The sequence below is a fragment of the Taurulus bubalis genome (genome assembly GCF_910589615.1).
Source record: "Taurulus bubalis genome assembly, chromosome: 8".
Taxonomy (NCBI): Eukaryota; Metazoa; Chordata; class Actinopteri; order Perciformes; family Cottidae; genus Taurulus; species Taurulus bubalis.
This window is the reverse complement of record NC_136596.1, coordinates 10,330,534-10,454,404: the sequence shown is the minus strand read 5'-3', so window position 1 is coordinate 10,454,404 and position 123,871 is coordinate 10,330,534. Positions and strand designations below refer to the sequence as shown.

At 41.4% G+C, this 123,871-nt stretch overlaps 8 protein-coding genes across 8 annotated transcripts in view; 4 read left to right on the top strand and 4 right to left on the bottom strand.

Moving 5' to 3' along the window:
* Positions 1 to 2,604: 2,604 nt before the first annotated feature.
* Positions 2,605 to 35,098, top strand: coro1ca (coronin, actin binding protein, 1Ca). Its single transcript, XM_079222365.1, has 11 exons — positions 2,605 to 2,688; positions 14,965 to 15,161; positions 27,213 to 27,335; positions 28,532 to 28,661; positions 28,816 to 28,997; positions 29,326 to 29,445; positions 29,850 to 29,954; positions 30,038 to 30,183; positions 30,413 to 30,470; positions 30,615 to 30,848; positions 32,341 to 35,098. Exons 2-11 carry the CDS (start codon positions 14,967 to 14,969, stop codon positions 32,458 to 32,460), a joined length of 1,413 nt encoding a protein of 470 aa, XP_079078491.1. The 5' UTR covers positions 2,605 to 2,688; positions 14,965 to 14,966; the 3' UTR covers positions 32,461 to 35,098.
* Positions 35,099 to 38,569: 3,471 nt separating this feature from the next.
* Positions 38,570 to 39,776, top strand: tmem119a (transmembrane protein 119a; the record flags this gene model as incomplete). Its single annotated transcript, XM_079222349.1, has 1 exon — positions 38,570 to 39,776. The coding sequence occupies one exon, from the start codon at positions 38,570 to 38,572 to the stop codon at positions 39,320 to 39,322; it is 753 nt and encodes a 250-aa protein (XP_079078475.1). The 3' UTR covers positions 39,323 to 39,776.
* A 4,599-nt stretch (positions 39,777 to 44,375) lies between these two features.
* Positions 44,376 to 46,009, bottom strand: iscua (iron-sulfur cluster assembly enzyme a). The gene is made up of 5 exons (XM_079222360.1): positions 45,826 to 46,009; positions 45,534 to 45,647; positions 45,353 to 45,463; positions 45,182 to 45,260; positions 44,376 to 44,833 (listed from the first exon to the last, which is right to left on the bottom strand). Exons 1-5 carry the CDS (start codon positions 45,925 to 45,927, stop codon positions 44,763 to 44,765), a joined length of 477 nt encoding a protein of 158 aa, XP_079078486.1. The 5' UTR covers positions 45,928 to 46,009; the 3' UTR covers positions 44,376 to 44,762.
* Positions 46,010 to 46,676: 667 nt separating this feature from the next.
* On the top strand, positions 46,677 to 54,429 carry sart3 (spliceosome associated factor 3, U4/U6 recycling protein; the record flags this gene model as incomplete). Its single annotated transcript, XM_079222342.1, has 19 exons — positions 46,677 to 46,886; positions 47,827 to 47,953; positions 48,048 to 48,152; positions 48,240 to 48,424; positions 48,703 to 48,808; positions 49,326 to 49,450; positions 49,565 to 49,720; positions 50,127 to 50,265; positions 50,380 to 50,487; positions 50,591 to 50,668; positions 50,756 to 50,814; positions 51,124 to 51,233; positions 51,344 to 51,456; positions 51,662 to 51,738; positions 51,828 to 51,996; positions 52,084 to 52,541; positions 52,928 to 53,080; positions 53,204 to 53,379; positions 53,488 to 54,429. The coding sequence occupies 19 exons, from the start codon at positions 46,677 to 46,679 to the stop codon at positions 53,678 to 53,680; spliced, it is 2,847 nt and encodes a 948-aa protein (XP_079078468.1). The 3' UTR covers positions 53,681 to 54,429.
* A 1,007-nt stretch (positions 54,430 to 55,436) lies between these two features.
* Positions 55,437 to 57,666, bottom strand: ficd (FIC domain protein adenylyltransferase; the record flags this gene model as incomplete). Its single annotated transcript, XM_079222344.1, is given in 4 exon segments — positions 55,437 to 57,058; positions 57,348 to 57,624; positions 57,628 to 57,630; positions 57,634 to 57,666. Coding segments are annotated over 4 exon segments (1,395 nt in total). The 3' UTR covers positions 55,437 to 55,976.
* Positions 57,667 to 75,305: 17,639 nt separating this feature from the next.
* cmklr1 (chemokine-like receptor 1) lies at positions 75,306 to 77,169 on the top strand (the record flags this gene model as incomplete). The annotated part of the gene is made up of 1 exon (XM_079222345.1): positions 75,306 to 77,169. One exon carries the CDS (start codon positions 75,306 to 75,308, stop codon positions 76,341 to 76,343), a length of 1,038 nt encoding a protein of 345 aa, XP_079078471.1. The 3' UTR covers positions 76,344 to 77,169.
* A 2,559-nt stretch (positions 77,170 to 79,728) lies between these two features.
* On the bottom strand, positions 79,729 to 93,426 carry wscd2 (WSC domain containing 2). Its single transcript, XM_079222346.1, has 8 exons — positions 93,039 to 93,426; positions 90,131 to 90,245; positions 87,485 to 87,669; positions 85,016 to 85,137; positions 84,769 to 84,943; positions 82,358 to 82,522; positions 82,054 to 82,254; positions 79,729 to 80,268 (listed from the first exon to the last, which is right to left on the bottom strand). Exons 1-8 carry the CDS (start codon positions 93,421 to 93,423, stop codon positions 79,916 to 79,918), a joined length of 1,701 nt encoding a protein of 566 aa, XP_079078472.1. The 5' UTR covers positions 93,424 to 93,426; the 3' UTR covers positions 79,729 to 79,915.
* Positions 93,427 to 122,597: 29,171 nt separating this feature from the next.
* The window catches only part of LOC306740235 (sodium- and chloride-dependent GABA transporter ine), a gene marked incomplete at both ends in the record, with an annotated part of 15,970 nt that continues 14,696 nt past the window's right edge, over positions 122,598 to 123,871 (bottom strand). Inside the window, one exon of the mRNA XM_079222335.1 lies at positions 122,598 to 122,609. Within this exon, the coding sequence (XP_079078461.1) occupies positions 122,598 to 122,609 (12 nt within the window). The remainder of the gene's footprint in view (positions 122,610 to 123,871) is intronic.

Genomic DNA, 123,871 nt, shown 5'->3' with positions numbered 1-123,871 from the left:
CTCTATTAGATGTGAGTGATACCATTCACTGTATACCTCCAAAGGAGAGAGCAGACAATGAAACGAAAGAGGAAACATGTGAGGTGAAGCCAGTTTGGAATGACTACTCTTCAAAAAAGCCAAAGCTCACTGACACTGATGATCAAAGGGAGTCAGGAAGGCTTTATCTACCAATAGACACAACTGAAACGACCCAAAATCAAAAGATAGACTCATGTTCAGCGTCAAATCCAGCCTCTGGACCCAGTTCTATTTTAGAGAAATTACTGAAGAGAGATAGGAAGGAGACCACCCCGGCTCTTTCGATTATAGAAGAGGTCGACACAAACGACAAGGGCAGTATGAATGTCACTGCAAAGAAGATCCGTGATTGTGCCGCAACAGAGCTATCCACCGGTAAAATTGACCAGTCCAGTGTGAACACACCTTTGTCCGCATGTGGCATAAAGGAGTTGAATGAAAAAACAACTAAAGAAAACTGTGCAACTAAAGATAATCACATTAGGGACACGGCTATGAAACAGACAGCTGCTACTGACAGTGTGACCTCAGATTGTTTTCAGCATGGAGTGATTTGCAATACTACGTGTGAGAGCTCACTCACAAAATCCCATCGTTCCAAAGCTGTGTGTCAGAGTGCAGAGGAGAACATCAACTCAACAGATGCTTCGGTCAATGAGGATATGGAGATAAAGCTGAACATGGGCCCCTTTAAAATCCTGTCTTCAGACAACTTCCAATCAGCTGTTTCTCATGAGAGAATGTCATGTGGTGGGATCACTGAGGACTCTGCACCTTTATCAGTGTCTGATCTGAAGTCTCCAACCACAAACAGTGGCGGACAAATTGCAGACTCATGCTATTTACTTGCTGGTGAGAAGAAAGGCGGCGCAACCGTGAGACCACCTCTACAAATAAAGTGTGACAGTGAGCCCAAAACTGATCAACAGTTATCTGTCTCTACATGCTCCGTTGCTCAAATTGTGAGCGGGAAGAAGGTGAAGGACTTTAATGTGGACATTGCCACACCAGCTGTGGATGCTGGCTCAGGTTTGGTTGCAGCCGGCGCAGTTATCTCGGAGGAAAGCCACCGGGTCATGAAGCAGGATCAGAGCATGACACTGAACACAGAAAATATGATGCCAGACCAAGCTGAGGAACAACTTGGCAAAGGGGGCGATGACAGTGTCTCAATGAGAAATGAATCCCAAAGCACTCCCAAATCTAGGCCTGTTTCAGAACTTATAAAGGAAACCATTCAACTGCATGAAAAGCTTCAGCACCAGGACAGGCCAAAGACAGCTGAAGTCAAGTCTGATGAGCAGGGCCAGTCTGTGAAGGTGGCACAGATGAAGGCGGCTTTCGACTCAATTCCGAAATCCCCAGACAAGGCAGTCGAGAGGAAACCATCAGTGAGAAGAGGTAGGAGTACAATCTATGATACGGCTATATACATATATATATATATATATATATATATATATATATATATATATATATATATATATATATATATATATATATATATATATGTATATATATACATGTATATATATATATATATACATATATACATATACGTATATATATATATGTATATATATACATGTATATATATATATATATATATATATACATATATATATGTATACATATATATATGTATATATATATATATATATATACATATATACATATATGTATATATATATATATATATATATATATATACATATATATGTATACATATATATGCACACATTATCAAATAAATAGAACATATGAAATAATCAGACACATTTGTTATTAAAAATGTTTTTACCTATGAAGTCTTTCTCTACTCATCCATGATAAGTCGGGCTGCCAGATTCACCCCTAACACTTGGATCAGCCCTTTGTAACCATGTTAAGAAAAGTGCTGTACAAATAAAGTGTATTATTGTGTACAGGACTGGAAGGGGGAAGACAAAAACAATGGGATGATGGAATACAGCTGTTTTCTTCTGTCAAAGTTCTGCATCACTCTGAACGTGTAAAATAACGCCATCTTGTGGGGCTGTAACACACTTGTGGTACATTGTGTTCTTCAGGAGAATTGGAATATATTTTTGATGTGATAAAATTACATCGAGATCAGTAATCTTGTATAAACATGTTCCATGGTCTTCCTGCGTATCACAAACTGGATATTGCAGTTTGTATTCGTGAAATTAGCAGCAGCCTTCATACAAAATCTAAGGATCAAGGAATTACTTTCTCTCATAATATAATCATAATAATAATAATAATAGGGAGATAATGATTTAGAAAAAGATGGTAAATAGACACACACAAACTATAGTACCACATGAGATTATAATGGCATAAAGCCGCCATGAACACACAATTGATGTGATTTTCGCTATCTGGGAACCTGAAGAAAAGAGGCGTGAGTTATGTTCCCTTGTTATCCAAAACGTCGCTCTGATTGGGCGTTGAAGCCGTCCGTCAAAGGCCCCTGGTCCACACAAGCCTCGCCAAGCCAAGCGAGGGGGCGGGACTAGCGTCAGAGTGGGCAAAGAGCACACAGAGCGGTTGGTGTCAGCACAGCAGCGGCTCCGGCAGAGGGAGAAATCAAGAGGGAAGAGCGTAGGACTACTGTGTGCTATCATTCGGCTTTCGGGAATACTTTTATTTTCCTCTCAGAAGGTAGGTTACAGATTATGTGGATTGTTTAGACTCTGTTTGGTTGTTGCCACCCCACCCCCACCCTTAAATTGGTTGCGAACGGTCTTCGTTTTTCAAGCTACAGCCGAAAGTGCATGCGCGAGCTAAAAATGAATCGGGATAGTCCGTGGAACAGTTTTTTTTTTTAGCTAGCACGAGCCTTCAAAGGCGGTTAACTGACATCGCCAAAAAAGTTTCTCACCAATAATCAGAGCAATTGATGATTTCAAACAGTTCCTTTTGTTGTTTGGTGGATCATGAACGACATGAAATGTGCTGGTGCACGTTACAGTGCTGGGTGGGGTAGCTAACCACAGTGCGGCAGGAAAACTTATCTCCGGAACGATACATGCAAGAAGGTGCAGGCAGCACAACCGCGCCCTGGCCCCTGGCACCCCGACTGCTGCTATTGGCTCTAATGGACTCAAACCGTTCAAATATTCAAGAATTAACTCTTTCATTTATAGAGACGATTATTTATTTGTTGTCAATTTCAACTTCGCCATTTCATTTCAATAGCAAGATTCATCCAGATGCCGGGTTCCGGTTTGACCCACTAACACACACTGGTATGGAAGATAAACGGGGAGGAAAGGCTCATGGCGTTGAAGCGGTCACTGCTTTTTGCTAGCAACTAAGAATGTAACCCAAATTAATAACCACTGTGTCTTCCACCAGCTAGTATGCTTGTTGGGCCATAGCACGTGCAGAATTGTTGGGATGAAATTGAGCAGAATCTCTGCAGGTATCTGCCTCAACCTGTTATATCAACGTTAACGTCAATGTGGACAGACAGAACAGCTGCACCTGAGTCCATCGGTATTATGGTGACAGGTGTTTTTAATTTGAGCCCTTTTGCAGAACAAGGGTTTTGCTTAATGTAAAGTAAGATGGTACATTATTATTTTATCCACAACTGGACCAAATATGTTGTGATCAAATTGGGTTTGCTCATTGTTTTGACAGGAACATGTAATCTTGTAGTGTGTCATGAGTAAGGCTACCAGATTATTTTTATTATTGATTTTTGTATTTATTCAAAGTGTCGTCTATAGGGTTAGGGTTTATGACACAAGTGAAATAAAGGAATATTGTTAGGATTTGTTTAACCGTCGTCCCATTCATATTCAATTAATAATCACACAAAATAGAGACAAGCAGCATATCCTCACATTTGAGTAGTTTGAACCCAGAGAGTGATGACCCAACTAGTCCTGTGTGACCCTACTCCTTCTGTACGCCACCACCGACTCATTTGCTTGTTCATGACAATATAGAAGTTTGATGTGTAATGACTGGCTAGTGTGCCAAAAGAGCAACATGATTATTATGTTTGGCCCCAGTGTTGAACCAGGTTACAGTCTTGAACCAGGTTACTTGCGTGTGTAAACAGCTTCGGGGTCTCAGGCGTTTCCCTCGCCGAGACTCGCTGTGGGATGCAGAGCAGGTGAACGCTGACAGGGTGACCCCAGGGTGAACAGTCAACAGTACTACAGCTGTGTTTGGGCATGTTAGCCATTCCATGCACATCAACCTCTGCTGGTTGTGCTGCAGTACAAGGTCTTCAGACGTGTGTAGCCGGCCTTTCTTCACCAGAGCTAGGGAGGAAGTGGGTCAGGAAGCACAGGGAAATAAGCACAAGATGTGAAGGAGTGTTGGTTCCTATTAGCTGCATCAAGGAGCGCTGATGTGGGCCGTGGTGAAATCACAAGTGCGTTTTTAACTATTTTAATTGGTTTCATGTCAAAAAGATCATGACGTTTAGCATTCAAAACATTCATTACATCTACTTTATCAGTGTTGTTGGAGGTCCAGCTTTTTCCTGCTGGCCATCTGAAGTCCTTGTTCATTATTATACTGACATGGTTAACAAGTACAGGTTCAGACAGGCTTCGTTTTTGTGGACTAAGGAATGTGTACTTAAGATAGAACTAGCTAAGCAGCAGTTTTATATCTCCCCTGTTACAGTTCGTTCTCATATCACGCTACTGAAATAATCATGTGGAAATAAGCTAAATATTTGGTCAACAGTTTGGCATCTTCATCTCACTTGGACTTGAATAGTGCATTCTTTTAACATGTCAGAAATACCCCAGTTTGTGTCCAGTCCTGTCGGTTCAAGATGTTATCTCAATCCACACTTTCAAGAGGCCTTTCTGCCAGAGACTCTTCAAATGATTTTTGATTTACATGATGAGTTTCCTTGCTACAATTTCTTTTTTCATATTAGTGTGTTTATTGGTTTGGACCAGGCTGAAGATGGAAGATCACATGCGGCTCATTCTTATTTGGTTAAAAAAAATCACACATGGCCTGAGAACAGTGGATGTTGTATTAACTAGAATTGTTTAAGAATACAATCCATCACTCTTTAATAAGCCATGATTAAGTATTGCATATTAAAATAGAAATCTAAATGGTTGTCTGTCTTGGCTTGTCAGATTTTACATATAGGGTGAACTATGATTTCTCCCTCTCTTGTATCGGTTATATGTTTTTTAGAAATAAGTTTGCAAATCAAAGAGGAATTTCTGATGCCCTCTCCTGTTTCGACGAGCCCGTTACCGCTTTATTGCTTTACAGTTTAGCAATTGCACATATACACACAGACTAATACCATTTCTTCCATTGGGCTTTCCCACCACAGCTGACAACATCTGTTGAAATGGAGCAGTGGTTTGTGCATTGCTCATTGGGGGAGGGGAAATAAGATGAAGAAGAAGGGACATTCTATGTACTCAAGCTGTAATATTTCAGAGATTTCCTTTTGTCCTCTTGTAGTGTCTGTTATGTTGATCACCTGATGGGAAAGAAGCAAGTGACATCTTAGGTAGAGTATATGTTCCAGTTGTGTTGCTGTAGTTACTAAAGTAATCCTACACACAAACACTCATGAAACTAGAGATTTTCCTGTGAGTCATTTTGTAGGACTTTAAAATTAGTCTCGTTTAAACCTTGACTTTTATGATAAAAAGTATAGGCGTTGGTCTCTTTTTTTGTAATTTGTTTTTAAAGGAGCAATGTTCAACATTCAGAACATTAATATATCAGTAAATTACTATTTGCTGTTAAAGATGCAGTACTGTAGAGTTATGTCTACCTGAGCAGAGCATGAAGTTGATCTCCCCCTGTGTGTGTTGTTATCCGAGCTTCTCTTTGCTTTGTTGTAGCCAGGCTGGCCCCCATGATTTTAGTGCATGTGAGCGTGCCACACTGGCTAGTTCACGGCCGCCATTCTGCACTGCTTTCATATGGCGGTTAGCGCTGATAACTGTCGGTGAGCAACTACCCACCGGTTCCCCCTTAGCTAAACACTGTTAGCTCTGCCAGCATGTTTGCCATAGTTTGTGCTGTTGCCGCTGTTAGCACCGTTAGCTATGAGCCTCTGGCTCAGGTTTGGTCGAAATGCCTATCTCATATTATGGACCTTTCTAAGTCTTGCAGCACAGAAATGCAGTTGGAAATGTGGTTTGTGCCGGAGTAAAATCTAAAGTATGGTCAGCATCAAACTAAACATACAGACATGGATGGATGTTAATGTTGGCCATGTCTAAAATCTAAGGTGTCATGCTTCCCCTTTTTTGAAATGGGTAGTTTGCAAAACTTTGTGATTTGACTTTTGGTGTTGAAATCCTTTCATCTGTAAATGTCTGACACGCCACGTCATTGGTGTGTGTGTGTGTGTGTGTGTGTGTGTGTGTGTGTGTGTGTGTGTGTGTGTGTGTGTGTGTGTGTGTGTGTGTGTGTGTGTGTGTGTGTGTGTGTGTGTGTGTGTGTGTGTGTGTGTGTGTGTGTATACAACCTTTACCTACATGGAGACATTTGATTGGACCTGGTAATTGGTTCAGTCTATGTGTTATCTAGCAGTGAGTTGGACTTTGAGCCACATTGCTCCTGTGTCTGCAATTCTCATTTCCTATAAAGAATACAGTAACATTCTTGAAAACACTAGTGCGGAAATGGTTCCAGTTGTACTCCAACTGAGCAGAGCACAGGCTACATGGTCACTTGGGGTGGGAGAAAGGTGTAAAAGCAGCACCTTATCTCTTTGTTGCAAAAAGCACTGGAATGTAGCTGGAATCTGATTCCAATGGTGGTTCGTGGCCTTGGTTACAGGAAGGCGACTTAGGTGGCGTCTCATGCGGTCTTGGTGACAAAGGGCAAAAGGCAGCCAGTGTATGGGGAGCACTGAGGCGACATCACTGGTGTGTGTGTGTGTGTGTGTGTGTGTGTGTGTGTGTGTGTGTGTGTGTGTGTGTGTGTGTGTGTGTGTGTGTGTGTGTGTGTGTGTGTGTGGTGGCGAGGGATGGCATGGGCAAAGTGTGGGGGGGGGGGGAGGGATTTGACCATTACTCGCTGTCTCTAAAGTTACAATATGAAACCTTCTGACAATACATTTTTAATACTGTCACAGGCAGCCTCCACCCTGTATTGTAGACATATGAGCCGACCATTTGTTAGTGCCTGCCTTGCAGTGACCTGGACTTTGGCTGCCAAGATGACACTAGAAGCCACATAGCAGGGAAGTCGGCAATAACAGCAATGATGAAAAGCCCCAACAAACAAAGGAATTGCGAAATTAAACATGTAGCAGATAAGACTTGTTGAGAAACATGGTTGAGCCCTTGTTTTATTTGCTGATTGGGTGTATCTGCATGGGCTTTATGCGTGCCAGTGACTTCCGCTTCCACAGGAATACTCTTCTGCTTCAGTCCAAACAAGCTTCACATTGTAGTTTCAAGTGGTATGCACATACAACAGCTGCTATGTTTTGTTTGTTTTTCTAGTGTTAAAGATCAGTCAAAGAGTAATTCTGAAAATATGTGTATTTAGTCAATTACTAAGGTTCATAAAGTTTTTCTTTTTCACTTAGTTTCGGTTTGAAAGTGTTGTCTCTGACTTAACCTTTTAAGGCTGTGAGAGGACTTGTGGTTTTTACTGTCAAGTCCAACCAGTTGTTAGAAACGTGTCTATTTTCTGTCAACACTACATTTCGTGATACCAATTCAGGGCAACAACCTCAGGAGGAATCGTCTCAGAAATATTTACACTTGGCATGTTTGATGATAAAAACGTATGGAAGAGTAACGGAAATACTTGCACATACAGCTTAAACGGTAGTTTTCTAAAATAACTTGTAGAGACTATGACGGTTTCGTCATAATGCTGCTCTAAATCTGCGGCCCCTCCTCCACTGTGATTAGAAGTGATTTAGCCTAAATTGAAAATGTTTCAACTGTCAGGGTCCAGGGAAAAACCTGCAGCTTTCAGCAGGCAGCAAGCTCCAGGTCTGAAAAGTGAAACCGATGCAGAAGTGCAGCAAAACAATTTCCAATTGGTTTACTGGAAGGCAGCCGTCTGTACTGTGAGGTGAGCCCAACAACGAGCATGAAGGGTCTCTAAATTATTCTGTTGGTTAAATGTAGGATTGTCTTTTATTTTACTGACTCATGACAAGATTGCCATTTCGTGAAATTACAAGGAAAAGGACAACCATATCATTTGTGTTTGTAGTCTTGGTATGCAAGTGGTTTGAATAACCAATGAAAGTGAAGTATAGCACTAAATGTTTCATAAGACCCACATTTCCTCACCAGAATTGTCAGATATAAATGGAGTTTAGGAATGCAGAGAAGGATGCTGGAAAGTGTGTCACACTCGTCCCATTTCCTGTTGGTCATTTCCTCAGGCTGTGGAGTCCTCCTTTTGTCTCTGCACATCAGGGTCAGCTCTGCTGGCTCAGGAGGCAATGAGGTACATAGCTCTCCTTTCATCTGATTTGCCCAACAAATTGTCCTTTTGCTTGAATTGTGCCTGGATCAGTGAGCTGCAAATCTCAGGAGAGTGACACTGAGTAGCATAGCATTCCCCCAAGGTGTGTCTCTCTTGCTCTGTCTCTCTGCCGGGTGTCTGAGGCTGTCAGACTGGTGCCAGCCTTTTACTGCCTCAACACAGCCCCTGTTGACATTGTTGCGTACAAATGTCAGCTGTGTTCTTTATGACGTTTATGTTTGGGAAAGAGGGTGGGCCATAAAAGCTGAATATTGAAAATCGATTTCCTGGATTCAGAGTTGACTTTAATTTGGCTCCTACAGTTATTTGGAGGTTGTCTTTCAAGTTTGTTTTTAACTTTTCAAAGATGCCACTTTATCACTTCATTTGTATTATTTTAAATTATTCATAACTGTGTGGTCCACTGGATGAGGGAAACCAGTCTTGTAGTGCTTTTCTTCTTGCTTCACCAAAGGGTACAGGATGGCTCACTGTAGTTAGTCTAATGCAGGGGTGCCCACACTTTTTTGGCTCACGAGCTACTTTTAAAATGACCAATTCAAAAAGATCTACCTACATTAATAATGCATATATAAGCATAAGCATTATTAATGTATAAATATACAGAGTATACTTTATATTTACAATATTGGCGTACCTTGCATAACTGCATGAACCCTTATGACACAATACAATTCTGTACATTTTTGGTCATTACATTTTACTCTGATGACTTCACTGCATGGAACCAGCAGGGTTGCATAGTCCGGACAGTAGCTGCTGGTAGTCAGCGTCAGGCAGACCAAATGGTCATCAGTCATGGTGGAACGGTGTTTGGACTTAATCTTTTTCATGTGGAAAAAGGCTGACTCTAGGGCTGCAACTAGCGATTATTTTCATAAACGACTAATCTATCGACTATTTTTTTGATTAATCGACTAATCTAATGACTATTTCCCATAGCAAATTAAGAATAGTAACTCAAAATGTTGAAATTTGAACTTCAAATTATTTGAGTAACAAGATCTGAACATCAGAACATCATCACAACAAATAAATTAAATAGTAATACAAATTAAAGTGCAAATATGCTTTAAAAGTAAAGAAAAAGTACAAATAAAGCTTTAAAGGTAGCTCAACATAGCAATCAAGCCTCTGAACGTGCAAAATAACTAAAGAATAACTGGGCTGCAAGTGCCATTCAAAGTCCAAAAGTTTAAAAAAATTGTCCATCCTACCCGATAATTAAAGCGCAAGGGTTTAAAAGTAAATCAAAATGACTTATTACAGTCCCACGTCTTGCTGCTCCCTCCTTCAGGGGAACACACAATTTACACACGTTTTAAATTGTAATTCAGAAACGTGAGCATATTGACATACTCTTAGTTGGTTGTATTCTGCATGTTTAACAACATGGAGAAACTCCTGTATCTCCGGACAGAGCTCTATAAGCCATCTCACATCAGTGTGCAGCAGGAAGTCAGAGTGACTGCAGTCCTTCTCCAGATGCGCACAGAACATCTGTCTTTGAAGAGCTCTCGCTCGATTAGACGATCTTTGTTGCCACATCCGTGATCTCTTTCATGTTTAGCGTTGTAGCCCATCATGCTTGTTGGTGTATTATGCAGTGGTAATTAAGGAAGTCGGGGAAAACATCTCCCTGTACTTGGCAATACATCCATTCAAGCGGCCAACCATTGCGGGCGCAGCTTCCGTAGTGATTGACATTAATTTGCACACTGGGAGCTGGGTTTTGTCGCTAAAGTTTTTTAAATTTTTTTTAATTATTGTTATTTTTTAAATGGCATGCGATCTACCCGCACTACCTCCGCGATCGACTGGTAGATCGCGATCGACGTATTGGGCACCCGTGGTCTAATGAAAGGAGGACAAATATCTGACTTCAAGGACTATTCCTTTTTTTTTTTAACAGATACGGCTACAAAATGGGCAATACTAGCATCAAATGCATGGTCGTGATTTTTTTTATATATATATATATATATATATATATATAAAAAAAATAGCTGGCTTTGTTGAGACCGTCTATCAATCTCCTCCGCTAGATTTCAGCACCCGGGACAGCACACGCGAGAGACTACACGCAACAAATAGCACTGTCCGCCGTGAAATAAAACATATTTTATATTTTAGGCCATATTGCCCAGCCCTGTGCTCCTGATATAAATGTATTAATTGACATATGGTAAATTCCCCAACTGTATACAAATAAGTGATTACCCTGCAAAAATGAACCCTAATGTTTTTTTTGTTCCTTTTCTGTCTTGCCACATGTATCAGTTGGAATGGCTGCTAACCACGGTGAGCATCCAGTGACTAAGAAATGGTGATTTCTTCCTGAAAAGGATCGTCAGGAAACGCAACAAGGCTTACTCACAAAGACCCAGTGTTGCATAGTCGGCTGTGACCCAACCCAGTCTGCTCTGACCTACAGCGTGTACACTGAAATAGCCCCAGCCTCTCTTTAAAAGGTTTAAAATCCAAACTGTCAGTTTTGGTGATCTTGGAGAGGATTTATTAATGTTTTTTTTTCTGTGACTGTATCATAGGTCACATTTAGCTATCATCTTGGGCATATTGGGATGGAACTGGTCCTGATTTGTTTCCTTGATTGATTGTAACAACAGTAACATATGGTGTTGAACATTTCCTGCTGTTAGTGGAGATAAATCCTAGTGTGACTGGGGATCTTTGTGCAGGCCCAGACTAACCTCAAGAATGCAGTGATTGTTTTGTCAAAGCTAGTCACACTATTGTTGTAAAACAGCACATCTTATGAAGATCTCCTGCATAAAACAATGTACTATTCCACTGCAAATTAACAGAGCAAAGAGCAACAGGATAGTGTCACTGCTTGAGCTCAATAGCATTCATGTGGGTTAGGTGTGTCATCAATAAGAATTACTCTGTAGATGATTGGGTCAGCCTTTAGCCAACAAACAGGTGATTTAAAGGGGAATTTGGCAGCGACACATCATGAAACTGTACTGCACTTGACTTGATATGTGACCATTAGGTTTTACCAACATGGAAAGACATTTTTGAAATATTTCAATATTGTGCCAAAACAAAATCTGTTTTCATTTCAGGTAAGAAATAGGCCATGCAATCGTGCTTCATTTTATATCTGAAGTAATTCTTCACAACGTTAAGTAGTTGAGAGGCACCGTGTCAGTGCTCTGTAAAAAAAATAAAATAAAGCTCTGCTTATTCTCATCATCTTCCCACAGTTTGCTGATTGGTCGAGCAGCCAGCTGCCAAGCACAGTCCATTGACAATGGATGTTTTCCAGACTAAAATCTTGTAGAGAAGTTTAAGAGTTGTTTGAAATTATAAGCAATATTTTTACACACAAGTTCATATTTCTTACTCTTGTTTTGTTTTCCTGTGGCGGTATTTCCCTGATGTTGCTAAACATGTCTTAGAGACGGATTGCAGCCAACCAAACAGTCATGTATAGCGTTAATTTTTTTTCCCCCATCTTTTTTTTCAAGAGACACAGCTATGTCTCTTGTTGCTGGAAATTGTATTTAATTTAGTTCATTGTATTAAACCAAATCCAACTTTCTTCCAATCATGTGATATATCATTATAATCTCATAGTGAAGCGTACAATGCAGGAATTGTCACTAAAAGATACAGGCCCAGACTCACAGGCCAATATCTATCTCTCTCTCACATAAAGAACGCTTATGCGTGCTAAAACATACACACAGCAGCGGCTGTATTATTTATAGCAGATGCTAATAAAATTTGATGCAACAAACAATAACAGTTTTACAAGAGGAAAAGCTTATTATTTGCTGCCAATGACATGCTGTGAAATAAGGGAATAATTACGTTTTTTTTTAACCCCTTTTGTGAGAGAATCAATTTCTTGCCTTTAAAAAATAAAAACATCTATTTTAAAATTATAATGCATCTACCAGAATTCCTGGAGACTGTCAATAGTTGGATGTCAGACCGCTGCTCTTGGTGTGCATCAGGCCGACTCTCGCGGAGTAATCAAATTCGGTTTCCTAGACGCCCTTCTGATCCACATGCCTTTAGAGAAGGATTTAGACGATCTTATGTAACTCAATGAGAACTGGAAAATCCTCAATTTAGGGAAGATTTCAACTGAAGCAGAGTTGTCTTTTAGCTCACTCAGTGTTTAGAGACATCAAAAATAAACAGTTGTAATTACTGATGTGTTTTACAGAAAGGCTGTTAGGACACTCCCACATCCCGACAGGAAGAACTTCCTGCTTGTGTTGTTATCCTTGTCCTGTCAGAAACTTGCCATACAAGCTTTTCTTGCTCTCACTCACTCCCTTACTTTCTCGCGCAGACACACAATGGAAACCCACGTCCAAAACACATCCTGTGCTGTGCTTTTATCATGTTGGTGATTCAGGCCGGGAAACTGTTACCATGTGCTGGGTCTCTCCTCCTCCTCTCTGCCCCCCCCCCCCCCCCCCCCCCCCCCCCCCCCCTCCCCCCCCCCCCCCCCAAAAAAAAAAAAGATTTGAGGAGCTTTAAGAAACAAGGATCACTTAAGAGCTTTTGTCTTTCTTCAGGTTGTAGGCTGGATTGGCCCTCGGTTCTGACCTTAGTTTATCTGAAACTGGCCAGCTTTCCATTATCTTTGGCAGTGGTCTGTTATTTTAAGCACAGCACGAGGACTTGTAGCTTTTGAATGTGCTTGTTTTCCAAAGCTCTCGTCTGCCAGCAGATTCTTGTCTTGGTGAAGATTTTAGCTGATCCAGCTACAAAGTCTGTTTCTGTTTGTATTGGGTATGTCCTATTTTTCCTTGGAAGTGGCTCTTTATAGGTGTTGTGTGTGTGTGTATATATCTATCTATCTATCTATCTATCTCCAACAAACTGGTGATTTAAAGGGGAATATATATATGAAATGTTTTAGGATTTTAGATGTTTAAAATTCAACTGAAGATGAGAAGAAACTGGCAGTGAAAACAGTCATGAAATGTCATCAAGCATGTTTGTTTTGTTAATTATTCATATATACGAGCAATGGCGCTAACTAGCCAACAGGGAATACAAATAACATCACAACTGTTTGCTTATGAAAGGTTGCGCTTTAACAGAAGTTACTAACCTCAAAGAAGGTCTTGTACGCTCACGCTTGCGCTGTGGAAGAAGGTCTCCTTACTGTCCAGAAGCCAGGAAAATCTGAGCTATGAACTCCACCATCTCATGCTGTGGGCTTCAACACTTTCGTAATGGGTGGAAGGTCACTCCACCTGACGAAGCCCTGGACCACCCAGGCGATGCTGGTGTAACTGGCCTGTATCCAGAATATCTGGAGCGTGTTCTGATCCTGCTCGCTGTCCAGCGACGTCTGCTCCTGAGAAATCCAGCGGTGGCAATGTGACGTCCTTAGCCGAAGCCCCAGAGCCCGTTCTTTTTTCTTTCCTTTTTTTTTGCTGCCACTGTCCCTGCAGCGGCCACCCGGTTGCGCTCTCTGGATCTTGTCCATCAGTGTCGGGCAGTTCTGTCACTGGAGGGTTCCTCCCAGCTGGGTTTCTGGTGGTTCTAATGCCGACTCTTCCTCTCAATCCACTTCGGGCCCGTTCTGCTGCAAACAGGTTGGCTCCCTCTAGTCACAAGCAGGCTGTTAATCTGCAGTCTTCTATAGAGGGGTAAACCCTGCAACGTTATCCACAGTAGATCCTCAAATCCTGGTTATTGGGGTCTCTATTGTCGAGACATGTCGGTTCCAGGTTGGTTAAATTCTGGATATGGCTCAAAAGGTGGCATCTATTCTTTGAAAGACACCTCCTCATTTCCGGTCCCACTCCTGTGTCTTGCCGTGGTATTGTGCCACATTGTGACGGCGACACAAAGGCATAAACATAAAATGTTGTGGGTAAACTGTAGTGTATTGCTTCTTTTAATTTATACAATTTATGGAACTCTAGATGCTTGATTTGTGGTCACAGGGTTGAGGAGAACCCACACGGTAGATATTGGATAAAAGTGAGTGTTGTTTGGGGATCTGGCTTGAAAATATCATATTCCCCTATTCTTACCCAGCAGAAGGTTTTCGTGAAGTAAAATGTAGAAATGTCTGTCAGAGTAGCATTCCTTAAAGCGTGTTACAATGAACCTGAACCATCATACTCGCACATCATCCTCCCCCTTTCAAAATTGATTGTCAAATTCATATTCTCAAGCTACAAGATGTTGGGAATACTCTTCTTTGAAACTGTCAGCACCGCAATATAGCAGGTAGCTGTGGTTTGTAACAAAACACCCTTAGTGAGAGTTGAATGCGTTTCGTGGAAAAAGGCTCTCATATGATCTCAAGGCTTTGCTGCAGTTTGGGGATGGGATGTCTATGTTCTCAAGTCTTTCAAGTAGTCTATATATGTATTTGTTCATATTGCAGATCTCTTCACACCTATTATCTTAAACTGATTATGAGCATATGTTAAATCATCCTCTCTGCTCTTTGCACAGATATGAAACGAGTTGTACGGCAGAGCAAATTCCGTCACGTCTTTGGCCAGGCGGTAAAAAATGACCAATGCTACGATGATATCCGGGTGTCACGGGTCACATGGGACAGCTCCTTCTGTGCAGTCAACCCCAAGTTTGTTGCCTTAATTATTGAGGCCAGTGGTGGAGGTGCTTTCCTTGTTCTTCCTCTTCAAAAGGTAAGTTTCTATTGTATTTTGTAAGATTATTTAATGCCACATTGGATAAGCACTGCATTGTCAGGGCCTCTTCAGACTGCTGGGAGTGCCACAGGGTTCTTAGGTAGCTTGTATTATTTGCTCCGAGGTGAAATCAGCAACTTTGTTTTAGCTTTCATTGATTAAAATGTTTTAATATTGCTTTAATAACACTTGTCTTTTTCTCAGTGACAGAAATTTCAATATGGTGTCTCCTCTATACAAAAGCTGAAGTTTGTGGAGTGAAATAAATATGTTTAATTACAACTTTTTGAGATTAGTCTTCACCTACAATCAATGATGGTTATGTTAACCAACATGTCTAACACCCTAAAACTCTTGCAATTTGAAAGGGAACTGGTTAAAACAGTATGATGCTAACCTTTTTTAGAGTGCAGCTATGCATGTAATGTTTTTGTTATAGATGATTTAAGTAGATCCAATTATGGCTGGATATTTTTAGATTGGGGGATGGGGTGAAATTATATTGTCTTTACGTCAGTGATGATATAAAGGGAAGGAATGCCTTTCTCTCTGGGATCATATTTGGACTGAAGTCAATGTAAACATAACAAACTTAAAAGGTTGGGTGAGTTGAAAAAACAAAATCATGATATCGTCTATTGTATGAGAGTAATGGCCCATTTCCAATGTTTTGTGTTCAGTAAATAATAATTAGCATTGGAGACTTTACCTCTTAGAAGCGGGACTGTTGACAGTGTACCTTGGGATTAATGTTTAGTAGCGGGCTGTTTCAAACACCCTCATGTGTACAGCAGAAACTTCTCAAAAGCCCTGGAGCGAACAGTCTCCTGATCCTTGCATCCATATAAGGAATCGCTCAACTCCATCTTGAGTTAGTTAGTTGGGTGAATGCATCCCTCCCTTTTTGTTTGAACCCTCATAATTGGTCTAATTAAGGTGCAATAGAGATCCGACTGAATCCAACAGGGGACTCTGGCATGTCCCCTAGTGAGCCCTTGGGTGCCATAGTGCGAACTGCCGGTTGTTGTAGTTTCTGTTTGGCAACTCGAGCATTGGCCAAGTGGCAGATCCTGACATAGTGAGTGACATAAGTACTGCAATATTGTTGACAGATCTAACCTGGGCCTGTAATTAGTGTACACCAGTAGACTGCCATGTCATTTGAGAAGGCTCTGGCATCGGGGACCGGATCCTTAGGCCTGTCATCGCACAGCTTGCACCTCTCAGCACGTCATTCAATACAATAGCTCGTACTGGAGGTGGGCTGCAGGCTTGACCAGTTTCACACTCCTCCCGCCCTTCCGTCTGCGTTTGAATGATCTGCCCTCTGCATGTCATGTCCCAGTACAGTAATGGTGTGTCTATAAAACAAAGTCTACTTTCACTACTGAACTGAACAAGTTGTGAGAGACTGAGGTCTTTATTTGCAGAGCAAACCTCAGGCAATTTCCTCAAGTTGGAGATAAAAAAAACTCTTGATTTTTAGATCTTCCCACATACAATCTGGCAGGCGTGACACAGACTAATCCTTCAGATATCGTGTTTTCCTCATTTCAACAGGCAATGCATTGAGACACTGGAGCTGAAAGGGAAATACCATTTTATTTAAGAATAATAGTAGTTATAATAATAGTTATGTGTATGTTAGTCTTTGGACAGTGTGAAAAGTATCTATTACCAAACCAGTTGTATAGCCTAGCGTATAAAGAAAGTCCGTTGTTGGGTCATGGCAACACAATTAATTTCCGATCTTAAATTAATAGGCATTCCCTTTTTTAATTTTTGATTTATTCTTTTTCTTGACATCTATTTTTGGCATTTATCACCACGGTATTCTGGGCTGGCAATGCAGGTCTCTAAAGTGGGGCGAGTGCAAACGGTACGACTAGACCTCTGCAGTAGATCAGTAAAACAGAGTTGCTCTTAGCTCCAAAGATAACTTCTGATTAAACAATGATTAGTATGTTGCCTCCTTAATTAGAAAATGGTAAAACTACTTTATATGTGAATGAGTATGCCTTTGTTGTTGTGCCGACTGTACACGTGTTTTACTTTAGTAGCTTTTGTCAGACACAGCTCTGCTTTGCGGATGAAACTCTGTCTGATTGAAGGACACGTGCAGTTTGAATCAGCCGGGTCCACATTTCATTTTGTTTCAAGGGCACACATTCCCGAAACACCCCCACCCTCCCACTCCTTTCCATCCCTAATGTGAGGGTGCATCTGTCCGGCTCACCCATCTGCCTAGACTGTGTTGCTCCCAGTCTCTGGGCAGCCAGCTGCTCAGGGCCTTTGTCCCACGCTTTCTCCCAGCGCAGCTCTTTGTCATGACCACACTTCGGCTGGGGGAGGCAGGAGTGTGATGATGCACCTTCCCCCTTCACAATTAAGCCATATGCAACTGTGCACCGTCTTTGTTAAGGTGACGCAATAACGTTAGGAGGTTGAATTATTGAAATGAGTCCCCTCTCCCTCCCCAGAAAGCATTGCACTCCCTCAGCCTATATTCTGAAAAACCTACTCTTTGTTCTAATTTTATGGATCTAAAAATGGATGCCAAAGCATCTCTTAATGTTCAGAGGTTGATGTTGTGGCACTGACCTGAGGTCTGAGCCTCATGGACCAATGGAGCCATGTCTTTGTGTGACTCAGTAGGGTGAGGTTACTGTGGCAGGCCGCCGTGACTCAGCACAGCCATGAGTATTGTTGCTTCCTCCTGTCAGAACACAGGGATTTATAGAGAGGGCTTCAGATGTCCAGCTCAACACATGTCATTCCCTTGCCTCATGGTTTCAATCTTCTCCATTCTCTTTCTTAGCAGGATGCCTGCTAATTTATTCCTTGATTTCCATATGAAGGAAGCTGTGGGAGTGAAAGTAGCAGCTAGCAAGTGTTCAGTGAAACCTTCCTGATAATTCCTCTTTGTCTGCTGCACATATGAGAAGGGAAGTTTCAGTGAATCATTACAGTTGCTCTGGTTAATATCCCTCATTTGATTTATCTAAGCATGCCATTGTTTAAAATCACATGCTGTCTATCCTGTTTTAGCCATTAGTATATTTTTTATTTTCCATGCAGACGGTGGGTTAGTCATTTTGTCAGTTGTTAGCATCTTTCGTTTCCTCTTTTGTCCATTTCTTTTTTAAGATTGACCTAAACTACAGCCATAACACCACAGAGAGCATTGCTTAACGTCCACGTTAGTGCTTCAAATACTGCCTCTGTTCAGAAGTGGATTAACAGATATCAGGTGTGTGGTTTGATTTGGATTGAATCCCTCAATGCACCATTCATTCAGTGCTCAACCTTTGCTGTTGGTAATCCTTGGGTGTGTGCACAGTGACGCATTATTTCTGTTGTCTCGCTTGCGCCAGTTTGGCTGATAACTAAGCTATTCTCCGTCTCACAAGAAGACACCGCGTGTTCATGATATCCAGGGTCTTTTCTTTGGTCAGTTTCTATACTGCTCAGTTCCCTTTGCCTGTGCCGCCTCTGCCGCTCAGTCCTGCTGACTGCAGATTTTACCATATATGGTCATTCACTGCTCCCTGCCTGACAGCCTTCCAAGACCATTTCCTCCCTGCCTTGCCATTGGCTGCTTCGTGCAGTGTCGGCACACATGTGAATTCTGGGATAGGCTGAAATATGAAGAGCGGCCAAGATTAGAGAACTGGGTTGAAGTCAGATGTTGTCTCTGTCACAGCGTCACTCACTGTATCAAAGTGCCGTATTGAAGTAATTGTTTTCATGTGATGATCAGTATGACTGCTGGAATACTGAATACTATTTGTAATCTATTAATAAAGAGCAGTGAGCCCTGGTAGCTTAAATGAAGCAGACTTTCTTTTTTCTGCTAACCTTAGGACAAAGCTATGCTTCATTTTGAATGATGGCAGATGTTCTGTACAAAGCTATTTTCAGTCATTTTAATGCATTTAGAGCAATTCAATCACAAACTCAATACCGTTGCACACATTTGGCACACAATAATTTGGGGTGTGCTGCCTTTTTTATGTTCTTTATGTTTTTTTTTCCCCCTAAAAATATCTTTTCATTAATATGTTGATCCAGTTGCTCCTTTTTGGGGCCACAGGTGCTGAACTGTATCGCAGCATGCACTGGGGAGACAAATGGCCATCCTCCAGAGAGTCTACTCAGTGCAGTCTCCTCAGAGAGATGATGGAAGTTAATGACCCCCTCACATGTATTTGATGTTTTGTTTGAGATATTTAAAATGACTTGCGTGGAACTAATCCCTGCGGCCTTAGACATACTGGAAACACTGATCCTGTGTCATCCGTCATCAGCAACCACTAGCCAGTATTGCTCAATGGCCTGCTAGCAAATATCTTCTGTTGTAGGAGAATCTGAATACTAATAGACGAGTTTCAAAATTTCAGCTGCTCCAAATACTTTAGTAGTCGTAGTAGTAAACGGTGGACTTGTCTTTGATGGTATCTGCATTTAATCTTATGACCTAGATGGTATCACTAGCCATGTACCAGAAATATACAGTACTATTTACCTGTAGTACATATCTGTATGGTATTTCTACTTTCTCTCTCTCTCTCTCTCTATCTATATCTATATCTATATCTATATATTTTTATTTTTATTTTTTCAGCCTGTAGTGTGCTGCACTGTATTGTTCCTGCCCTATCATACACACACAGACTTGTAAAAGTGGAAATTTCCATGGAGCACTGAGCCGCACTGGACGGCATTGCAGACCCCTTCGTGGTGTGCATGTGTGAATCACATGTTAAGCTGAAAGGAAGTGTGCAGGCCTCTGGTCTGAATGAAAAGAATGTCCTCTGCTGCCTTGAGGGATGTCGTTCATCCATTTTTTTTTTGTGTGTGCGTGTGTTTCAATGTTAAGCTTTGTATCTATTGCTGTGTGATTCACTCATTTTCTGCAGCCTGACTTGTTGCTATGCAACTGGTTGTTTTCTAGGCGTCAGACATTCCTTTCGAAGGATACGGACGTCTGTAGTGTAGTTATGGACTTGTTAGGTATTCCACTGCTGAGTTTACCCCCTTTCTGTTGGTGTGGGTGGGTTTTTTTGCACTGTTTTTTTTCTTGTTTTTTTTGGACATTTTCACTTCTAAGCACGCTCCCTATACCCGTAGGCTGGTTGCCTTGGAGATGATTTTCTTGCTTGGCTGGTTCAGTATGTTCAGGTCTTTTTTTTTTATTTTTTATTTTTTATTTTTTTAAGTGTTGTGAAAATGTGATGTCACCGTCCGTGTGATAGAACTGCTCACCTGCAAGTCGAGGTCTTGATAAATATTGCAAACCTGAAGTCTGACTACAAAACTGGAGGAATCTCAACAAATCCCAGCAGGAAGTAAAATTTATATTTATAGCCGATTTAAATCTGAGAAGATTTTTGTAAAATAAATTGACAAGAACTGTCCCCAGGATGTGATGCAGATTCTAAAGAGAATCGGAGTTCCCCATCCCGTCTGCTGGCCTCACTCACTGTAGCCAGACGGTTCCTAGTCGGTGTTAATCCCACGTAAAATTGTAAGTTTACTTTTGCTTTTTTTGGTTTTACTTTTGTAAAACCAATGTAGCCGTTTCTGCATGTGTGGAACTTTTCGCTGCCAAATAACAGATTGCTGCCAAAAAGCTGTTGGACAAGATCACCCTGAATTCTGCTTGAGGTTCAAATTGCTCCAAACAGTAAACAAACTTCTTGTTGACAGTCATGGTCGTCACTTCTCATGATTGATGGATGTGACTACTATTCAATAGCATCGATATATTGAAAACAATGGTTGTGTAAACTCTAAATCAGTGGGAGTTTCTTTCAAATGGCTTTTGGCTTCTAAAATCCACTCTCTTTAGCAGTAGGAAGGATTACTTGTCTGGTTTCTTTTGTCTGGGAATTAATTGCCATGACATGTTATCTTTGATGCATCACTTGTCTCTATATTTCACAATATTCTTTAGTCTACGTAGGCAGTTATATTTATATATATATATATATTTATTTATTTATTTATTTATTTATATATATATATATATATATATATATATATATATATATATATATATATATATATATATATATATATATATATATATATATATATATATATATATATATATATATATATATATATTTAGTTTAATGAGAGATAGATAGATAGATATCTCATTAAACTAAATCCCTAATTTAAATGTCTGATTACCAGACCGTTGTCCAATACAGTTGGTATGACAGGGCTATAAGAAGTCTGTCAAGATTTATTTAAAAACTAGAGCTCTAGACTAGCCTTGGATTTTTGAGAGACCAAAAGTTCCAGACATTTCTGTTCATACTAACATTTGAGCTATCATTGAGCTCCCAATTGGCCACCAGCAGTTGTGCTCATGTGTCCATTGTGTGGCCTTGCCAAAAGACTTTTCATCCCCATGTGATTTAATTAATGTCAGATTTATGTTCTTGTCTCTGCCTTTCCTGAGGGATCTCTCATTGTGCTTGTGGTTGGTACATGGTGTCCTGGTTGACGTTTTAGTACAAATACCTCATTTTAAGACCAATACAGACTTGCAAATGTGCCGGAAGTTCTGCTTTTCCAGAGCGACCGAAGGGAGAATGCAACAAGTTGCCACAGGTATATCTACCTCATTGCAATTTCGGTTTGTGTCCCGAGCTACTCGGTGTGCAGCCTTGGGTTGTTGTTTTCAGTTCAACTGTTAATTGTCAGTATGAACAATTCCAATGATCAGATTATTGCCATGTGTATCATGTTATCAGATGTTTATGCAGACTCGAGGCAAGATCCACTTGTGTTTGCTCTTCATACCCTGGAACACCATTACCACCTCAAAGGGTGCTACATTTGACACCCTAGCGGCCCTCTTGCTCACATTAGTCATCGCCATACAAGTGCTGCCTGTGGCCGAGGTGAGGAATGTTAGGAACGCCTGGCTCTCTGGTCGAACTGCTGGTGGTCTCTGCCCTGCTCGGGTTGATCAGGAGGTCCAGCTCCAGAGCTCGAGTGTTACTTGGGGCTTCATGGTTAATTGCTGCAAGTCAACCATATAAACGATTTATTCATAAAGTATATTTTTAAGTTCATGCAGGTGACTTAATTGAAAATGGTGGAACACTGAGACTGATGTATGAGATTGTGCAGGAATCTTTGCATGTCTGAACTGTGACATGTGGGATGTTCTGAGAAGTCTCTGAGTGTTGTCGAAACACTGATCGCTTCGGTAGGTCTTAATCTTTGTGGGCTCTGTCAACCAAGTTTCTGCAAGGACGAACATGAAAACATGAATTTATGCTCATCATAAATGTTCTATTTACATACTTCTAATGTACAAGCAAGAAAAGTCCCTTAAGCGAGAACCCTTCATCAGTTATTGTAAAAATAGTGTGTGTGTGTGATAGGAGCCAAGTGACCATAATAAGCCATAATGTTTTATTAGCTTAGCCTGTGTTTGTACATAGTATAACATCTACCCATCTGTATAATGTAACACAGTAGTATTGCATCAGTTGAGTGTGTTTTACATTATTGAAATGACCTCACAATGTTATACTGAGTATGTGTTTTTGTGTGCGTGCATGAAGTGTAGTTTCAACCTTTTTGATAAGTTTCTTTTTTCCTTGACCAAATTAAGGACCATCTTCCCAATGATACTTTTACTGGCACAGGATTATCTCCCATGTCACTTTTTTTTTTTTTTGAGTGTGAAACTGATGTGTCGTGATTGGTGTGGTTATAGCCAAATGTAACTTGTCATTGAAATTAAATATTTAAATTTAATCTTTTTATCAGTATGAAATCTTAAACACATTTAGATATAAAAAATCACTACATTCTTAAATTACCACAATTTTGTATTTATTTAATCTAACAATGTGGCAGTACCTCCTACACCCACTAGATGGCGGTCTGAGGCCCAGTGGAGGAGAATAGAACTACTGATCCATAACACTTTGGATGTGTTAATGTTCTGAAAATAGTGTACAGTTATTACTGCAGAGTTATTAAAGAAAGAAAAGTAATAACTTAGATCGCACAAGCCAACAATTCAGTCAGCTCTTTGTCAGATTTGTCTTTGTTTGTGCTGTTCCTGTTGCTACACCTGGCCATCAGTCTGTGTCCTTCCTGCTTTACATCCTGTTCCTACTGTCTTCAGGGAATCATGTGCCGGAAAAGTCCAGTGAACTCGGCTGTAAAATACAGCAGACATTAATGCACAGATATCCTGTCTATCTCATAATGCACATTTTTATTGTTCTGTGATCAACTAAATGAAAATGAAGCAGCCCCAGCTGCAAAGGGGAGGTCACCAGTGAAAAGTAATGGTAATGTTATCTGATAATGGATGGCGGCTCATATATCCCTATTGACAGCAGTGCCAAAGTCTGCTTTCTTTACACTCCGCTTCAGGGTGTGTTTAACAGTTAGGGTGAGGTTTAGACAAGATCTTGTGATTTTCACCTACTACACGTACACACAAGCACAGAGAGTTCATTCTCACATACACTGGACTTTGATCACTAAACTTGGAGGAGGAGTATGTGTCATGGCCCTACTGGCTGTCCGTCAGGTGACTGCATGGTTACGGACAAATATTTTCATATACGGAGTCACTTACTTCCTGTGATTTGTATAGACCTCCAGCTGTACATGAAACGTATACATCTGTTCAGTCTCACTGAATATGAACAAACCACTGAGCTATGAATCGTGGTACTTAGTGATATCAACCTAACCACTTTGGATGTGCACTGTAACAGCAGCAGGCTTGAAGTACCCTCTCTGCCTGGCTTCTGTATCTGCTCTAGCAGAGGTAGGGACATGTCTAAGAGCAGGAATGTCTGAGCAACGTTTTATATCCGGGACTGGACTATCCGTCCCTGGCCCGGACCACCATCCTCGTCTTGTCTCTAGGTTTTTGTTCCTCAATCTGTTTTGTATCAAAATTACTGGATGTGTCTTTATTTTCTGCCCTTTTTTGAAATTCTGAGCATATCATAGTGTGCTGCAGACAGGGAATTGCACTAAAAGGCCATTATGTACTGCTTTCAGTATGTATCTCTCTGACAGTTCCGTCCTTTTGAAAGCTTTAAGTCACATGTAATCACATGGCTTCAAAAGCCATAATGGACCATTTAGGGCGAGCGCTGTCTCTTTGGAACGTTGAGACTCTCTTTACTCACACCAGTAGCCTTTTGTGCACATGGGAGAAGTTTGTCTTCAGGGCTTTCTGCTAGTCATCTCCTTAGGTTTAGGCAACAAACTCACTTAGTTAGGTTTAGTTAAAGATTGGGATTTGGGTTGAAATAAACCCTTTCTGGTAGAAAGCCCTGAAGGCTAACTTCTCCCATGTGAGCCTTTTGTGTCCAGGTATCACTGACTGACTAAAGTGTGCAGTTCTCTCTTGTTGACTGCATCACTGTTTGATCAGTGGAATTCAATTTGGCTTGATGTTAAACTGCTGCGGACTACAGCGCTGCAAGTAAATACAAGAATACTCACTGGTGCTCAGAAATCCATTTGTTTGATGTCCACACCAGTTGGAAGAGCTAAGTTGTGGGAGGAGACGATGCAACTCAGAGGTACTTTTTTTTTTTTTATAAACATGAAATAGTTTCAAAGAATTGTTCCAAGAGGCCACTAAAGAAACGCAAACAAGTACATAACATGCAGGTAACAGTGGATTAGTGCTGGTAAGAAATGGCCATCTGGACAGTCAATACACGCTGTAATAACTTATGTCAAAGGCAGTTCTTTATGGTCAAAGACGGGCTGTTTTGCTGTGTGAGCACTAAATGTTTTTGGAGTGTACCGTCAGTGTAAATCCCTTGAGCATACTCCGTGCATGCATGCTTGCCCCTGTCAGATGGCTGAGAGGCCGACTTTATAGCACGTTCATGCTCTCAGGTTGTAGAAAGTTCTACTTACAAAAATGTTATTCTGTTCGAGGGGTTTGCAAATAAGTCCCGTTTTGTACAAAGCGAACAAGACTGTACAATGGTTCAACCAGACTGACAGTTGATGGAGCAGAAGATCACTATGAACAACAGTTGAATTATGAAATAAGAAATCGCGTCATTGGTGAATGAAAGTGTATGCAGATATGAATAGGAACAAGTTTCAGTGTAAAGTGCAAAATAATGCAGATAACAAGCTGGAATATTAACAGGTGTGTTGCTTCAGCAAAGTTATTCTAAGGACATCACAATAGAAAAATAAGGTTAGTGTAGGGTTCAGGTTTTAAACCGCTTCAATATAACCACTGAGTCGACTACAGAGGGGCCGAAGGAAAAATACTACCCAAAATATTTGGAGCCCAAATGCACCATTGTGGTTCAGTAATGATGTCGGGTCACTAATGCTTTTCTGGGCTGGAAAACAAATTCACAATCAAAGAGTATTTTGGGGACAGCTGGTGACAACAGTATTCTCCCCTGGCATGTAACACTGTGGAGACATTGACTAAATATTGTTATTTATTTGGGGCCAAAACTATTTTCAATTTAAATAATACATTTGGTGTTTGAATTCTACTTTTTTTTTTTTGTCTTTTTTAAAACTAGGAAAGGAACAACGAAAAACATCCATATAATATGTGACTCCAAACTTTTGAGTGGTACTTTATGTACTCATGAGGTTTAAGTCTAGTTGTGGTTGTACCTCTTACTCATTACTGAACATACAATTCTTAGATTTAGACACTCTTCTACAACTATCATTTTTTTAAGTTACCAATACAATAGCAGAATAGCTCTGAGTGGTGAATGAGTCTTTTTTTTGTATTACGGAAGCCATCATGCTTTAAATAGCGCTGCAGCAGCAGGACTCTTTCCACAGTACGTGATATCATCTCTTCAGCCATGCGGCGGTACTTGAATTCAACAGAGACTTGGGTGTGTCTTAGGAGACATGGGTTTGTTGGGTCACCTCACCGTGAGAGAGCACCTGGTTCTGCTGGCTCGTATGGTTCAGAGGTCAAAACCAGCTGAGGATAGAGCAGGATTTACAGTATAATGTTTTTTTGTATGTTTATTTGTGTACTTTAGGAATGCATTTGTAGCCATGTAGTCCATTAGTTGTATAAGCAGGTTATGTAAAGAGCGATGTTATGTGTTTGGTACAGGGCTACCATTTTAAAGTAAGGAGATGCTGTGGAAAACTCAGCATCTGTTGGCACGTCTACTGTATAATGACGTCACCACTAATAACTTTCCTTCATTACTGTGGGTGGTCCAATAGGGGCTAAATCTAATCTGTTTGCTTCTAAGCGGCACTAAAAAAAAAACTAGCTTCTTTTTTTGGCTGAGAGATGGAGTGACAAACTGAGATTCTGGCTTTAGGCCATGTTATAGGACTAAACATTTAAAAAAAAAAAAAAAAAAATCCTCTTCTAAATCTCTAGGCAGGATTTTGACTGATTTCCCCTCACAGCTTAAAAACCTTTGACGACACAGTTGGTCTTATTTAAAAAGTGCTCTCACCGACTAGGGGTTATTGTGGGTCAAATCTGTATTGTCCTGTTGTGTAAAAATGTATTGTCATGTTGTGTAATCAAATCCAAAACTAATTTACAGTGTATTTTGTTCTGTCTTCAAAATATTCAAACTGCCGATACACAACATTGTTAATGGTTTCTTTGAGTACACTCATGACATCTCTTTTTCAAAGTGACTTCCAAATCTTCAAATGTATTGTTGTATTACATTCAATGGGAGAGGTTTCCAAAAAGAGATTAATTCATCGTACTTTATTAGACATGAAGTGAATTCTGCCATATCTCCTTCAGTTGTGATTCTCAGCTCAGGCTGCGTCATTCGCACATCATTTAATATTCTCTGTGGAATGAGTCTGTAAAAGCTTCTTTTCTTAGACATTGCGTGTGTTTTTGTTTGTATGATCTTAATTTTGCAAGTGGGATTTAGGATAATACTGTAATTGACCCGTTTCAAAACATGCTTGCTCCTCCAGCATGGACAATGTTCTCTGAGCAGGATCAGAATAAAACTAATCTCATTACTGTGTGGTTTATTTTTGTCTTTACAGACGGGACGCATTGACAAATCCTACCCCACAGTCTGTGGGCACACCGGCCCGGTGTTGGACATTGACTGGTGCCCCCACAATGATCACGTCATCGCCAGCGGCTCGGAGGACTGCACTGTGATGGTAAGGTTTGCCACACCCTTTGCACCTGAACTCGGCCCTCGTAATTGGGGTAAATGCAACACGCATATTCATCCTTGAGCTAATAAGTGTTGAGAGACTACATGCTTTTATTGCAAATGGCCAGGCTGTTGTAATGCAGGGATGGGTGCAGACCTCACCCTCTGGATTAGATTAGACTCAAATATGTGTTGTAGTAATCAGAGCTGCGGAATGATTTAGCTGTTTATTGAGTTGAGGTCACTGACTTTTTTGAGACTGCAGTTGTACTTTCCTCCTTATGTCCTTATTTGGGCAGTGGAGTGAGATTAGTGTGCTGGCTGTTTGTTTGCTGCTACTATTTCCTCACCTGAAAGTCCTGACTTCCTGTTCAACCCTCTCTGAATCAATGCCATATTTAGTTCATGTTTGCAGAAGTATAAGCCATGAAATTAACCGAGAAACTATCAATGGTTCCTCTCTTCATGGCATCTGATCATGGAAGGGAAAACTCACAGCCTAAACGGGCTCTTGTTGATGTTTGCATGAGGTGGAAGTAGGCGCTGTAACTGCAGACTGATGTGCCCCATGATGTGGACGTGGCTACATCATTAATTAAAGAAAAAGTACAATAAAGAATATATTTATACCTCACATAAAGTGCATAGTGTACATCAGCACAGCATGTGAACCAGTTCTGACCTTTATATTTCATTATCATGCAAAGAAAGGTTGTTGAATAAATGCTACATAGGTTTTGCTAAACGATGAAAGATGAGGTGCTTCACTCATAGTTTGGCTATAACTTGGTGTGACTGTAAATTAATTTCAATGAAATATGCAGACGAGAGTTGTTGTCAGAAATGATAATACAGACCTTTTATCACCTGTTATACCACTTCACGTCTCAACAGTACATCTCTAAGTTAACAATTCGGTAAAGCAGACTGCATTTTTCTTTCAATTTTATCAGAAGGACCATTTTGTCATGTGTAAATTTGACTGTCCCATCTGTCACTAAATCTAAATGGAATGTGGTTGGCAACTGAACTAGTCACTGCTGCCCCCCACAGGTTCCTTTTGGTAACTACATGTTTGTGGTGTAATACATTTGGTAGGGTGGGGTTTATGGATTCCCAATAAAATCTTATAAATAGGTGTCCTTCTGGCCTCCCTGTCTGTTTAGTTCCTGACCTCAGTCCTGTTTATGACCACCACAGGTTTGGCAGATCCCTGAGAATGGCCTCGTGACTTCAATGGCCGAGCCAGTGGTGGTGCTGGAGGGCCACTCCAAGCGCGTTGGCATCATCGCATGGCACCCAACGGCACGCAACGTCCTTCTTAGTGCAGGTAAGAGCTGTCTCTGTGTCCCTAAATCTACAAAACTTGCTGAAATTCTGTTTGAACAGAGGTAACAGAGTAACACATCATCATAGAGGCAATAAGTATTGTCTGAATTGGATGTGCCGCTTTCCTGCTCAGCTTTATACCACTCTGTCTTCAGGTTGTGACAACCAGATCATCATCTGGAACGTGGGCACAGGAGAGGCGATGATCACTCTGGAGGACATGCACCCAGATGTCATTTACAGCGCGACCTGGAACCGCAACGGTAGCCTCATCTGCACCGCCTGCAAGGACAAGGCCATCCGTGTCATCGATCCACGCAAGGAGATGGTTGTGGCTGTAAGCAGTTTTTAAAATATTTATTTGTTGTGACCTTTTCTCTTTTTATATATTTGATTGTATATGAGATGTAAATCTTAATCACGGTGCCGTGAGTTGGGGTTACAAGTAGAGAGACTGCTTCAGCTGGAATTCCTGCGTTCAGTATTGTATAACATTGACATATCGCTATATAGATAAAAATGCATTGTGTTGTCACTTATCTAAAAGTAGAGCGCACACTAAAAAAACTAGTAACAAGTAATAAGTGGACGTAATAATAAACTGCGCAGGAGATGGTGACTTGAGCTCACACTTGTTCAACTGACCTGTAAACTTCACTTCACAGGAGAAGGAGAAGGCACACGAGGGCGCTCGACCCATGAGAGCCATTTTCCTGTCTAATGGCAACGTCCTCACCACAGGTTTCAGTCGCATGAGTGAGCGGCAGCTCGCCCTCTGGAACCCGGTAAGCTGCTTCATGTATGCCGACTGCTCTTCATCAGTTCAGTGATTTATGGGTTCCACGTCTCAAACTATTATTATATTCTATTCAATTACCTGAAATGTAGGTCTTTGAGCTGTCCTAAGGACTAGTAATACTGGATTCCCACAACAGTCATTTTCATTTAAATCAACAGTATAAATTAAATGGTACACAAAGGTTTTAAAAAAATATATACACTATATTCACAATTTTTGAAATCAGGAAACTTGCTACATTATTCTCAGCTATTAAAAATAAAACCGTAAACAACCACTTTTTACAGTTTTTTTTTATTTTCATTTTTTAAGGCCATTTATTCTGCCCTACATTTCTGTATTGTAGTCTCTGCAACAGAACAAATTGATCATTTATCATGCTTTTCTCAGGATAATATGGAGGAGGCCATGACCGTTAATGAGATGGACACCAGCAACGGAGTGCTCTTGCCCTTCTATGACCCAGACACCAATGTCGTTTACCTCTGTGGGAAGGTTGGTTTTCTTTGTGAGCACTCAATAGTTAAGTTTCCACATGGCTGAATACAACAATAAAACACTTATTCATTTCTTCTCAGGGTGACAGCAGCATCCGTTACTTTGAAATCACCGATGAGGCTCCGTATGTGCACTTCCTCAGCACCTTTGCCACCAAGGAGCCCCAGAGGGGCATGGGCTACATGCCCAAAAGGGGCCTTGATGTCAATAAGTGTGAAATTGCGAGGTAAACTAAAATGGCTAAAAACAACTTCTGGTGTCAAAAGATTATTATTATTGCTTGTCAACCCGATCTAATAAGGAGTTTTCTAACTCCACCACTAGGAGGCAGAACATGATCATGACATAATCATGAGCCCTCTTGGGGCAGTCAACTGTACTAAAACACTTTCTGTTGCCTTTGTTTGGTAATTCATTGAATTGGGAGTAATTGTTTTGAATTTATCTGTTGCCAGGTTCTATAAACTGCATGAAAGGAAGTGTGAGCCTATCGTGATGACTGTACCCAGGAAGGTGAGACCTAGTCCCAAACGGCCACTTCGTCACCAGACCTCTAGTTTGCATGTTAAATCACAGGCAGACCAGTGAGGCATTGTTTTATAATGTGCTGGTTTAGAATTTTCCTCACAGCTGGTCACTTTCTCCTTTTCTCGTCAGTCGGACCTCTTCCAGGACGACTTGTACCCAGACACATCTGGACCCGACCATGCCCTGGAGGCTGAGGAGTGGTTTGATGGCAAGAATGGAGACCCAATCCTCATCTCCCTCAAGGACGGCTATGCCCCGAGCAAGAACCGTGAATTCAAGGTGGTCAAAAAGAACATTTTGGACACCAAGAATACAGAGAACTCGAGCCCTGCCAACAAGTCTGCCTCTCCGACTCCATCAATTGTGAGTATTTACTTTTTCCAAAATCTCCAGAGTGTTTAATGAATGTATCACTGGATTACATGCGATAGTCCATTTTCCACTCAGTCGAGCTGGGCAGTATGAAACGATTTTCTTCTGATATGGATCACACTATCCAAAGAGGGAGTTAATTGTGGACTGGATTAGGGATGCGACTAAAAATGATTTTAATTATCATTATAAAAATTTGCCAAATTATTGTTTGGCCAATAAAATGTCAGAATATAACAAAAATGTAAATTCAAATGTCCCCAATGTGCCAAGTTGCCATCTTGATACAGTTTGTTTTGTTCAACCAAAAGTCCAAAACCCCAAAGTGTTCAGTTTACTGTCACATGACAAAAAGAAAAGTAGCAAATCCCCATTATTGAGAGACTGGGGCGAGGGAATGTTTACCTTTGCTCATTCATCAAATGATGAATCTTTCAATCAGTGATGTAATTGTTGCTGCTTTATTTTGATTGATCATCGTAGCATTTCATCTCTCGACTGCATAATATTGGGATGTCTAAGTGAACATTTCTGTGTTTATAACATACTCTACATTGTAGTGTGTTTTTTTTTTTTTTTTTTTAAATGAATAATTGACGTAGAACAAGTTGTCTACCCCACCAAAACAGGAGGTTGAACAATAAAAAGTGAATACTACTATTTTTATATATTAATGCCCCGCTCCACTGGAATTATCACTGCATAGATGCCTCTCTGGGACTCGCAATGTTAAGCAGACAAATTGTATGCGTTCGAAGCCGGCAGATTGCTGCTGTTTTCATGAGCTGGTTTGTAGATGTCGTTCAACCCACAAACTGAGGGCTCTGTTGCTGCTCTGGGCGCCTGCTGCTGGGCGTCCTGCCGCACCTCACCCACAACACAGCCGCCCGCCTGGGACCCAGCCCATGAGTCTCTCAGCAGTTGTGCTCTGTAATCACAGCCCACTGGACTCCAACGCTGGCAAAGCATGTTAACCCTCAGAGAACCAGACATGGCATCTCCAGTCCGAGGCTGCAGATCACGGCTTTGAGGCGTGAAGTGTCTTGTGCGCTATTGTGACATACCTTTGGTCTGTTACTGCAGTGATTTTCAACAAGGCACACCAGTGTGCCGTGAGAGATTGTCAGGTGTACTGTGGGAAAATGTCCAATTTCACTTAATCGGTCCAAAAAAATATAATTTAGTTGCCACAAATAATTTTCTATTGTTGAGCGTCTGATCCTGCAATATAGTGGCCGGTCTAGTAATGAAATACTCTTCCATGCCAGTAGGTAGCGCAATACTTACTTTATATGCTGTAATATGCTACAATCTGACATTTTGTAACTTTTTTGGTTGTTGGTGTGCCGCGGAATTTTTTTTTCTTGAAGTAAATGTGCCGTGGCTCAAAAAAGGTTGAAAAACACTGTTATTGTTTCAGTTGTAATAGAAGTGACTACAAACACGATCAAAAAGTCTCACTCGTGTCTCGTGTCTCCCACAGAAATCTGAGGCCAAGCTGGAGGAGATCTTGAAAGAAATCAAATCTCTCAAGGACCTGGTGAGCAGTCAGGAGAACCGAATCATCAAACTTGAAGAGCAAATGTCCAAAATTGCCATTTAGGGACCCTTTACCCAACCCGCTACAATTCAGGACGTTCCATTGGCTGGGGGTGGGCGGGATCAGTCACTGCCTATCTCAATGACAGTGTTTCGTCTGAGGCCTGCCTAGCAACGATCCCTAGTAACATTCCAGTTGAACTTTTTCTTAGCCAGCCCCCGATCCTCAGTTTAACACAGGTGGAATAAGGACGTGTGGCAAATTTAGTAGAAAATACTCTTTGCTTTTCGGTGACAAAGGACTCTCTATTCCTTTTAATGTGTGGCAGTCATTTTTTTTTTTTATTTTGTCTACTTGTATAAAAAAAGTCTTACATATTCCTTTGCGTTTTAGAAATATGGCCAAGAAAATTCCAATATCGATAGTCAGCGTTGCGTACCCAAATCTTTTTTAAGTAGGTCTCAGTGTTTCATGTTACTATACCCCAAAATTATAATGTTGCCAAATTTTACATTTTGTTTACACCTCCTTCTCAGTATTTCTTTCTCTCTCTTTTGTGGGACGAGTCAAAATGCAAACGGGGACACCCAGTGCAGTAAACTGGTTATGTAAGGACATCATCAATGATTAACGATGAAATTAAAATAAAATGAATGGTTATGCTAGAAAGATCTCAAACTCTGTAATGAGGCATAAAAAGGACCCATTTCGCTGCCGCAGTCTACACCCAGGCGTTACATAAACGACACTTCTTTGCTGTCTGTGTTAGAGCTGCACAAATTAACTCCCGTTTTCTGCCATTTCTTCTCATTCCTGTTGCTTCCCGTCATTCTGACTGTGGACAATAGTCCACGTAAACGAGCATTCCCTCTCCATCTTGCTTCATTAACAACATGCACTGTGTGCTTATTGGAGAAAGTGACCAACACATTCCACAAATCTCATTGGCAGTTTTTGGTGTCGGGGAAAAGATACTTCTGCAAAGTTCTTCTTCCTGTGAACACTACTGTAGTGACGCAGTCACACGGCTTGGTGGTTATCGTGACATCTATGTCACTGCCCATTGAAAACATCAGCTTTGTGGATTTCTAACCTTCGCTCTGCTTTGTTTCTGTGAGAGGTTCAGTCACCGACCCCAGTGTTTAGTCAAGTGTAGTGGGATTATTTCCCCTGATGTTCCTTTGGATTGTATGCCATCATAGATCTGTATCTTCTGTTCAAACAAAACAGGAATTTACATGAAATTACACATCAATTGCATAACTTGACTATTTAAAACCTTCTGGTGATAAAACTGGAGATTGCTACAGAAACTGTTCATGATGGACTTTAAAGGCCTAGTTTGTGTGTGAATATGTGCCTCATGTCTTTGGTCTTTTGGGTACCTGTCACTGTGGATGTTCCTGCTTTGTTTCTTGTTGGGGATCGGGGAGGGTTATGAAAAGGACTCGTGGTGGAATGTCCAAGACTTGCCTCGAACCTGAATGAATTGAATAGTTGGGTATTGCTTCACTGTTAATTTTAGCCTGTTTCTTGTTCCAGCTGTGCTTATTTCCCTCTTAGCACTTCCTCTTTTTTTTTAATGGTTTATTTCTCAGAAGCTCCTGTTCAGTATAGTTATCACAAAACCAAGCAACTATTAAATTGTCCAGTCTGAGCTGATTTGACCCGACAAGCTCCTCTTGATGTTTTAGATTTGTTTCTCAGTGCAAAGCTGAGGCGGGTAATGGTTCAGTCTGTTGTTTGCCTTCAATATTTGTTACCACTGTAAAGACCTGAAAGTGCCATAGAGTTGACCATGGAAGTATTTGTAAGGGATTGTTGAGAGTAGGTTTGTGTAGTAAATGGAAGAGTTGATCGGTGCCCGGATTCAAAACCACTTTGAGGTGCTATGCTTAACACTATGTTCAAGGACCCTGCTCCTAAAGTACTGTGTCAGTTGTTTGGGGATGACATCATGAAGTCCTGCCTATCCATCCCACAATACACCCGGCAGCATTACTGGTCGAGGTTTGTTGGTAAGCAAGGTGCCCCTGACATTTTGACACTTTCCACCTCGGTACGGGTATTAAAATCATCTTTTTAAAAATGATGGCAAACCGAGAAGCTGTCCGCAGCCTTTTGAGTCATCTTTGAGATGCAATTTGAGCAGCGAGTCATAGAATATTAGCAACAAGAAATGACAAGAGGGCTATAGAAATGTGTCTGACACAAACTATACTGCTCTATCTGCCACTCTATGGATTCTTTATAGCACTGTTGGCACGAGAGCGACGTTTTGAGGAGGAGTAGTGAATAGCGATCCAAAGGGACACTGTAGGTTGGAGAAATGTGCAGTTGAAAGATAGATGTATGTTTGTTATGTAGGTCTAGGAAACCGAGTGAAAGCTGTGTAAATAACATGACGATAATTACTTTTCTTTTTTTGTGGCTGTGCTGAAGAGGGTCTTTGTGTGGGAGGTGTGTTTTAAATGTTTCTCTTTGTCTGTGTTCCCTGCACCTTGCCATAATGCATCATGAGAAAAGCAGAGCCTCTGTTAATGTCGGAGGTCGTAGAAATATCAAGAAAGAAAATCAGACCAAAATGAACCAGGATGACGCCTCATGTTGGAGGTCTGCTCAGCATTTTTGTTCATTATTCTTGCTTCAAGCATCAAACATTGATTATAAGAAGAAAAAAAATAAAGACTTTTTAAAATGGCCTCATTGTATCTTTTGCATTCGGTCATTACGGTTTTTGGATTTGTCGTCGTTACTGAAAAGTCTTCAACAGATTTCATTCAGCCTTTCAATGCAAGCCCGAAGTACAGTTTGATTACAACACTTCTGAACCGGCACCAAGAGGAGGACCCAACTGGAAATAAAGCCTCGGGCTGCTTGAAGGTTAGGCTGGTGTTGAAAAGACCAACACCAGTAAGGAGTCTATCTCTCCATAATTTACAACCGTCTTAGCCTTTCCAATGTGTTCCTCTGAAGACATAGATCTTTAAAAATGTGTTGCAAATGTTTACAGTGTACTCATTTCCCAAAACGGAGTCATAACTCGTATATCAGTGTTATGAAAACGAGACGTATTATTTTAATTATTGCTCTAATGACCCCAACTCCAGTGGCAAACGGTTATAAAACAGATGGCCAAAATGAGTTGTTTAAGTGTACAGTTGATTTAGTTTAAGCCAAAGAACTGCTATTGTGTTTGAGCCAGTAAAAATAACCAAAAACTATTTCAGTACGTCTGTCACTGCAAAAAAAAAAAGTGAGTCACAAAACTCAACACAGAAATAGTATGACAAATTCTTCTAACAAGGTTCTTTGCGTCCTGAACCCGGGGCATTGCTCCCTTTCTTCACAAAATCTCGTGCTGATCAGGTATACTACCAACAGCTCACACCATCAGAAGCCTGAAATACACGACCGCTGTATTTAGAGACACATCCTAGATAAGTGCTGCTGAAAGACCATGAAGTTTATATGTTCGCTCTGTACGTGTTTTGGGATAAAAGGGGTGGCTTTCTCTCTGCACTGGGCTTGTGCGCCCTGTAGAGACAGGCTGTAATCAACAAGGACTTAATTAGAGAGGACGCAGTGGGAGGCAGAGGACTCGCCCCACAAAGTACAGAAATACCCATTTCCTTAAAACATGGGACTCATGTTCTCGCTGCAAAGTCTCTGCAGCAAGTTCCAAAGCTGAAAGCTCAGTTTAAGTTGATTGAATCAACACACATTGTGGTATGTTGCAAAATCATACAAATGCAATTTCTAGAGACCTTAGGTATTTCTCTTGTATTAGAAAAAACATGATTTACAGAATACATACATCTCTGTCCCCTCATAATTCAGAAATAAATGTACAGTAAAAAGGTTTGACCCCAAATGGACGTGCAGGAGAAAGAAGAGTATGGAAGGGAGGAAGGGAGACGGAAAGGAGGAGGAGAGGTTGGAATTAGAGGGATGGACATCGTTTTGAACTGCGACGACGTTTTAGAGCTCAGTAAAAAAACAGTCAGTATCACTCAGCCAGGAGGACGGATGCTCGGAAACTCTTTCACTCTTACTTTCTTCTTTATTACTTGGTCTCCCCTTTATTTTCCTCTCTGTCTTCTGCGCTGTGTTGTGCTGTTCAGAGGAGAACACCAGGATAACACTTTCTGTAAGTATGTGTTCATATTTGTAAAGTATTTAAAGCAAATTAGCGCAGACAAATATTTATTTTTATGTCAGAGCAGTCTGTGTATCCGAACTGACGACATGTTGAGTACAGTTTCAAATCTTATTATTCATTGATTCATATTGTTTAAAGTTAGTTCATTGAACTAACACGTGGTGGTGAAATGTATAAGTTTAGTTAAGTACCCCAATTTTAAGATACTTGCACTTTACTTGAGTATTTCCATTTCACCTTGTACTCACACTCCACTACATTTCAGGGAGGAATATTGTATGTAATCCATTGCAATGATTTAATGGCTACAGTTACTTTATATAGATTCAGTTTAATATATACGGTAAATGAGGACGCTTGATAATTTAAGTGCATTTTGCTAATACTTTTGCAGTTTTACTTCATTAAAATGTATAATAAGTTTAACTTGTTTATTTTACATTGCTGAAAGGCCACTTAAGAAAAAAATCTGAATGCTTCTTTTGACCCTCAAGGTTTTTTCATCATTCTATTTAAAGATGTATAATGATGTAATTAATGTGTGTCCGATCTACTGTAGTGTAGGTTACCAAATATGTAATATGTATATGTTTATAATATGTTAATATGTAAAGAATATGCTTTGAAATGGTCTAACCTCTGCCATTGTTTCCATCTTTGCAACTTAATGCTCATTTTCTTTTTGTGGTTGAGACTCAAAGACTTTTCCAAAACTACCACGTCTATCAGACTGAATTTGGAGTAAATATGTAATTAATAATAGCCAAGACATCTAGGATATTTCTATTTGATGTAAAGATGCCCCCATAAAACGATGCTAAAATAAAGTTATTTTAAGGAGACATTAAGCGCTAAAATGTCATGAAATGGGTTAATTGCATATGTGGTGTCTGATGGCCTTCAGTTGAAGGTAATGTGGACCCTCCTGTGATTTACGGGGAACGTAATTATGGCTATAATTATGAGGATTCAAGGGGCAGTGCTGTCCTATAGCTTAACATCCAAGGATGAAGACCCAGCCTACCATGTGGTCCAGCAGAGTGCAGCCTGTATGTTCGACCACACAGGGAGGAGGGTTTCACACTGTGTAGTGTAAATCAGAGCAGCAGCAGCAGGTTCACTATAGCATGATGCTGATTAGAAGCTTGTCTTTACAGCTTGGCACTGTAATTATACGGTCTATTCTAAATGGTAACACACTGAGTCCTGCACAACTTTTTTTTGTTTTTTTTTGTTAGAGCTTAACTTCACATTGAGAAGAAGAAGAATGGAAGAAAAGTAATATTGGGTCAGGAAGTGTATTCAGTCGACAGTTGTACTGTCAGTAAATGCTGGTTTTACTGGAAGCAGAAATATCTTCCTTGGGTCTGTGCTGCTGTGGGCTGGTGTAGCCGACAACAGCTGCTGCCCAGTGTAAATATAGAGGCCACAGCCTCTGTGCTCCCCTGGAACATAGCTTCCTCCTGGCTTTGGTGTGGTGGAAGGGTGGCCTCCCTCTACTTCACAAATTATAAGGCCTTCGGCACCAAACTCACTGTCTCCACCCCAAATAAGTAATGGCTGCTCAACTGCTTGCTAAAATAGATCCGTTCCAAGATGAGGAACCTGAGTGAAGATGAATCCTGGAGTTTAATTTCAGATGGAAACAGTTTTTTATATGTGTCTGTTGCATGAAAGACTGCTTGACACAAATTTGTATTGGCAATGAGTCATGAGAAATATCTATGGGTTCACAAGACTATTAACAAGATAGGGGAAAAATAAAAATAATAAAACAAACTGGATGGCATGTTCGTTAGTGAGCTTTATGGTGCTGGTAGATGGTTTCTGTATCCTTTGGACAGAGCCAGACTAGCTGTTTCCCCCTTTCCAGTCTTTTACTAAGCTTAGCTAATCAATTCATGGCTCTATCCTTTAGGGGTTTAGATTAGATATGAAAATACACCTGTCCTTATTTGATCGTAAAAGCCATTGTTGTTGTTGTTGTTGTTGCAGGACTCAGAGAAGAAGATGAAGTCCCGTTTGTTTTTTCTCGCCACCTGTGTGGCCCTGCTCTCCCTGTGTCACGCCACTCCTCTGTTCTACAACACATCCATTGACGGCAGTGGTGATGAAGCAGAGCTGGAGCTCCTTTTTCCAACCTCTTTCTCCACTCGAGCACCGGTTCAGATCTCTGCTGCCACTGGAGCTCCCTCCCTCACCACCACCATCACCAACACCATCACCACCACCATGATCCGCCTGAAGGACTTTGTCTTCACTCGAGTCGTGGACTTCCTGCAGGAGAATCTGCTCATCATCATCGTCGTGACCTCACTTCTCATCGTCATGGTCTTCATCATCTGCTGTGCCACTGCCATGAGTCATAAGCGCAAGCTGGAGGCCTTCAAACCCCCTGCTAATGCAAACAAGAAGCAGGTAGCTGATAAAACAGGTGCTCGCAAAAATTCAAGCGAGCCCCAGGAGAGGCCGTACGCCGTCGACCACGTGAAGAGGGTCCAGACTCAGAGCATGGCTTCCCCCAAGCACCTGCGCATGCCCTCGAAGGCTCTGGTGGGCGAGAGGGGCAGAGACGTCAGGTCGTCGCCACGCCAGGAGGTCAGGAAGGTGAGGGAGGTAGAGGAGGTGGAAAAGCGGAGAGAGGAGCCCAAGCGGAGAGAGGAGCAGCCGAAGTACAAGGAGGAGGTGCAGCAGAGCTCCAGCCCCAGCACCAGCGCTGGTCATTCAGGCTGCACCTGCCACCTGAAGAAGGCCCACCACTAGGGCATGTTCAAGGCTGATGTTGGCTTGAGAGGTGAAATGTTGCAACCACGAAACAAAAACAAGATCAGACAGGTTGGTTATGCTGCACACACATGGAAGAATAAATATATTAATGCATTTGTAATTCAAATCTGGTATGCCCATTTACAACTTCCACCACGCAATGTATTGGTGAGGCTCCTGCCCTGAAAAACATCCAATGATTAAACCGTTAAATCTAAGAGTTCATGAATATATGAACTATGGCTTAAAAAATAAATTGATAGAAGATATGTTACTGAATTGTGTTGCTGCATAAATCCTGTCTATAAATGTTGCATGTAACATTTTTTTATAAATACAAAGATTAAACAAACCAACACTTTGAATGCTACATGCCAACAACCTTTAAAGTGGCTCAGTGGTCGTTTGTCTAGCTGTGATCATTTTACTAGTGATGACCACAGTGAGTAGTCTGAACCGCCTATTATCATATCACTGTGTCATTGAAGTAGCATCACATGAAACTGCGAAATAAACATTTTTTTGATGGATCTGTTATTTTTAAAGGCGCGAAAAAGACACACGAGAAAGACACGAAAAACTATATTTTGAGAAATAAAATGAGAATCCTGTATTTTGCTATGTTCTCCAAATTGAAATGACAAAAAAGTAATTGTGTGTTTTTTATACCGAGTTGTATATTAAACCATATGCCTGCCGATAGACAGAGGAATCTCCTCAGTATGTCCTGCTGTACGCCGTGGCATCTTTTCAGCAACTGAAAGCTTTGGCTGAAACAGTTTCTGTCCTTTAAAGCAAAACCTTTGCTGCTGTAAGTAAAGCAAAGTGAGACTTCAGTAAACTCGATTTGTTGGATAAGTAACAAAACTATCTCTTTATATTTACATTCATATTTACTTAATTTTGCATAATGTTATTTGTATTTTACTTTACAAACCTAATTCACAAAGCTTTACACCAAGAGCACAATTTGCAACTGTTATTTCTGGGAAGTTTAAGTAAAAAACATACATATATATATCTATTATCTATCTGTCTATATATTTATTTGGTTGATAGTTCTGATGTGCCTTCAACATGAAACATAGGGTACAAACACTTTGTGAATCAGGTTTGTTTTTATAAGAATTAATACTTATGTTTAAGATAAATCGTGTGTTTTTTTTTTTATGTAATGTGTAATGAGTCAAAACTTGAGTACGGAGATGGGTGGTGGGCCTGTTTTGCTGGTGTAATAGGTTTAACTTTAACTTATGGTGGCTGAAAACAATATCAAAAAAATCATAAACTGAGACATATTTGTAAAATGTATCTGATATCATTGGAATACAATTCATATTACACTCGAGAAGATCATTTGTAAACTGGCCAACTCACTCTCCCATCAAGGTAATGACTCTGAGCAACTGAACCAAGTATTAGTGTTGAATGAACTAAGGGCCAGACTTTTGTCATGTTTAAAACTCTTTAACCTCAGATTGATTTCCTCACATGTTTTCACACAGATGGTTGCTGTTTATTGTTTACAAAAAGGCAGTATTCTTTGCTTATGTTAAATAAAATTGTTGATAATGATGTTTCTGTCATTATTGAAAATGGTGGATATAGTCTCATGATGAAAGACAATGCAGCCCAAAAGAAACCTAAAAAACCTCTAAAAAAAAAAGGAGAATACTTGCTATGTGCACATCTAACTTAAAGCAAGAAATGCGTCTTTCTGTTTATGTTTTTCAAATATCTCGAGAACCATCCCATCTTTGTGGGTGTATTGCTGGTGACCAAAGGAGGGCAATCTGGCCATTAGACACGTTTAAATGATGCGGCCACCAGCAACATAACTCTGCTCCGCACACCACCTGCTGCCGTACGTCCCGCCGGCTGCTCTGCACTGAGCTCATCGTACTTCGGTTGAGTTACTGCTGATAATGTTGTCCCCACAGGTCAACACTCAACTCATCAGCACCGTTTGCGTTGTTCGTGCTGTTAGCACCGTTAACAGTTAGTTAGCTGTTATTACATGAATAACAGTTCATGATAAGTTAACTATTGTTGATTTTATGATTAGAATCTCGTTGTCAGGTAAATATAGTTGTACAATGTTTTCCTCTGAAATAGATGCAACATTAAACTGGAAATAGTATTCAGTTGAGTTGCCTATTTGTTTGCACTTTTGGGGCCTTTTGTAAAGTAATTATGGGGGATTAAAGAACTGGAGTGATGTGGGCTGTTCTTTTGGATTTGGTCAAGACTCTTGAGTTGTGTCACAAGTACATTGCAATAATACATTTAGCTGGAGATCTTCTGACTTAACATTTCAAGTCCAAGCTATTGCACACACACACACACACACACACACACACACACACACACACACACACACACACACACACACACACACACCAACCACAGTAACACTAACTCCTCCACTTGAGGGTATGATTGGCCTAGGTGAGGCTGCTGGCACCATCACATCCAAACACAGGCCTGCAGAAGGTATTAGAGCCTGGAGATGATGAGAGCCCCTTTGTCCTTCGCTGGCTACTGTACAAGATTGTTTAAATATTTGAACAGCAGTACACCAGAGACATACAGAGCCCTTTGCTCCAAAACAAGAGCTTGTGGCATGCGTTGTCTATAAAAATCTTAAGACATAATTTGTTCCAGTGAAGTTCAAAGAAACGGCCATAACCTTTAACTTAAAAGCAGTGGAAGTCTGCCCACATGTGCTCAGTGTAAGTATTGTTTTGTATGTTGATGCACATTGTATTTTCCAAATATGGGTACATATATCTGAAATCTGTTTTAAAAAAGCTTTACAAATGTGACAAATAATTCCTAAAATGTCTGAAGCATGTTTAAAATAAATGTTGAGCTCAATCATAAGTGGGTCAGCTCTTGGAAGATCAAACATCAAAGATGACAGCACAGCGACAAGCGTATCTCCGTGTTTGATGAAACGAGAGCTCCGGCAGTGCCTTGCAGCAGGGTCAGATTCCTCGCTCTTTTGTCAATGAGGTGCTAAATAATTCGAGCAAATACTACCCGTTCACTTTCACTCTTCCCACCAGGTGATGGGGAGTCACCCACCACCGCTCTTCATCCACAGCCTGTTTGCTACATTCACTGTCTGTTTGAGTTCAAGGAACCTCGGTAACCTCAGATAGGGAAGTATTTGATATACCTGAATCTTTTATTTATCTTCTATTTTTACATAATCTCCCCTTGAAGTTTCTATTTTGACCCTTTTCACAAGCAATATGAGCTCTCAATCAATTTGAATGGTGAAGAGGATCCAGAATAGGTAATACAGCACCTTAAGGCTGTCGTTAAACTTTGATGAGCATCTGAAGAAATTCAACAACAGCAGTGGTTATATCTTTAGCGAGACGGTGGATCATGTAGGGACCATTTGGTGACAAGCCTGCTCATCTCCTCAGAGGAGCAAATAATACAGGAGGAGAAAATGGTAAGTCCTAAGCCTTTGTTTATTTATTTTTTGCCGCTGCATTCTTATAAATCCCCCTTTGTCGGGGGTCTACATAAAGCCATTTGTAACAACTTATATCCCATACATAAAGGGTGCTTTAATATGAAGTTGTACCCCTTTTCTTTTTGTTAAAGCAAGTGAGAAATGTGTCTAATATGATTGCCTCTTCTCCATTACTCCTGGCAGTGAGTCATGCTTTGGTGCAGATGTGGTGTCCTCCTGGTACTCTGTCCTCTGGCCTGCCTCATAACGTTTCCCTGTCCTCCCGGCTGCTGCTGTCCTCGTCCAGGATTCCTGGTTTTGTGCGAGTCCCTGGGTCTCAGGTCACTTCCTCGCTCTGTCCCGCTCAGTACCTCGGCTCTATCTGTGGCCAGGAACCAGCTCTGTAACGTGGACCACTTACTTCGGCCCTTCTCTGACCTGCAGGAGCTGAGCCTCAGTCACAACCTGCTGGCCCGCTTCCCTCGCGGTCTTCCCTCAAGCCTGGAGTCCCTGCTGCTGCAAGAAAACCGCATCACTTATATCACCTCAGGTGCCCTGCGACAACTGGGGAATCTCACTCGCCTGGATCTGGAGGACAACCGCATCCGTGCCATTCAACCCGGGGCACTACTGGGTCTGAACAAGCTACAGGTCCTGACTCTGAAGGGGAACAGGCTTACAAGCCTCCCTTTGAATCTTCCTCCATCACTGACCCATTTAGACCTCTCTGCCAATTGCATCTCTGTCCTGGACCTGCCCTCGCTGTCTGCCCTGGTCAACCTGCAGGTCCTGAAGATCAACAGCAACTGCCTGCGTTCAGTCCCAGAGAGCGCCTTTGACGGCCTGCCACGCCTCAGATCCTTGGACCTCACCAACAACCTGTGGGTGTGCGAGTGTGACATCCTGTATCTCTACCGCTGGCTGCTGAGTGGTCGGCTGAGGATGGCCACAGACCTGGTGTGCAGCGAGCCGGTCCATCTTGCTCACCACCTGCTTCTTAACCTCTCGGTCATGGCTATCTGTCCTCGTGGCCTGAAGCCAAATGAGAGGAGCCACCAACTGGACCGTAACTCTGCACTGGAAAGAAAGCTGAAGCCCACAGGACCAAGCTCATTTAAAAACAACAGGTATTTGGGAAGCTTGTCAGGGGGAAAATCACAAGAAACCACTGTTGGATTTCTTTTCAAAGATGTTCATAAGACGTGTGTGTTGCTCAACTACTATTCTTTAGAGACCCTTACCTATGAAGAGTGTTTGTCCCTAAATAAAACACAATCAGTCAGTGATGAGTCTGATGAGGAACAGAAATGCAGAGAAAACATCACAGGTCGGACCCCGCAGAATAATGCAACTTCAGCGGAAGGGACACAGTCTTTGATCTCCACAAACAGAGACGCACTCAGGCCCACTTGCAACCCACAACAGGATTTTGCAGTGGTCATCTCTCTGCTCGTTGTGTTATGCATATTAGTAGCTCTCCTAATGCTGGCAGTGCTGCTTGTACTGAAAAAAGTGCTTTTGCGCCAACAGAGGGTGGCTCCGCTTGATATAGGCTCTGGTGGATGATTGGTGGCACAGATGCACTGAAAATGCTTTTAATAATTTGACTCACAATAAGCACACAGTCTCATACAATATTCTGTATATGTACAAAAGCTGCCGACCTAACTGCATGTACAAACAGAATCCTCCCTGTGGAACCAGTGGTTTTATATAATCAAGCCCAATGTGGCCTGAATGCCAAAAATAAAATAAAAACACACTCTGGCCTACATTCAGGATCTTATTTGTGTTATGTGTAGGAAACACCATTAACATCTGATATTTTAAAAGAGATTGTTAAAGAGTATTTCACACCCAAAAGAGGTTGCGATACCTGATGTAGTATTATAGTGACCAATCTTCCAAACAGCACATGGCTGGTACATAATAGCAGTTAATAACTCAACAACTGCTGGCATGCACATGTTACTCCTTCTTGTCCTGTTGTTTTATCCTGTAGTTGGACAGCGCTGCTTTTATGGCATCTTCTGCAAGCACTGAAAGAAAAAGAAGAAGAAGGTTTTAGAGACACTTTGAGCATGACATTAAGCATTTATCTCACCAAGAAACATTTGGCCAGGTAGTGAGTTGAGAAATAGCAAACTGAATAGGTCAAAATGTATGAAAACTGGGCATCTCCTCCTCCATCATTGAAACACCAAAGCCGAGACTATCTTAGATAGATAATGGCGTTCAGCTCCAGTAGAGTTTCAGTAATGTGTATGGTCTGTAAAGGAGCATTGACGCTGCTCAAGTGGCTCGCTGTGAACCGGCATTTTATATTTATATTTTTGTCATCCATCATCATGTATATTAAGCGTTCAGGCGTTTGATAACGAACTCACTGGAACAATGAAGCTTGACTGGCGGAAGGCAGAGTTCTTTGGCAATGTCTGTGTTCCTGATCTTCAGAGCTTCATCTACCTACAGGGTGAAAGCAGACTTCAACAAAAGAAAATCTGGATTTGTAAAGATATTATTTTACTTTGCTTTTCAACAGTGTCATACAAACTCACCGACTTCCCCTTCACCCACTCTGTTGCAAGAGAGCTGGAAGCAATGGCAGATCCGCAGCCAAATGTCTTAAACTTTGCATCAACAATCTTGCCATTTTCATCCACCTGGATCTGAAAACAACACACTATCAAACCTAGTACACAACAGCAAGTTATGACAGCTGTAGTGACAGCACCTTACCTGTAGTTTCATGACATCGCCACAGGCTGGTGCCCCCACCAATCCAGTCCCCACATTCTTGGCGTTTTTGTCTAGAGTTCCCACATTTCTTGGGTTTTCATAGTGATCCACCACCTTGAAGAAAGTGATACACACAAGATGATACGTCACTGCGTTGTTGTTTTCAGTGTTAAGATCAGACGCTGCGGCTAAAGTATAGCTTCTGTCAGACAACACACGTAACGTTAGATAACTGTAATAAAACGCATGTGTAGGTTTCAATGACGTGCTAAAGACACATTTCATGAGTTACCTTTGTGTGATATGAACAGAGAGCATTCAGCTCCGGCCTGAACAACCGCCTGGTAAATAACAACAACGAGGACGTAGAGTTTCGTAAAGAGGCAATCGCCATGTTGAGATAACGTTGCCGACGGTTAACGGAAATTAACGAGTGAGCACGAGGGAGGACGGACACTTTTTGTTGATAAACATGTGAAGGCGGAAGGTGTGGAAGTTAGGGGATCCATGTCACGATGAGTTCAGGCGCTCTCGCGAGACTCCCGGCGGGTTGTTACGGAGGATTCGCTAATAAGTAACTGTTATGTTAACGTGTCTCTAAAATGTCTGTGGACAATATAGTGGTAGAAAAAAACTATTTAGGAAAAAATTAGAAGTCCATATATTGCCAGAAATATTAGCATTGAAACAAGGACACACACATATTTCAATATACATGTTTATAAGAGGGCTATAACATCTGGAAAATACAAATGTGCCCCTTTCAAGTAGTATAAGGTTTACCAAAGAAGAACAATTCGACCTAATTAGTTAGCGAAGGTGGGCCTGTGGTTTTGAGATGCTTTTTGTTTGAAATCCCAGAGTTCACGTCCGCGAGGACTACAGCGACGGACGTGCTACAACAACTACAACCGAGCAGGTCACTGTGGCATTGTACATTTTTTATTTTATTTTAATTTTGTAAAGGGGTAGATAACTCTGGTCCACACTCCAATGCAGTATGCGGCGATAATGCGCCTTTTGTTAGAAGCCATCCGCCAGAAAACCTGAAAAGAAAAAGAAGAAGAAGAAGACAGCCAATAGCGACTTTCCTTGCTGAGGATTTGGTAACACTGGTTGTTACCAGGCAGACGGACTTCCAACATGGCCGCATCAAGCGACGCAGAGCAAACGCATTTGCAAGACATGGAAGAGGGAGACGTAGGGATAGAGGAGAGAGACATGGGATCGGACGGAGAGGATGAGGCGGAGGAGGCGGATGGTATGGGAGTAGAAAATTCAGAAGAGGAAGAGGGGAATTCGTCGGAAGACGAGAAAGAGAATGAAGCAGAGATCCAACGGTTGGAGGAGCAGGTAATCAGCCGAGCTGAGTCCGCTCACGTTAGCCGACGAGCTAATGAGAATGAATGGGTGTTGACGTTAAACACGGTCCGCTACAACAGCTTTAAAATCACGAGCTGTTCTGTTATGCTCTTAATTGAAACAAAACAACAAACAGACAGCTGCTGTTATTTAAAACAATTAAGCGCGTTTGATACGACGTCATTCACAGAAACTAGCCGCCGTGATTAGCCGACCTGCTAATCTGTGATGCTAATAGTTTATCGTGTCACTCGCGCCTTTTTTACACTCAATCCAGTGCGACATTACAGCTTTCTGTTTAATTTAGTTAGAACGTACATGTGCACATATAAAGTGCACCTTGCTCGAACTGTACTGGGTGTCACGTTTAATGTGTTTAATCTGCTGCATTGACAGCTCACAACACTTTGTTTGAAGTCAATATGTTGCTGTGATGCAGTACATGCTGTTGTCTTTGCTGCCACTAAAAGAGTTGAGAGAAACCAAATGTATAACATTAGCGGTACTACAGCACACTCGGTTTGTTAGATACACTTGGCTGGAAACTGATATAAACTTGTGCAGCCAATCCCACCGCCGTGAAGGTTATAGTAAACATGTTTAAGGAGCTATTGATTTTCAACTTCATGGTCATTTTTTAGGCTGCAGTTTATGCATTGGATTAGTGTTAGCTAGGGACAACTTAATAACCCAGCAACTGAGTGTCAGAGAAATACAGATTGTATCAATGTTTTGTTCAACATTGTGTAGCATGCCTGTTAGATTGATAATGTCATTATTGAATTGTTGTCATGAATGAGGTATGCCATTTTCTTTGGAATTAGTGCTAAATCACTGCTAGAATAACATGCATGCACATGAAGTATTTAGTTAATTGGGATACGTTTAATTGTATTGTTTAATATCTTACCTCATCTCTGTGATTTTTCAGCTGTCAATCAATGCGTTCGACTACAACTGCCACATTGATCTCATCAAACTACTGAAGCAGGAGGGAGAACTTCTCCGTCTGCGGAAGGCAAGGCAGAAAATGAGTGAACTTTTCCCACTCACTGAAGGTTGGTGCATGTCTGAGACAGTTTTTGGCTCAGAAGTATCAGTTGACAAACGCCATTATTTGCAAGTGAAACTACATTTTAATGAACCCTACAGAGATCTGGCTGGATTGGCTCAAGGATGAAATCCGTCTGACTGAAGAGGAGCCAAACCGGGAGAAAGTATATGAACTTTTTGAGACGGCTGTCAAAGACTATATCTGTGAGTGCATCCCACCATTGTTAACAGCTTTTGATTCTACATTCAGTTAATTCATGTTTTTAACATTTAGTTCCCTCTTATCCCAAGGTCCAGATATCTGGCTTGAATATGCTCAATATTCAATTGGTGGCATGGGCTCACCAGGTGGGTTGGACAAAGTGAGAGCCATCTTTGAGAGGGCAGTGACAGCTGTGGGACTTCACATGACCAAGGGGCACATGGTGTGGGAAGCATTCAGAGAGTTTGAGAACGTCATGCTTTCCACAGTACAGGTTTGTCTTTCATCACTAGTCAAATATATGTACTGAATTTGTCGCTGTATAAATATTTGTTCTCAAAAACATTTTTAAATGCAAAAAAAAGCAGTATTGTATATTTGCAGGTGATATCAATCGCCCTTTTCCAGTTAATATTGTGTCAAAGCATGCTTTTGAATTATAATCCACTCACTTTCCTCAGAATGATTATAAATAAACCTTCGATGCTGAATTTGAATTCCTGTGAATTTGCTAAATATTGACAGCATTTTCTTCGCTGTATTTCTCTCCAGCCTTCCCATGGAAAGATTCTTAATCCCGAAGAGCAGGAACTGCTGAAAACTCAGCTTGAGCGTATCCATACACTGTTTCGGCGCCAGCTGGCCGTCCCTTTTATGGGTAAGCATGACGCCTCTTCTGTCCAGACGAGCTGCTGGAAAACAGGCAGCATCTGTGTTGGAAGGATCGTATGTTTAAAAAAGCAACTGCGAATTACCCCATTTAAAATGAGAATGCTGCCTTGTTGTGTGGCACGGTTGTTGTGTGGCTTCTGAAATGAGGTACAGATTTAGAAAGAGAATACTCCTCTTCAGTCTCTGATAGGCTTTCAGTTTGTTGCAGGAGTGGGCGAGATGCAGCCAGATGGTCTAGTATTGTGCTGTTTTTTTTCTGTTTCCAGCTGAATGGGGAGCAGAGGCATTTCTGTAGTGTTTAAATTCCTTTATTATCGAAACATCTCACTTAAAATAACTATTCACTTCAGAATGAGACTGAGATTAGGCAGTATACATTGAACACACTAACATAAAAGCAATATGTTTACATTTTGTAAATACTGTACGTAGTATATGTATCTTTATTGACAATGTTGATAAATGTCTGAACTTTGAGAAAATTGTGCTCCGTTGCTTTGTAGACATGGAAGCCACCTATGCAGAGTATGAAGAGTGGTCTGAACATGAGGTGTCTGAGATGGTCATACATCAGTACAAAAAGGCTTTGCAGCAGATGGCGAAGTGCAAATCTTTTGAAGAAGCACTGGTAACTAACTTGACTTGATAATTCTGTCTGTTGCAGCTGTTCTCCTTGTATGTTTTTTTAATAATGTGCATTGTTTTTTGTGCATATTTTCTGCATGCTGTTGTCTTTCTGCAGATAGTAGCAGAACCTCCTAAACTGGCAGAGTATCAGTCCTACATTGACTTTGAACTGAAGGAGGGCGACCCTGCACGGATCCAGATCCTCTTTGAGCGGACTTTAGCAGAGAACTGCCTTGTACCAGACATGTGGGCAAAATACACCACCTATCTTGTGAGTATTGGTCAGTGTTTGGCATGGTGCTGTCCTTTTTAAGGCTTCCAGTTAACTGTAATGTTTATTGTGTAGAGTTTGGACTTCTTTCGCATGGCACTGCCTCCTAGACTGACTGCTCTTATTCAGCGCAGAGAACTTGCCAACTCAATCGTCTGCCAGCAAGAGATTAACAGCTATGGTCAAAACATTGCACTGAGGTTAACTTGGTAAATTACAGCCGTTACTTTCTCTAATGGCTTCTCTTGAAATAGATTCATGGGTCTTTACATTTTTGTAATGTAGTTTCTGACGTTTTAAACCTAAACTTGGAGAACAACCTCATTAAATCTCCAGTAATAAATCTTTCAGTTTAGTTTAAGATTATTTTAATCTTTTTGTCATTTGTCCTCTCTGGACTCTACAGGACCGTCAGCTGAAGATCAAAGACATGGTTCTCTCCTCTCATGAACGTGCGGTCAGGAACTGCCCCTGGACGATGGGTCTGTGGAAGAGCTACCTGTTTGCGCTGGAGAGGCATGGCGCTGACCATGAGACGGTCTCAGGTAACAACGAGAGACCAGTGAGAAGCTATTCAGATGATTACCCCGTTGCTGGACATGCAGCTGTGCGCTTGTTACATCCCAGACCTGGTAGTAGTGTAATTTTCTTCCTCACAGATGTATTTGAAAAGGCGCTGAATGCAGGTTTCATTCAAGCAACGGATTATGTGGAAATTTGGCAAGCACACCTCGACTATCTGAGGAGACGCGTGGATTTCAGCAACGGTGAGAGCAGTTCTGTGTGAAACACAATTTATATAGTTAAATACTTCACTTGAGTTCCCTCATTGTTCCCTTGCTCAAGGTGTTTCCTTTTTGTTTTTTTCAGAATCAAGTAAAGAATTGGAGGAGCTACGAGGAGCTTTTTCTCGCTCTCTAGACTACATGAAGCAAGATGTTGAAGAAAGTAGGTGGATTTGCATCGGACTGAGATATCATTTTGTGCTGTTCTTGGTTTGGTTTTTATGAAATTCATTGTCTTGTGTCATTGTAGGATTTGGTGAAAGTGGAGATTCTTCGTGTATCATAATGCAGATCTGGGCGAGGATAGAGGTAAGTGTTACTTTGACGACCATTTTCCTAAGATGAATTTCTGTTATGTTGCATTGTGTTTAACCCTGTGTTTAATCGTTCTTTTGTGTTATTTAAGATTTTTTTTATTAATCATAGGTCAAAGGCAATACGCTTGTCTTTTTTTGCAGCACTTTACTTTTTACAATTTGACAGTTTTAGTTGAATTTGACTATGAAATATATTATTTACATGTGCTTAAAGTTCTATAACTACACTGTCACATGTGTAATATGTAAACGGTCTGCACAAATTAACCTAATCTTTTTTTCTTCTCCTTCAATCCACCAGGCCCTCCATTGCAAGAACATTCAAAAAGCCAGAGAACTGTGGGACAGTATCATGACAAAAGGGAACTCTAAGTATGCCAACATGTGGCTGGAGTACTATAACCTTGAGAGGTATGTCAAGCAATGTCTGAGTGGGGAAAAAGTTAATTGAAGTGAAGTGCTGATATCCTTTCACCAAAACTTGTCCTTGAGATTTATTTGTTTGTTTTTTTACTTTGTAGGTCCTATGGAGACCCTGTTCACTGTAGGAAAGCTCTCCACAGAGCAGTTCAGTGCACCTCAGACTATCCTGAGCATGTGAGTGAAGTCCTGCTCACATTTGAGAGGGTTGAAGGTGAATACCAATTTTAAAAATATCTATCTATCTATCTATCTATCTATCTCTCTCTCTCTCTCTCTCTCTCTCTCTCTCTCTCTCTCTCTCTCTCTCTCTCTCTCTCTCTCTCTCTCTCTCTCTCTCTCTCTCTCACAACCTAAAAATAGAGAAGATTTTCTTGAATTACAGTGTATGTCTCTGTATTTTGCGTCCTCGCCTGCAGGTTCTCTTGAGGACTGGGACGTGGCGGTGCAGAAGACCGAGACCAAGCTGAATAGGATTAATGTGCAACGAGCAAAGGTAGGAGCACAGATCAGCATTGCACTGGAAAGGTGTGTCAGTAAACTGCTTTTGTCTAATAATGTGACCACGTTCTGCCCATCTGTTAGGTTGCTGAGAAAGAGGCCAACCTGGCTCGCCAAGAGGATGAGAGAGGCGATCAGCGGCGAAACACCAAGGCAGACAAGAAGGGTCAGAAGAAAGTCCAGAAGGGAACTCGACCTGGGGAGAAGAGAAAAGCAGAGCAGGATGATTATCATGAGTGGAATGATAACTCTGGTAAATAAATATGATCTGTATGATACACCTTTTTATTTTAAAGCGAAAACTAGAAATTATGTTTATTTTCCTCTCTAACGTAACAAGGTGCTAAAAGGCCTAGAGGAAATGGGAACCAACCCACAGAAGAGCACATGGAGACCGAGACGGGACTCTTTGGGAGGAATGCTCCCCCTGGCTATAAGCCGGCTCTACACGGCAAGAAAAGAGCCCAGGAAGGAGCTGCGGCCGCAGTCCACAAACGGAACGATGACGATGACAAGCCAGAGCTTCGCAACGATGACTGCAGCGTATTCATCAGCAACCTGGCATACACACTGGAGGAGCCAGAGGCAAAGCTGAGGACGCAGTTTGAGACCTGTGGTCCCATCAAACAGATTCGCCCGGTCTTTGCCACCAAAGGGACCTTCAAAGGCTACGGCTATGTACAGTTTGAATCCACAGTGTCTGTTGCTGAAGCCTTGAAGCTGGACAGGCGGGAGGTGGAGGGCAGGCCCATGTTTGTGTCACCGTGTGTAGACAAAAGCAAAAATCCTGACTTTAAGGTAAATATCAACACAATTAACAGAATCTCCAGGTTTCAAAATGCCTTCAAAAACGGCTTACATAATCCTAAATTTAATTTACAAATTCTCAAAGGTTTTCTGTTGCCTTGAATATATTATTCCTAATTGGTTTATCCATTTTATTCCACTAATCCAGTAATTTAATTATATCATTAGGAATTCCTGTTATTAGGGTACATCTTCATACATCTGGGAGGTAGTGAAAAAATGTGATTTAGTATCAATAATGCTAGTTGATAATCACACATTGGCCAGTATAACTATGAACCAGTGTTAAATAGAAATGCCTCACCAACTTGGTGAACCCTGCAGAAACCTGAATCATGTGTTGTGTGAGTGACCACTTCCCATCAATGTCTGCGTAGGTGTTTAAATACAACACAGCCATGGAGAAACAAAAAATCTTCATCTCTGGGCTGCCATTCTCGTGCAATAAAGAGCAGCTTGAGGAAATCTGCAAAAGTCACGGCACCATCAAAGATATTCGTCTGGTCACGTATCGCTCAGGAAAACCCAAGGTGAGACATTAAGAGGAGGACAGTGTCCAGATGTTAGGCTAATAATAGTCATCCTGATTAAACTAATGATTACCACCTTTGACCATGCTGTTGATGTATTAACCCTTTGTGTGGCTTTTTCAGGGTCTGGCATATGTTGAGTTTGCAGATGAAGCCCAGGCTTCTCGGGCAGTTCTGAAATTGGACGGCACGTGTGTAGAGGACAACACAATCTCTGTTGCCATAAGTAACCCTCCTCGCAGAAACATGGATAAACCTGGTTCCAACATGACAGACATGCCTCGCCAGGTCTTTGGATCGTAAGTCTACTGGCACATTTCTCTTTCACACCAACTGAAATGTTCTGAAAGTCTGCCATTCTGTGCACTGTAACTGAACAGAAACATGGATGTGTTCTGTTTTCCCAGGAGAGGAAGAGGACGCACCCAGCTCTCACTACTCCCTCGTTCCCTGCACCGACAAAGTGGGTCAGTAAGGAAAGTCGAGAATGGGACTGCGGCTGAGCGGGCGCCGGCAACAACCAGCGTGGCAGGGGATGCAGCCGGAGAAACGAAACCGTTGTCAAATTCAGACTTTGCCAGGATGCTTCTCAGCAAGTGAGAAGATGAGCGAGATAATTATGACCGCCTACACACTGAAAGCCATCTTGTGTTCTTACAAATTAGTGTTGGTGACTTTTGTGTAATTGGTTAACCCGGCTTCCCTTAAATCTCAGTCTTGTTCTCATCATTTGTTCTGCGAGATTTGCCTTAATCGCAGAGCTCCTGCCCTCCATCAAAAAGACTTTTCACCAGTGTGACAGATTGTTTTCTTTTGGTTTGTTTGAAGGTGTCTTGGCAGATTTGTTTTATAAAATACTGTATCATATTTGTGTGTAAATAGAATCTAAAATTGTTTCAATGTGATTTTTGTGTGTAAGTGGATGAGAGCTGAGAAAAGCATATGGGAGAGTATTTTTTGTATAAATATTCTTAACAGCAAACCATGTGAATCTTGTTTAACGGTGATATGCAAACGTTAAGATGTGGTGTAATATAAATGGTGTGTGTGTGTACAGATGGATGTTCTTCAGTCAGATGTTTTTAGGAAAGGATTTCTGTTATGCAACTTATTTTTGACCTGAGGACAAAGTTAACATGTTTAGCGATTACTATTTACTGTATAGTACAGCTAATGATTATTTTTACATAATCCAACCTGTGATTTACCATCTGCTATTAATCCTCAGTTTTATGATGCTATGAAATCTCTAGTAATCCACTATTAGTTAATTGTCTTTATCTTATTACTGCAGTATACAACTGTCCCAGTGCTGGATATCAGTTGTAATATTTACAGAACTGCTTGAATTTACTCTCATGAGTTCTCTTTTTTCATACATCACTGTTAATATACCGTCTGTTCAGGGTATCGAGTCATTTACATAGTGTTCTACATCAGTCTGGTTTATGTGCATTATACCAAAAGACAGATTCAGAGAGAAATTACCCATAATCCCTGCACCATGTGAAACACAAGCAGGGTGTTGAGGCTGAAGAAATGTCGAGTTGGCGGCTTCGTCAAACAGATAATATAATGCCAATTTCCAGCATCTCAATTGTTCCTCTCTTATATTTAGTTCAATATAATGTATTTGGGTTTAAGAGTTATGATAGACATTAACATTTGATGTAATTTTAGGCCCGAGGAATTTGTGATGGGCAGGTTTCATCATTTTATATTTTGCAGAACAAACTGAGGAAAAATAATTGGCAAATGAATCCCCAAAAAATAGTTGTACTTGCAGCCCAGTCCAGTGATGGGAGGCATTAATAAAGGGTAAATATGATTATGAATGCTAGAAAAGTACATCCAAGGGGAATCCTGAGAACGTGGAAGCTAAGTACAGTTTAATAAATGTGTTCCTCTTTGTAATCGGCGCTGCTTTCGAAGAAGCAGAAGAAGTCGAAGTCGACCAGTTTTCAATATGGATATTAATTGTTTGTGTACATCATTTTCGGTGTATTCAGTTCTAAAAAGGTCACCATTTGTAATAAAAATAAAATTTCAAAACAGATGGAATACAAGCTATATGTATTGCTCTCACCACAGTGGCCTAATTTGAAGAAGAAAAAAAAGTTGTGTCTGAAGCCACTCGTTTTGTGTCGATACTAAAAGATGTTACGTGTACAATGCACCTGTTTCATTTAGATTCTATAGTCAAAGTTTTGAATTGGTATTGAGTTAAATACTAAATGGAGCTTTGTTTGGTGTTCAATCAGTATTTATTTACCTGCTTTTTCATTATTTACTGTTTTCTACCTTTGTGTTTCTGTAAAAAGAGATACAACAAAAACAAGTTGTTTTTTTTGGGGTCTAAAACTTGTTTTAATAAAGTCATGTAAATCATCTTTGTTCCCAACATTATACAAGTTTTTCCAATTCTAAAAATAGTTTAATAGAACACTTTAAAATAAATAATCACCTAGATGAAAAAGAAAATGCTTTACAGTGTTACAAGACATCACCTTCATTCCAAAGGTAGATAATTAACTGAGTGTTCACAAAAACTTCACTGCATTGAAGCATCTCAAGTCAAATGACAAGAAATCCATCTTGCCTCCTCACATCACCAGTAGTCCAACTTCAGACTGTATTATGATGGTAATAGAAATCCATTATCACTCCTATGGGGCATATGGTTACACACTAAAAGTGGGAGGAAAAGGAAAAACGTAACAGCAAAATCAATTTTCAAATTCACTATCCTGGAGAATCCAAATGAATTGAGCAAGTCCGTAACCCAAACTGAAGCAAAGGGTGAGAAGTGACAGAGCCAAAAGGACGAGGCCATTCAAAATACAATATTATACGATTGATCTTAAAAGAGCTTTTAGATTCTCCTCCCGTCTCCAGCTCAGTTGTGAATCGGGATAGTCTGTTTGCAGTCAGGGATGGCGTTGTCCTGGCTGGTTCCCGGCAGGCCCACGGCATGCTCAGTTGTAGAAATCAGCAATGTGTCTAATGTCATCTCTGTACATTTGGCTATGAAGCGAATGAACGGCCGTACATCACCCTCATTGGCGGTGTCTAGAGCTGCATAATACTCTGACCTTTGTTCTTTGCGAATAGTGACCGGTGGGTATCGCGCTTGCATGAGCACAAGGTTCATGAGCAGCCGTGACGTGCGTCCGTTTCCGTCCACAAACGGGTGCACGTAGACCAGTTTGTAGTGGGCGAGAGCTGCGTACTCCACAGGATGCATTTGCAGGGCCTCATCAGTGTTGAGCCACTGAACCAGCTCCTGCATGTGCCTCTGCAGGTCCCGAGGGTGTGGAGGGATGTGGTGGCCCACAAACACCTGGCTGGTGCGCAGCCTCCCTCCCTCGACAGGGTCCACGTACCCGAGCACCCGCCGGTGAATCTCCAGGATGTCACTGACAGTCATGGTTCCTGTTCTGGACAGCAGTGTGGTGTTGATGTACTTCATGGCTGCATCCACACCTATGGCCTCATTCTGCTCTTGCAGGCTTTTCCCTGCGACGGCGTAACGAGTCTCGATGATGTGACGGATCTCGGACAAAGTGAGCGTGCTGCCTTCGATGGCCACCGTGTGGTAGATGTGGTGGTAGTAGGTTTCTTCCATCACCCTTCGGAGTGCAGAGTTGCCTTTAGGTATGGACATAAGCCGTCGAACTTTACTGTCAATGATGCTAAAGTAACGCTGGTCAATCTCTTCCACCAGGGGAAGAGTTCGGTCCCGGCTGACCAAAGCCCTCTCGTTACACGGCGAGATGGCCAAGGCCTTGGTGTAGAGGTGGTCTGCCTGGACCACATCCTTCTCCTCCTCCAGAATGGTCCCCAGCTCCGTCAGGGCATCCACAAAGTCTGGATTCATGCTGAGTGCATGCGCCAGCAGCTTGTGAGCCTTCTCCCTCTTCCCCAGTTTCCTCATCTCAAGTGCCAGCTGCAGTGATGCTTTGGCCTCCAGCTCCATCTCTGCAATCAGAGCACAAAGGGCAGCGTCAATGCCAACACATGTGAAACTGTAGAGGGGCATTAGTGCAGCTGGTCTTTTCAACACTGGGGCATTGCAATATTAAAAAGAAATATGAGATCCAGGACCTCGCTCCAGTAGTGATCGTTATAAACATAAAATCAGCTGTATTTTACTCTGAATTACAAAATGGACATTGATGGAAATCCTCATGTGATCATGCTGCATCACATAACCTAAATATTGAACTGTGAGTTGAAATGTGAATGAGTTCACCAATTATGTTGGTACCTTTGCTCGGCTTGGACCTCAGAGGCAGCACATCCAGGGCAGTGAACGGGACCGTGAGGCTGGTGGACTGCACAGCTGGAGGCTGCTGGGCGCTGCCCCACAGCTGGCAGCGGAGCTGCGCGAAGCCCTTCCGGGCGGCGCAGCACTGGCCCTCCTCCCCCAGCAGGGGCATCAGCACGGCCACCAGAAAGCCGAGGAGGACACACAGCAGCGGGCCCCATCCTCCAAGGAAACGGCCGCTGGTGTCACGACACTCCTTCACAGCAGCCATGACAGTCTATGGTCAAATCCGCCATCTTCTAGTGATACGGTTCCCCATGTATTTCCACCCCGGCTAGGAGAGCCGAAGGGCAGCTGTCAGGAAGGAAAATACGGGCAACATGACTTACCAAGACGGCCGAGGAAACTCAGCTCAGTTACCTAATTTTTACAACTCGTAAGTAAACTAACGCGAGCGGGTTCAAGTGAACTCTTCGTCACTTTATTGTGATTCTGAGTCTGATCTGAAAGTAAAAAAAAACCCGAGTAACTGAACGACGAGAGGGACGGCGGACTTGTTCCCGGTGTCGGTACAGTTGTGTACAAAATATAGACCCATGGGGACATCGCTGACTTCCGCGGTCTGAACGTCTGAACATCCTGGAATATCATTGGTCTAAACATATTGAAGGGTGATGCTGATTGGCTGAAAACGCAGCAATACAACGAATGGTTCGTAAAGGTCTCTGATTGGTCGATACTTCAGGTGATGCCCTAAGTTGAGCCTTTCAGGCAACACTGAGGCCAACGCAACAAAATGTGTGTCTCCTTCAACCCTAAAGTTTCTGCCGACCAAATATATCAGGTGGCCCACGATGTTGGGCCGCACAATTCAATCAGAATGAACAAATACTTATGGAGCTGGCCTATTTTAGGGTTAATATTGACTGAAACCACAGTTTATGTAGGCCATCTTATTCTTTTGCCAGTTCAAACACAAAACACTCTCAAGTGCTCTCAAGTTTTTAAGACAGGTAGGAGTGACATCTCTCTCTCTCTCTCTCTCTCTCTCTCTCTCTCTCTCTCTCTCTCTCTCTCTCTCTCTCTCTCTCTCTCTCTCTCTCTCTCTCTCTCTTTCCCCCCCCGGGATTACATTTCACCCAGATACAACAGATACGTTTTTCTGATTGGTGTATTGGCTATTCGTGTAGCCCATTTCTTTTTATTGATTGGCAGGGGATTCGGGGGAGACGTGCTTGATTCCTCCATGGTGAGGGCAGCGCGACCAGGTCATGTTTGCGCGCTGCGGCACATTAAATAACCTAGAGTTTTTTTTCAGCGTGAGAAATACGATGTGTGGCGGGAGGGCGTGACTTAAGACCGAAATGCGTGACAGTCACGCTCAATGCGTGACACTTGAGAGCCCTGCAAAACATATCAATTTGACATTTCTTGCACTTTATTTGGTCATTACAGAAAGCCACTCAATCCCACCTCCCATGACATAACAATCAGGTATGTATTGGATATAGAAAATAGAAGTTAAAAAGTGTTTGCTCTACTTTTACATCATTTGCAATGCTAAAGAGCTAAAGATTTGCTCCCAGTTGTCTTCTGCTTTCATTTGAATGCAAGTAAACTAACAAACAGAAGAGGGCAGCATTGCTCTGTTGTTCAAACATCAGACAGCATAGTATCCTCTGAATACTGCAGCAGCACTCTTGGCCTCAAAATCACTTTCATCAAGATGTCTTCTTATGCAATCCAGTTTGTGAATTCCATAAAAAGGAATCTGTATTTGTATGAAGCTTTGTATCACATGTTCCACCTCAGCCTCATAATAATAATAATAATAATAATAATAATAGCTAGGATTTATATAGAGCCTTTCATGAAACCCAAGGACGCTTAACAAAGACATAAATAAACATAACAAATGCAACAGTAGCTAGAGGACATAGGCTTTGGTGAAGAGGTGAGTTTTGAGGAGTTTTTTGAAGGTGTCCAGAGATGGTGTGTTGCGGAGCTCTATGGAGAGAGAGTTCCAAAGTGTGGGGGTTGTCACACTGAAGGCTCTGTCCCCAAAAGTTCGCATTTTTGTGTGAGGGATGGAGAGCTGACCCGTGCCTGAGGATCGAAGGTTCCGGGACTGTGTGTAAGGGTGGAGGAGGTTAGATAGATACTGAGGAGCCAGGGCATTGAGGGATTTGTAGGTGAGGAGGAGGATCTTGTAGGTGATGCGGGACTTGACCGGAAGCCAGTGGAGGTGGATGAGGGTGGGGGTGATGTGCTGCCAGGGCTTGGTGCGGGTGAGTACCCTGGCAGCCGAGTTTTGCACATACTGGAGCCTGTCCAGGGCTTTGCTGGGAACCCCGGACAGAACTCCATTGCAGTAGTCCAAACGGGAGGTGACGAAAGCGTGGATAAGGGTTTCTGCCACAGAGTCAGAGAGTGATTGCCGGAGACGTGAGATGTTTTTGAGGTGGAAGAAGGCGGATTTGGTAATGGACCTGATATGAGATTGGAATGATAGTGTTGGGTCCAGGATGACACCCAGGTTGCGGACTTCCAAGGATGGGGAGAAGGAACAGCCGTCAATGTCCAGGTGGAGATCTCCAACCTTCCGGAGCAGGGCCTTGGGAGCCACAACCATGAGCTCAGTTTTGTTGCTGTTGAGTTTTAGGAAGTTTGATGACATCCAGATTTGTATTGCATGTAGGCAGTTTACAAGTGACTGTGGGGGTAGCTGGGTGGATGGTTTGGTGCTGAGATATAGTTGTGTATCGTCAGCATAAGAATGAAAGCTGAGACCATGGTGGCGGATGATCTGACCAAGGGGAAGCATGTAGATGGTGAAGAGGAGGGGTCCCAGCACAGAGCCTTGAGGTACGCCATGGTTGACTAGGGCCGGGGTGGAACTGGAGTCTCTGATGGTGACAAACTGTTTTCTGTTTGTGAGGTAGGACTGAAACCAGGAGAGAGCTGAACCGGTGAGGCCAAGGTAGTCAGATAGGCGGGTGAGGAGGATGGTGTGGGAGACTGTGTTGAAGGCAGCTGAGAGGTCCAGGAGGACGAGGATGGTGATGTGACCAGAATCTGCAGCGATGAGGAGGTCATTTGTGATTTTGATGAGGGTGGTCTCTGTGCTGTGATGTGGTCTGAAACCAGATTGAAATGTTTCGTAGAGCTCATGGTTGGCCATATATTGATGGAGTTGGGCGGCCACTGCTCTTTCCAGAATTTTGCTCAGGAAAGGGAGGTTGGAGATCGGTCGATAGTTGTTGCAGTCATCCATGTCCAGACCTGGCTTTTTGAGGATGGGAGTGACTGAGGCCATCTTGAGGCTGTCGGGTACAAGACCAGATGCCAAGGAGGAGTTGATGATGTTCACCATAATGGGGCACAGGGCAGGTAGGCACGCCTTGACCAAGGCTGTGGGCATGGGGTCCAGAGAACAGGTGGAGGCTTTGGCCTTAGTGACCAACTTTGCAACCTGAGGAGCACATACAGGGGAGAAGAAGGAGAGGGAGCACTGAGGCAGGTGAACATCCGAGGGAGCCACTCCCAGTGGCTAAAGTGTGTGTGGAGGGAGGTGGGCAGGAACCAGGAGCTGCTGATGGATGGACTCGACTTTGTCCTGGAAAAAGTCCAGGAACTTAGTGCAGAGGTCGGGGGTACCTGAGGGGAGGGGGCGGGGGGGGGGGGGGGTCAAGGGGGCGAAGGAGCCGGTTGATGGTGGAGAACAGCAGTCTGGGGTGGTTTTGTTGGTTGGTAATGAGGGTGGAGTAGTACAGTGTTTTGGCCTGGGAGAGAGCTACTTTGTAGGCCCTCACATGCTCTTTATAAGCCTCAAGGTGGACAGTGAGGCCAGATCTTTTGTAGCGCCTCTCCAGTTGACGGCCAGTGGACTTCTGGGTGCGGAGTTCAGTGGTGAACCAGGGGGCGGGACGGGTATAGGAGACAGTCCGGGTTTTGAGGGGGGCAAGGGAGTCAAGGCTGCCGGATAAAGTGGCATTGTAGTGGGCAATCAGCCCATCAGCAGAGCTTTCGTGTGGATCTGAGGCCAGATGGGTCGCTATCAGGTCGTTCAGAGCTGGTGTACTCACTGTCTTGATGTTCCTGTACTGGATGGTACGTTTTGTGCGCTGCCTGGGCAGGGTGACAGGAACAGTGCAGAGAACAGCGAGATGGTCTGAAACCGCGAGGTTCAGGCACTGCAGATGGGAGGGAGTTGTGCCAGTGGAGCACACCAGATCTAGCGTGTGGCCTTTAGTGTGGGTGGGACTTTTAACGTGCTGTGTGAAGTTGAAACAGTCCAACAGTGACAGGAATTCGGTGGCAAACGAGCAGCTGGTGGAGTCCACATGAATATTAAAGTCACCGAGCAGGAGTGTAGCTGGAGACATGGAGCAGACAGAGGTGAGAAGCTCAGATAGCTCAGACATGAAGGTGGTGGAGGCTTTAGGGGGGCGGTAGATGAGGACAACCTGGAGCTGTGTAGACCCAACCAGGGAGAAAATGACACACTCAAACGAGGTGACATTGGGTACTGGGAGGTCTTTGACCAGGATGTCAGCTCGATGTATAACAGCCAGCCCGCCGCCACGACCCATGGAGCTAGGCTTTTGTATGTAGACATATCCAGGGGGAGTGGCTTGATTAAGTGCCATGAAATCCTGCTGATTTTGCCAAGTTTCAGTTAGACAGAGAAAGTCAATTTTCCTGTCAGTGATGATATCATGGATGAGTAGAGCTTTATTGTTGATTGAGCGAGCATTCTGCAGCATAAATGTTGCACCGTTGTTAGTGAATGCTGGGGCAGGCGGTGTGGAGGGAACGACACTGTCAACACAGACCAGGGACCTCAGATTATTCAGGGTGCACACGTGTGGTCTGTTGTGATGACGTCGTAGCTGTGCGTTGGAGCGCCCGTCAGACAGCACTGAGGGAACACCATGATCAGTGTAAACAAACTTGCACCGGGAGGCTCTATGGACATAACGGGGGCGACGTAGGAGTCCGAGGGACTTAATGTCATCGATGCAGTTTGGAATGAAGTGACAGAAGAGGTCCAGGAGTTGCGTTGATGAGTATTTGAAGAACACCATGTTTGCAGCACTGGAGCGCCAGCTAAATCCTGGAGCCGCAATCCGTGGAGGAGGCTCCCAACCTCGGACCGCAGCAGCAGCAGGGAATGCAGCCAGAACAGCAGCAGCAAACAGTGTAGCCAGAACACGAGGTGGATAGTCCTGGAGTCGTGGCATGGAGGAGTCCAAACGTGAGCAGCAGAGTGACGTTGGATAATCCACAGTAAATTGATAGCGCCGCTTGGTCGGCGGAGCTAACAGCTGGCCGGCGGCTAACAGCTAACAGCTGATCACTGGAGAAGGCGAGCACACAGAGTCAAATGTGCACAATCTTCTGACAGTTAGCAGCACCAGACAGTGGAGTGTAAATACAACTTATAGGGATAACTTATTCCTACATGCAGTGATTGTAGGCACAGATTTAAACAAAAGGCGAAGTTGTTGCTACGGAACTGAGAAGCGGCGACAAACACGCCAGCGTCCTCTCGAGGTCCTCTCTGAAGTGTACACCAGCGTCTGGTGACCTTTGATTCCCAAAAGATGTCAGGAGATGAGAGAGAGAAAGAAAAGAAGAAGAAGAAAAAAATCATCTCATGTGCTTTCTATTAACATTTTTAGTTCTATTTATATTTGTCCTTCATGTCATTGGTATTCAGTTTTTTCAGGTTTCATGAACTTTTATACTTCTATATGCCTCATCTATTTATAGTGAATATGCCTTTGGGGCATTTCCACCAGCTGGGAACAGCCTGCGGTGATGGGGATTGATTCCTGGCTTCGTGCCAGAGTCAACACTATTATTGGTCTCTTCAGCAGATGGCAGGCTAGCTGATAGTCACACCGCCTGAGACTGCAGCAACATGCTGGAGCCATAGACAGTGCAGAGGAAGTTATGAATGAACAACCATGTGGATGATTTTGTGTGGAGTTAAAGATTTAGTCGGTCTGTCTGAAATTTGGGGAGGGTTGAATTTGTCAAGTCATGTTGCACACTGTACTCCCAGTGAGCTGTTGAGCCGCACACTAACCTCATTTGCCACCACAGAGTCCAACTGTGCTGCTCTGACCCACAGCAATTTCACCTTGGAGAATAATGGAGCAGCCATGCTTGAGCTGCATTATTTCTTCCCTGTTATTCATGTTCTCTTTCACACAACTCTCAAAGCAAAGAGGGTGCTAGAGCAAGTTATAGTGGCCACGAGTATTTTTGCATTTGTTTCTCATTCAAAGAAAGAAAGAAACCAAGCAGAATTTGTAATCAATATCCTGCCAATGATTAACTGAAGAGGGACGACTTATAGTTGCCTGTGGGATACTGGCTCTGAATTTAGAGTATATGTGGCTTGAATCAGACTCACTGCTGTATAATTTTGCCTTTGCACCAAAGACAATTGTATTATTACTCTTTGGCTTGGAAGCAACTTTCACTCCATAATGCATAAAACCATGCAGGCCCACAGCTGCTGGTTGCAGTGAGAAAAAAGAAGACAAAGGCCTTCACTGGTTTGTGTTATTTCTATTACTACAAAATAAACAGAACACAAAATCTCTCAGATCTTCCACTTCATGAAGACTTATTCTGTAATAAATAAGAGTACAAGTTTGTTTTACGCAATGTGTCACTGATTAAAAAAAAACATACATAATTTGTTTTATATATTATACATCTTTTTACACAGATAACATGGTCAGGGGGTGTCAATATAAGAGTATGTCTATTCTTGGCTATTTTAATTATCTAAAACTACAGATAACGAAAGAAAAATCTGAAAAGTAACGAAGACAATGCAGAGAGAAGGACATAGTCAGTGGGCAATATGAGAACACTTCTCATGTCAAAAGAGTATTTCAGTCCTCCTCCAGTGAAACCATTACTGATGAGGAAGAGACTCCACCTCTCTGGAGGATGGTCTTATCATCCACCTCAAACTCTGGCCCCCAGAAGCTCACAGAAAGAGTTTGATATCTGGGGAGCCTACGAAGGATTCTGGCTTTATTTTGGTGTTCAGTGTTGATGTGAGCATTGGCTTCTTATGTTATAGTGTTGTGCAGAAAATGTGTTTCCTAAAATGCAGAAGTGCTCTCTGAGGAGTTGTGGGTTTTCTGGAGGAGCGTTGTCAAATCTGAGAAATAACCCAGAGGCTGTCTTGATGATGTCATCAGGGTTATCCCATCTTGAAAAGATCATTTGAAGACGTTGCAATTTTTTAACAGAAAACCTGAGTTACAAACTGTCAGTGTAGAGTTTGAAAGACATGGGTGTTGACCAGGCAGTAAGCTTCTCATAAGAAGATGTCCTCTTGTATTATGGGAAACATAGCACCGTTGTTGTAGTTTAGATTAGAAGTCATGATATCTGCCTCTTCTGCTTTAAAACAATTAGTTCCTGTTTTGTATCTTTTTTTATCTTCAGATCAGGCTGTGACTTTTAGATCTCTTTGAAATTTGTGTATTTGCTTTGTGTTTCGAAAAGGGGAATTTCCATTCTGCTTGACAAGGTTTCCTGTGAAGCTGACGTTGTGATTGTGATCTAGATTTTTCAAAGTGAAATCCCTCTTTTTTTTACTGGTCTGTTGTTACCAAAAGAATGTGAGGAAGAAATACATTGTTCCTTAAATTGAGGGTTAAGACAACTAATTGACACTAAACTGGTGTGGGACATTACTTGTGTTATCTGGCTGCAGTCCAGTTGCTTAAACCACAGACGGGCATAAAATGAGTGATGTCTTTGCCACTTCTCCACATGCTGCTGCAATTGAGTTTAGACTCGGCTTTAGTTGAGAAAAAGGACAAATATGGCATAATGGGCGACTGAAGAAAGAGAAATGATGGCATGAAATGAACGGCCCTCGGGTCATTTTGTGGACTAATTCTATGCCCATCTGGCATATGCTCATATGAGCTAAAACCCCCTCAGCTGTGGAAACAGATAAAACAGAGTCTGCAGTAAAAAATCAATGATGAGTGCTAATTCCATTTTTGCTGTGTTTATGCAATTAAATGCCTTGTGTCACTTTGAGATAATTGTCAGAATGGAGCAGTCACGTGAAAACATAGGCGTCTGTTATCTGTTATGCATTCCCAGTATGCTTTTATTTTCCTTATCACTGTTGTTAAATAACTGTGATGCATGGAACATGAATTACATGCTTTCTCATTAAGCTGTGTGAGCAAAAAAAAACTGTTGTTCCCACTGAATATCTTTCAGAGTATGCAAAAAAATAGGTTGAAATCCTCACATCAGCTGACACTTTAACTTGAAGCACACTCAAGAGATGACCCGTCGCAGACTGTTAAAATAACACCCTGTCTTTTTCGCTACTTGCTGGTACTGTACTTCAAGAGGTAGAAAATCCATCTGCCCACTTTGAAAAATGACCTGTTAGGGCAGGAAATAAATCCCTCTGGAAGAGCCTCCTCGCCCCCTCCCATACCGGCTCATGCTCTTCTCTCCAGCCTCTGTGGGGCCATCAGCCTGCTGGCCTTTCTGTCTGAGAAGAGGCTTTGTTCTGGGTGACAGAGCTGGGTGTCCAAGATAGAGGATCTTGTTAGACAGTCAAAGGGAGAGGAATGGTGGCTCTCTTTCCACTCTCTGAGTATGGATGTCTCAGAAAGCAGGGATGAGGGAGCCGTAAAATGGGTGACAGAGTGAAGGAGAGCTGCACTGGGAGCAACAACTGTCCACATACAAAATATCTAAAAGAAGGGTTTGCTCCAAAATGCAGACCCACACATGCATGGCCGACTGGCAGGTGTTGTTACAAGACGATTTGGTAGTGCAGTACGTCTGTTTTTGACTGGGGACAAGAGCCGAGGACAACCTATCCAGGAAGAAGTCAGAGAGATTAAAACACCTGCAACAAAACAACAAGTGTACAAACTCTAAATCCCTGTTTCACAACAACAGTAATCTGATGTTTCCCCCATCTCCCTCTTTCCTCCTGTGCATGCTGAGACTCCCCTCTGCTGTCGTCAGAGTAGGTCAAAGGAAAGCGAAGAGATGTAGTAGCCTCCCCGGCTGTCAAACCGGTAATTACTGGAGCTCAGTCCTTACAGTTTTCCTGCACTAGGAGGACGGCTGCTGGGTGTCAATATCAAAATATTCAGTATAATCAAGTTTGCCTGCACACATTAAATTAAGCTAAATGTCTTATCTACACTCCACCCAATAAAATACATCAAAACCAAACACATGACATACATACAATTGACACAATTTTTTTTTTCTACCAATCAGATTTTTTTTCAATCAACAATGCAACAAAGTTATATAATAATTTATTTTGCGAAAATAACTGTTTCTGTTTCGATTCTTGAGACACATACTTTATTTTGCATTGGTCATGAGGTTGTGTAATGTGACATCTAGTGGAGATCCATTGCTGTCAAAATATGAAGCTATAGCAACCTGAATAATCCATACTTGGTAGAATGATACATTTTGGGGATTTTTGACTTAAATCTTATCTCATATATTTAAGTTCAGGAAATTAAAATGTTTTTTGTTTATTCAGATACTTAAGGCTAAATATGTGCATTTCAGTGATCCACAGCCTCTTCCTTAAATATAAAATGACTTCTGAAAAAGACCATTTGCAAGGAAAATCATTACAATCAATGCAATCAAAAATAATGTTTTCTTCATGCAAAAGGTTTCATACATAATGTGACTATTATTGCAAGAAGTTGTACTCTGAGTTATGTCTGCATGTCCATGACCTTTGAGCTGTTGTACACAAATGTCTGAGAGGTACTACAGGTAGACCCCTCAAGTGGGGCTTGAGAGTCTTTTATGGCTACAACATTCAGTTCAACCAACATAGCCTTCACAATAAGGTTGTTTAAGCTGTTGGTTCTCCACTCCCACTCTCCTGCTCAGTTCTTTTCTGCTATATCTTGCTGCTATACCACTTGTCTGTCTTATCTGGGATTTCCTAAAGAAGCTGTACAGTCTGTCATGTCCACGAGCTTAATGAAGACTTTGTGCAGGAGTATAACCGAGTCGGCTGACTGAACTTACATCTTGCAGAGAGTCCATAAAATGCAGCAATACATAAACCAGAAGGATCATGGATAATTAATTTTACTGAATGATTGTACAGAAGGCAGCGTGGATGGCTTTTCCTCATGACTTCTTGCCTAAAGCCTGGAGAGACTGGCCATGATTTATTAAATCCTTGCTATATAGCTGTCTGTCCTCTTTCTTGTTGTCTCAAGGCCCTAAAGGGAGCCATTTCACATATAAACACCTTTATGAATGACTGAACTAAAACAATGATTTGTGTTTGTTTTGGGTGCAGTAGAATAGGTTTCTGCACCTGATCTTTGGTCTTGGTGTTAGGCATGACATGTTCAACATTTATTAGTTGTACATATACCTTCAGATTGGACATTCTCCCTCATGCCCTGTCTCACATGCTCAGGCAGGTCCTTCAGGCTGGTCACCTGTTCGAGGGACACAGCAGAGCCAACAGATGAGTAAATGATCTGTTGGAAAGACAAGAGACAGAAATAATTAGGTCTCCACTGAGGGGAAGTCATTACCAGGCACCTCCTACAGGCTCCTCTTGCTGTTTCACTTATTGTCTCGGGTCCACACTGGCCTGTGCCGTTCAGAGAAGGGGGTGTGCAAACCGCCAGCTTTGTCAAATCTACCAATTCCAGCACTAACAGGCATATCTTTCAGCACACAGCGATGACTCAGCAGCTGTGGGCAGCTCATTATTTTCTTCAGCCTCCAAGCGATGACTGACCAGAGACTTTGTTTGGTTTCTTTGGTAACGTTCAGGGGGAAGTACACAATAACATTATATCTCCTTATAACACAATTAAATTCAACACAATACTACCGGATGTTTGATTATGTATGCTGCCCTTTAGTTGTTTTGTAACTTGTTTATGAGACTTTGCAAATACCAACAGGATTTTGTTGCAGGGGAAATGAATCACCATCTAGTGCAAAAGAAAGATTTTAAACATACAAGCATTTACAAATCCTCTTATTACTCTGATTTATATGCTGCTACAGATGTACGGATTTTACTGATATTTAACTTAAAGACACAACCCAATGTTGTGATTTCAGAAAGGAATCCTGTGATCGTATGCCTGGGTCACTTTGAGGATAAGAGTTGTTAATTTACTTTTTCAGTGCCATAGGATCTGCTGTGATTACTCTAACAGGATTTAGATAGTTAAAAGCGACACAGATGATCACATAAATCCACAGATCCAGAGCCATATTGGATTATCATAGCTGTGCAATTTATGACATTTATACTCTATCCCATTAGTTCAATTTCCCTGATCTAAAAGCAAGCAATCTAAAATATGTGTGCCGCGCAATACAAACACGCTTTTTTAAGATGCATATATATATACGTATATATATATATATATATATATATATATATATATATATATATATATATATATATATTTAGATATATATATATTTAGATTTTCCTTTATCACAGAGCAAATTAAGTGTTAATATATGATAAGCCACATTTTAGTGGTAAAAGAAAAGTGATGCAGCAATGTTGTTCAGTTTTCCGAGTAAAATAACAATAGAAAACCTCCACCAACAAAGAAGTGAAAACAGGGATGAAAGAAAAAAAGAGATAAATAAATCTACAATTTAATCATTCCATTCCATTCCATTATCCAAACCGCTCATCCTGTTTAGGGTCGCGGGGTGCTGGAACCAATCCCAGCTCTCAATGGGGCGAAGGCGGGGTTCACCTAGACCGGTCGGCAGTTTATCTCAGGGCGCAAGTATAAAGACACACAACCATTCACGTCTCAAATTAACCTGAGCTACATGTCTTTGGACTCTGGGAAGAAGCCAGAGAACTTGGAGGGAACCCACACTGCCACGGGGAGAACGTGCAAACTCCACACAGAAGGATCAGGGATGGAACCCTGGCTGCTCTTGCTGTGAGGTGACAGTGATAGCCTGATTTAATTATAGATAATGTTAGTATTGTAATATTGTTTAATCTTTGTTGTAGCCGGTTGCTCAACCTCTGTATTTTGCACTTTACTTTCCCTCAAGTTGTATTAATGTCTATCAGAGGTCACCAACACAGACTGACCTGTCGTTTGGCATAAGCTCTGTTTTAAAGCTGTATTCTCCTGAGAAAGCAAAGAGGTCAGAGGTCAGCGGAGCAGCTATTTTCCATCTTTTGTCTTCAGTGTTTTCTTCTCAGCTACTGACCTCCACTCCTGTAGGGGAGTTCACCGGCAGTTAATCTCTGCCAGCTTCTTGTAGATCATGAATTTGTAGTTTGTCACAATGACAGAACAGCAAGACTTGCAATGTGGAAAATCCATTAGGTAGTTTAATTCTTACAGGAAGCTACAGCATATTCATGTGAAGTTTTAGCAGGAGTGAACTCGATGAAGACCTGCTCAGCTTGCTCCTGGTAGGAACTTATTTTAATCTTTATGTGGGATGACAACCTTATTGTTGCCATTCTGTGGAGAAGTTTGGGATGATGTCGTCCTACTGTCTCATGAATTAATGAGAGGCAGATGTATCTCTAGATGAACTATTCTGCTCCCACTGTGGTCTGGATGGATTAAATCCTGTTAATGTAAAGATTTAACATGGAACCATGTTGGTCCATCTGTGCAAACAGCCAGCTCTAATCCTCCTGAGTGTGTTTGTGTGTACACACACTCACATGTCAATCTCTCTTTTCCCTCGCCTCCCTCTAAAACCACAAGTCAAATAAACATTCATGACTGGACATTACTTTTGATCTCAGCTCAATGTTCTGAAAACATATTGGTGCCTACTTCATAATCCATTCATCACATCTCTTTACATAATAAAATACAAAACAATGTGCTGTACAGCATCTAATGAGGATGGGAAGTTAATAGCTCACTTTTTTTTCTTTTTCTTCACTCTCTACACACGCAATATGATTTTACTGAATACCAATATTCTTGTTGCACCCGCCGTGGTGTCTATAGTTATTTTTATTTGTTGTATAATGGTCTGAGTTTTGTCCTGCTTCTCTGGTTGTATAACTAAGTTATCGTTGTATGCGCAGCATGCAAAGTGTCCTCTACAGAAAAGGAATATATTGTTGGATTAGACATTAGGGCTCTGTGATGAGATGAGTCTAAACGTGTTCTTTAGGTTGATCACATACCATTATTATATACATTTATTATCATCCTTCTACCCCCGCACCTCTCCCCCTTTTTCCCAATGCTCAGTCCATTTTCACAAACCTTCTTTTTATTCTTATCTCAGTACATTTTTACAAAATAAATTGTACTTGTATGTGAGTAATCTTTTTCCTTATTTGAAATATTTTAGTACTCTTTCCAACTCGATAATAAACAAAAGCTCCATGTTCACCATCTTAGTTTAGCATGTTTAGCTGCTCACATTTGTTAGTTAATTCTGAACAAAAAGACACAACCCCAGAGCCATGCGCTATAAATAGTCCTGCTATTGCCAATGGCTTTTCGTGTTGCCAAAGTTTGAGAGCAAAGCTGTAGAGGCTGAGGCGCTCATGTCACATTCAGAGGAATCCAATAATTCTGTGGTCAATAGTGAACTGGGATCCGGTGGTTGACCTGCCTACTTAACTTGCAGATGTGTTGGTGACAAACTCTAGCTACTGGGTCAGTCAGTCAGACATGAAGGCAATAATGTTTGGTTGCAAATAAATCTTGGCCGTTGTTGATCTCTGCTTCTGGTGAAACAGAAAGGTTGTGAAGGGTTCAGCACATCAGGGAAATTCAGATATCGCAAAACAGAGAAATCTTTCTGAGTTTCTCAATTCTCTGTCACATTCTCTGTGCTATGAAGAGCACACATGGCTGCTGTGAAAAGGTCTGTTTCAGCACAACTGCTGTAGAAATTCCAATTTGCACTTTGTAGCTTTGCCTCACGCAGAAATACTGCAAAGACTGTGGTTCTAATAATAACTGGCGTATGAGTTCAGACGTATGAAGTTACAACATCACTTCCTGAGGTGGATAACACTGCTTTGTTCCACAGATCATTTCAATGCGATTACGATCTATTTATGATGTTGTGTCTCAAAGACTCAGTCCACTTTAATCTGTATTGTGGAGGTGGATTTTAGGTAAGCAGATTTATACTGTTGACTGGTGCATCTCTGCCACACTCTAATCTATGTAATGGGTTTCAAGCAGAAGATACCAATGCAGCGATAATACTTAAGTTACTTTAAAATACAATTCAAATGGCACACTGTCTGGCAGGAGTGGAAGCTGATACTGTACCTTCCATCAGACTGCAGGGGAGCACGGGGAGACCATTTCTGATTGCAGGAATACATTCATGTGCTTGCTGGCTTGTTGCTGGGTTTTAAAGCTTGAAAAACGCAGTATATTTCACGCAGGAAAGTTTCACGAATGAGAATACATGCAGGTGTTCTTGTATGCTGAGGCTCTCAAGTGTGAGGACAAATGATTTAAAGCATAAAATCAGCATATAGTTGAGTGAAAATGTTTAAGGTCAAGTTTCTTTAAAAATAAAAGAATTAACTTATATTCTGTAGAAAAACAGATCACAGTCAGGTAGAACCACATGGAACCACAGTTCTGCATTAATAGGACTATTAATCAACTTGCTTGTTTTATTTAAATCTCAGAGAAGAAACTTCCAGTTATGGCTTGCTGTTGAGAGAAAACATTACCAGTTTGTTCCCACATCAGCCATGTACGTATATCCTGTCAAAATGTCAGTGAGCAATGTCGGAAGTGCTTCATAAAAGCATCATCAGCTGAAAGCCTGAACACATACTGTAATTTTTTAGGAAGAATCATGCATGTATTTCACCAAACATGAGAGGCAAGTACAGTGACTTCATGAAACATTGTATAATTGCATTTTGGAATGTGTGTGTGTGAGTGTGTGTGTGTGTGTGTGTGTGTGTGTGTGTGTGTGTGTGTGTGTGTGTGTGTGTGTGTGTGTGTGTGTGTGTGCGCATGTGTGCATCTTTGTATGTCTATGGCTAATCTTGCATACTGCTGCACCAAACTGCATAATATTTGAGGTGCTCCTTTATGGCTGCATGCTCACGGACCTTTCGTGGCTGCAGTGTGACTCACACTTTCTCTTTGATACCACCATTGACTGACTGCTGACTTGCTACTCTAAATTGGCCCCCGACCAGTAGGGGCCACAAGAAAGACGCAGTATGGGGAAATGGTTTGCTCTGTTTTATTCTTTTGGTGAGTTTGGCGCTCAGCTAACGACTAACGACACACTGCTGACTGCATGCAGGAATGAAGGAGGGACATTGTTTGTTTTTAATTGGAGAGCCTTTTGATTTGGCAAAATAGTCGTCAAAAGAAAAGGTAAAGATTATGCACATCAGCACTGTTTCATTTGATACATTACTGTAATTGTTCAAATATGAGATACAAAATATAGATACTTGCTCTGTTTTACAACAATTCCTGTCAAAACATACATACTAAAGGGAAATACTTGAGCTTTGAGCTTTGGATGTAACAATGTGTTTGGATATAGATATAGATGTGCATTTGTTAGCACACTTGACCAGACATCTCTCTCGGAAAAAGGAATCAAATGTATATAACTTCTGTCTTGTGATTCTTCCAGTACATTGTCACCCAGTGTGACGCAGATTAGTAACAAGCTTATTTCCTGTTTACACTAAAACTCAGCAGGAATACTGAAACAAATCAAATTAAACATGAAAAGAAATGAATGGTATTTGTGTGCTTTATGTGTCCTCAGGGGGCAGTTTTCTTATCAGCTTCCCTGCTCTAAAGAGAAGTCGGAGTGCAGCACACACAGCTCCAGTTTCTCAAAGGATACTTGAACTGACGTCATCTGTTGAAGGATGGCCTCCTTATTTTTACTCTGCCTCCCTGCTGAACCTTGGGTGTTACTGTCATGCATTCAACTTAGAAACAAAAAGCTCTCTGTGTGTGTGATATATTGCAGAATGGACCAAGGATACTTGCAAATGGAATATTGTTGAAACCAAGAACACGCATAGTTCACTAAATTCTCCTTAAATCCCTCAACAAAATTTAAATGACTCTTTCCTGTATTTTGAGGAGAAGTAGGTCGTAAAATACCCTGTAGTTTTTTATCAAAGTTTGAAGCATCTCCTGAAATATGAAGCATGAATTACATTTCCTCGCTAAGCCTAGCAGTGCATTTCCCAGAGAAGGACTATACATGGTTATTGTGTGTTTGATTATTTATAACCTCAGCCCTTATCAGGAAATCTAATCTGCAGGGCACCAGCAGGTCTGTGCGTCCTCTGCAGTGAAAGGGATTTTGCTGAAATGCATCTAAATAGGTCAGGTGGGCATTCAGTACGCAATTAAATGTTTCCTAATTTACCAGAGAGCTGCATGTGGCTCCGGATTTACACATATAAGCTTGTTTCCAGAACATTTGAAATGTGCACGTTCATCACAATAATCAAGAAAACGTGAAGACGTGAGGAAACGCAAAATAAATGGAAAAAAATGTTCCACTGAACATTAAACTGAGGGGCTTTGTTAGCTTCCCAAACAATGACTTTTAGAACATGGTCATGCACCTCATAGAGGAGAAAACTTGTAATTACTTTTCTAGTTTCAACAAAGTAAACTATGGAACAACAGTTGTCAATGTCACAGAAATAGTTAATAAATGTGTCTCGTTGATAAGACCTCTGCTCAGGTTGTTGTGGGTGAAAGTAAAGCTGCCAATCATGTGAGATCACTGGACTCCATCCACTCATATGAATGAGAAAGGTGTCCAAATTCAAACTAATTCCATCTTTCTGGACATTTACGTTTGTTTTTCTTTAATACTATTTCTGTCTCCGATTGAGATTCTTCATCCCACGAAACCTAATCAGTATATTATCTTCGAGAAATGTGGGAGTTTCAGATGAAATCAGGACTCAAGGGTAATGTTTGAGAACATCGCTGTCCTCCTCACTCATTATAACATCTTTCAAATGGACAAACTTTGCCATCTGCGGTTCTTCATCTTGCTGTGGATGCATCTGCCTTGATAATGGGTGAAACAGGACAACCATAGAGAGCTGATTCAGTCATTAACGATGGCAGTTAAGTTCTGTGGCCTGTATTTACAACAGCTGTTGCTTTTTGTGTTGTGTTATTAGAAACAGCTGCATCACAAATCTGGGGCAGAAATATAAAATTAAAATCAGTGTGTTCATTGCTTAATAATGCTTTGAGCTATAATGAATACTAGCCGTTACATGCCTTCCCCCTCTGACTCTCTAGAACAGTTAAATCTGGCCAACAACATGCATCTGGCAGAGAAAAGAGAATCATGAGAGACATAACCTAAAACTAAGAGGGAAGTATCATATGAATGTGTGTTTATTAAAATGCTTCTCTTTTCCACCAACCAGAGGAAGAAGATAGTGTGAAGGTTCAATACTAAGTATTCATAGAATGTACCTGTAACCAACAACATATGGCAATCATGTCTATGTATTATGGTTTAATATAATTTATTTAATATAAAGAGCTTTCTCATCCTCAAAACAAATGTCATACATGTTGTCCTTTAAGTTCCTTAAGACGTCAAAATGCAGTACTGAAAGTGTTCATGTGATGGAAGTGTTGAGAAACACCCGGTCAGCTGATTGTAGATGGGATGTGCGGTGTTTCTAACAAGTCTAAAGGAAACGACACAGCTCTATGACACAAACCTCTGGACACCATCAAGTCGACAGCAGTGGAAGGTCCGTGCTTCAGGTACGACGTTAATTTAAATAAAAAAAAACATTTTCATCTAATGTGCTTTGTTGGAAATTGATGTTAAGTATGCAAAAATGCTGGTCATTTTAAATGTTTTTCTTTTACATTTTTCACAGAAATCTGAAACGTCAAAATGGAATTTTTCGATGATTATGACCTGGACTATAACTACACTGATGAGAGCAATGACACTCCACACGAGGAGGCAGTTTTTCAGCACAATTCAACCTGCTTTAAGGAAGTTTTGTGTGTGTGTTTACTCGTGGTCAGTGTGATCATTTTTCTGCTGGGATTCTGTGGAAACGCTCTGGTCATCTGGATTTCTGGCTTCAAGATGAAGAAGACTGTCAACACCACCTGGTACATGAGCCTAGCTATCTCAGACTTCGTCTTCTGCGCCTTCCTCCCGTTCATCATCACCAACATGGTAATGGAGGAGTGGATCTTTGGCCGCTTCATGTGCAAATTCACCTCCTCCGTTCTGTTCCTCAACATGTTCAGCAGCATCTTCCTCCTGGTCGTCATCAGCATCGACCGCTGTGTGTCAGTCATGTTTCCAGTTTGGGCTCAGAACCATCGCACTGTTAAAAAGGCGTCTGTTGTGGTTTTCATGTCTTGGCTTCTCGCCATGGCACTGAGCTTTCCCTCTGTCCTCTTTCGGGAGGTTGGCACTCACATGGGGAGAACCATTTGCTACAACAATTATACACTATATCAACATGGTCACAAGTTGGTTGCAGTGAGTCGCTTCCTTGCAGGGTTTATGGTCCCTTTTACTGTCATCATCATCTGCTACTCTATCATCGTTCTCAGACTGCGAACCAACAGGATGACCAAATCCTCCAAACCCTTCAAAGTCATGTCTGCACTCGTCGCTGCTTTTTTCATCTGCTGGCTGCCCTATCACGTGTCCGTCTTACTGGAGCTCAACAATCAAAACTATGACCACAACATTTTGATCGCTGGACTCAAAGTAGGCACTTCTATGGCGGCAGCGAACAGCTTCCTCAACCCAGTGTTGTATGTTTTCATGGGCAATGACTTCAAGCAGAAGTTCAAGAGCTCCGTGCTCTCAAAGATGGAGAACGCAATGGGAGAGGACGGCCGCACCACCAGCCGATACCTGTCCAGGTCCAGCTCCATGGATGGCAGAGCTTCCACACACATCTAGACCAAAGCTTTCACTCAGGGGACTCATGTGACGTCAACAATACTGTTTTCTGAAATGCAATTGATGAACATGAGATATAAAATATGTATAGATTCACAATGCTAATGAGCATTTGTGTTGCCTTTTTTCTTTTTACTGTTGGTAGCATGGAGAAAGTGGTTGCCAATCCAGGCTCACAACACATTATGTCGTGGAAGAATCTGCAAGCTTGAGTCATTATCTAAACATGGACTTTAATCACTGTGCACTGCATGGGTGACATCAATCATACGTTTTGCAGGTCGTTTTAACTGCAGCACAATGAGGAATTTGTATTGTAAAATACAAAGAATGTAAAATATAAGGGATACTTTCTGTTAATAAATGTTTCATCATTATATGAAGTATTGTCTGAAATTATACTATGCTAAATGAACATTCAGTGGGCTCCTTTCACAAATACTTTGCATGTTTTTTTGATCACAGATGGTGGCAGTAGATTACTAATTGCAGAAAACATTTATGAGTCATGCATCTATTTTATGGCATATATTTGAATGAGTGAAACCGTGGAAAATTATTATTGTTTTGCAGCATTAATGTATGTTGTGTCAGACTCACCCAGATACAAATGGGTGGAGGACTGCTGTTGAGATACAGTATGTGCAGTGTGGTTCGTTCTCATGAATCATGAAATACACCCAGCTTCTATTACCAGGTGACAAAAACTGCATGTTGAATGGTCTTACATTTTGTTATTTCATGTATACGAGCTATTCAGTGAATGTGATTTGTGCAATAAATGTCTTTTTTAAATTTTTTAATGAAGCTCTAAATATAAAAATCCGCTCTTTGATGTTTTAATTTCGCAATATTGAAGCAAAATGTATTCATTTATGATTCATCCACAGCCATGATTGTGTGATCATGATCAAATGATTTGGAAAACTATGGCGCAGAGAGCTATAATTTTGGAGTCCAGTTTAATTAAATTTGATTTATTTGAACAGAAAAAACTTGTATCAGCACTTCATGCACCGCCGCATTTATTTAATTGGTACCTCACTTGCTGTAACAAAAGCAGATATCACACCTCTCATCATGCTCACCAGCAGTCAGTGGAGTGGTGTGGCCTCCAACAATACGCTTGAAGACTGAAAGAGAAATAGGAGTTTATCTTGTGTGAGACATCAAAAGTAAATTGGTTCAACATCTTAAGGGTCAAAGCGATTCTTCTCACTTACATACAACATAAAATGAATAACAACCACAAGAGTGCCTTGTGTTGAAAACAACAGGAAGCAGGGGAAGACCCAGACTGCAGTGGTTACATGAGTTACTGGCAGTGAACCACAATGACACTTGGGCAGAGTTAATCTTTTTTAAAGCTTTTCAATTGTAACAATTGGACCACTTGAGCATGTTGGTAAAGACAAAATTAAGCTAAAGGGAGAGAATAAATACATCTTGGACTTGAGTTTGTGAGGTGCTCAAAAATAAATTATAATGTTGCTCTGTGATTGCTGTATTTTTATATTTGAATATCTTTGCCAAAGATGTTGTGTTTACAGCTTGTTTTGCGGTATTCTTTTATAACTAATCTGTAAATTCAGATTGACACATTTTCAGCCACATGACGGCATATTTCTATGGACGACAATATAATTCAGTCTGCTGGTCACTGTGTCCACCACTTGGTCCAGACTGAAACGTCCCAACATCAGACGGGGTGCCATGATTGCCCCCCTCAGGTTAAATCATCTACGACCACCAGTACTTTGGTGAACACTCAAATTCCTGCAAAGCAAATGACAATCCCATGAGCCTCAGCTGTATTTTGGTTTGTACTAATTGGAAAATGTAAAAATTGCTAGCAGGCAAAACAAAATGTGAAGCGGCTTAACCTTATCTGTGTTATAATAAAAAATTATGACCATAAAACCACTGCATGACGTAATCATTTTACTTTGACTAATATATTTACATATGTTATGGTATAATAAATACGCTAAGTACTACTGAATAATGGAAGAGCCTGAAGAGACTGTAGTGAGACCCATACAATACATTTTGTTTGATCTTTAAATACACAAAATCACCTCATCTTAATTCCAACATTTCTTCTGAAATTACAGTCGACCATAGCACATCATTTTATGCACTCATTTATTGGGCCTTATGACATTACATTCATTCCATAGAAAATACATTCATTTGTGACACCTATATTCTGAAAGTGCCAGCTTGTCAATGAAAACGAGAGCCAATAAAGTTTAAAGCATGTGTTAAAAATAGAAACAACTTCTCCCCTTTTGCTTGTTGCAATACAAATGTTATCAATGTGTCAGCAAACACTATAAAAATATATTTGTCATTCTGAAATTGGAAGTCAGTTAATGTTGTCCGGCTCTGTCGCCAGCATTTTATTTATTTATATATTCATGTATTTGTTTATTTTTTGGCATATGGCATAGCACATTGAGTACCGTTATAAGAGGCGCTGCTTAATGAATTTGAGCACAATCTTTAACACATTTGTGGAGATTCTTTTAAATTATGAAGAGTAAAATTATCCCAAGCTTTAACTGTTTCATAGCTCCTCTTACAACAAAGCAATGAAACAGAAACAGTTTTTATTACAGTAACTGTCATCAAATAAATACCGATCACTTTGCTAAAGGTTACCTCCGATCTATAACACAAGTGTAACGCCTAATTTCTCCGTGATCTTTGGGGCAAGTGGTGCACAGCAAAGTGCTTTTTGGATTTCTGCATCGAGTCCAGTGTTAAGAAAACAAATTCACAACCAAATTAGTCGACATGTGCACTGCACGGCAGAGATAAATAAATTCTGATGAGATAAATCCTCTTCTCTCCTTGAGTCAGTGCCTTCAAGAGAGATTATTCATCATCTTAAATACGAGGAGCTGAGTTCTTTACCTCTTCATCATTGAAAACAAGATTCATCTTAATTACAAAAACTTGGAAACACACCGTATCATCACCAGGTAGTTATAGCCTGCATATTGCATTTTCCCCTCTGACCAAGGGCTGAATGTTTTAAAGTTTAAAGTTTTCATGTATAAAATAGTATTATTCTGTAACTATGATAGCAGCAGAAGATTCATACATTTTAATGTTTTCATTTCTTATATCTCTCTTTTGCACAAAATAGGCCCATGTATTTTTTGGGTCGCATGTTTCTTCACTGGCAACGAATCACCCAGCACAGTCAGATGAGCCTCTCCGTAGTCACAGCTATTGTACCTTCTTCATTTTAAGGCATGTGCTCATGCCTACACAGCACATGTGCATAGAGTAGGATAAGGAGTGCTTTTCATTTAGCCGAAGAGAAAAACAACCTCTGCAGTTAAAACTGCCTCTTTTATTAATGCATGAAGTTGCCAAGGTTCAACAGAAAATGAAAGAACATGAATAGAAAATCAAAATAAGAGGGTAAAGAGACAGCTTCAACCAATGTTCACAGAAAAATAATTGGAAAAACGTTTTCGGTAACGTAATCCTACAAAATATGGTGCAGAGTTTGTTGACAACCGTCCAGGGAAAAAAAGAAAATGAGGGGATCTCGGACATCATCTTGGCATATAATCCTCTGGAATTCCAGGCATGTTCCTTTTCCTCAAGGCAGCATCTACTGTTCTGATCAGTTCATTGATGTTCGCTCGCATTTCTGGAGTATAGGGGTCATATTCAAGCTTTCGTAGCCCAGATCGCTTAAAGTTTCCATCCTTCTGGCCCTCGACGCAGAGGAGGCGGTCCTCCGAAACCTTCAAACCCAGAAACTGGACCATTCCCTTGAGCTGGGAGAACAGGTCCCTCTTCACGTTCTCAAAATGGACCACATGGACGACCTTCCCATAATTCAGCCAGTCCAACGTGTGGGACGCCCACCAAGGGGCATAGTTCTTCACAAACTCAGGCCACTCTGCAGGACAAATTAGAAGGAGAAAGATATTAAAAAAATAATAATAATAATAATCAAATTGGGGACTTGAATGGAGTTGAAGTGAGAGTCATGATGGCAAAACACTGACATAATTTTGATTTAGAAGTATGGCGCAATTTACATGAAGTATTTTCGGAAATAATTGGACAGTAAAGTGGACATTCTTGGTTGTCAGTCAAACTGCAGAGGTACTGTGGGAAAAACCTTTGCTTGCTACTTTTACCCATTGATAATCTACTGGCCCCAAAAAAGCGTCTGCTGGCAGGAGCCGTGCTGCATTAGCAGCACACATCTTCACTGCTAGGAGAGGTTGTCGTTAAAGTTTAAAGCCTGCTGAGTTTGCAGGGCTGTCTCTGAAACCAGTGCGAGAAGCACAGTGGAGAGAATATTATATGCTGCATCTGAAAACACAAACAGCTGCAAAGAGACGCTGAGAAACTGGCACGTCTGTTCTCTTTACTATCGAGCGTTCAAAAGCAGCCAGAGCTTAAAATAAGAAGGAACCAAAATAATTGCGGTGTGAACATCCGGTTCGACTAATGTTTGACTGAATATCAGATTTAGTTAAGATACTTATGTTCTTATTAGCATGGGTTTGACTTTAAAAACCCCAAAATAAAGGGGTTTATGTAAGAGCCTTTAACTAAAGCCACCTGATAACACTGAAACATAACACAGCACTTTGTAAAAGGACATGCCCTCCAAAACAAGTCCCACCTGCCCCTGAGCTGACTGTATGGGGCCACACTGGAGGGCATCAGCGTCAGTAACATCATCCGAGGCCCCCCGCAGAGGTGAGTGCATCACATCGTACATGTGGCGCCCTGAACACAATGTCACTCTGACTCTTAAACTGGATCCCCTCGCTGTATTCAAAGTGGCAGCTGTCAAAAAGCTTTTCTCTTTACTGATGTCGCTGCATCATTTCCCCACCAACAGAAGGAATAAACATTTATTGGAAATGGCAGGCCAAATGTGCTGATGTTTTCACAAAGAGAGACAACTGCTGGGATCGGCAACTCTCCAGCCGCTGGAAAATCGATTAAACCTTGCAGGATGTCAGACGGCACGTGGACCAGACAAAAATAAGTTGCCATGGTTACCGAGACCCCCATAAAGAGGGTGAGCAAAGCAGAGGCGGAATATGCATGAAATACAATTATATCTCAGCCAAGGGCATAATATTTTATAGATAAAGGGGGGACCTAACTTCTGTGTGCTTCTTGAGCAAAATCTCAGAGGAAGTTACTTGGATGTTAACATAAAGGATCTATGAACAAAGATCTTCTTTTGAAACAGCTTGCACATTTCTGTGAAGATGTAAACATGTTCTATCCTCTTGAGAGTCTGAGGAACAAGCATGTTTTACCTGGTGACACAACTCATGATCTGACCAAGAGGGTTGTGGTTGCCTGGCTAATTGTTTAATTTTCTCATGGCTTTATGTTCACATATTCTTATATTGTGATGTGTATGCACATCAGTAGTCAATTTGAAAATGACATTTCTCATGGTACACAGTAAAAGATGAGAACCTTGACTTGTTTTCTGTGGGTGATTTTTTGGGAATGTGGATCTTAAATCAATGTGAAGAGGGTGTATGGTTTGCATGTTCCACATTTTATTATAAGTGTGGGACTCATACTGGTCTTGTCTTTACTCGGTCTCACCCTGCCTACAGTATGTCTTGGCTTTGACATGGTCTCAACCCCTCAAAGTCTTGGTCTTGATACCCTCTGGTCTCAGTTTGGGAGGTTAGCTCACCTTTCCCTTTCCAGTGGGCCTGAGAAGCAAATCCAATGTGGCCGCCATATTTTCTGTTAAATTCAGCCATGAGGGCTTTGTAGGGGTTTCGGATCATGAGGACGCTGGAGTCAAAGGATTCGATCTCCTTCTTGCCGCTCTCGTGCGTCTTAATGCAGATCGTCCTCCCGCTCCGCCAGTGGTCCCGCTCCCCTTTAAATCCTGTGAAACAATGACAATCCCACAGTGTATATATTTAATCCACAGAGGTGTATTCATCGATGAATGTGCTTGTAAATTATATCAGATGAATGTCAATGCCTACCTTTATTGTAAAGGGAGCCATCGAAGTAATAGCTGCCAGTGTAGAAACCAGTGCCGAGTTCTATAAGGTGGCGAGCCCAGGTGTTGCCGGCTCCAGGGAAACTGGCGAGGGCCACCAGCTGCTTGGCACGAGTGGGAAGGAAGTGCCGGTCCATGCAGCGGTTATCTGACAAAACACAAAGACAGAGAGGCTTTATTATTCATTTGTTTTGTGTGTTAAACATGGGCAAGATACTTGACAGTGCCTTGAAATGTGGGGCGAAAGACAGTGAATTATGACTCAACACAATCAAGCTTCAAATAGATACTGAAAATAATCACTTCCTGCTTATTGACTTGTTTTGTAATAACAGGCAAAAGACAAAAAAGTTATGTTGAAACATTGGAAGTTTAAGACAAAGACATTTAACGTCATTGGAGATAAAGTTCAGAGATGTTCAGAAAATACAGAAATAAAGACACATTGTGGTGTTATGTTTTGTTGTGTGTGGGTCAGTTTCCTCTTCAGCCCAAATTGCCTAACAATGCCCACTCACTGACATTAAAGTGTGACGTGAATAAGAGAGTAAAGAAGCCAATAGGTTCAAATTTCTGAGAACAACTTGTCCAAAATATTTACATAAAGTTCACTTCCCACTGCAGCTTGTTCTTGTTGTTTTTTGCTTCAGTGTTAAACCTCATTTTTTGTTTACTGGGCTCTGTGTTTTTTCTCCTCCAAGCTACAGCTGCCTGGTGCAGTGAGGAAACCTTTTCCACAAAAATGCATACCCTAGAGACAAAAATGTTTTTATATGTATAAAAACAATTAAAATAAACATGTTATTTGTATATGTTAGGATAAAGATAGCCTACATCTGTGACATGGTGTTTTACAGCTGAACTAAATAAACACAACAATAACAGGAACTGTTCATGTATGATGACATTACATTGGTATGATACATTCTATTGTAAATTAAATTATTTCAGTAGATTAAATACATATAAAAAGGAAAAAATAAATAAAATTGAGATCAAATAAACAAAATGTAGGCTATGAAACATTTCCCTCTTAGATTGTTGAACCGTTGATATAGAGTCAGGTATTTGCTAGTTTAGAAGCACTCAGCATATTCACACTTGGTCTCCTTCTCTTGGTGAGTCAGATCGGGTGTCCTGCAGCACGGGAGCCCCACAAGGAACCGTTCTGGCTCCATTCCTCTTCTCCAAATACACATCGGACTTCAACCACAACTCTGCTAACTGCCACCTGCAAAAGTTCTGACAACTCTGCAATCGTCGGCCTCATTTTCGCCGATGACGACAGGGAATACAGAGAACTGAACCAGGACCTTTTAGGATGGTGCCAGCGAAACCGCCTCCAGATAAACTCCAGTAAGACCAAGGAGCTGGTGGTGGACTTCCGCCGGGGTAAGCGCCCTCCTCCGGAATCGGTGAGCATCCAGGGACTGGACATTGAGATCGTCAAATCTTATAAGTACCTGGGTGTTCACTTGAACAACAAACTGGACTGGTCCGACGACATACACACACTTTATAAAAAGGGTCAGAGCAGACTCTTTCTGCTGAGGAGACTGAGGTCTTTTGGGGTGCAGGGAGCACTCCTGAAGACCTTCTTTGACTCCGTGGTGGCATCAGCCATCTTTTACGGAGTGGTCTTCTGGTGCAGCAGCATCACTGCAGCTGACAGGAGGAGACTGGACAAGCTCGTGAGGAAGGCCAGCAGCGTGCTGGGACGCCCTCTGGATACCGTGGAGGTGGTGGGGGACAGGAGGTTGATGACTAAGATCTCGTCCATGTTAAGCCACGCCTCCCACCCAATGCAGGTCACTCTGGCAGCGCTGCATAGCTCCTTCAGTCACCGACTGATTCACCCCCGGTGTCTGAGGGAGAGGTACCGAAAGTCCAATCTCCCCGCTGCTGTCAGGCTGCACAACACACTGAGCTCTCAGTAAACCATGATCACGTAATCACTTTTGGACACTTGGTCACTTTACTCATTGTGGACACTTTAATTGTACTCAGCTGGTGCAATATAAATACGTTTAAGTACTTTTATATATATATATATATATATATATATATATATATATATATATATATATATATATACTCTTATTCCATCTGTATATTGAATTGGAAATCGATACTATATTCTTCTTACTGTTTTAATACTGTTCATTGTTATTTTATTTATATTACTTTTTTAATATGTGTCTCTATTGTGTGCAAGGCTGCTGTATTCCCGCAATTTCCCCACTGAGAGACTAATAAAGGATTATCTTATCTCTCTTATCTTGGTCCACCCTGTTGTTGATGTGCGCCTATGTTTTTCCTGCACACAGGGTGTGGCTGACATGCCTCTCATCTCAATGCACCCTGCATGTGCTGCTGTGAGCCAACAAACGTTACCTTGAACCTGTGTCTGGTACACCACAAAGTACTCGTCGTTCCCGCAGTTCTCGAACTCTTCCCCGTGGCATCGGTGGAGACACATGCCCTCGTCCTCCGGCTCATGAAGGGAGAAGAGAGGAGTCGGGAAGCCGCAGTGACACCGATCTCCAGCCAGGACTGCCAGCGTTTTCTCCTAAAATACAGCAGCCATTAAACAATATAGCCACATTCAGGTGCGATGCATTAATCCAACCGCCCCCCTCACCCTCTCCGTGCACATGTCCACACATTTGTCCACAGACATGTTTTGGATGATGCCGCTGAAGGGAAGTGCCAGAGTGACATTGTCTGGCCTGTGGAAACACCCTTTGAAAATGGCACTGCCATCTGAAACAGAAAGAAGAACATAAAATGTTATTTACCAATGGAATTGAAAAAATAAATACAACGAAAATACTCCAGCTTTATGGTTAGCGAGCACAGCTTCCATCAGATTGGCCTCTATTCACTGACCCTCATGAAGAGATCCCACCGGGACTCTCCCCAGTCTACTGAGGCTCTGACCTGCCAGCAGACTCAACCAATAGCAGCTCTAACATCCCTGCTGTGTGGTGATGACCTTTTAATCCCAGAACCTAACTCTGAATCACAACAGCAAAGAAGAACAGCTTCTTCTCAGCTTAAAATGTGTCATACTTTTTCCTTTGTTTCTGTTTTTGAATTGCTACTCCTGCACACACACACACACACACACACACACACACACACACACACACACACACACACACACACACACACACACACACACACACACACACACACACACACACACACACACACATCTTAATTACAGAATGATTGGACCGCTTTTTCCAATGAACAATCAAAACAGTGTGAAAAGGGGTTTTAAATCACGATTGAACCGTTTAACATATGCCGCCTGTGACAGGAAGGTTGTGAGCAGCATTGCTTTATTACAGACTGAAAAACGCATTTCTAAGTAACTGCAGAAGAAAATCTTAATTTCAGCCTGTCAACATGTCAGCCGTGCTGATGTAAATATGAAGCTCTCCACAGACTGTGACGCATTTACAATAGAGAACTGAAAACTTTTACTGTGACAGATACCACGATGAAAACTGCCTGCTTGCTCAAACGGCGCTAAATAAAATATGCACATGGAGCTGTGCGTCTGCGGTATTTCTTCCTATTGAAGTTCATGCTCCCAAAACCTGCACCTCCCCACGACTGCTGAGCTCGTCTTCTATTTGTGAGGCTTTAAAACAAAGTTACGCCGATTTCAAATGAGCTCTAGGCATGTGTGTGTATCCAATGTATTATTTATTTTTGACCTTTTTTCTTGACAAAAAGTTGCATTTTTAATGTCATGTCCATGCTCTCTTTATTTCCCTACAGTATATCTTCCCTGCATCCTCTTTATAACTGCCCTTCTTTGCCCTCGCATGTGGCAGAGCTTTTTAAATCAACCTTGGATGTTTTATCTTTGTGCTCTATTGACTAGCATCATCCGTATGCAGCATTCAAACGTAAATAATAAGATCACTGATGAAAACGTATAGCTGAGTGAAATGTAGTAGAACATAATCTGGGTTGTATAACAACAACAAGGCAAAATAAATAAATGCAGAATAATATTTTGCAGGATTATTATAGCAGTTAACTTTTGCTGAAAACACTCAACCATGTGACCGTAATGGTCTCCAAGTGGTGAAAACCTCAAAATAGCCACATAGACATATTTCCTGCATTTCCTCTTTGATGTTCACATGATGGAGATCTTGGTCAGAGGTGAAAACACAAACATGAAGAGCTTATTCAGCAGTCTTATGGCAAATAGAGGACAGAAAAGCAGAAATGAAAATCATAATAAACAAACGGCACTGAACGACTCAAGGGCAGTAAGATCATTTAAATTGAACAGTGCTTAAATATTTGCCTTAGAAATGTATACTAACTCTTTCCTTTCGCATCAGCAGATTGTTTCACTTCCGTTCTGTTTTGCAGTAGCAGCGAGAGTTACGGATGCAGACCACGGCTCTCCGGGCAATGAGGTAAACACAAACAAGCAGCCTGCTACCAATTTCCACAGCATTAACCCAAAATAAAACTAATATTTTTCCTTGAAACAGCCTGGCTTGTTAGATTTATGAATCAAAATAGCACCTTTGTGCCTGAGTGGATACTGTTGGTATACACAGGTCTGCTCATTCTCAGCTCATGGGCCTCAATTCCAATGTTCACCAGTTCTGTCCTCAACTAAAATGATTCTAAGTTGACTAATAATACGATTTTTGTCCAAAAAGAATCACACAACAGCACCACTTAAAATCGTGTGTTTACCATCATCAGTTTCTTGGAAATAAGCCAATTTACATGAAAAAAGCATAAAGAACGACTTAGCGACAAAAGAAATCTCAGGCGACTGAGACCAAAAATGACAGATGAGTCGACTAATTTTGACGAAGAGGAAGCAGCCCTTCACTATGAAATTAAAAAGAGCAACATTTTGCACACCACGAGGTCAACAGGCGCGTAGGCGAATAGCTATAGTTGACAATATAGAACCCCACAAAAATGAAACTAAAACTTTTTGTGACCCAATTTCAAGTGTGGCAATGCTTTCTTGTGTTCACTTGACAACCCTGTGTGGAGCAGCTTGTTGTTCCTGTGAGACCCGGGGGGACTTTTTGTTGTTGCAGAGTGTCAGACTCACAACGGCGTGCAGACTCCTGGCTCAGCTCCAACCTATAGATGGAGAGTCGGTTGGCTCCTCCGCACAGGTTGCTCTTCTCTCCTTTACACTCCATGCTGCATTCGCTATCTGAAGCATTGGGAGCCTGGATCTTGTGACCGCAGTAGCACTCGGCTCCAAACTCCAGACCTGCGTACATGTACCCTCTGGAGGGAAGAGAAAGGAAAAAGCATTAGCATTGTTAGTAAAGGAAAGGCAGAGAGGTTGGAGTGCTTGCTCTGAGCCTTTATGACATTTCTTAATCCTTATACATGTTGCTTATGCAACTGGATAAGCAGAAATCAATAAAACCAAGCAAATGATTCACAGAGGATGTTGAAGTAAAGCTGAGAACACATCCAAACGTTACTCTGGAATAACATCTCTGTCTCTTTGGTGAAGATGCTACGAGGTGCTTGAGGCAATTATACATATAGGGAATCCATCACAGAATGTCTCTTCTCTCCGTTCTGTTGCTGCATGGAGGATTCGACTCCCAAGAGGCCTTTTGGTTGCAATTAGACGTTCAACACGCCTCTCACACAGCACAAATCCCCTGTGCTGTCAATCAAACCCAAACCTCTGTGCTGTGCTATGTGCTGTTGCCCCTCATTTGTTTGTCTGTTCTTATTAACCCGCTGCTCTGGGAGAGGAGGCGAGCAGGCTGCAAGATCCGAGAGGAGGAAGGAGCTGAAAACAATCGCTCTCCCTGCTCCTATTCTCTGCTCTGGGAATCAGTGATGGGTGTAATTCAATGCATTCAATAGACCCGTCTCTGGTATTCCACAGGGAGTGAAAAGAGGTGAAAGAAAGTAGGGGTGAGGTAGCAGAGAAGGAGAGGTAGGATGTGAGGAAACAGGAGGACAAGTGAATGATAGGAGCAGAAAGATAAATTCTTCCAAAACTGGAGCATACATAATATTTGTTTCAGTTTTATCTCCGTACAAACTGCAGGATTGGATTAAAATTGTATGCTAATACGAGCAAATTTGGATTATAGTGTAAAGAGTATCAGTTCTGGGAAGGCTTTACCAGAAGTTTGGAACCTGGCTCCAGGTATTTGCTCCAATTCAGCCAGAAGAACATAGTTGAGGTTGAGGTTGAGTTAGTCTGGCTCACAGTTGGATCTCCTATTCAATCATCAAAGCCGTTAGATGCATAGCTGGACTATCAACCAGGAAAAGCAGGCAGCTACCACAGCCCCAAAGAATTGTAAAAAGTTTTGCGCTCTTGAAACCAGGCTCACTTCATAGAAAAATTGACAGCACACTGACAAAAAAGAGAAAGAGGCTCTTGGTTGATTGATGTGCAAAGAGTCACACAATATAAGAAAATGTGACTAAAAGTGTCACCATTGCATCACGCTTTGCACGTGGAGTAAATTGATTGTTATTGCATCTCAAGGTCCTCCTTCATTTTCTTTTGTCAGTGTACGAGAAATGTTTCTATGAAATGTGGCTCAGTGGTTCGATCCCTGGCTCCTCTAGTCCATGTCGATGTGTCCTTGAGCAAGACAGTTAACCTCAAATTGCACACAACGGCTATATGAATGGGTGAATGACATGTAGCGTTAATGCATTAAAATTGAGTGGTTTCAGTCCATTTACCATTTACTAGAGGGATTAATGAAAAAGCACAATATCCACTGACATTGGCCTTAAAGTGTGTTAACATGTCTCCTGTCTTGAAGAGACAGTGTTGTCATATTCCTAAATTAATGTGTTTAATCAAGTTATGAAACAGAACATCTGGGGGCAGGTGCACAGTGGGAGACAATGGGGGTTAATAGCTTTCCAGCAGTTAATTTCTTTCTTTGTGACAGGTTGAACTGGTCATGGTTGGTTGGATGGGGGATGTAGGCCGGCAAGTTCCTCCACATCAAACAAAACTATTTCTTCATGCACTGAGGGGGCATTGATATGTTGAAACAGGAAAAGGGCCTTCAACAAAATGTTGACACAGAGTTGTTGGAAACACATGTTGACTCAAATATAATGAAGAGTTCCCTTCATTGATACAAAAACAGCAAACTCCAAACCAAGAGAAACAGTCCCAGTCCAAGAATACTAATAGAGGTGCCCATATATCTTTGGCCATATAGATTATTTTAGTTGGACGGTAATTCCATTCTTTAGTGTCGTGTTTTCAACTATAAAAAAAATGATGAATGACATTATAGTCTCATCCTAAGGCACATTGAATGGCTGTCCTGGAGCTTTTGATCACATCACACAATCTTCATAAGCAGATGCATTCTGCCGAGGTGTTATGTTGATGTACAGAGATACTCAGTTTTTCAGATTTTCAGCATAATTTAAGGAACATTTTGTTTCCAAATGAACTGTGAACCTCAAAAGCTAGAACAACTTGATGTGATATGACTGAAAGCTTGTGAACAGGATATTATTTTGCACATTAAGATATATGTTGGTGTTAATATATGTGACAGGCCTGTATTACTCATTAACTACCATTGGATCTATGAATCTGACCCCTGACATTTTAATCAATGTCAGGGGTTTTTAATTTTCATATCATCTCCACTTATATTTATCAGCCTGTCAGTGGAAATAAAAAAGAGAGGATATCTAATGGAGGAGTGTTTTTAGTTGTTTGCTGCTGTCATACCTTTCTGCACAGTTGTCCTGGCAACGAAACACAGTCATTTTTTTGTAGTCAAAAAAGGAAACTCCTCTCAGCGCTCTTTTCTGTGTGTCATCAATGTAGCAGCCGAAATACTTTGCTGAAAAAGAGAAAACATATAAATATATGTTAGTGATAGAGAAAGACACAATACAATACATGTATGATGTTGTGTACAACACATTCAATTTGGAAAACCGCCTCAAAAGAGTAGCGGGTGAGCTGTCCACAACAGTCTCTTCCTTCCATTCAACACGGTGTAGTAACGGAGCACTCGAGGAGTCCAAAGTGGGGCAGGATCTTTATATATTTATAAAGACACACATCTCCTTCTAGTGGCATGTAACTGTAACTGTCATCTCTCTGCATTTCCCCAGTTGTGTGTGGGGGTTGGGCTCCAGTGCACCTCTGCAGAGGGATACTGCAAACCTTCCACAGCTTCTTCATTCTCACACTGGCTCTGTTTAACTGAGCTGCACAGGCTCCACTATACCTTTAACAAACATCTCACCATCTGTACTGTGCCATTACTCCTCTAAGCCTCTGATGATAGCTGAATGAGTCCTGGTCCCCCGCATCACTTTAATTGTTATAGACTAAAGACCTGCATTTGTGCAGCATGTGGTGTGCTGCAGGACTCAGCTGTAATCTTCCTCCTAACTATTGTTGAGCTGGGAAATAATCTGCTTCATGATGAAGGAAAACATTGATTTAATTCAGCTGGAATCTCATTTTGAGTGGTGTATTTCTGCTTTGTATGACATGAGGGTAAAAGATGAAACAGTCCTATTACGTGTTTTATTCTTTATATAAGAAAACGTTCCACAATAACAAATGTTAAGTGTTTGTTCAGCTGTATTCTATCCTCTGTCTACTCCTTTAGTTCTAGTTTCCCCTTCAATACAGTATACTTTTGTACCATTGCACCACATGGCACAAATGTGTTTGTATGCTGCGGTCTGCTTCTTATGCTCCAATATCCCCTCCAAATTAAATCCAGAGCCAGTGGGTATGAGTGCATTTGCAGTGAGAGGATAGGAAAGGAGAAAAAAACTGCAGAGTAATGAGTGGAGCTGGCTGTATGGGAGCAAACGAATGCTTTGATGCTGCTAATTACTCCATCATCACTTTCTGCTGCAGTCCTGTGAGCTTAGTGTTTCCGAACGGGAGGGGAAGAGGAAAACCGAGCCAGACTATCAGATAACCCAAAGCTTCAATAGACATTATAAACATGTTTGTTTTCCTGGCCATGACTTGGAAAAAAAAATAGCTTAGCACTGCACTAGAAAAACATTGGTCTTTAATACACTAATGCGCAGCGAGGTACTGTACTGTGACTCATAGTTTTTGTAAACAAATAACTTATTTGTGTTCTCTTCTGGCTCAGAGATGTTAGAGTTTATCCCCGAGTAGAGTGAGGGATAAAAATCAGGAGAGCTGCCTTCACGTTTTGTCACAACGCGAACACAAACAGAGCAGCAGCCTCTCACACTTGTGTTTCATATTCATGGGCAGTTTATATTCTCCACCTGCCCGTCCTGAGGGAAACCAGAAACCCACATAATCACAATGGACTTGTCGTAAAATTTATGGCATCGTGGATATGAATAAATAGCAACCCCAAATAGCATGTGTTGAGACTGGACCAGATGTTTACAAATGAATGTTTCATACTGGAGGACTAATGACGAAGAACATTTACTCAAGTACTGTATGTACCCCTCTACAATTTTGAGGGGTACTTGTACTTGATATGGTTTTACTGTTTTCTTTATGTTATTTATTTATATCATCTACCTTTTTTGTCTGTACAAATATATCACTTTGTTTCTCTTAGTTCTTATTCTGAATGTGTGCTTTAAGTACATTTTGATGAGGATACTTTGAATGAAGGACATTTACGTGTAACAGATATAGAGGTTAGAGAAATCTACTATTTTACTTGGTTTTTAATAATTTATACTTAATCCAACAGTTTGACAGGGTAATAATAGCCAAGAGGAGCAAAAGAGAAGTGATTCAGGTGTAAATGATATCCTCTTATCAGCTCATTTGATCATGTTTCATTTGGTCAGCAGCATATTCCTGCCATCCAAGGTCAGAGATGTTGGCTTCCTGTCCTCACTCTGGTGTTTTCCAAACCTTTTTGTGACTTGATAAGATGTCACATGCCAGTCAGGAGTTTATATGTAAACAGGATTATGTAAAAGAGAGACAAAAGTCCTTCTGTGATCATGAAATGTTCTAGATGCTGCGGTTGTGCAGCAGCCGAACATGCCGAGCGGTTCAAAGCCAAGCTGTAGCTGAAGCTTTGTGGGAGAGACCCTTGAAGGATTCACTCTGAGACGAGACAGAGGACTTAATGATAATCATCATCTCACTCCACTCTCAAGAGATTTCCTACATGACCAATTACAACTTGAAATTCTCAGTCATCAAGATGATGCGGTTTGTAATTAGAGATTACTTTGGATCAATTTCATATTAACATGAAGTGCTGCCTGTGTGTTTGCCAGTCAATGTGCATTATAAATCAGCCTGTAATAAAATGTCCTACATTCTTATAATGTGTTGAATTCTCATTAGCAACTATGACACAAAACAATGGGTCATTATAATCATTGTTCTTTTTATTTTACACAAGAAACCCGTCATAAACACTGAGTTATCATTAATGTTGCAATTGCTGGGACATATTGTAGGTTCAAATGTATTTATTGTACCAGTAAATTATATGTATGCTTTGTAGATCTTTTAAGGGAGCACTACATTGACACTGCATTTTTTTTATATCGATTTATTTCTTTTTTTTTATGTGGTCGAAGCCAAGGCAAAAATTTGAATCATCTTTTACAATTTATCTGTTGTTAAATTTGGAAAAATGCTAACTCACCTCTTCCATTGTCTGCGTCTTTGGCACTGCGTCCTTTAAGGGCACGGTTCCAGTTGTTGGTATAGTCTCCCCCCCTGCGCACCGTATCCTGGCCCTCCTGTCTGGCCCTTTTCATCCACGGAGGGCCATACCTCCGTCCAGACCTGCGGGTCTCTTTAAACACTCTACTCACAATGCCAAGCCCCCGAGCACCTGACATTGAAGTACGAATTCCCATCTCTGAAGCTACCACCGAGTTGCGGCCGCCTCTGGGGCTGCTGTCCCCGACGAAGCCAGAGTGCAGGAAGACGAGGCTCCCGGCGGTCAGGTAGAGGAGGATGAGGGAAAAGAATCGGACAGGTTTTCTGCGGAAATAGCGCTGTATCTTTAGCAGAGGCTTGGCCATGCTGGCTCCCCCTGCCTCTCAGACACGCTTTCCCAGTGATGAAAACTCATAAAGCAGAAGAATCAACACAAGCTGTCCCTCTTTCCACCACACAGCCCAAACAAAAATGAAGAAAAAGACAGTTAAAGTGTCTTAATCCTGTATGAAGGTCGTCCAAACAATAGCATGACTATTCCCTCATGTAAGCCTCTTCAGCCTCATGTGGAAGAGGCTTTTACCTGTGCACTGTGCTGCCCTGTCGATCGAATCCACGCGAGAGTCTCTCTGCCTTCCCTGCTGACAGTTCAGCCCTGAGAGTCGGCTCCGGGGCAACGGCATGAAAGGTGAGTAGCTCAGAGTGAAAGATGATCCCTCAACACCGCTTTCACTCCAGTTATCTACAGAGATGCCACACCGGCCCCACAGTGGCACTTTCTCCCACGTTGTGCAGTAGGAAGAGGGTTTTATTTACAGGCTGAGCCGAGATCCTTTCCCCTTGTTGAGGCCGGCTATTCACCGCGAGAGAGGGCGTGACTCTCCATCTGCAATAAAGACACACACAAAAAGAATGAGTACACACTTGAGTAAACTTTATCGCTCATGAAAAAGGAGAAATAACATGAGCAGGTTAAGAATAAAGGATGTCGTTGATGCATCACTTTCAAGGCAATACATCGGCCTTAAAATGCGGTTGTTAAAGGGGATCAAAAGTTAACCTGTCCTCATTCTGTCAAACTCATATTAACGAGAATACAATTTGGAACAGAGATTACTCTTCTGTTTGATTGTGTAGATGTTTTGGTTTTCATTGATGTGTGGTTGGTGCTTGTTTTTTTTTTTTTTATATATATATATATATATATATATATATATATATATAAATATATATATATATATATATATATATAAATATATATATATATATATATATAAATATATAAATGTGCCATATAAATTACCATTGCCATTGATATTAGTTTGTGCACAAAACAGTAACGCTTCACTTTTACTACTTCTTCAATAAATTGAGAAACAACCCTCTGCCCTGTTGCATTTTACCTGATTAAACTAATGTGTGTGGGAATTGAATAAAATTATGATCTGAATTTGTGTGAATGTGTGACTGGAAAAAAGCAAACACACTCACTTGATCAAACAAAAATTGACTCAACCGTTAAACACTGTCATGGGTGTATTTTTTCTTATCATTATCATAAAGGCACAAATTGAAACATCTCGGCGATTAGGCTTTGTGATTGGACGGTTGGGTCAACAGTGACAGTGACGAGCGCAGCGTTTTATAGTGACAAGCGCAGCATTTAACCCCAAATAAAAATATGTTGAGCGTCATGCTGCTGGTGTTTGTAGTAGAGTACACTGACGTCAGAAAAAACGCTTTTGACCTCTACTTCTATTTTTAGAGCGTGGGTGCGACTCATTGGCTTTCCCCGCTACAGGCCAACGGCACATGTGAAGATTGTAAGACTTTTTTTGGGATCTACTTATGACCATTAATTTAAATTGCATCGAGTAGTAGACATGAAAATGGTTTGAAACATGTGACAAACTGCATTTGTTTTTATCTGGCTGAATCCCGACTTCCCAAATACTCGGCAGCTTCTCTCAAAGGAGTCTCTGTTCTGGGACGAGTCTGGGAGGCTACATTGGAAGATGTAACGCAACACTTCTCAGGGTCAGGGAATTTTCCAGAACATTCAAAGGGACACTCGCCCTTGTGGCCCTCTGTCTGCCCCGAGACAAATCTGCAGAATACTTGTCACCTGAAACCTCAATGGCATAGCAGACCCCCTTGGCTTTCCGCCTCCTCTACATTTCCCTCCGGTAGTCTGGGACGAGGCTGGGACCCTCAAGGAGAAATGGATCACATTCTGCTCATGTGCTTGAACCCAAGAAAATCCACATCCTGTCTGAATTTGCCTCTGTATCTAGATCAGTAACTCCTAAACACCTGCAAGGATGGGTTTTTTTTTATTACTGATGTACTTTGCCTTCATTTGAATTAGTCAGTATTTTGTTCATTTCAAGATCATATCTTTTTACCCGAGACAAATTAAGTCCTAAAATAACACTGTTCTGATGTATAGATGAAGAGTGTTGTTGATGATGAGTCAAAGTTAATAGAAAACAAGTGTGTTATATTCCTGACTATTTCTGTATGCTACGCTAAGCTATTCAGCTGCTGGCTCTGGCTTTTTATTTGGCGGACAGACACCAGAGTGGTATCGATCCTCTCATCTCACTCTCGGCAAGAAAGTACGTTTCCCAAATATTCCTTGAAACATTTAGGTCTGAAATGCCAGTGAATTTCAGTGAGCTTTTCATTCCCATGAACAGCCTCTATTTCACAGGGATTCATATATGCATTTACACCGTATATTATTGGTCACATCCATTGCCACAGAAGTAGGCTATAAATTATTTTTGTAAAGTGACTTCTGCTCTCTCAGTAACCATGACGATTCTTCAGTCCTGTGGCATGATTTTGCTCCTCGTCGACAGAGAAACGATTCATACTTCAGGACAAACAGCACAGTAACTCTCAACAAGCTAGTCTTTGTTTCAAGCCCAATCGTTTGTTTGCCTGAGAGAAATGTAATCATATCTCAGTTTGGTTTCCTACAGGGTTACAAGGCCTAAATAGTAAAATAATACTCCATATTTCACCATGCCTCTTCCACCTATCTCACTGTGCAGGGTAACAGTATCCTGAAAATGTGTGCTGGCCTCTTGGTGGGATTGATGTTGTGTGGCTGTGTGAGTGTACCGGCCATGTCCTGAGCAGATGGAAGAAATGACATGACACCTCCCTACTCTACCTCGCACGTACACTGCAACAGGCCCACTCACAGCTTAATTACTGGTGTTAATATTTTATCCCCCTAGTTACGATAATGAAATTTAACTCATGGATAATGTGCAGGTTCAAATGTCAGTAACAAGAGCGTGGATGGACTCTTTCTGCAATTGTAAAGCTCCGTCAAAAAGAAACGGGAGAACATGCTAACATGCTCACAATGACAATGCTAACATGCCGATGTTTAGCAGGTATAATGTTTAACAGATGACGGGAATGTCATTAGCTTTCTTTGGCCATAAACCAAAGTATTGGATGAATTAAAATGTGCACTTGATGACACCAGATGGAGATTACCAAAGTCATCACAGTTTATCACAAGTCTGTGCCAAATTTCATGGCAATCCATCGAATAGTTGTTGAAATATTTCATTAAAAAACACAACTGTGAAGTCAGGGGGTTTAGAGTGTATGAGATGTTTCAGTGTGACTGACAGAACAACATTGCCATCCCTACAGTCATGTCGCTAACGTGGCTTAAATTCCCAGAGTGAGGCCTTCACAGTCAAGCTTCACATACTACAAGTTTGTGCCATTCACATTTCACAACATTTACTGTAGAGCTAAAAACAGGTCTCGTGGATACAAATCAGGTGTGAAACAGACAGACGGAGAGGAAATGCAACAGACAGAAGTAGGAGGTGCAGAGGTCTTTCTGCCAAATCACGGCAATTACTCAAGTGGAGCCGACATGAACTCACTGACTGACCATTAATTCACATTCATATTAAATGAGCCGGAAAATATTTAATCAGAGCGGATTTATGGAAGGAAACGTCAAAGTTAATCTTTGTTGAGCGGGCCGACAGACAACTCAGCTTGTGCTGCAGGCAAAAAGGCTCCACAAGTCAGACCATACATATTCTTCATATCTGCCCTGGGACTCATTACCCAGTGGGTATGGGTTGAGCAAGAAAGAGCTGAGGTCTCTGTGACACCTCTCGAGTTCAGAGACAACACCTAACTGTCAACCATCACGGACAACTGGTGGGTTCAACAAAGGAGTCGCAGCCTGACCTTTAGCACAACTCTGGTATGAATGACAAAGAGACAGTAAAAAAACTTCTCACCGTGTGATTGTGTGTTATTGCCTTGGAGTTTGAAGGAAAAGAAGGAAAGAAAGATGTAAAAAGACAATAGATGCATGTCCCTGCTAGTCTTTTTATAGCTTCAAAAAGATTGAATATTTGGGAGTAGGATATTTAGTCTTGATAGAGGCAGATAAAACATTGTTCCATGGTTCTGCAGATGTAATCAATTCCCAGCGCTCCCCTGCCAAAAAGCATTCTTTTCACTCCAACGTGGATGAAGACTTTCAGTGCAAATTCCGGCAGCTGAATTAAATTAGTTTTCCCTTAGTTTAAAGTGTTTTTTCTCGCTGTGTTTTCACAGTGGTAAAAGTTAGAACAAAACTGGAAAATATGTGTGGTGAAATCTCAGTGAAGGCCACAGTTTCAGCCAACTCTGACAGTCATTTATAGTGGGCTTCTAGGGGGAAGAACCACACATGATTGTGTTAGAAATGGTCAGTCAACAGTGGCAGGAAGAAGAGGTTATCAGGGGCCCCAGCCATAGTGGGAAAGAAAACCATTTGAGTCTTCTCTCATTGTCCTTCTGTCCAAATCCCTGTGCACACACACACTCAACTGTAAATCCCATCCTGTAAAAGTACTGTACTGTAACATGCTTTCGGTTCTCCAGCAGTAGAAGGGTTAAAAGTGTTGGCTGACCCTCCCCTCACCCTAGGGCCTGTCTTTCCGCTTCCCTGCTGTGTTTGGCCTGCCAGTGTGCATTAGTGTTTGTCAAATCAAATCAAACTAAAGATCACATTCCTCCCCCGGTGATAACACAGGCCATGCATACATTCAAGTTTACACAGATTGTTCCCCACCATCCTATTGCAAAGTTGCCTGGTGCTTCATTACAGATCCATGAGAAAACACCGGACCAGGTCTCTGAGTAAGGTTGTTGAAAGGATCTCTGAATGAGAATTTCATATGTGCTCAATGCATGAGAATAAAACAAAAATAATGTACTATTGTAAATAGCGGTGCAAGTGCCACATTAAGAAAACGTTTTGAAGACATTTGCAGTCGAGAAAAATAATTAAATTCACATGTAAAACTGAGAAAGCTCAAGTAAACCAGTCGGATGCTAAACTTTTGCTGCTCTGCAGGAGAGAATGAAGCTGCTCACTCTAAGGAGTGCATGACCCCTGAAGACTGGAGTATGAACATGACTACTTTGAATAACAACCACCTCGCACTGCCAGGGCTGTGTATTTGGCAAACATTTCCATGGTATGCGCTACAGTTTTTGCATCCCATTTTCATGTCAGCCATTCTAATTAAACCTGTGTTTGATCTAAGCATGTGCTCGCATTAGTGATTGGCTCAATGCCTAATACACTCAATTACTGGTGGCCACTCAAAAGGAAGCTCATCAGCAAAGATGTTTGGAAGAATCTCTGTCCATAGAGACATTATACAAAGCTATTGAAGCAGTTTTAAACTCCTGACAAGCTTATGTTACGTAGTGTTCCGTATTGTACTTTCTCCCAAACCAACAAGGTGAATATGAACCATTTACTGAAGAGGACGACCACATCAACATACCCTGTGCCAAAGTTTCTCATAATAGTGTTCCACTACATACTGTATGTTATTATCAGTTGGCTACCTGTAACTAACTCTGTCTGAAATCTTGAAAGTGTGGAAGAAACGTGAGATAAAAGTAGACAAATCAATGCTGTAATGAATGTAGACAAGCTGCAGATTGGTGGTTAGACATCCTGTGCCCCCACTCGCTTTTTATTAACCTCTCATTGATGACCTGCTGCGAGGTTAATGATACAAGGGATTGATTAATGATAATACATTTTGGAGGTATTACCAGTGTGGTTTCATTTTATAAAATGTATTAATTTATTATATGTACATAACTTAACAAAACAGTATTAACAGTATAAGACTGTAAAACGACCAAATGGTCTGACGGTAAAATGTATGCATGAATGCATAAATATATGTAATTTTAAAGTCGTAAACCATCAAAACATTGTTTTTCTATATTGTTGTCGGCACATGTTTTTAATTCCTTCTGCAGATGAGCAGCCAATCCCTACTTTTAGACGAGATGGGAATGTTGTAAGTAGTAAGGGAGTACCCAGATGGTATTTAATACCTTTTTAACACCAAAATCAGTGTGTGTATCCAGGTTTTTTAAACACAAGAACATCCACTAAAATTAGGCAATAGACTCCTTTCCTTGAAGGTAGACAAGTTTGTCACGTTCAACGTTATGGGTGCATTGGCCGCTAAGAATCTGTGACTACTGCAGAGTCATTTGTTCTGGAAGTTAATGCTGATTGTAACGTTTCCCTCTAAAGACAAAAGCCAGGTGTTAGTGGGTGTTTTTTTGCAGTGGAAAAGGGGCTTTAGAGGCTATATATACACATATTCACTAGTGAATAATTTGTATACTCATTTAAAAAATGATCAACGTACACCGACAGATCCTGTGTGACAGAAATAATGAGATTTGCAATTTGTGTTGTGTGCTAATCTAGGTTTGCATTTCTTGTTTGTTTTATTTTTGCAAAACTTGAGACAGGCACCTACTGAAGAGAGCTGTTGCTGTAATGAAACCGGTGCTGCATTTAGCCCAGTTTGTTTGTTACGCTCTCCCAAAACCCAGAGGTAATTCGAAATAAGAGTACATTTGGCATTGTAGCGGTTGAACAAACCACTCACAGTTATGGTTTTTAAGTAGACCCTATGAAGCTTAAAAAATAAGCCCATGATGGCAGGGAAAAAGCTCGTTGTAATCCTGATGATACTCAATGGTCCATTAAGCTCAGTGGTGACCTTTTATTCTGAAAGAGAAGAGGTAAATTAAAGGGTCTAAAAGTAATGTAATCCTGTTCTTTGACTTGTGCACGGTTGCGTTAAGCTGCGGCATTGTAACTGAGTGACTGATGATCATAATTTCCACCAGTACACGGTGATAAGCAACGGACACAGTCAAAAGGAAAATGGGGCTGAAGGAATAATAACTTCATTGTGATTGTGGACACAAAGCAGCAGAGTTCAATTATAGGAATGAGCAGAGAGACAAAAACTGAAGTAATTTGCAAAAAAAAAAAAAAAAAAAAAATCAGGATTAACACGTATTATTCTACTTGTAGAATTGTTTAGTCTGTTTGTAAATCTGAGGGAAAGAAAGACGAGGAGAGAGAACTCCCAGATTGCTGTTGTGTGAGTTTCAGACCCACCCTCAGTATGCTGCCACTCCCAGATCACACGGGTGGACATTTGAGAAACAATCACTTGAATCTGTCCTCTCAAATGGCTTCATAAAAGAAGTAATTATTCTGCAGGAGGGAGTTGCTGTCAATGGGAGATCAAATGATGTCTTCCACTATCCAACTTTAACAAAGCTCTTCATTCACAGCCTTACAGAATATCTGCAGCTCAGTTTTTTCAAAGAGGAAAAGAGCTTTTCCTTCCTTTTCTTCTTCCACCTCCACTAAGCACAGACGATCTCTCTGCTTTAATTAAAAGTAAATTCTCCCGGCTCAGTTCTGCTGCAAATCTCAGTCCTCTCTGCTTGAATAGACTTAAGAGGGGATTGTAGTGGTGGGTTGGGGGGAAGATGCCTCTGAATGGAACTTGAGGCAATTTTCAACATCACATCATTAGATTAAAGTGTGAAAGCAAAACAGAGGCAACAAACATGCAGTTGAGAAATACAGTTATTCATTAACTGAGAATTGGGCACTTTCTTTTTCCATGTTGGACAGTCGGAAACGAGTGGGTGTTTGGCTCAGTTATATTTGGAACAACTTCATGTTAAATATTTTTAACATTAATGTGACTCAGTATTTACTATTTCTGAGCTTGAACACCTGTTCTGTTAAATGAGAGGCCAGAAAAACACAACTTCAATCTGTCATGTCAATGTTAAGTAAATGTTTGAGGCTCTGGTTTAGATGTAATTCTGAACTTGGGAGAGAGCCAGGCTACTGTCTTTATGCTAGGCTAAGCTAACCACGTCCCGACTGTACTTAACACACAGATATGAGATTGATATTGATCTCCTCCTAACTGATTTGAGATCATTGGAAACAATTATCGTCTTTAAAGTTGATTTGGCGAACTTGTTAGCAAACAGTTGATAATCTACACATCCAGCAGTTACAAAGCAACATGAGCATTCATTTGGAGTTATGTTCTGGTCAGCTTGTGTACGTGAGTCCAATATTCACTCTCTTTTCAATTTGTTTTGGTCTCCACACTCATGACACAAACATCTGACTTTTTAGCTAATAAATGCTCCACCAGCTGGTTCCAATTCATCATTCATCATCACTAGCGACCCCTCTCATATTACACATGGATATTTGATCCATTGGTGATATAAAATATTGATTAGTGCAGCTTTAAATCCTGCTGCCACAAAACAATATCTTACCAAGATGAATACAGCAGCATCCTACAGTGGTATAATACTCATGTTGTTGAGGGAACGTATTCACAGAGGAAGATGTTGACACAACTGTCCTTCGGTATGACACAGCTTCTTCTGCTCTGCATGTTGGGCAGAGTAAGAGCATAAAAACAGAGCCGAGTGCTCAGCGATGCAGTGAGAGAGGAGACAGACCCTCGACACATTCAAGCTCCTGTGTCAACGAGCTCACACTGACACCGAATCCTCCAACACTGTTGTTCTGAAGCTAACTCTGAGAGGGAATTGAAAGGAGCATTTTTCATTTATTTTTAAAGAAATGTAATGAGTGGCGGTTCAGTTTTAAAATGACTTTGCCAAAAGCACCAACTATTGCAGTATGTGTCTGCTTCAGAAGCACTGAAGACAGTCGGGCCGAAATTAGATGGTGCCAGGGGGAGGCTGGCTTCGTTTGAAGTTATCAGTATTGACAAAATCTCACTTCCCCTTTGCTTCAGTCCTCTCTTTCCTTGTAGAAAACTACAGTGTGGCTTCACAGACAAACTACAAAGCTGAATCCATTTCCAACTATAAGAATCATTGCATTTCTTCAGCTCAATGCCGACAAATTTTATATTTTGGCCAACGTCTATCCTAAAGAGGTAAATACGTCTGAATAAAAGAGGATTAGAGATGCTACTAAAGATGTTGTCTGGAATAAAGAACTGATCCTGCCCACAGCACCACATGCTGGGATCACTTCAGACGATACAAGATCCTGAAACTGCATGTTGCTGTCTCAGCATGAACAGTCAAAAGCGGAAATGTAATGAAATGTATCCCCTTGATACTGTCAAGTACTGCATGTGACTTTTGTGTGAAATAAATAAAATCTACTTTTCATGGTCTTCAAAGATAAAGGAGTTTTCCGAGTGCCCTGTAGTTTAAGACAAAGAGCATATACTTTAAGAAAAGCATTCCTCGTTACAGCGGCGCTGGTATTGTTTTCACCTTGAGTGTGCCATCGTCCTGGAGACACTTACTGCAGCGCAAACTACCACAAAGGCTGTTTATATTTGTGTCTGTCTGTCTGCGCACAGATTTTTCCAAAGAGATAATAATAATAACAATGAGAATAATAATGTTATTTATAGGGCCCTTTTAAAGCCATAAGCACAGAGCAGACCTGAGGGGCCTGTTTGGACAGAACGGTGTGAGGAGCTCAGTTTTATACTCATGTGCCAGATTATTCAGAGCCTTAGATGTGCTAAAAGCTCTTTAAAAAGTGTGAGAATTGCTTTGTTTTGGTCAAAAGTCTAGCTGCGGGATTCTAAACAATTTGGAGCTGCTCTGTTTGTTTGTTTAGGCAAGTGAACAAAGCATTACAGTAATCGAGGCGGGAGGATACAAGGGCATGAATAATTGTCTCAGTGTTGCTGAAAGACAGAACTGATCTAATTTTGGAGATATTCCTCCGTTTATAAAAAACACGACTGGACTACTCTCTTCAAGTGTTGCCAGTTGCTTTCGAGGATAACACCCAGATGTTTTGCGGCTGGAGCCAAGGAGTGGCTGTATTTGTACGGAGAAAGCGTTGCAACCGTGCAACACGCAGTCACAAAACTCTCCAGGTAGTTCAGGTCAAAATTAAGTCTGGGTTCAGGATGGGTGGGGTCCGAGCGAGAAGAGGGTAGGCCTGATTTTGGCGTCGCGGCTGGTGTGATCCCATCACAAGATGCTTTGTAGTTCGATTTTATTTTACATTCTGTTGTGTGTAGTTTAATCTCTAAACATAAGCATAATATTGTATTTGCAGGTACAGTTCTTGAGTAGCCGTACTTGGTTACTTTCCACTACTGACTTACACTGCTCCAGACTAGACTTCAAATGACAAAAGGATATGTTTTATAAACGTTTAAGGCAAATGTGAAGTGCATCTGTTTTGTTTTAGGTTCAGTGATGTTCGGAAATAATTGTAAAACTACAGAGTTAAATAACCAATAGGTTGAGCCTGTTTCCTCACTTGAATGATATAGTTAAAAATTGTATTAGCAAGAGGGTTTTTTTCACAGGCTGTAGACTCAACAGAACAGATTATAATGCAGCCAACACACATGTTTTGAGTAATGACACGAATCTTGTTTTTCCCTAGACTGGAAAAATATACTCTTGCTATTAGTATGCAATATATACCGCTTTCCCCACCTACACATACAATCCACAGCAGAATCGGAAGCATTTGATGCCTATGCGTGTGGAGTTGTGCAAAGTCTAACAATAAGGGAAAGATGAGACAATAGAGGAAAGTAGAGAACTTAATAGAAAAAGAGCCTTTCACATACGTTATTTTCCTTTTAATAAAAGGAGAACGAAGGGATGGCATGAGAGCAGTCAGCTCCTTTGCCACTCTGACTGTTGTTGGACAAAAGCTATTTAGCCGTTTTTGATGAGCTCTTCAATGTGCACAGTCACGCAGGGCAGCAAGCTGGGTGCACTGGTCTGGATGCATTCATCTGAAGAACATGGAGTGTGTATGTAGAAGTGTGCTCTGTACGCACGTCTTGCAAAGTGTGTACTGAACCATGGGCCTCATCAGTGTCACGCAAATCAGCCTGTAAAGGTCGAGCAGCACCAGAGGCCTGCTGTCAACATTTCCTCTTCAATTAAATAGGAACATCATTAGGAGCCTTGTTGCTCATATGTCCTATTTTTAGTCAACTGTTGTTGTTTTTGTTGACAAGTTGTCATTACGTCCTCATTGTTGGTCCCATCAGCTCTACATGAAATGGCAGTTCCATGACTGAGCATATAAACACATGTATTTTAAGTCTGGACTAAAACTAAGTGTGTTTAATGTTTAAGTATGTTTATGCCAAATCCTGTAATGAGAATACAACGTTTGCATGATTGCAACTTGATTCTGTTGAATTGAAATATATATTGAATTCAACAAAACGAGACTTTGAATGTATAAAACTATACAAATATGTGCATTTATTTCTTTGTCTGTTTGTTAGTTTGTTTTTAAACCACATAAGACAGCCAAATAATGTGTCGGACCTAGCTGAAGGAAAAAAATCTATTATCAGTAGACATTATGAATACTATTGTTGATAAACAGATAAACACTTTGTTCTGTAATACTTTCAACTCATCATTCTAATTATCACTATGATAATTTTCTCGAATGTGAAACTGTTGTCATCAGTTACCCCACAGAGCCTAAAAGACCTAAAGGAAATTGAGAAAGGGTAACTTCTGCAAAAGGATGGAAAGGCTTTGTATGTGTGTGTACACAGGCAAGCACTATAGTATGGCTTTAAATGTGCCTATATTTGAAATATGTGTGTAGAAGTAGAAGTGGGCAAAAGTGTCTGGGGGTTCAGGCTTTCTGGCAGCTGCCTGCTTTGGGCTTGCAGGAAGGAGCGAGCCTCAGTGCTGCTGCTTCTCCTAAGATGAATAAAATATGACGAGTATGCAGCTGTGTTTCAGCGTTGCCCTGATGCAACATAAACAACATCTCTGAGGCAACGTAAGGAAGACTGTTAAGGTTTAAAGAGTGTTTACAACTCTGTGTGTGCGTGTGCGTGCGTGTAAGATACAGAAACGGAAATCTCTGAAATTAAAGAGCAACAGCAGGATGCTCACTTATTTTCGTAGAAGAATATCTAAACTTCAGTCTAACATGAATGTGGTTGTTTTTACCGACGTAAAGGTAAAAGTGGTTCACTTATGTTCAAAAAACATGTTTTCCCTCTCCTCTGTAGAAGCATCTTGCTATGCAGATAGTTGGTTTTATGTGTTCAGGTTTTGACTTTCATTCTTGAAGGGGCTCTTTCTTCAGTAGAAAGCCATTCCAAAGAAAATGTTTCTCAGTGAGTGAGTAACTGAGACATTTATGGAGCGGAGGCAGACATTTCAGAGGCAGATATCTCAAAACTTCAGCAGATACAACTGAAACTATCTGCGTGGATAGATTACAGTAATGGTAAGTGAATGAACTCCCCATTTATGCTTAATTTAGCGCAGAATTCACAAAATACAGAGTATTGCTCCTCCTCTGATGAACTTTGGTAGTTGTTGTCACAATCTGCAGGAACTTTCCAGCTGCGACTGGCTGGCATGACAAATAGTCCGTTGTTACATCTGAGCATCATGCACTGCTACTTAGCAAATTAGAAAAGCCGAAATGATAAGAATTTGTGTCCATTACTCAAAATGGAAGCGGTATGGACACAAATTCGATAGGAAAAGCTGAGAAAAGAGAGCGCGAGCATTATTATCATAACCTGTCTTGTTACAGACCACAGCAGCCTCTCTGTGTTTTCATTTGTTGTGAATTATTCCTGAACAATCCCATGAATTGTTGGAGAGGTGCTTGAGCCCTTCTCATGGCGCTGCATCAGACAAAAAATATGCTTGGGAACCACGACATTCGAGGGTCTGACAAAGCAAACGATGCCGCCTGTGTTGTGGCCTCAGTCTAACGGCTCCGCCAGACCGCGTTCAAGTTGTCGCGGGTGAATGATTAGAGGGCTGAACAGGGAGTCAGTGAGGCGCTGAGCTGGAGCTGAGTCATCCCACCCTCAAGCAACCTGGGGAAGACATCTGCACAGTCACACAGGGAGAGCGGAGGTGATGAGGGTTGACAAGGCGTGGCAACCGGGCATGTGGCTGACCAGGCGTACTTCATTTACTGCATGTGATAGTTCCTCCCATCACGGCCAACCTGGGCAGCTCCTCTGACAGATGGAGGATATTAGCACCGCAGAGGACCTCGAGTGTGCGCTCTGCTTACCGCCAGATCAGAAAAGTAGCTGATAAGGGGATAGACTTAGGCGCTCATCCTGCTTGCTGCTGGAAATTAATGGAACCAAATGTAAGGCTGAGTGTAAGAATAATAAGCCCTTACTTAAAGTGTATATAAATAGACGACGCTTGGTTACTGTTGCACATCTTTCACATGAAATCCCAGTAGATGCAATTACTGAGCACAAAACTATCATGAAAATGTGCTGCTGTTTGCCCTTTAATGGCATATTCCCAACAGGAAATAAGCAAAAGTTCCGTTCCATTATCCAAACCGCTTATCCTATTCTGGGTCGCAGGGCGCTGGAGCCGATCCCAGCTGACATTGGGCGAAGGCGGGGTTCACCCTGGACAGGTCGGCAGTTTATCACAGGGCACATATAGAGAGATACAACCATTCAAACTCACATTCGCCCCAATGTGGAGTCTCCAATTAACCTGAGCTGATGTCTTTGGACTGTGAGAGGAAGCTGGAGACCCCGCAGTGAACCCACGCTGTCACAAATAAACAAGAGAAATATAAAAAAAAAGACATTAAGGACAACAAAGAACATGCAAACTCCACACAGAAGGACCGCCCGGGACCTCACCCCGTCCCCTCTTGCTGTGAGGTGACAGTACGAGTCACTGCACCACCATGCAGCCCTCAAAAGTAGTTTATCTGTTAAAAGGCTTGAGTATGCTGTCATCCCATGATAATCACAGCGGTGGAGGGGTGGAACAGAGGGATGCACATCTTGATTTGGCCGAGTACTTCATTTCACAGCAACCTGACAAATTTCTCTGGCAAGTGTGAGAACCCAATTAGGTCCGGGCGCGCTGAATGGAGATCTGTAGCCGCTGCTGACACTGACTGCACAGCTGACAGACCCAGAGGGAGCTCCACCCCTTCTGACTCTTTATCACATCGGGGCTCCTGCTGCTGTATTGCAGTATTGTTAGGACAGGGCTTATCAAAATCTCCTGACATCCTTTTTTAAGCAAAAAGCCTGTCTAAATCTTCACAGTGCAGTGTGGATTTGGATAGATGTGTTTTCACGGATCGAATAACATTGCTTGAGGTGATGTTCTGAAAGCTGAGAAAGCACCACAGGGCTGCTCACTGCATATAATATCTACTTTATCGACCTAATAGTGCTTTAAAAAGTCTTCTTTAAATGTTTGCTGCCAAATTGTGCAAAGACCCTTACATGTAATCTTTATCTCGACGTAATTCTGTTTTCTTTGACCTATTCGGATATAAATATCATTAATGTGGGCACTCTTTTAGGAGTATAAATGGTGCTTTAGTTTGAGTTCCAGCTAACAGACTAACACACTGGCAGCACTGTGACTGCCAGGTCACAGCTCTGTTGGTGCAGCAGGTAAAGAAAACAGAGCCCAGCAGTTTAACGCCACAAAAGCCTTTTTGTGAGGCGGGGATCAAGTTGAAGAAAGGACAAGGGGGTCTGCTACTCGAGGTGAGCAATTACAGCGGTGACGTGCTAATCACAAAGACTGGCACTATCTCAAGGTCGGCCCTGGACCACAGAGAATGTGGATTTTCTATTCACGGTTTTCTCCTTGTCAGCTGCTCCTTGTCTTTTTTTTTAATTTTCTCAAATGCTTTCACACTCTCTTCCCCCGTCATCGCTCTTCAAGCCTGCTGCCTCCTCTGAGCCGTTTAGTGATGGACGTCCTCACAGCTGTGAGTCAGTCTTGACAGAGAGTTTGGTTCAGACTGAGAGGAGCCAGAGTAGATGCCACATTTGACCTGTCCAGATGTTGTAATAATCCATGTTTGGGGACAAAGTCTTGGAAGAGAAGAGAGGTTTTTACTGTTAATCATGTAACTTTAAAAACAAACACGCTGCTGTTCATTCACTGTAGTTATGTAACACATGTATGGACTGATTCAAGACTGCTAGTAGTTGTCAAACTGGGGGATTAGAAATTGTACACAACCTTGCAACCCGACTCTCAAAACAAACACACACACACACACACACACACACACACACACACACACACACACACACACACAATTTAAGGCTTCATATTAGCCTTGGTTGAATTAAACAACAGCCATGTCCTCAGCAGGGTTCCTGTCTCTGTCTGAGAGAAAAGTCTGAACAGCAGGTCTGAATTCAAAACCATAATTGGCTTTTTAGGTTTTCTTCAGTCATGGAACAATTTATGGAAAACAAAGCTTAATACGTGGCGTTTGGTTTAGACTGTTGATGGACTTTAATATTGTATTGGTTGTGTTGTGTCTGAATTCTAGGTTTGAGTTGGAGTTTGAGCCATGTAAGTTGATATCTGTGACGTCCGTTAAAGTGTAGGTTGTATTTCTGTTTCCCACCCAGTATTTCCTAACCACCTGTCTGGGCGATGATTATCTGGGTACGTCTTCCGGAAGACGTGCTGTGAATAATCCTCCTATAAGCTGAAAATCTGGCTGCGATGCGCATGCAACGAGGCTGACCCCGTCCTCGAATCTGTGTGACCGTATCACAGTTTTAAAGATTATCCTCTTTCAAAAATCATCTTTTCTTTCAAGGAAGAGCAAAATAAGTTATTTCAAACAATACTAAATGAGAGCATAACCCGAGTGTTTCACACCAATAAAACTAGAATTTGAAGCCACTGAGTGTGAAACGAATATTCTGCTTTTGAACGTCAGACACTAAAAACAGTCTGAAATTTTCCGCACGTCTTTGGCGAAGACAGCAGAGTGTTTAACACAAAGCTATTTTTGTAGGCGCTCTAATTAGGATCTCAACATCCTTTCTCGATGGTGATATATCAGTAGCAAGAACACCACTCAACCTACACACAGCCCTCACTGCACCAGTGGTACTTCACTGTAATGTTGGCCAGCACAAGCATGCAAAATGTAAGTTCCTATGGCGATCTTCAAAGCCTGCAGGCCAGTGGCTGTGCTCCATGACTCCTCCCTGAAAGGTCGCCAAGAGGATGACGAGATAAGCTCTGGAGGCCTTTTCGTTCTGCCACCCCGCCGTTACACAAGACACTTCCTATCTGAGCCACTTTCTGAAATATAACATACAATTGACCAAAACATCTTTCTTTTCGGTTAAATCTTTTCGGTGTAATAGATCAAATTGACAGTCAAATTCCAGTGCTGCGACTTTGACCCTGATTGTTCACTAAAGCAATAGCAGAAGTGGGAACAGAACCCTCTCATATGTACAAATATGTTTCTCAGTTGTTGGAATATTCCACTGACGTCTGTTCACTTGTGCCTCAGGGAGGAATGAGCTCCCGGGACAGCTCAGACGCTGTTAGCAACAATAACATCTTTGTGATTTTATTTTTTAAATGAGCATCAACAAATGTCTGCTATGTGCAGCTGAAACCGCATTATATGATGTGATAGAGATCTTAAATTAGAATTAGACCTTTGATTTCTATTTCACAGTGACATGATATTGATCAGTTCTGCTGGGTCTATGAACTGACTGCTCGTGCTGCCATAACAAGAGGTCTGTCGTGCTCAATGCTTTTTATTTACCGTCATGCCAAGTGCTGAAATAGCAGCAGCGTGAGCAATTAGTGCCGTACATGAATTGATTTTAACAGCAGAGTGATCAATCTTAACAACCGTTATGTTCTTCTTCTTCCACTTCACACTGGGTGACTGGTTCGATACAGTGATCTACAGTACACCGAGGTCATCAGAAACAATGAGGGGGAGAGGAAGCTACTGAAATTGCAGAATTTCCTTAAAATCATTAGGAGTTACCCTTAAAGTAAAATGCTTGCACAGCTCAGGATAAATACTGCAACGGTTATTTGCTTTATTGATTCATTGTGCATCTGAAAAGCTGGAAATAGAGAAAATGTACAAAAGACAAACACAGTCAGACAGAGCTGAACTCTTGTTTCAAACATTAACAAATGAGCAGAAACAAAGTGAGGTTCTGTAGACACCGATAACACTAAAATCAAGAAAAATACCACCAAAAAAAATGGAACTAACAAATGCAAGGTGGAAATACGGGCTTGGTTCTGCTTGTTCATGATTTGCAGCTCTGGTTAAAAATTTGCAGGAGTGCTCTAATGAAAGTCAGCAACTTCACACTTTGGGCAGAAGGAGGAAATTGTTCAGACTGTGGGCCACCGGCCAACCATGAACCTGGGTCGAGACTAATGTATTTTCTACTGCCGACTAAACATGCAAATGCATGAGGAAATGCAAATATCACAGGGAAATATCAAAACAAACCTCTCAACTGGATTAGCCTACTAGTCCAATAAATAGAATAACACATTTTGTTTTTTTGTGTGTGGTGTACAGGGCAGATTAGGCCACCACCTGAGGTATTTGTATCACCTGAGGCTCAGTCTATTCAAAGCATATGGCCTTTCAATAGACAATGCCAACTGCTATATTGTTCAGGCTTGGCTTTTCAGACAATTCTGTATTCAAATGCCAGTGATCATTGGAAAACAGTGGACAACTGATTTCTGGGATTGTACCTCCAGGATGTAAACCAGCAGTTATCATACCAGTGATTCCATATACAGACTTCTGTAACACCACCAATAAAAACAACCTATGCACACATGTTTCAGGACTCTTGTTACATTCAATATGTCCTTCTAGGTTCTCATCAAATCCAATGGGACTTCCCCTTACCTTAAACCCGAGTCAAGGGGAGGCTTCAGCAGATGGCTTGATGCAGTTCACAAGACACAACTCAGCTGAGGATCTCACAGGCTCTGACATGATGTTTCATCTCCACGATCATTCCGCCAAATGTGCTCTCTGGCCACCTGCTTGTACTGTGCTTTCATCTGCAGATAACTAACGTTGGTTTGCCAATCTGATTAGCTCGTGTAGCCACTCGGTGCTGTCCAGTAATGTACTGTACGGTACCGCAGACACACCGCTACACGCTCCTATCTTTCAGTCGGAGAAGGAGGAGGGAGCAACGTACATGGCCATGGAGGATCAGCGGTCCACATCAGCCCCGATGAGACGGTCCACTTCTCGTTTCACTCGCTGCGGCCAGCTCCAATGTGATTGATGCAGACGGAGGGACGACCTGTCTTCTGTGTCGACTGTCCGATGTGAAGGGAGGCAGTTTGACGGCGCGAGAAGCTGCGCCGCACCGTGCGTCCTGCGCTCCCACACGGACCAACAGCACTGCCTGCTGTACTTAAAGAGACACAGCAGAGCACCCAGAGGCTCGGGGGCGGAGGAGGAGCCGCTCTGCGCTCTGCTTTCTGGGCGACGCACAAGAGGTTGGACGCGGAGACACCAGCTCCGCTTACAGGTCAATTCGAGTTGGATTTCAGTCACTTTCCGAATCAGATGTAGATCCGAGGCCAGGTTAGTTTTGCCTGATCGGACCATGCTGGTGGTCAGCTTTCATGACTCACAACATCACAACATGAATCACAACATGTTTCTAAAGCATTCAAATACTGTTGATTTGAAAAGGAATATATAATCCACCCGCTGATTGCAATATATTGCAATAATAGTGGTTTTAATAGCAGTATGCTTGGGGTTAGTTTAGAGTGCAGTTTGACCCTGGCTATGGAGAAGAGACACACTGTCGGTGAACCAGCAGCATTTAATTTAATAAAGCACAACTCGTCAAGCCCAAACAGGACAATATACTGTAGACTTGCACAAACAATGTACAGAAGTATGGTTCTAGTTTTTATTTTAGTTCATTTTCTATGATTTAGTTTCTGTCTTTCCATATATATCTTTTGAGGGACCTTACATAAAAGCCCCCCCCCCCCCCCCCCCCCCACATGAAAACGTTCTGCATGCTGGTGCCCCACATGCAGCTGGTGCCATTTGTATTTTTGCCCCTGTCCACCATACAGAGCTGTGAAAGTAGTGCACTAATGTGGATACATGTACAAAAACTCACCCTTTTCTGCCTCTCTCTGAGCCAAACATGGGTATACCACACCACTGACACATTTTATTAACGCTGAGAGGGTTCTTTTTTTTCTTGCTTTGCATTTTGAGTGACAGTTAATCCTGATTTCTGCTTCACCCCTCTCAAACCCACCTCCAGATGTTCAGCCGTTGTGCGTTTCCTGCTGCACGCAGTTCGGGGTGATCATCCATTTGGTTTAACTGCAAATCTCCTTGTGTGTAAACCGTGCGCTTCAATCAGTTTTATCATTCTGTGGCTGACAGACTGAGCTGTTAAATTGATGGCTTAGAGCAACTGCATTACACAGTTCTTTTAAATGGCATGTACACAAATAAACAATTCACATGCAAGCAGAATAGATAGTGTTCATGCAGGGAGGTTAAAGCCTCCAATGCACCTGGCTGGTGGGTTTTTGGTAAAATGGCTCTTAGAAAAGATTATGTTTTAATGAAAGAGTGTGGGATTGTCTCACCTGTGAGGTAGCCTACTTAGTCCCTTCTAGCTCCATCACCTGCAGTCTGAATAGCCACTCAGTTATTACAAGCTTAACGCTGGTCTGGCCTTAAGAGATAGTGTGCTGACACAACAGAGGATGACTGTGCATATTTCAGCAGCATCAATTCATGGGTTGGTTGCTGTCTGTGCTGTCAGTCCCCCATAGCGCTGTCACCTACAATTATTCTCCTCTACATGGTGACTCAGCAATGGACTCCAACTTAGAGGGACACTCTTGAAATCACTAGTGTGCAGCAGTGATATTACTCATGCTGAATCAGGCAGACAGGATGGGACAGCGGCCAAACAACAGAATCCTACAACTTAAACTAAACTGCACACTCTATTGTTGCAGATAGATGCACAACATCACTCCTATTTTATGTTTTTATTTTTTCAAGGATATAAACACACATGCATTGCATTGATAGAGGTCAGTGGGGAGCATTATATGGTGCAAGAGATCAAAACTCCAGGCCAGCTAACCCTCATACATCTGCATCGTAAGTTGCAGTGGCTCCTTTGTGTGTTTTGTGCGTTGGCCTATGCATGACCACCACTCAATTATCTTGCCGTCAGATGCAGAGGACAGAAGTAAATAGACGACAATGGGCTCATTCTGTAAAATTACTGCTTTCTCATAGGGATACGTAGGTGGCGGTATGAAAAAGGGACCAAATGTTCTTTCATTTTCAGATTGTGAGCGGTTAAACGATGCTTCAGGTGAGCCTGTTTCATGTCACATCTGACAAATGGGTGTTGTGAGCACAGATAGCACCCAATCCCAAAAATATCACATAAAAAAATACTGTTAGATTTTTTCCTCTTTCAGTAAAGCACAAAGCATGAGACAAAGTCTGTCAACGACAATGTAATACATAATCGCACACATCACCTATTTGTATTCAAAGGGAGGTTTCACCCAAGAGACCGAGATCTATCGTTTGTGCTGTAAACAGAGACCAATGAGAAATCTACTAGAGCTATACAGTTTAGGAACAACTACAGTTTTGCTACTCATTAGAAGACTTTCAAAATCTTAGAATATGTTAAAAGAATGAACAATAAGCTATCATACGGGGGTTAGCTGTCAGATGTCAACATGTGCCTCAGCGTCACTGATGATTATTTAGTTTTAGGTTTCACACTGGAAACTCTCACATTACAAAAAACAAAACACGTCAGTCTTGCCTCCAGCACATCGGGAACAATAAATAAAGCCACATACTCTAACTCATCATCCAGAGAGCAACGTTGACATAAATTCTGCACGGTGAGGTGTAACAATTTCACACCCATGCACATGAGTGAGGATGATAGCTGCTTCCCACAACTACACTTGATAATCTTTTTTGCTGTCATAATCTGCTTTTCATTCAATTGATCAATTGCCTTTTTGACTATAGTATGTGTTAAAAAATAAGTTTTGTCCAATCAAAAGTTCAAAACCTAAATATTTACAGTACAGGATGTAAAACAGAGAAATGCAGTAAATACTCAGATTTAAGAAGTTGGAAACAATTGTTTGACATTTGTATTTGAACCAGATCAGAGTGTAACCATGCTAGCAGCTCTGTGACACACTTATAAGTGATACTTTGAGCAAAATGCTGCCATCAGCATGCTAACATGTGCACAATGATAACACTAGCGTGCTGATGTTAAGCAGGTAGGCAACGCCACTGGTTGCAAAAGGACTTCTCACAAAGTCTAAAATAACACTTTGCAGGCCTGTTTTAACATAGTTGGAGCCAACTATGGCCTCAAACAACAAACACAATTGATTTAGTTTTCCTCTTTTCATTTTCCACTGTGATATAAGTGCTACTTTCTCATGTCAATCAGCTGACAATCACGTGTCATGTTTATCGATCTGCGTAGTGATCTTTTGATCTGCCTGGTGGCCATGCACCAATGGGAACGATCTGGGATTCTCAATGGGATCGATAGTGAAACCTCCTATGTCATTAAAGAAAGACAGCACTCCACTGATTTTTTCCCTGCTCGGTGCTAATCATTTTTAGCTGATGAGAAACCTTACAGTTCCTTCATGGAATAGTTCTCATTGATTTGACACAGGAATAACACAATCGATAAGTGTTGTTGATGTGCACTCCCTTTGACCTTTAAACAAATAAACACTTGCTTCCCACTCTACAGGAAGCTTTTTGGAAACAGTTGCAATTACATAAGCACGTTTTACAGCTTTGTATTGTGAGCAAGTCTTTTGTTTGAGTGTTTACAAATTGTTGCATACATTTTCAGTTTACTATTCTGGGACATTTGTCTTGAAGCACTGGAAGAACTTTAAGCTCTTACTGCTCATAAAGGGCATGTTGAATTCCACTCATCCTCTGGGATTAAGACACAAAGCATGGAACCATGAAATGCTGCTCCAACTCCCAGATTGTTGTCCTTGATGACCATTAAGTGGCATTATAATTGCGAAGCAATTCTACTCATCAGCCACATGAGTGATTAAAGAGTAGACATTGCTGCTGCTGCTGCTGCCTGTTCTCTTGTGACTGTCGCTGCTCATAGTGACAGTTTCATTATCATCTGAAAAAAAAAAGATTTCACACATGCACATCCTGTAGCTTAAAAAACCTGAAAACTGTTTCAGCCAGTAAATATGTGTAATGTAGTGAAGTGAGTAGCCATTAGTATCATGGTTTTATCCTCCCGCACTATACATCACTGTCATTATATGTTCTATGTGTTGATAATGACTGTATGAACTCTAAAGATGCAGTCTGGAAGTCGTACATCAAGAACCCGTAACAGCCAGCGATGCTGACTTTGTTTATGTGTCCTTCAGAGGAGCTGTGTGGACCTAACTGAGACCTTCCCTTGGCTCCACTAACACAAGCAAAAGTCCTTGTGCTTGTTGTATTAAGATCATATCTCAAATCGTGACTGTTTTTATTGAGATATATGTTCTGTTCAGCGGGATGTGAACTGTCCTTCCTGTGAAACATGTTTGTTTTTAACACTCACCTTCATAAAACATATGCAGCCCAGGCAGGAACTGTTTCGGGCGCTCAGGGACAACACGTGGCAGCAGCATGACATATTGGGTTGTTTATAATAAATGGTGATGAAAATGTAGACAAGTGGGAAAAGAAAACAGGTCCTCGCTGTTTCATTAAGTCAGAGGGGATGGGCCAGATGTAGATGGATTTACTGAGGTAGCAGTCCTCTATTAAACCTGGTGATGGCTGCTGGAATTAATAATTCAGTAATCTCTCTGAAAAAAAACAGATCCTGCGTTATTTAAAGGGCACGCTGAATTAATTAGAAATATGAATTAATGATGAGATTATCCTAAGCATTCAACTGAAATCCCTGGCAGTAGCACTCCAGCAATCAAGGGTAAATCACTTTTTACTGTATATTTTACTCACAAAAAAAAATGCTCTGCTTGTAAGATCGAGGCTGTGAAATCAGCCAAGCGCTGTAATTGCTATTCAGGAAGCGTCTCAATGTCGTTGCTGCAGACAAGGGTAGTATTACCGGAGACCTACATCTTGCAGTCACCATCAAAAAATAATGATTATTTCCTGAGTTTCATTTGATCCTTTTGACTCTGCTGCCTGCCGTATGTTAATAGACACGTCTGACATAGTTTGGGGTGTTTTGATCTGTGGTCTCACTTCCTGTGTGACACACAGTGCTTCAGCTTCAACACAATCACATTTTTGTTACAGATCTTCTTGTTTTATTAAAGGCTCTAATTTTACATTCATGTTCTCTTTTAGGTATGTGGACACTATTATCATCAAAGCTACTTTCCCCAACCAGTATGATAAGATGCTGTCTTCTGTTCAAAGACCAAAATGATTTGCGACAATAGGGAAAAGCTGCAGACATTGATAAATGACTAAGATGTGATACATGCTTTCAAATGGCTTTGTTGCAGTCCCTCATATCTGCCAAACTGTCTCAAAGCTCCACCTCTTCTCTTTTGTCTGCTCTGACTCTTGCCTTGTATTATTAATGACTGCAGTCTGCATGACGAGTGACGACACAGACAAACAAGAGTTGTGGAGAACGGTTGTGTGCGTGCATTTGTGACCGAGAGCGAGATAGTAGGGGATATGATGTTACAAATCAAATGTTACAAATATGCTTTTTTTCACCTTCATTTACCTTCAGCAGGGCACTTCACTGAGAGCAATGCGCTCTGTTTCAGAAAGGCCTTGATCACGTTCACGCAGTTAAACCTGGAAGCTGCCCAGTACAATATTGGACTTGATTAAGGGCTTTAAGGCCGTCACCACTGCCCTTTTTGTATTTTAGTAAATTATTTAAAACTTTTTATGTGGATTAAGTACAGTGTTAAAAACTTTTTATGTGGATTAAGTACAGTGTTAAATATATTTTCCTATTTGACTATAAAAAATGAACTGACTCAAAAGACTGTTCATATGGTGCTTACTGACTTTCTGTGCAAATCTGAGATGAATCTAAGTTTGTATACTTTGCAACTTAATGACGTTTAAACTATTCTCTTAAGTTGATTAATAGTGTAAAAGTTACCTAAGTGAGCACTAATAACAAAACACTGCTGCAACATTATCCGTCTGACAAAAAAATAATGAGGCTAGAAAATTTGAATGACTTCATGTGTTATGAACACTACTGTAATTGCGATGATGCTTCCCTATCCAAAACCAATTTATTGACTTTAACACATTTGCCAATCCCTGACCAACAGTGCATTAACCTACTTTGCAGAGAAGGATTTTCTTTCTGTGCTCATTGAGGCGTTTGTTTGTTTATGAAAAAGCTGTCTAACAAAAACTCATTCTGGTAATTATGGTTTGTGTCTCTTTGGGAAATTGCAGGGTGTCAAACTGTAGAGTCCGACCCAGAATATTATATAAATATTATATATATTATATAAATAATAATTATACATCACTACAAGTCATTCACACACCTATACAGACATGCTCAAACACATGGCAATAATAGCACAAGTCAGTTGTTCTGTTCTGAGCACTCACATTAAAGTTTCTATGAGTGTCTGTTGTTTATTCAGACTGAATGAAAAAAATAAGTAAAGTTTTCGAAGCAGCTGTCAAATGGAAGATCAGTTGTGTCACCATTATCCATTCTGAGCATGCCCTAGAGAGTTGACCCACTTCAGGTTGCAATGCATCTCAGTGACATCCTCCTTCACTTCTTTATGTCTTTCCTGTCACTGTCGCCATAAATAAGATCCGTTCAGATGACCTCAAAATGGAAGGGAAGTTGACTTCTGTGTTTTTTCTGTCCATGTTCTCACTGTACCACAGTAAAAATCAATAAGGGTCGACAGGAATCGACAGTGCTGTTTGTTTGGCACAGTTCATGTGAAGCACATCCCTGGCTGGTGGTCTATTTTAAAGTCCAACTGAAATTAAATTGCTTTTTTTGTATCTGCTACAGCAAACATCTCTCCTCTGTGAACCACAAAATGTATATTTGATATTTTAAGCATTAAATTAAAGGAATATTAAGGCCGTATTTCGGTACAGCCACCAAATCTTCCTCAAAGCAGTGACCTTCTACAAGGGCAAAGCCGACGGTTGAATGAACCAGACAGCAGCAACACAAGACAAGAGCCAGAGACATTGAACAGCAAGGCCACAGTCGCTTTCTTGCTAAGGTTTCCTTCATATCTAACTTATAAATATGAGTGTCTTGTCCTGCACCTTTGCTTGTTGAATAAGCAATCAAAAAACATGAACTTGTTTCCCTTTGCAGGCTAGAATAATTAGCTGCTCAGCTGCAGCACTTTAAAGAGTATGTAAATGTGCCTGCAGATGTCACCGTGGTCTTTTTAGATGCTGGTGATGTTACTCTTCAATACCACTAACAACGCACTGTTTGCCCATGATCTGTAGGCTCCAAGTTTGTACAAATGGGGATAACCCTGCACTCTGTTAGACAGTTTCAGAAGTGAAACTTGAGTTCATACCCTGCCGCCCACAGCTTTTGTATTGTCGGTTCAAAGAGGCGGAGCAAATTTAGTGTATTCGCGTGAGATTAGAGGTTGTGTCATAATTATGAGGATAATCTCTATTGAATTAAACAAAAATAAATACGTAGCTACGTAAGTATAATGTTGATATCCACTTGTACTGATATTAGTCGTTCAGCACAAGCATATGACTGGGAGAAAAATAACTGTAATGTCATTATTTGAAAGATACAAATTACTTAGGTAAGTGTTTGTTTGGTACCCTCCATATGAAGAATAACAGAAGGAGAGTCAACCGTTCTACGGAGACAATAGGGCATATTTGGGGAAACTGTTGAGGAGAAAGAATAAGATGGATTGAACTGGGATTGTGTTTTACAAAAATCCATATACATTGAATAAAGGCTTGCAGATGTTGAAGCTTCATCAACCTCAGAGCCAAATTAAAGTCCCAGCCAGCTTCATGAAAGCAGACCAGACATATTGACATGTCTGTGCAAACTCATTAGGATAGCATGGTGGAAGCAGTCTCGTACCAAAAAAAGCTCTTTGTTGTGACGATACACAGAAAACATCACACCTTATCTCAGGACATTTTGACGACAAACTCTATCTGTTATGTCAGATGTATAATAAGCCAATTCTAACACCAACACTAAAAGGATGTGATCAAACATAAACAATAGTTCCAAATATTCCCATCAAATATGTTTATATACTGTATAAATATCTAAAACACGACCTTACAATTCAGTGAAATCTTGCTAGTTAGTTTGGTAAATGTTTACACTCACTGCAGGTGAAAATACATTGCCACAAAGCAATAATAACACTGTTCCTACAAAAGAACACTGGATTTGTTTGGGAGAAAGGCCAAATATGCCGTGAGTTGTGGCCTCATTACCAGCAGGAGGTGAGCGCTATTTAGGGACTGACTTGTTATGTATGCACATCCAAAGCAGACTGAAAAAAGCTCTCCAAAAAATCATCATTAAACAAAGGCAACTATGCAGCAGGGACACTGTGGCATCCGAGCCTCAAAAGCTCTTATCTGCATGTGAATAGTTAGCAAGATACTCTCATTAGCATTTTAATGGGTTGAAATGGAAAGCATAAATAAACAAATTTGCTTATTCAGACAAATCATATATGCATTACATTTAAAGATTGACATGTTAAACCTTTAATCTTTAATATGGTACAGGTTGAAATAATTCAAAAGCAGAGGTATTCAAGCCACCAGCAGTTTACGTCTTTGTTGTTTGCAAATATAAACCTTTGAACCTTTTGATTTGCATGTATTTATATGCTGATTTCACCCCCTCACTATCAGTAACTGCCACCACATACTGCCCAGATATGTTGGTTCTGCCTGCAGCCTGTGCCGCTAAATGCATATCAAACAAACCACAGAAGACAGCATAACTATAATGACCACTGCAGGTGCAGTGACGCAGAGATTTGTTCCTGCAGACTGAAAATGTGCTTCATGCAAGTCAGCAACCACAAAGAAACAAGATAAGAGTGCGTACATGCTTCAGAGAAGTGGAATACTACAATACTGCGCAAAAACATGTGAATCTAGAAATAGACCTGACTGTGTTTGATGTGTCTGTATTTTAATGGAGGAAAAATATAGCTGAAGCTCAACTTGGCATCAAGATGATTACAGATTCACAATTACAATTCTTTGCAGTATTATATATATATATATACATACATACATTTACATACGTACGTGTACACAGTCAATTTGTCAAAGTATATTTTACTCAAATTAGAAAAAAATGTACTCTAAAAAATATAACATTTGTTTCTAGTCTAAATAAAGTAAAATCTACTCTTGCCTATTCTCTATTTCAGTGATCATATTTAACTCTACGTGAATCATATATATAACTCTCTTAGTAGAATTGGATTAAATTCTATATAGAATTCTATATAGAATTAGATTACATTCTAAATAGAATTTGATATAGAATTGGATTCAACTCTAAATACAATTCTATATATAATTATATTTAGAATGTATGTATGTATATCTATATTAATAAAGCAGCAAATAACTAATGTCTATGTAAAGATATAAAGGAGTATACCTGAGCTGAAAATGATGTCACTCTCCCTCTGTGTGTGCTGTTAGTTCCTCCTTGCTTTGTTGACACAGAAGGGCCGACCACGTGTGCCATTAGTGCATGTTAGTGCATGTGAGCGTGCCCCGCTGGTTATCTCACGGCTGCCGCTCTGCTCTGATCTCTTACGGTGGTTACAGCTGACAATGCTGTCCTGACTGACGGCATTGGCGCGCAAGCACAACTCCCACCCTCTGATGTCCACTCAGGTAAACACTGTCATTACTGTTGCCAATGTTTGTACTGTTAGTGCTGTTGGCTGTGAGTCGCTGGCTCGGCAGTTTCCACGTGGAGCGTTGTTGACAGGCAATCAAAATGCTCTCAGTTTTGCATTTAGCACCTGTAAAAGTTTATTGAGATAGTGCTTTTCAAAAGCCACTAAAAATACTGCAATAGTGCATTATTTCAATTCAATTAAATGTTTTGTACAGCCCAAAATCACAAATTTGCCTAAGAAGGCTTTGCAATCTGTACACGTGTGAGTCTGACATCCTCTGTCCAGGACCCTCACATCGATACAGGAAAAACACCCTAAAAAACCCTCTTTGACGGGGAGAAAAAATGACAGAGGAGGATCCCTCTCCCAGGATGGAAAGAAGCAATATATGTAATGCGTACAGAACTGTAAGCTGGTTCCACAGGAGGGGAGCTTGGTAGCTAAGGGCTTTTTTTATGCATTATGGGAACCTTGTTGCATGTTTCAGTGTGTGAAACTATTTATCTGTGCTGTGCTGTTTTTACGTAACTGCCATTATCTCTGTTATTTAGCACCTTCAATACCTTTTTCAATTCTGGGCTCAATACTTGTTCAATACATCAATGATCCATGACATGTTAAAGCTGTTGAATCGCATGAGCTAGAATCGTCAGCTATGATATTTTCATTACATCTTTCTTATTCTAACTCTCCTCACAAGCATATTTATGATCTCAATAAGCTTGAAGAAAGCATAAAGAAGCTGCTGTTGAATCCTCAGACGAAGAGCCAAGGGCTGCAGTCGTATCCTCATGATAGAGTCATAATGTATGAGAGGAGTGGTTAATCAAGAGGGGAAACTCCCTCTTTGGAGTATGTGACCAGTAGCAGAAGGAAATCCACCTCGATCTCGCCTTCCTTTACTTTATCATCTTCGCACACACACACACACACACACACACACACACACACACACACACACACACACACACACACACACACACACACACACACACACACACACACCCTCAAATTGAAACAGATGGGATGCTCTTCCCTTCACAGCACTGCAAGTAAACATCAAAAACAAGAGTGTGGAGGAACAGAGGAACAGCAGGGGAGGGGGAGTAAAAGAAACCGTAAATTGTCACAAGGGAGCCAAATCTTTGCGAATCGATTCACGTTTCTTCACAGTCAGCGTGCAAGTTTGTGTCCTTTCAAGCACAGTTTTAATTATACATTTATGATGCTTTATGTATGTGGAGCAGCGATGATCAGTGGATTTTCTGGACCACAGAACAAATAGCTTCTACTTGAGAAAGGTCAGACGAGATCTGAAACAGCTCCAACATGACACATAGCTGCTGGTTTAACTCTTTGCCTGGCACAGATACACATCTTCACACCCCACAAAAGGAGTTCAACAGTGACCCATCTCCCTCTTCATCGCTCATTTGGGCTCACAAACACTTCCCGTCTGCCATGTATAATCATTCATTTACTGCCCTTCGAGCTGCCCTGTCTATGGCTATTGATCAACCAGCACTCCCAGTGCTAATTTAGTGCCCATGATCCAGTCTGTCGTGAGGGAAGCAGGAAGGGGGTATTGACTAACGTACAGTTCTGCTCAGGGCGCTGCTGCAGCACCACTCCACGACAAGGGGTCTAATTAACTTCCAAAGCTCTTAGAGCTCTGCAATCAGTTGTCTCTCACACTCGTATTGTCTCTGCAGCTCTGCAGGATTTACCCCACTGAGACAGTAGATGTGATTCAGTTCCCAGTACAGTAATCAATTCTTAAAAGTATATGTACTAACGGTGCTGGTAGGCAGTTTACAGTAAATTAAAGCATCAACCCAATTCCATTTATACTCCCTTAGTGCATACAAATGTCTCACTATTCCATTATAGCATATATGAACATTCAATGCATTATTAAAAAAATTACAACAGCATATCATATAGTAGTCATAAGTGTTGTTTTACCATAACATGCATGGGGACATCATTATGCTGACAAGGCCGCAGACCTTCTGAAAAGTTGTATTCAATGTTTAAATTAAATTAGAAATACAAATCGTCAAGAGTAAAAAAAAAAAAAATAGAAAGGACTAAAGCAATAGAGCAGATCTGTAAATTGTTTTTTGCTTTCAACATACTACAGTGTTGCTTTAATTTCCCCATGCTGAAATATTTGTGATCAAATTTGTGCTGCTTATTTTGTTGTGTGTATGGTTTTGTGTATTAAAAACCCAGCAGTAGAAAATCTGAAATCTCATCAAGGCAATGTGAGTCTGCCAAGTCTGCTTCCAAACCTTTTAATGGTTTGGGAACGGCTTTAAAAACAAGTAAAGGACCGTAAAACATTATCTTAAAAAAATCTGATATAGTATGTGGCACAAGAGTACAACAAATACAGCGGTGTTGGTGTTGGTGTTGCATTCTCTGCTGCAATGCTGCCACCCAGTGACTCTCTGGGGTAGTCGTCCAGATGACGCTAATATTTGCAGTTATCCACTGCCACCAGATGTTTAGACACCACAAATAGGTAGAATCATGATAAAAACAATAAGAAAAAGTATTGTTTGCTGACAGGAAAGACAAAGATTCTGTAAAAAAGGATTTTGTTTCACGAACATAAAA

What these genes read in the sequence shown, in the direction of transcription:
- wscd2 (XM_079222346.1), bottom strand. Translation starts at nt 93,423, where the DNA reads ATGGCCAAGCCTCTGCTAAAGATACAGCGCTATTTCCGCAGAAAACCT. An exon ending in CCAGGAGTCTGCACGCCGTT is followed by an intron (nt 85,138 to 87,484) that starts GTGAGTCTGACA and finishes TTTCTGTTTCAG; the next exon opens with ATGGCAGTGCCATTTTCAAA. An exon ending in GGCCCACTGGAAAGGGAAAG is followed by an intron (nt 80,269 to 82,053) that starts GTGAGCTAACCT and finishes TTTGTCCTGCAG; the next exon opens with AGTGGCCTGAGTTTGTGAAG.
- coro1ca (XM_079222365.1), top strand. Translation starts at nt 14,967, where the DNA reads ATGAAACGAGTTGTACGGCAGAGCAAATTCCGTCACGTCTTTGGCCAG. An exon ending in TTGTTCTTCCTCTTCAAAAG is followed by an intron (nt 15,162 to 27,212) that starts GTAAGTTTCTAT and finishes TTGTCTTTACAG; the next exon opens with ACGGGACGCATTGACAAATC. An exon ending in CCTCTCCGACTCCATCAATT is followed by an intron (nt 30,849 to 32,340) that starts GTGAGTATTTAC and finishes TGTCTCCCACAG; the next exon opens with AAATCTGAGGCCAAGCTGGA.
- iscua (XM_079222360.1), bottom strand. Translation starts at nt 45,927, where the DNA reads ATGGCGATTGCCTCTTTACGAAACTCTACGTCCTCGTTGTTGTTATTT. An exon ending in AGTGGGTGAAGGGGAAGTCG is followed by an intron (nt 45,261 to 45,352) that starts GTGAGTTTGTAT and finishes TTCACCCTGTAG; the next exon opens with GTAGATGAAGCTCTGAAGAT. An exon ending in AGTCAAGCTTCATTGTTCCA is followed by an intron (nt 44,834 to 45,181) that starts GTGAGTTCGTTA and finishes TTTTTCTTTCAG; the next exon opens with TGCTTGCAGAAGATGCCATA.